Genomic DNA, 144,179 nt, shown 5'->3' on the forward strand with positions numbered 1-144,179 from the left:
TCTAATCTTGGAAATCAGATGATGAAACTGGATACTTCCTCAAGCAGGGCAACCTTGGAGAGAGCTCTGTGAGAGACCCTGCTCTCCTGGCCGGTGGGGACTGCCGGGCCAGAGCAGTACCTGCAGCGGGCCCTCCCAGCAGAGGAGTACCTGCAGTGGGCCCATGCAGCTGGCCCAGTGTAGTACCTGCAGTGGGCCCTCCCAGAGGGGCAGTACCTGCAGTGTGCCCACCCAAAGGGGCAGTACCTCCAGTGGGCCCTCCCAGTGGGGCAGTACCTGCAGTGGGCCCATGCAGCTGGCCCAGAGCAGTACCTGTAGCGGGACCACCCAGCAGAGGAGTACCTGTAGTGGGCCCTCCCAGCGGGGCAGTACCTGCAGCGGGCCCTCCCAGCGGGGCAGTACCTGCAGCTGGACCACCCGGCGGGGCAGTACTTGCAGCGGGCCCTCCCGGCGGGGCAGTCCCTGCAGCGGGCCCTCCCGGCGGGGCAGTACCTGCAGCTGGACCACCCGGCGGGGCAGTACTTGCAGCGGGCCCTCCCGGCGGGGCAGTACCTGCAGCGGGCCCACCCAGTGGGGCAGTACCTGCAGCGGGCCCACTCGTACCTGCAGCGGGCCCACCCGTACCTGCAGCGGGCCCACCCAGCGGGGCAGTACCTGCAGCGGGACCACCTGTACCTGCAGCGGGCCCACACAGACTTGTTTCATCCCCGTGCAGGGCTGGATTCTCTCTGGACGGTGTGATCCAACAACCAGCTCCCAGCTGCTTCCCAGAGACCAGTTGCTGCCTGTGGGGATGCTTTCCGGGGCTTGAATTTTGGCCTTGATATTCTCCATAGTGTTACTTGGTTCCACTTCCAGTCCCTTAAGGTTCAAAGATCAGCATCTCAGCCGGAGGGCGGCTCTTTCTGGAGCCTGCAGTCAGTAAGTAACTGTGGCCCAGGGGCGGGGCGCAGTGTCTGCCCGCCTGGCCCTGCCGTTTTCCGCAGGGTCCCAGGGTTTGCTTCCCGGGCGCCGGTCTTGCCGGTCTCCGGGAGAGCGCCAGCGTTTCCCTGGCCTTGCCTGCTTCAGAATCTGAGGGACGGCGGGCTCGCCCACAGGGGATGGCGATGTTGGCGATGATGACATTAAGGCCCCTCGCATTGAGTGAGGAATGAGCACGTGGACGAGATTCAGGCCCGTGCCATGCATGGAAGGACCAAGGAAGGCCGGCCTTGGGAAGGAAGGGCTTGGATGCAGAGGCCCTTGTGATGGTCGCCTGGGTGTCTGAAGGGCCACCGCGCGAGGGGGCTTTAGATTTTTTTCCTCTGGGCTGCAGAGGTCAGAGTGAGGACTAATGGGAGGAAACTGGGCTAGGCTTCGACCAAATATTAAGAATAGTTGCTATCCAAAATGGAGCAGATCGCCTCCTGGGGACAGTGAGCGGCAGTCTATCACCCCCCAGCCCCCACCCCATTCCCACCTCCGAGCACACGAGGCAGCGCCGGTGGGCACAGAAATTAGATAAGGGAGAATTAGGCCGGGATGCAGGGCGTAGAACCGGCCGTCCCTTAAGGCTCCAGGGAGCGTTTTCCAGACCCAGACACTGAAAGAAAGAGGGCCTTTCCTCACACGACAGAGCCGTCCGTGGTCACCTCCACAGACAGACAGGCCTTCGGACCGGGACGGCTCCCCTGCCCCAATTCCATCAGGCACAGGCTGGGCGGGAGGCCCCTCCCCGCTGGCTGCTGCCTCAGCACTCTCCTCCCCATCATTAACAATCTGTCCTTCCCTGCTTCCCCTGGGCTTAGTGCTCCAGCTGTCCCACCCCCACCCCGCCCCCTACCTACTTCCAGCCCAGGCAGAGGCTGAAGGCCCTCATTCTAAGGACAGAAATAGCTGTGCCCGGGCTCTGGATTATTTATATCTGCTTCTAAGCGAGCGCTCTGCCTGGAGGGCATTTGCGCTGTAGGGAAGCAGAGCCACATTCCAAGTCCCAGGCACCTCCGACTCCTTTGGAGGGTTTGTAGCAGTGACCAGCAGGGAATCGTTGGGCTGGAAGGGACCCGAGCCAGGAAGCAGGGCAATAGTGCTGAGCTAGAGGGTCCTGGGATTTGCCCCTTTCAATATTTTAAATAATCTGACTGGTGATATTTGTGATAATTTATAAATTAGCATTTAATAACTAAGGCCTATTAAAAATGGTGATCTAGCTAAATTCTCTTCGTCTAGAAAATTCCACTGTGGGGGAAAAACCAACCAACCCCCCAAAATCCCGGACCAGCCTGTGTTGGTGGTATAGTTAGAAAGTCTTGGCTATTCCTCGCCCTGTCCCTTCCTCAGAAGCATGAAGGGATGGAAACTTTCTTTCACAGGGCCATAGAGTTAAGAGCAGAAAAAGACTTTTGGATTCATCTGCCTTTTCTTGTTTTACCCACGAGGAAATGGGGATTCAAATAAACTAAGGGTGAGAGACCACCTGGTGTAGCAATAATCTAGACCCCCTAGACTCACCAACCCTAGAGAGGCATCTCACTAAAGAAGGATATCAAAAGGAGGAAATGTAAGTGATTCAGAAGCCAACCAATCTCTGAGAAGATATCAATAAACTTTATTAAGCTTCTATGGGCCAGGTACTGTTGGGGCTGGGGATACAAGCACTGTACAATGAAATATTCCCCACTCCCAAAAGCTTGTTACCTATGGGGGAAGGAAGCTACAAGTACATATAGTAATACAAACTTTATAAATTAATGCTTGTCCGGTCTATTTCCAACCTCTCTCTTTCTTCGAAGCAGTTAAACACAGGATAGCTTCAGGGAGAGGGCCCTAGCAATGGGAGGGATCGGGAAAGGTTTCTGCAGAAGGTGGTACCTGAGCTCCACAAGCAGCAGCTAGAAAGCCCACGAGGCAGAGGTAGTAGCAAGTGCATTCTAGGCACATGGGATGAGGTAGTGTTGTCTATGGGGAACAAGAAGGCCAGTTTGGCTGGATTGCCCAGGAGAGGAGGGAGAATAAGGTCTGATAGGGCTGGAAAAACAAGTTAGGCCAAGCTATGAAGGCTAAATAGTGCATATTTTATCTTAAAGGTAATTATGAAGCCACTGGGATTGAGTGAGTAGGAGAATCACAGATCTGTATGTGAGGAAAATCATTTTGGCAGCTTTGCGTTGGATGGTCTAGTGGTGAGAAACTTTGAGTTAAAAGAGACCTATTAGGAGATAGTGGAAAAGATCCAAGGGAGGAGTGATAGGGGTCTGAAGCTGTGATCTGGGACATGGAGATGCAGCGATTGGAAGATCTGACAATTTATTAGCTATGTGGGGATAGGGAAGGAGTCAAGCAAGATGCTGAGATTAGGAGAATGGTGAAGCCTTTGACACAGGAAGGGAACTCTGTAAGACGGGAGAGTTTGGAGAGAAGATGAGTTTAATTTGGGACGTGTGGAGTTTGAGATGTTTTTGAGATATCTAATTTGAAATCTTTGAGAGGCAATTAACAATGCAGAAGTGAAACTCGGGGGAAGAGAATGCGGCTATGTGTACAGATATACACACGCATGTATGTGTTTGTTGCATGTGCATTTAAAAATACTTCACCCTAAGCTTAAAGCAGTTTTCCTGAGAGACAGACCTGATACGAACAGGAGGAAATATGACTCCTGAACTTATGAGAGAATGACACACTGAAGCCGGTCCCTCTGTGCGTGGAAATGGGATCTCATAGAGACAGTGGTGCAGTGGAAAATGTACTGGGCCTGCAGTTAGAAGAACTGAGTGCAAATCCAGCCTCCAGACTGGATATTTAATCCTGGGTAGTCACTTAATGTTTTCTCATCTGCGAAGTGGCGATAATAAAAGCATTTAATTGTACCTTCTTCCCAGGGTTGATGTAAAGATCAAATGAGGTATTTCGAAGTACTTTGTAAACCTTAAAATGCTATTAAAATGCAAGCTATTTCAAGAGAGGTGAGGAGACACAGATGTCAAGTTTGTAACAATGGACAGAGGATCCCTAGAGTTAGCAAAATGTGGGGAAGCCAGTCCTTTCACATGTCTCTCAATTCCCAAAGCTTGTACCTCAGATGAAAACATTTTCTCTTTGATTTAATCAAGTTCTTATCTTGTTCCTGGATCAAGAATTCTTTTATTTTTACCTATTCTTTGATCTATTCTAATTTATATATAATTCATTTCTTTTATTTTTTTTTAAATAAAGATGTGCACTAAAATATATGTAATAGTCTTCTGGATAACCAGTGTTTGGAGTGAGGGAGCTAAGCTGGCAATAGTAAGGTATTATCTTCCCTTTGAAAGGGATCAGTGAAAAAGATGCTTCTCCTGGGCCACAAAGTAGTATATTCCTAAACTTCAATTTTTGTGTTAGACATCACTCTAACCTGATGTTGCTTCTGAAGATAGGCAGGGATATAAGCAAGTGCCCAGGCAAAATCCTGCTCCTGTTTCCTACAGAGACAGAAATCAGAGACAAAGTGGACCAAATCCAGAGCAGATATCAATGCATGTGTGAGCTGAGATGCATTTTACAAGATGGTTATCCCCAGCTATACCCCATATACTTTAGCACACACAGACAAACATCTTAGAGTCATCTGTATATAGATGGCAGTTAAGCAATTGGGAGCTAAGGAAGTTGTCAAGAGAAAGATTGGGGAGAAAGCCAACGACAGAACCTTGGAGAACATCCACAGTGATGGGTTGTAATGTAGTAGGAGTTAAAAAAGAATATGGACAGTGATCCTAGAGCCAGAAAGTACAGTCAAAAACAGCCAGAGAAAGAATGTCCAGGGGAGGTCAGAAAGGTCAAATGTAACAAGACAGGCAGAGGCTGAAGACTGGGAAAAGACCATCAAATTTGACAGGGATCGATCAGAGTGAGGTCAGAAATTAGACTGCAAGGGTTGAATGAGGAGCCAGTGTAGACAGCTTTCAGGTTCACTAAGAAAGGGAAAAGATACAGGATGGTAACTTACACTAAGGATGAGGCAATGAGATGGCATTCACACGTAGGAGGAGCCGGCCTTGACAAGGAGAGGCTCCCTCTTTGTCAGAGATGACAGCCTTCATTATGTTGTCAGAGCTTCCTTCTCTCTTGTAGTCAGTCTCAGTTAAGGGAGGGTTACTTGGTACATGGTTTTGACATACAAAGATGCAATGCTGCTGTCTTGTCTTTTACTACTCTTTCCAGCAGAGGTTAAAAAAGCCCTGAAGAGCCCATTTTCTTCCTTGTCATAGTCCCTGTATGTTGACTCTAGAACCTGGTGGGTGAGTCTCTAAAGATATATGTACATATGCTCTTCAGGCCCCTGGGGTAACAACTCCTGGCAGAAGAGTCAGGAATAATATGCTTGCTGCTCTTGAAAGCCTCCAGTGAGAAACTCCAGAGAGACTAGGACAAAAAGTTAATGCTGCATAAATGGCTTTGCACTTCCAGTTGTTTTTCCTCTATCTACCTAACTTAAACACTGAGATTTTTATGTACCAACAGCAATTAGCCAGCCAAGAGAAATTTTAAAAGCAAACTCTGGAGTCCTTGATAACCTCTTTAGTTTATCCTTTGGATATATATATATTTTTCTGGATGTGTTCTACTGAGAACTACCTAAGGAATTTTCCTTTATTCTCATTTTTTACTGTATATTTTTTGGGAATATCTAATATAAGGATACATTTCTTGGGCTGATTGCTGAAAAATGTCAAATGACAATTCCCAATCATTAAAAATCTTCTATTAGGTACAGAAGTGAGATAAGCTACTAGAAATAATCTCTTTCTAAAGTTCTTCTTAGTCTGTTCCTTGAACCTACACTCTGTGTGTATACACTATATATATATATACTGTACATATACACTAGACAGTAGGCTCCTTGAGGACAAAGTCTATCATCTATTTTTTCACACCCTTTTCCAGCCATCCCACAGTCAGGACAGCCCTTTCTAATTTCTTTCTCTCCCTTCCTGCCTTTTAGTTCCTATTCCAACTCCCTTATTGCCTGGGCATCACTTTTACACATCTCCTGTCAAGTAGGGGACAGTTGCCAGGAGACATTCTGATTTTATCTCAGTCTACTACCTTGATAGTAGAGGAGAGAACTAGACAATGGAGAACACTGGTAAAACTAAACATCAGTTTGACTATCTCATTGGCTCCTGACATACCTAGCAAACTCATCAGCTGCCACAGTTGGCTTTTTTAAGCAGGTAGACTAGGCCAGGAGTGAAGACAAAAACACATCAAGACCTTAGGAAGGGAACAAAGACGTAAACAAGATCTCAGTTCCCCATGAACATAAGAGATAATAGCTCAACAGATTGCACAAATGAAACTGAAACTTAAGACTCCTTACTCTTTTCTAGCAAGGTTGCCTCATTTAAAACTCTTAATTTGGCTTTATTTTCCTTAAAATCTGGATTAATAACTCACTTTAATCTAATTTTAATATTCCCCTTCTCACTATGGAGAGTAGAGATAATATGAGAGCCACAGGTACAGTATGGTATAAAGGGACTATAGAGTTAAAGGATATAATTATAGATTTCTAGTAGATGAATCACTACTCTCCTGGCCCTATGTATAAAAGAATTGCTGGGGAAAGGTCAAAACTTTATCACATTGAACGTCCTTCTAGCTCTATCTAAAATCTATGATTTTACAATCAAACAGCCAACAAGCAGAAAGTAGAAAAAAAAAGATTGTACTGTTTCATCCTACCAAGTGGGTAGCTAAACTCTAAATAACAGTAAGATTTTCTATGCAAGATAGGGACTAAGTAGGAAGAGGGAAAAAAAACACTAATAATTAACATGTGATATAAGAATCATATTAATATCTGGCATTTTAAAATTTATTACTATAACAAAAGAAGTTGAACTCGGGTATTTAGGATATTTGGGAAAAAAGAAAAATGACTTTTCCACTTAAACCTCTATTTGAGAAGAAAAATGAATTTAGAATGGTTATTTCTGACTGAGACAAAGCATAGTAAAGGGAGGATGGCTTCTAGAATCAAAATTGAGCCAATAAAACTGTTGTTAAAAAGATCAAAACTTTGGCTTGTACTTTCCTGCTAACACCAGGAATAGGCAGTACCATGCCACCTGCTGGAAAAGTTTGTTAGACAGGAAGCAGCAGACAGATCCATCATATAATGTACGGACTTCAAGGTTAGAGTTTAAGTTGGATTGGGATTGGATCCAAGAAACGACTAAGAGAGCAGGCTTGGACCAACTGGCTGTAACAGGCATTATCTGAAACTAATGAGTTGATCCAACCCTTTCTTTCATCTGACTACTGGGTAGAAATCTCCTATATATATATTATTCTACAAAACTTTAGTAACTTTATTACCTTGTAATGATTCCAAAGAGCCATTATTTTCAATATCTTAACGGTGGTTAAAAATTATTCAAATTATCAATGTGAAGTCACTCGTCATACTAAAGGGACTTATCTATAGCCACAGAGCAAGTCAGTGATTAATTTGATCATGTTATAAAAACACAAATATGAAGACATAATGTGAGTATATACTTCACATATATACACACACATATTTTTCAGTTTTTTTTAAAAACTATTTTTAATTAATATTTTCTTTCCCTCCACCTCCCTATCCCATTGTAAAAACAAAACAAATCCCTTGTAACAAATATGTGTAGTCAAGCAAAACATTTTCACACTATGTTAAAAAATGTGTCTCATTCTATAGCTTGAGGTCATCACCTCAGGAAGCTGGAAGCATGCATCATCATCAGTCCACTATAGTAGGTCATTGCAGTGATCAGGATTCTTAACAATATTACTTTACAATATTGCTGTATAAATTATTTTGGGGTCTGTTCATTTCACTCTACATCAATTCATACATCTTCCCAAGTTTTTCCAAATACTCCTTTTTCATTATTTCTTACAGGACAATTAGCATATCATTATACTCACATATACTTTATTCAGTTACCTCCCAATTGATGGACATCCTCTTAGTTTCCAGTTTCTTTCCATTGTAAAAAAAAAGCTTCTATAGTTTTATACACAAGCCTTTTTTCTCTTTGATATCTTTGGTGTACAGTCCCTAGTAGTGGTATCACTGGGTATGCACAAATTTAGTGGCTTTTGGGGTATAATTTCAAATTGCTTTTCAGAAAGACTATACCTACAGTGCATTGGCCTCCCACAATAAACATTTTCCTTTCAGCTGTAAATGTATGACCTTGTTATTGCCAACACTGATAAAAACTAACACATACCCTTCCCGGCAGCTAATCTTTCATCTCCCAAGTCAGAGCAGATTCCAGTATAGCCACACTCAGTCCTACATGTCCTCATCTTTATTCATGCTAAGGCTTTACCTAGAATGTCCTTAAACAGAGCCCCTGAAAGCTTATTTTTAATCTCTGTTACAAATGCAATCTACCTCTTGAAACTGCTATTTTACTTTGTCCATTCTTACTTGTGGACATGTTTGATTCTTCTTTCCCTCCTCATTCCAGGAGAAACCTAAGCTCCATCTGGGAAAAAGACAGTTGTTTTTTTTTTTCTTTTTGATCCCTGGAGCCTCGCTCTTGGTAGGCACTTAAAGTTTGGTGCATTTAATTAAACTTGTTGAATGGAGGGGCACAACTGTACAAATAATTCAATATTGATTTCTACATGGCTTTTCAAAGTTACTCAGATTTTTATAAAAATTTGAAGCTGATCTACCTTCTGTTCAATAAACATTTCAATTAGACACCAATTATACACAGAAAATTTTCTTAGTTACAAATTCCTTTTGGCTTAGGATTAATGTTAAAATTATTTTGTTTCCTCAGCACACTATTAATATATATAGTGAGGCAACATAGATATATACCAGGTGACAGAGTAAGGTGAACTTGATATTAAAAAATTTCTCTTAGGTAACTCACAAAACAGATAATGCACATATGGATAACAATGTTTACCAAAATGTAGATACCCAACTGAAAACTGGTACTTGCTTGTAATAGTATTTACAAGCTGCTAACTGTAAGAAATGGTATGTCTGGCTTTCTAGATCCAGACTTGTTTTGAAAACACACAGAGTTTAAATAAAAAGCAATTTTAATATGAAGGGATATATACACTTTATAAAAATGGTTTGTCAAAAAACTATCTTCATTATATTGTGAAAAGGCATGGGAATATTTTTGAAAGATTTTCACAAGTATGGAAACATATCCAATTCCCTGAGTACTACAGTTAACTGAGGTTTTAGTGTATAAGAAGTATCCTCACTAGACAAAGAAGTCCTATATTCAATGATTCTAAGACTTCCCTCCAAAACAAAAACAATATAGCCAACTCACAAAAAATAGGAGTCAAACAGAATGCAAATCATTATGAAAGATCAGCATAAAACTTAGGATGGGTCTTTCAATATTAACAAAAAAAGGAAAACCCAAACATACACCAAAAAAAGCGCCAAAATTTCCTAGAGACTCCATCTACCACTTTTCTTTACCACCCAGCCATTTCTCAAGGAAATTACCCACATACAGATAAAATTTAAATTTAGAGAATCACTACTCAGAATGACATTTTTCAGTCAATTGTTTTAAACATCTCTAGTGCGCTAAATTTTTTTGATGTACATTATTCTCAATTAATGAGGTAGGCAGGAAAGACATCCTCCTTTTTTGATTCCCATGCCTTTTAAAAAACAAAATAGGGAAATCAAAAGTTTTATTATAGATGGATATTTGGTGGCTAAAATCGAGAATATGCATTGCGCTGTTGTTGTTGCAAGGGTTGTTGTGCTTGCTGTTGCTGAAGGCGAACTTGCTGGGAATAAGGATCTTCAAGAGATTTCACAATGATGGTGGTTTTAGGTCCAGTCTTCCATACAATTCCATTGGAGTCCTTCACAGAAGATTCAACTGTGATGTTGTGAGTTCCAAGAATAGCAAAGTTCAACAGAAATTGAGTGCTGAAGTAATCATTGTGTGGTTCAACATTCTGTTCCATCTCATTGGTTATACTGTCAAGGGGTATCTGAAATAGAGGAATTATTGTCATTAGGTACAACTAGTTGAGCGCTCCTAGTGCTTTTTGCAATCTCCTGCAATTGAGTGAGACCTAATTTCTTTCTGTAGTTTGTAGAAGCTTTGAAGAAATAAGATAAAACCACTACATTGACCAGGCCCTGTGCTATGCACTGGGAATAGAAAGGCAATAGATAATCCTAGCACACAAGAAACTTGAAATCTAATGGAAGCAAAAGGGAAAGGCACTAGAATTAAGAGGGACCAGGAATAATGGAAATGATTGGAAAAAGTGGGATTTTAGTTGAGATGAAAGAAACCAGGAGGTATAGATGAAGAGGGAGAGAGTTCCAGGAATGGGAGACAATGAAAATATTTCAGAATTGGAAGATGGGATGTCTTGTTTGAAGAACATAAGAAAGTGGGTCACAGAGTATGTTGCAGCAGGGAAGTGATAAAGAGATATAAGAAGATTGGAAAACAGAGTCTGTGTTAGAGAGATATACACAGGGAACAAGAGAAAGACAGACACAAAGACAGAGACATGGGTAGACTGGATCCTTTGATAGCTGAGTATAGAGAATGGACTTGTAATAGGCAGAACAACTAATGAGCTACTACCGTAGCTTGATCCTGAGATGATGAAGGCTTGCACCAGGTTGCTACCACCCTGCCTCACTTCCTGGCCTCCACTGATGGTTTAGTTGAGTTATACAAGAAACAACTGTGGTCAGCAAGCGGCATGACTTTTTACCATCAATCAGCACTAAGTGTAAAGGAGTGAAGACAGTAGATGATGGGAGCAACTCAAGGATAAAGCTTGGCAAGGCAGGATTGGTTTGATATAATAAGGGGTGGAAAGGATTAAAAAAAAAAAAAAATCAGAGTTGAACTAGTTTAACAAGGGGGTCAAGATGGTGAAAGGAGATGCCTAAGGCTAATGAAGAGGGCATGGCCTAAGGAGAAAACAGGGTGGTGGGGTCAAGGGATTTAAGTCATACTGTGATCAAAACACAAAGTTAGATTTTAGAAGGAGGAGGGAGAAGTAGAATTCCAACAGATTATGTTCAAATAAGGGAATTTCAGAATTTCTGAACATGGAATGGGTATTGGGTATGTTTGTGGTTAAAGGCAAGAACTAGGGTATAGCTATTTTTTTGGTGGCTGAGATAGAGTAAAGGAGTAAGACATAAGAAATTTGCCTTTATAAACCAAGATATAAATTCTATGGTCCAAGATGGAAAATGTTAAGGGAAAATTATTATTGCTAATTGTTTATACTGTACATTTGATAGTATAAATTTACCCTAAAACCTCAATTTGTATCAAAAAATGAGTCAATGATCGGTCATTTCATTTCTCCCAAAGTACATTAAATGGATGAACTGTGGTAATCAATTTGCAAAATACACTATGAGAACTTGTATTACAGTTAAATTAAAAAAAAAAAAAAAGCACAATTCAATTTGTAAGACATATTTCTTTGGATAAAAAATGTTTTCCTATGTAATTACAAAAATGTGAGAACTTATTTAACAAACATCCCAATTGTCAATGATTTAAATAAACCCTAAGAAGTACCCCTAAGGCACAGAATTTAAGTCACATAACTAATCACTGTCAGAGGCTGTATCTGATCTCTGGTCTTCCCAATACTAAGTCTAGAATTAAGGGTATGCTGATATATGTTTAACATTTGGTTCTCTCAAGAAGGAAAAACTGCATGGTAGGACAGAATTAAATTTAATCTGCATATCTCTTAAATTTCTCTGAGGTCCTGATTGAAGAATGACTGCTCCAAACATGTTTGACTGCCTTTTGGGTCAGAGTAACCTCCAAATTCTACTACTTCTCCTCTCTTTTCCAAGTCCGGAACAATAAACAAATCAGTACTTCCAGAGGCTACCAGAAAGGACATGTCAATCTACTTCATAAAAGCTCCACTTATTACTCCAAAGACTTTCTAAACCAAAACACTTCTTGCTGGCTCATTCATTCCTCACACAGGTATAGAATCCCCTTTTAGAATGTAAACTCTTTAGAGAAAGGTTTATCTTTGTTTTCTATTTCCCCAGCACTGTCCATGGCACATAATAAGACTGAATAAATATTTTCATTCATTCATTCAATAATATCAGTGATAAGTTTTGCTCTAGGAAGTATGATTCCATAATATATAGTGGGACAGTATTACTACAACTTTTCTTTAGTCTTTATTTTACTGATGCTAGTTTTATTATACCAGAGAATACGATGATCAGTGTGTTTTCAGATGTGTAAAACATCTTATTAGTGATGGAAACAGTAGTACAAAGTATTAAAGGGTGATAACAATTATAGTTACTGTTCTGTCCACATGTATAGAGAATTATAGACAAACAGAAGCAGCAGGAATTTCTCCTTGATATTGGCCTTGATAATAGGAATTGCACAAATCTATTTATATATTCCTGCAAAGCAGAACTCAACAGATATTAAACTGATTTTTTGAGAAGAAGAAAATAGGAGAGAAAGTAAGAAGAATTTTCAGTATGTGAGTTGATCCTTAAGAAAAAAAGATATTAAAAGCCTAAGTCAGAGTGTTCTTGTTCATTTCAAAATCTGTCCTTTTAGCTTGATGCCCTTCCCATTTCTGCTTTGCTCTGTGGCTCCATTCTGCTCCTTCCTTTCATAGTCTTTTATTTCTAATCCTGGGTTCTCAAACTACCAAATTCACTTACAGAGGCATTCTTATGCCTCCATAAATGAATCCTATTCCCAGCTAATTTAGGCATTATAGCAACTATATCTATAACTCTGTGTTGTCATTCTTTTATTCCTTTTCTCAGAGCAGAAAATCAAAATGGGAAATGGAAAAGACTACTGGGATAAATAATTTAAATTTAGGACCCCCCCCCCCAGATCCTCCCTTTGGCTAGTAAAGTAAGCTTAGTTTTTAACCAAGGCAGATAATAATATTACTACTAACAGTATTTATATAATACATATTATGTGCCAAGCACAGTGCTAAGAGCTTTACACCAACTCTGGCAGATGGGAGGTACTATTATTATTATTATTATTCACCTTTTATAACTGAGGAAATGAAAGCCCACAGAGGATTTCTCTAGGATCACACAAGTATCAATAAGAGCTTAGGGCTTCTCTACTTGAGGCCCAGAGCTCTATCCCGGCTGCCATGGAGATGCCTCTCAGGTCAAGCCAGAGATCTGACAAAAATTAATTTTCTTCTCTAAACAGCATCAGGTCTCTCCTTACCTTATAGTCTTGTATGGATTTACTCTGTAATGTTGAAGAGACATTCAAACATACAGACTGAATTTTACGAAAGAGTCCTGGCTTGGATCCATGCTGAACCACTCCTTCTACCTTTAGAGCCAGTTGCTGATTATTCTGGACTGCAATGGGTTCTGTTGGATTGCGTGGGGATGGTGATAGAGCGAGCTGAAACATATCAACATCAAGATCAATTCCAACAATGAAGGGCAAGTTTTGTTGTTTTTTTTCCCAATTCAATTTTCTTTCTTTCTTTCTTTTTCTTTTTTTTTTTTTTTTTTTGGCTGAGGCAATTTGGGATTAAGTGACTTGTCCAAGGTCACAGCTAGGAAGTGTTAAGTGTCTGAGACTACATTTGAACTCAGGTCCTCCTGACTTTAGGGCTGGTGCTCTATCTACTGTGCCACCTAACTGCATCTTTCACTTTTATTTCCAATTCCAAATTATCTTTTGCCACCCATTGAGAAGACAAGAAAAATAAAACACACACACACCCTCATATGTGTGCGCACATGCGCCAATTTCCACATAGTTCTCTTCTTGCCCTCCCCAAAGAAAGTGTAATAAATTATTCTCTGGGAGCAGGTTTCTTTTCAGTTCAATCCTTTATTGTCTTCTTCAAAGTCTTGCCTCCTTCACTTGGGGCACGGCTATTTTTTCTGGAGGCCTTTCTCTCTCCTTGGTTTCAAAAGCTTCTGCTTCCACCTGCCTTCTCTGGCTTCTAATTTCCCTGACTGAATTCTGGCTGAGGCTCCAAGAGCTTCTAGTGGGCTTGTCCTTTTTAGCCCTAACAGCTCCTCCTTATATGCCCCACACTGAGTATACCCCAATCATTATATCACTAGGAAACCATTATTTGTTGTAGGATTAAATCAATGCTAAACTAGATTTAATCATTGTCTCCTCAATTCCACTTACTTAGCACCTTGTTTCAAGTTCTGGCCCATAACAAATCTGCCCTCTGAATTCATCTCTATCTGGAGATGGATAGGATATTTTATCATGAGTTCTTCAGGATTGTGGAGGGTTACTGTGTTGATTAGAGTTATCAAACCTTTGATTACAATATTGCTTTTACTGTATAAACTGTTCTCCTGACTTGCCTTTGCATCAGTTCATATAAATCTCAAGTTTTCCTGAAATATCTCTTTCAATTCTTACAGTACAATAATATCTCATAACAATCAATTATCATAACTTGTTCAGCAATGCCACAAATGATGGAGAATTCTAATTTTTTACTACCACAAAAAAAGCTGCTATAAATATTTTCATACATATGGAATTTTTCCTTCTTTCTTTAACCTTTTTGGGGTATATATATCTAGTAGGAGCATCAATGGGTCAAAAAGTATATTTGTAAGTTTTGGGGGCACAGTTTCAAACTACTTTCTAAAATGGCTGGACTAATTTACAGTCCGATCAATAGTACATCAAAATATCTATTTCCCCATATCCCTTCCAATACTTGTCATTTTCTTTTTTCTTTTTTGTCATCTCAGACAATCTGAAAGATATGAGATTGTACCTCAAGAGTTGTTTTAATTCATAGTCTTCCAATTATTGATCCAGATTATTTTTCATATGAGTATTGATAATTTTGATTTCTATCTCTGAAAACTGCCTATTTATATCCTTTATCAGTTTGAGGAACAGCTCTTACTTGACTCAGTTTCCTATCCATTTTAGATATGAAACCTTTATCAATGAAATTCGCTACAAAGATCCCATCCACCAGTTTCCTGTTTTTCTTTTAACTTTAGCTGCATTGGTTTTGTATATGCAAAACTTTTAAATTTCTGGGGCAGCTAGATGGTGCAGTATATAGAGCACTGGCCCTGAAGTCAAGAGGACCTGAGTTTAAATCTGACCTGAGACACTTAATACTTCCTCACTGTGTGACCCTGGGCAAGTCACTTAGCACCAATTATCTCAGGGGAAAAAAAAGATAACATTTGGGGTAGCTAGATGATGCAATAGATAGAGCACTCACTGGCCCTGGAATCAGGAGGAATGTAGTTCAACTCCACCCTCAGATACTTAACATGTATTAGTTGTGTGATTCTGGGCAAGTCACTTAATGCTAACTGCCTTAAAAGATAAAGAAAAAAAAACAACTTTTAAATTTTATGTAATCAAAATTATCCCTTTTGCCTCCCACGAATCTCTCTATCTCTTGTTTGGTAATGAATTCTTCTATCCATAGATGTGACATTTAATTTCCTTCATGATCCACTAGTTTGCCTATATTATTTTTTATTTTTAAATCATGTACCCATTTTGACTTTATCTTGACATATAGTACAAGATGTTGTCTAGGCCTAGTTTTTGCCATTCCACTTTCTAGTTTTCCCATTAGTTTTAGTCATATAGTAGTAAGTTCTTGACCCAAAGGCTAGAACCTTTGGATTTATCAAACACAAGGTTACTGGTGCCAAAACAAGTTTCCCTATTTATGGGTACATTAGTACGAAATGTTTACTGAAGATACAAAACAAAGCAATAACAATTAAGTGTTTCTTTGCCTCCTTATGAGAAAGGCTTTGTTCAATCTCTTTCTAGATAGGTGCAAGTCTAATGAATCCCCGTTTCTCTTAAGAAGGACACTGGAACAGTTACTAGAGAATGTACATATATACCCTTGAACACATTCAGTGAGAATGAGTTATATTAGCTTTTATGTTTTAATATTTTACTTTTGATCCTAAGCAATATTAAACATATAACATTGAATGTATAGAGACTTATAATTACAGGACTATTTTGCACAGATGAGTTATATATCATAGTATAAATGACAAATAATTTAAAAAGCTTCTAACTAATGAAACAAAAATGAGTACTAGTGAATATTACTTGAAGACCCATTATTTGGGAACCATAAATTCAAGCCAAATACACTTTTCTTATCGACATAACGTATTTATGTACAAGCTCGTATAGCTCTTAAACTCATGTAGAGTTTCTTTAAAATTTCACCTTTATTTAATTTATTTATTCATTAATAATTTATTTAGGAATGATCAGATTAACTAAAATTACATATCACATTAAGTTGAGAAAATATCTAAAGGTACAAAAAAATTTCTTAACAAGGTAGTTTTAACAGTGCTAATCGTAATTCTGTTCTACTAAGCAACAATACTTTAATGTCTGAACCTGTTATAGACTTGTGCGAAAAGCATACAATAAAAGAGGATCATAGAGAAAATTCACTATAGAATGCCCATCTCTTAGAAATTTCCTTTCCCCCTTTCTCACAATATCATTTTAAAAAGGAAATTAGTTATGAGTGGCTTACAGGAAATTACTCATTCTAAAGGAGCAGGCACTTGGTATTCTGTTTAACAGCTTTAGGATAGGCAACTGTAGAAGAAGGTAGAACAAGTCTGATATGCAAATATATTTTTTTCCAATTTACACAGACTTCCACTCAGATTTGATGATACTTAATTGTGACATGAAGATAATCTCTGAATCCATGAGGCTCTGCCAGAAAGGCACAAGCTCTGGCAAACTTTACAGTATGATGGAAAAGCTCTGAATGTGATTAGTCCAAGATTATGATTACTATCCAAAGACCAGAACAAAATAGCTAAAAGTGGATAAGCTCTAGCCACTCATTAATGAAAATCTTTGGTCCCATCAATTTCAGTGAAACTGAAACATTAAATATAATGGCCCTTAATCTGTGAAGCCACTTACTAGAGGGTGCTGAAATGATAGAAAAAGAAATCAATCAATATTAACCTTCCTGCTCCAAACAGAGCTGCTATACCAGAAAACAAAGAAGTTTCATTAAATGGAAGAGTGTTTTATAGACTTTCCTCAAAAGAGCAAATAAAGGAAGTGGCAGAGTTTATTTACTAAATATCTAAATGCAATAAAAATGCCCTTTCAAGGACATTTGAATATCTTATCTTACAGTAATTATGATGGACACAAACAAAATGGTAAAGAATAAACATTAACTTTTTATTTTATCCATTACAGAAGATGACATTAAAATAATATGAAAAAGGAAAGGAGTAGGTTCCCCCTATTCCCTTCCTTATACCCCAAGATATAAGACAAAAAAGATGGACAGAAGTATCTGTATGTTGACAATACAGATAGGCCAGTCATGGAACAACTGCCATTGCCAAATACTTAGAAAATGATCAACTTTTATAACTCTAATAGCAAAGCATTAACTAAGTCAGGCTTTTAACATTTTTATTTAATATGTAATCTTTGGATCCCCAAAAAACTGCCTTACCTTAATGCTGGTGGACTGCAGTTTCTGGAAAAAATATCTTTGAAATGAAAGGGGAACTTTCAGCAAGGCAATGATAGCATTGCAGAGGCAAGCTGTATGCTGCAATAAAGAAAACCCAAGCAAGTTAAATCACATGAACAGAAACTCAATGATGCCGATTAACAATTCTTCCAGGAAGAAAATTAATATGAGATACTCATTTTAATTCAATTCAATACACTTTATGGACTATCTACTACAAGAAAGGTCCTGTGCTGGGTACTGGAAAATAAAAACAAGATCACAACATGTTCAACCTTCAAGAAGCTTTCATTCTCTTGGGAGGAAAAAAAAAAAAAAACAGCTTAATAATTAGGATATTAACTTAAGGAGGAACTGTACAGTTCTGTCAAATCTTTCTGGTCAAGTTGTATAGTATGACTTTTTTTATCTAACTGATTTTCAAATATTACAACAGGAGAAAAGAAATCCATATCTCTTTGGGTTCAAACAAAGAGCACATTTATTTTTCATGTATCTTGGAATAAGGTACCAATTTTGATATTTTCATATAGTATGAATATGCAGTCAGTCAGTAAACATTGTATCAAGTATCTACTATGTGTTAGGCACTATAGTACTGGGAATAGAAAAAGAAGTGAAAGACAATATAGGAGCTCACAATTAAATGGGGAAGACATGAAGTAAACGTGTATGTACTAATAAGCTATAGATGGAAAAGCTGGAAATCATTAAAAAAAAGGTTTAGGAAAGGCTTCCTATAGAAAATGGGATTTTAGTTGGGACCAATTAGAAACTAGGAAAGAGAGATGCAAAGACAAAGTATCCAGACATAGGATGCTTATGGGACCAAAGGCAGAAGATGGGGGGGAGTGATCTAAGGCTAAGCCTAACATGGAAAGATGTAACGTGCTCTCCTGGCAGTTACAATTACTAGTCTGTCCTAGACCCACCAGAGTACCTTTGACCACTGTCCTTTGCAGTGTGAACTCTACCCGGCTCGCCTCCTCTGAGGCCTTCAAAGGTCTCTGGCCACAATCTCTTGAATCTATAGCTTAATAACCGGTAGCGCACTCAAGAACAACCACGTGTAATCTTAAAAGCCTTTATTATACCTCCTCACATAATGACCTAACTGATGCCCTGACTTGTTGGTTCCCGAGTGAACACCTGGTCAGAAGACCCATGTGCTCACTACCAAAACCCTTACCTCTTTTGGCTACCCATCTTGGCTTGGCCACCCAGGCTAGGGAGCCAGGGTGAACAGCACGAGGTTAAAGAGAGCGGTTGCTGCCTGCAGTGGGCTTACATAGGGCCTGTGAGGTCACACACACAGCCAATCAGCGAGAGAGTCACCCATTACGAAACTATCTCAATATGGCCAGGATCCTGCCCAAGGGCAGTCCTAATATCCACAGAAATTATTTCTGGGCCTCAATCTCCCGATGCACTGTGTCCGCCCATTTAAAGGGCCCTTACAATTCCCTTTCTCTTGTTTTGCGGGAACCGCACATCTCACCAAGCTAAACTTTTAGCACCAGCTATAGTTCACTTGATCCATGAGATGACAGAGTGTTATGCCCAAGGAGGTACAAAGCAGCAGATCAGTAAACAGAAGTATGACAATGAGAACCAGGCTCAACAGTGGCCCAAATGTTCAACCCATTCATCAAAGTCATACTCGAGATAATAGGCCAAAGAGATTGGATGCCAATGAGGTAGGATGTCAACACTGAGGTGGGAAGTCAACAAGGTAAAACATCACAATTCTAGTTAACAAATATCAGTAGGTAGGTTGTCACAATTCTAGTTACATTTATCACAGTTCTAGACCAATTCTAGTTTCTTACAATTTTCTGTTGCACTTTTCACACTCCTAGAACAATTCTAGCTTATCACAATTCTCAATTGCACTTGTCACAATCCTAGAACAATTCTAGTTTATCACAATTCTCAATTGCACTTTTCACAATTCTAGAACAATTCTAGCTTATCACAATTCTCTATTGCACTTTTCACAATCCTAGAGCAATTCTAGCTTATCACAATTCTCTATTGCACTTTTCACAATCCTAGAGCAATTCTAGATTCACAGGTGCACATAAGCAAAGTCATGTCCAGTAACATTGTCTCAATAACAATGGCAGGTGGGTGTGTTGGTTTTTCACCCACTAATTTAAAAGCATAGTCCTTCAATAGAAAGCATAGGGCAAAGCCTCTTCCCAGGCCACCATATGGCAAGTGGCCACGGGAGAAGCAAGCAGGCCCATTGTCCATTTACAGTCTTTATATTGCGTATCACCCAAAACAGTCCATTTCAGCTGCAACACTGGAACTGTGTCTGGTGTCTCTGGTGTTACGGTCAGGAGGGACATTGCTGCCATCAGCGTCTGAAGGGCTGCGGACATCTGGCTGGTCCCTCTTGTCTGGTCCTTCTCTTGGATCCCCAGGTTACAAATGTCTCTGGTGGGGATGAACTCTGCTGCTGGATCTGCACCTAGGAAGGAATGTCCCTGGGGCCCAACTTGGGCTTTTCCAAATGCCATCCAGGCCTTTCCACATCACAGTGGAAACAAAGTTGTTGTCAAAAAGATTAACAAGTCAGACAAAAGTCAGTCTGTCACTTAGCTGCACTTTCTGTGTATGCCCGAAGTGCATTGCTAAGGTAAAATGCAAAGAATTTAAAAATGTAAAACCAAAATAATTTAAAAGTGTAAAACCGAAATAGATTAAAAATATAAAACCAAAATAACTTTAAAATGTAAAATCAAAATACTTTGAAGATGTAAAATCAAGAGTGTTTAAAAATGTAAAATCAAAATTTAAAAATTGTAAGCAATCACATATCCCAAAATTCCCTTCTCTTGTTTAGAAGAGAAGATCTTGGGGATAGTTGGTGCAGTAATGACTTTACTAATAGGATTATAAGAAATGCCAATGGAATGGGCAAAGTCAAACTCAATGCAAAAATATTTGTAAGCCAATCCATAAACTGTCTTAAATGCATGTGAAATTTCTACAATAGAAAAATGGTTGATCACATGTCTAGCTGCTTCTCCAGATTGGAATGAAGCCATAATGTCCATTGGTCTTAAAACATCCACTCATACAGTTAATGAAAAGAGAACACTCGGCTATATCCCTGAATTCTTTTGCCTAAAAATTGTACTCCAGGAGTGTGAATCAATAAATCTGATATTACTTTTCCTCCTGGGTCAAAGATCACACACTGTCTATTTATTCTAGTGATTAAAACAACAATTTTCCAACCCATTCTAGACATAAACACTGTTTTATAAGTACCCGTAGGGGGTTGGGAAATCAAGCCCACCTGTGGAAGTAGAAAATCCACGAGGTAAGAAAAGAGGAGTTTCAACTCTCCAAAGACGATCCTAGCAGTTTTACAAGTATAAAACTCCACTCTCTCTAACTGCAAGGCCTTATCCCTGTAAGGTTTCTTAGAAATTAACTGAACTGTATTTTTAAAACTTTTCTGATTATACTCAATACCCCACAATTCCTTTTTGCCTTGGGGCATAAAGCCTACTCCTGTCTTTTGAAATGAAGACACAGGAGTTTTGAATGGATTAATGGGCAGTGCTGATGATATTATCGCCCTTCCTTTTCCTCCTCCCCCTTCTCCCTTGGCCCAAGAAGGTGAGGCAGAGGGAAGAAGAATTGGAAAATTCCCCAAAGGCTGATTTAAAATCAAACCTGAGCTTTGCACATAAAAAGAACTAAACTTCTTCTCAATGAAAGAGTAATCAATAAATTCCTTAAAACAACAATGCACAAGGTAAACCAACAAAACGCTAAGAAGAATTTCTACAACTGAAGTCCATGTGATTCGTTTATTTCCTTCTTTAGTTTCTGCCACTGGTTTGAACTCTTCCTGTTCTATCTGTAGTAACCTAGCTTTTTCTTCTTTCTCTATCTCCATCTGTAGTTTAACCTGCAATTCCAGCAACTCTTGCTGTGGCATTTTATACTCTCTACTGTCATACAATCGCATTAGCTCTAGGTTGCTCCCTCTCCTAGCTCTATTTACTGGGTGTGGGGATAGCCTTTGTGGAGCTTGATTACAAGCTTCCTGCTGTTCTTCAGTGGTGATCTTTGTTAAAAGATCTTCCATCTGGCTCTTTAACCTCTTGATATAAGCATTATGTTCAGCTGTGTCCTTGAGTCTGATCCCAGAGTTACCTGGGTCCATATTGCTTCTCTGTCTTCCCTCCTAAGTGGCGTTTCTACCGGATCTTTCAGAATCTTAATTCTGAATATTAAATATTTTCAAAACCTGATAATTCCTGATGCGTCCACCACGTTGGGCGCCATTTGTAACGTGCTCTCCTGGCAGTTACAATTACTAGTCTGTCCTAGACCCACCAGAGTACCTTTGACCACTGTCCTTTGCAGTGTGAACTCTACCCGGCTCGCCTCCTCTGAGGCCTTCAAAGGTCTCTGGCCACAATCTCTTGAATCTATAGCTTAGTAACCGGTAGCGCACTCAAGAACAACCACGTGTAATCTTAAAAGCCTTTATTATACCTCCTCACATAATGACCTAACTGATGCCCTGACTTGTTGGTTCCCGAGTGAACACCTGGTCAGAAGACCCATGTGCTCACTACCAAAACCCTTACCTCTTTTGGCTACCCATCTTGGCTTGGCCACCCAGGCTGGGGAGCCAGGGTGAACAGCACGAGGTTAAAGAGAGCGGTTGCTGCCTGCAGTGGGCTTACATAGGGCCTGTGAGGTCACACACACAGCCAATCAGCGAGAGAGTCACCCATTACGAAACTATCTCAATATGGCCAGGATCCCGCCCAAGGGCAGTCCTAATATCCACAGAAATTATTTCTGGGCCTCAATCTCCCGATGCACTGTGTCCGCCCATTTAAAGGGCCCTTACAGAAAGATGCAAAGGACAGACACTCAAATGAACTGGTTCACTAGATCAAGAGGGGAAAAGAGGAGAGAACAGTCAGCGCAGGGTAGACATTCTGGGAGAGAACTGAAAGATCTTGAGAGTAGAGGTCACGGTATAGATGTGAAGATTCGGTAACCCCAGGCAGATGGAAAAGAGAAACAGACTATGGTAGAGAGGGACACTTCTGATTTCTTGCACATGGAGGTGTTACATCTGTGGCTGATGGCAAGATCAAGGGCATGAGTCCCTTTGTGTGGCAGAGGTGGGATGGAGCAGGTGACCAGGGGAAGTGAGCAGGCTGGGGAGCTTGAGGAAGAGTGTTTGGATGTTGAAGTCCCCAAGTATAAGGACAGGAGTTGGAAAAGGAAGAAAAATTATTGTGAGAGGTGCCAATCACCTTGGGAAAAGGGGTAAGGATGGAGTGGTGACCTATAGACAATAGCAACATGAGTGTCAAATGTGCTCATGTCCATGTTGACTTCTTCCCCACCATACTAAAAGGCATGATAGCTGATGGGAAGAAAGCATGACAATTGTAATGAAAGGAGAAAGAATAGTGGCTGGTACATATTCTCCAAGTAATCGCAGTCTGGTGGGGTTTTGTTTCCATCTCTTATTTCCATTTACAGCTCTGCTAAAGAGCCATGAGTCCACAGAGGGTGAGTAAGCAGTGGGGAGAATTAACTGGAGTACAAATTCTCTGTGCTGCTGCATTTCAGTTATCTCCAATTTTGTCACTTAAAAATGTACTATAGCAAACACTAACGCTTCTTTTCTAAAATAAGGTTTCAAGAAATGAAGCTAAATTTTAAGCAACACATTTTCCTACCTAGAAGAAATATATAATTTAACATGTATTGGCTAACCTGCCATCTGGGGGAAGGGGGGTGGGGGGAAGGAGGGGAAAAGTTGAAATAAAATGTTTTGCAATTGTTAGTGCTGGAAAATTACCTATGCATAATTTTTTTTGTAAAAAAAAAAAAAAAAAAAAAAAAAAAAAAAAAAAAAAAAAAGAATGCATCACTAGCCACAATAAATAAATAAATAAATAAGTAAATAAATAAATACATAAATAGCTAAAAAGAAAAAAGAAATTAAAATTTTAGGAATAAGACATATTACTGAATTTTCAAGCTGAGAGGATTTTAGAGATTATTATCTGATTTAAACTCTTCTTTAAGAGATGTGATACCAACAGATAAAACAAAATTTAATGATTTCCTGGAGAACAAAAAACTGGACTTTCAATACGATGTTTTTGTATTAGACAATGCAAAAAGACCTTTGGACATTGCCTAGCCCAGAGTTTTGCTTCACAGCACAATAGTATATAAGCCTTTGGGCCAGGTGACAGCTATCCATCTTTAACTGAGCAATGCAAAAAAAGAATTCTAATATCATTGAGGCAGGGCCGCTGTCTTTCAGTGTTTTTCCTGGACTACAAATTCTGAAAAGACAATTCTGAACTGCTAAAATAAACTTTAAGAAGAAACTAAAAAATTATTTTAAACTAAAATTAACTATTTAACTTGTACCAAGGGCAATTAGAAAAAAAAAAATTATGATTGTATAACCATGGCTATTATTCTAAGGAATTTAGAATTCAGAGACTATATCAAGATTTTGTGCCTACAACAAGGAAACAACCATTCGGTGTTCAGAACAATTTGTATTTTTAATTTCTGATAAGCTGTCAAGTAGCAAAAAGAGATTAATGTTTCCTTGCTTCTCCATTTTTATTCAGTCTTATATACCTCAGGAGAAAACTTAGATTAGAATGGTAGGATTGCATTTATGTATACATATATTTTCATCTTTTAGCTATGATGATTCACAATTTGAAATTCATTTAAGAGTAAAAGATCATTGTAACAAACAATTCACCAAACAATTCACTAACATAGTAATAAAAATACTGCTACTTGCCATGTAAGAAACAGGAGCATATTTCCGGTTCAGTGATTCTACCTCTTCTAAGACATGATTATATACAGACATCATTCTTCTTTCATATTCACTATCAGCATGTGCTGATCCAGTAGAACCATATTCCTGGAAACTGAAGAAACCATCCAATCAATCAGACAATTGATTAAATACTATGTAATAAGGCATTGAAACAAATGCTCTAGGGCAGGTGTCAAATTGGAAAGCAGCCTGGCAACAAACAATGAGGTAAAGAGCAATGTCTACATTGTATACCAAGCTTCAAACTGGGATATAATTAAGATATAAAAGATATAACCAAGAAATTGGAGAAAGAAGGAAGAGCTCTCAGGTTATCTGGGAATACCATGTGCCTTCATATAAGTAAGTACAGAAGGGAATACAAGGAGATTTCAAGAGGAAAGGAGCAAGCTATGAGGAAGACCAGATGTGATGCTTGTGCTGAGCCCTAAAGGAAGCTGGAGGTGAGCAGGGACCACATTCCAGGTGTAGAGAACAGCTAAGAGATGGCAGATTTTGCATAGGTCTGGCTGGATGGTAAAGGGTATGGAGGGGAATAATATCAGTCTGAAAAGGCACATAAAGCCACATCACAGGGTTCTCTAAATGGGAAATGTAGGAGATGTCATTTGATCCTGAAACTTTTAAAGCAGGAAGTGATAATGGTTAGTTCTGAGTTTCAAGAAATATCACTTTAGCACCAGTATAATGACAGACTGGAAAGGGGAAAGACTTGAGACTTTTGCAACAGTTCAGTTTAAATATGAAGAATTTAAGAGAGATAGTAGGTGGGAGATAAGGAAAACTATATGAAAAACTTTAGAGACTTGACAACAGAAAATTGGCCTAAAATAGAAGTTTGGGATCAATCAACCACAAGGCCATATTTATGTGAAGAAAGAAGGAATATGGAAACATTAGTCAGAGAGCATGGCAAACACCCTTCTTTACTAGTAGCTGGGAAAAATTATGTCACAGAGGTGTTTGAAATTAAAGACAAAAGCTAAATAAAAATGGACTGTGCATTAGAACATGAATCAGGTGACTACACAAAAGCAGTAAGAATAAGTTGTAAAGGACTTACCTTGCTGACTCTGGATCCAAAATCAGGGCTTCTATTGCATGAGAGATCAGCAAACAACTCTGCTGCTGTCTAGAATTAACATTAAGGATTTTTTTTCTTTTTGTTCAGAACTGTAGATCCATGATTTCATTAGTTTGTGGAATTCCCAATTTGGAAAACTATCCTTTGAAGAAAGTTAGCAACCCATAAAAATAATCATGTTGCTTCTCAATATTAAAGGAATACCTTAAAATAAAGAATTTTTATCATGAAATGACAATCTTAAAGCTGGCACAAAATATAATTAGTTGAGGTTTGAATTTTGCTCTGACAAACTAGCCCTAGAGCTGTACTGACCCTGGAAAATTGTTTATTATCATTTGAGCCTTGGTTTCCTCATCTGTAAAATGTAACCCCCCCCCCCCCAAAAAATAAAAATCTCCCAGGGTTGTAATGGCCAAATGTGTTGGTACATGAAGCATATGTTATTAGCATTAGGCCCAATTTATAAATGAAAGTTTTCAATATATATATGACTTGTTAAAGGTCATAAGACATATGAATGATCGCAATTTTATGAGTGCCCAGTTTTTCTAAATCCATGCAAGCACTTTTCAAATATATTACATTTCTTTTCTGGATATATGAAAAGTTAGTATGACAAGGAAAAACTTCACTAATATTAACAGGAGCAACATCATTGTTGCTGTATAAATAAAACTAGTTAGAGGGCTATTTTCCTTGTTAAGAGATATAGGCTAAATAAATAGAAGTTATTCTATCCTAAGTCTACAGCAAGGATTATCCTTTAATATGTCCCAGACTTCCTTCTAATAATAACATTTAAAAATAAATGAAAGAATGCTAAATTTCTGTTAGTTGGTGAAAATAAAAATGTAAATTTCCCCACTTAAATTCATAAATTCCTTGTAATCTATGCATTCACCCCTTAAAATCTGTGGACCCAACTTAAGAATCCTTGATTTAACCATGTATTTATTTATGTTCTACATCTTTGAGGAACAGCTAACTCAGAGGTTTCAAGAACGATGATGATTAAAGGTTTAAAGGAAAACAAATGCTGGACCTCTAAGGCCCTTCTAATATTAAATCTATGATCTTATAAACTAGAATTATTTAGTATAACTAAAATTATTTAGTATAAAGCAAAGAAATCAATAGAGTGACACAATAGCTTTCTAGGAGAAAAATATACTATCCTTTTGTAGTATAAGGGACATAATGATTACTATCAGTAGGATACATACTGAGGACTATCCTTCCTTTCTCTGGAGGTCCTTAAAAGGAAAACAAATTCTGAAATAATACCTATTATTTTGAAACTGATTTTAAATCAGAAAACTTTATGCTAATTTTAAAAAACCATGTTATTTGATATGTTAATCTTGATGATCTACACATGTCAAAAAAGCATAACTAATCAATACTTTGAACTTAAAAGAATGTTTAAAAAGTACAATAAATTTGGGACCAGATGGATACAACTCTACATTCCTCAATGTTGCTGAGTCAGCATCAAAAGATGCCTGATAAAGTTCCTCATAACGGGATGCCAAATTTCGAAATTCTTCCATAGACTGTTTCATCTACAAAGAAAAATGACCACAAAATTTTTTTAAAGCTTTTATGTAAACAAGAAAGCTAAAAGAAACAAAATTTATCCCAATTGATTAAATTCACACATATTGTGGTGAATGTTTAATTTTTAGACCATTTAATTTTACAAAGTTTAATAGCAGAATGTTTAAGAATTTCTAAGAAATGAAAAAAAAGTTGGCATATATATTCAGAAGTATAATGATGTATATATAAAAATAAGTATATGATAAAAAAGATTTCTTTTTCTGTCTACTTTACAAAATAAAATATCTTAATGTTACCTAAATTATATCTCCATATACATTAAGTTAAAAAAATACTTTTTATCTATTAAGGTAATGCTTTATAAACTTTACAGAATAAAAAACATGAAACACATGTAGGTCTACTTTCTTTGTGAAAATCTGAAATAAAAATTTTGCTAAGAGCCAAATAGAAAATAACAGGCCAACCAATTGTTAACAAGATGATTTAATATACCTTGTATACTTTATTTCTATAATATAAACCTTTAACAATTAACAAATTTTAAAATTTTTCACTTTTACAAAAAATACTGCAAGATATATACCTATTCAAGAACATACCTGATTAGAAATGCGGCCACACCTTTGAAGGTCATTCCCCAAAGTCATAGCTATGGTTGTAGCAATAGCAGGTGGAGGACTTGTCTTTAGGCTATTACAGGTGCAAAAAAGTTGAGAAAAGGCCTGCAGAAGGTCAATTCTTAGTTTTACAAACTCACACTGAAAACTCAAAGGATTCAATGGTGTGCTGGCAGCCTAGAAAAATAAATATAAGTTTAAGATAAGAATTAAATAAAATACTAAGTTAATGAACTGTTATAGTTCATGCAATAACAACAATACCTAATAACATATAATTCAAACCAAGAAAACAGAATTTTCATACAGATGGATGAATGCCTAGATTTATAACAGATCTAAAATAAGAAAAGAAAGCTAACTAGAGGCAACACGGGTTCTGAGACATCATCCTTTTAAGAACTATGGGTCTGAATGTAATGGTGAGCCACCCCTACACATTCAGGATTGGGTGTGATATGTTGGAAGACTAGGCAGTAACCTATAAAGAGTCAAAACATGTAAGATATAATTTGAGGGTTCTATCAGAGTCTGTAGATATTAAAAGAATTATTTACTTTACCAACCTGTGATATAGCATTATCTTTTTCTACTGGAACTGAAGTGTATTTCACTAGAGCCAGTATTGATAGGAAATATAAAAAAGGAGAGGAAGAATGTCGGTAGGGGGCCTCCTTTAACATCTATAATCATCAACAGAAGACTTATCTTCTTCCATTAGAATGTATTCATTATTAGCTAGTTAATACAAATGATCCAAAAAAACTAAAGAGAAATAAAAGTTGGCACACGTAAGTTTAAATATAGTTATCTGAGTCTAGAGAAATGATAGATGAATAGCAGTAAGACCTGAGTATGCTAGACTAAAGAGAACAAAGCTAAACAGATGAATGGATTTGAAGGAAGGGCAAGAGGCATTAAAGATAAATTCCATTTATTTATGATCTGCCTTAGAATAGTTTCTTACATATATGGCAGACAAATATTTATTGATTTGGTTTATTTCCATAGTTAATTCAAACCATTTGTAAGTAAACAAAACATTTCAGTGATTCATATTCTTTCCATAGTATGAATGGTTTAAAATCCTCTAGTGGTATTATTTATGTAATATCCAACATAAATCCTACAAATACATAGGCAATATTCTTTTTGCAGTAGGACTACATATGTAATTTCAGAGCCCCAGAAATGGACTACAGTATTATCTATTAAGCAAAGTACAATAGATTAAATTTTGTAGCTTATTCTATAACTTTCACAAGCTGCTCTCCACTAATCTCATCCTCTGTTAACTTAAATCAATTCAACAAGTATTTACTAACTTCTTATCATATGAAAGACACTATGCTAAGCTCTGTAAGAAATACCATTAAAGGTCACACTGGGGAATCTCATTGAATAAAACTATCTTTAATCAACTAAGTCACAGAATCTAAGAATAGGTCCTTGCACAGGTACTCTTAAAATAATAGAAACCCCGGATGAAAACCTTTACTCAATCTAGATTTTTGTGCTGGAAGCACTGGAAGATTTGTAATCTCCGATGGATGACAGAATCAGGAATCAAAATTAACCTAGAAAGCAGAATCAGTATATATAGTTAAAACTAATAAAATGAAAGTTAACAGGAATAAAAATACGACGTTTGAAAGCAGCTTACATAAAAATATCTGAGGATTTTAGATTATTATAAGCTTATTATGAGCCAACAACGGCAAAAAAAGGGTATAATCTTAGTTTATGCAATTTTGAGCATAACATTCATATCAAAATAAGGAATAATTCCACTGTATTGTGCTCTTATTCGCAGGAAAGCAGTATAGTGGATAGAATGATGGACCTAGAGTCAGGGAGACCTGAATTAAAATCTGGCCTTAGACATTTGCTAATTGCTTATAGCATTAATCTCTATTTGCCTTAATCTATAGGAGAAGGAAATGGCAAATCACTCTAGTAGTATCTTTGCCAAGAAAAGCCACAGACAGTATTGGTGTGCTATGATCCATGAGATCACAAAGAATCAGACACGACAAAACTGAACGACAGCAACAGTTATGCTTGTGCCAGGTTATTACAGCAGTATTACATCCAGTTCTGGAAGCCAGAATTAAAAGACAAAAAAAAACATTTTAAGAAGGTGACCATAACTATAATGGACTTGGCTTTTTCAACAATGCACTGGTTCAAGGCAATTCCAAGTGATTTAGGAATGAAAATGACATCTACCTTCAGAGAGAGAACTTTAGAGATTGAATAAGGATTGAAGCATAGTTATTTTCACCTTTTTAAAAATTTGGGCTTTTTCCCTCTTGTGGTGGGAAACCCTTTTGGTGAGATTTTTCATGCACAACATGATAAACAAATATGGAAACACGTTTAAAAGAACTGCACATATTTAACTTAGATTACTTGCTGTCTTGGGGAGGGAGAGGTAAAGAAGGGAAGGAAAAAAATTTGAAACAAAATCTAGCAGAAGTAACGCTGAAAACTATCTTTATATGTAATTTGGAAAAATAAAATAGTATTGAAAATAATAAAAAAGGTGATCATGTTGGTTGGATTTTTTACACAATATCAAATGAAAGATTGTTGAAATAAATGGGAATGCTTAACCTGGATAAGCAAAGACTTAACAAAAAAAGACAAGAGAGCTTAACAAAAGAGCTAAAGAGTAAATAGTGGAAAGCTCCTGAGGATTAATGACTGATTCTGTAATTTAACTGATAAGGAAACCCCACCAATACAGGCCAGAACCTTCTCTACAACTGAGAGAGAGTTGCTTGAAGCACTGAAAGGCTAAGTGACTTCCCAGCACTACAAAGCCAGGATTTGAATTTACGTCTTTCTGGCTTTCAGACCAGCTCTTTTCCCACTATGCTATGCTATAGAAACAAAAGGTAGAAGTGTTTAGGAAGAGTGGTAGATTTGAGTTTAACAGGAGAAAACAACTATTTGCAAAGCTATGAAGTTTCCTTCATTAAAAATGTTTAGGCAGAGGTTAGATGATCACTTATCAGAGTATCCTGCATAAAGAAGAAGTTGGATGGGGAAGGACATCTCTAAGCTCCTTTCTAATTTTTCAATGTGAGTTTTCATCCAGCTTCTGCATCTCTCTAGATATAAGAGCTATTTAATACTTCTAGTCTGCTTAATTATAGAAACCTGAAGTTAGAAAGGTTCTTAGAGTACAACCAGGTTATTCCTATTTGAATATGAATCTCTTTTTATAACATTCCTGACAAATGAATGCTCAAATTCTAGATAGTTTCATTTAAGGGCAGCCCACAGGTTTAACTTTAGATTATCTTAAAGATTATATTGAGAAGGCAGCTTAGTGGTACAGAGCACCAGCCCTGAAGTCAGTAGGACCTGAGATCAAATGTGGCCTCACACACTTAATACTTTCTAGCTGTGTGACCCTGGGCAAATCACTTAACCTCAATTGCCTCAGGGGGAAAAAATTATGGTTTCCTAGATATTAAATATTCCTGAATATTAAACTAGCTGATATTAATTTTATTCATATTTTCCCTGTATCTCTTGATTTATAATAGGTCCTTGCCATGCAACTTAGGAAGCAGAGTGGAGAGAATTTCAACACAAACTTATTTATCATCTATGTGATTCTTAACTACTACCTGCCTCAGTTTCTTCAACTGTAAAATGGGGGTAATAGCACTACCTCAAATGGTGTTTATAAGGATTAAATGGAAAATGTGGAAAAAGCTCTTAGTACAGTGTCTAGGTGCCTGTTTCCTCCCTCCCTCAAATTATAAAATAACAAAATACAGAATTTCCACAACTGACAGATGGCTTATTTGAAACTAAAAAGCTGAAAAATGCTTCAGATTCAAAGTCAACAGTGACCAGTGAAAAAAATATTTTAAACTATTTTGCAGGATCTTATTCTCATATCACTCTCAATATTATGTACAACTAATAACAACAGTTACCATAAAAGATGTTTAAGAAAATTTCTCCCTTAAAAAGAAGTCCCTTATGTCTATATAGGTCCAAGTTATTATTAGGTGAAAATAGCTAAAATGTTGCTTTACCAATGTAAACATACACATACATATACACACACAATTATTATTATTATTTTTTGTAAACATATTTTTAAGACCATGTTTCTCAAATACTGGGGAATTAAATACCCAGAGTTCACAAAAAAACCCTATTCCTGAAAAATTACAAATATCTAACTGGCTTGGCGGGAACAGTCAAAAACCATTCACTTTTTCCCAGATGTTCTAATAAAGACAAGAATGGCTCATTCATTAATTGGGAAGTAAGCAAATACCTATGCTCTAGTGAATCAAATAAAATGTTCATAGAGCTTTTGAATGCTAACTAAATGTCAGATATTATTATTATGCTTTCAATTTAATTTTTTTCTCTTTAAATAAGAGGAAGCTTCTAAAAGTCTGAATTTACAAAATGAAAGAAACAAATGCTAATTTTAAATGTCAATAAATCCATTTTAATATTAAAAAAATTTAAGATCAAAGGCACAAACAAAAACTTATTCAACTCATAACTGCCTCACTGTGTTATACTATTTCACTGTTTCCAGTGTCATTATATAAAACAATTAAGAAATTTTCTGCTCTACATAAGTTATTCACTATTGTTGTAGTTCTGTTTGTCCTAAACTAACTCTTTAAGAAAGATGGCCTTCTTTCACTACTTGAGTTATAATTCATTTTCAGTATATCCAGTAAGATTAGACTGTTAAATTATAATTCTTGGCCATTCAATGGAAATAAATGAATGGCTAAATAACTTTTAAAAATACTATCCACATAGCAACCCTTAAAAAGAGATGTTGTATTCCTATCTTCAAATAATCAGTGAAAATCAAGCCTTCAGAAGTCTTGGTCTAAGCATGGCTTGGAAGGAAAAAAAATTTATGTTCTCCTATTTTGAATCCTCACATTGTAATGGTATATCTAGCAGAGTGTCTAGGTACAATGGTCACAAATACTATGTAGTCTCTCTTGGCCTTCTTACAAGACTCCATCTTCTGACTGAGTCTTGTCACTAACTGTCCTCTAAGCCTGGAATGCTCTTCTCTTCATCTTTACCTTCTTGGTTTCCTTCAAGTCTCAGCTCAAATCTCACCTTCAGCAAGGGGCCATTACCAGTCCCTCCCACTTATTGTGTCTTCCATAAGATCATCTTCTATTTACCCTCTCAATTTTCCCTCCCGATTCTCCTCCCTCCCCTCTCCCCCTTCCTCTCTCTCATCAAACATTTGATTGGCAGTTATATGGGAAATAGTCTTTATTACTAGAGAACAGAACTAGAACCAGTAAGTGGAAGTTAGAGGAAGAAAGTTTCTAGCTCAACATAAAGAACAATTAGATTTGTTTTAAAATGCAAAGTGCTACTTTGTAAGATGGTGGTGACCTCTAAGCTCTCTCCCACACATGGAATTTTCTCCCTCAAGTTTCAGGAAAGGCTTTCTAAAGTCTAGTACCTTCTTCCCTCTTTTGCCTTCCAATTATCCTGCATACAATTTATTTATACATAGCTGCAGCTATATTGAATCTTCTGTAACATTGTAAGCTCTTTGAGGGCAGGAACTTTTGCCTTTCTTTGCATCATTAGCACTTAGCATAGCTCTGACAACAATGTATGCACTTGATGTTAGTACTAACTTTTCAATCCCATACTGAAATTCTTTTCACAAATTTTGTAGAGAGGACACCACAACTGAGGAAAGGTAGATTACGTGACTAAAGAGTTTCTTAAACTCTAAGAGATTTTACATGATATTTCTAGTTATTAATCTTATTTGGCCTTTTCTTCATTAGCTATAAGAAAAAGTAACTAGAGCAGCTATTTCTGGTATTTTTAAAAGAATACTTAGCCCTTCCTAACAGAAAGTCATGCATAAGTAGATGCTAAACCAATGGGATTTGATGTTAATATATCCCACTATTAGTGACCTGGGTAGAGTGCTGTGGAGCAGAAAGGAAAGACTCTTAACTTTACTCCTTTTGTACTTTCTATGTGGCATTTTTTTCTGCTATAAAAGATTTGCTCTTAAGATAATTAAACTTCAGTTTCCTGTGCAAGATTTTAAAAAAGGGGAATGACTATCAATATTCCACCAAATAGCAATCTAAATAAGTATGGGTTGATAAATACTAAATCCCTCCTTTTAATTATGACCAAGAAGTTAAAAATTTACTAAAGTAAGTCTTTGAAAGAGGTAATTAAAAGAACTCAAATAAATATGTTTATTTCCATGTAGGCCATCATATTATAACAAAAGAGACTTACTGTTAAGGATGCTATCCCTTTATGGTAGAATTTTAAAGATTCAGCAATGCAGGAAAGTGCTGAACTATAATCCTCTTCTTGTAACCCTGTGAGACACTGCTCTGCATGGGAGAATTCCTTCAAACTGTTCAGCCAAAAGTAGAAATGTTCTGAGGCTACCTGAGTCAGCAGACTTTGATAAAGTTCTCTGGCCATGTCATGATTACCCTAAAAAAGGACAAAAAGAGGCAAGTGACATTCTTATACTTGAAATAGTTGATGCTGCAGTGTAAAGGAAAACCCCAACCTTGGATAAATTTCAATAATAGCTTTTCATATTATATATTTTGAGGCTCAGTCAAAATATTTCTGAATAATATACCAAGTCATTCTTATATAATACAAATTTAAATCCAAAGAGAAATTATAAATTGAAGTCTATAAATTTTCTTAGAAAAGAATTTACTAGGTAAAAACTTTGGAGAAAATAGAAAAATAGTTTTAGATCAACATCCTATGCCATATTCTAGAATACATTCAAATGCATATGTGCCCTTAATATTTAAGATCATATAAAAAAAATAGAAGGGAAGTATGATATATTTGTCTTTTTATAATTTTGCACTGACTTTTTTAGGGTGGTGATTACTCCATTTGATAGAGGCAATTATGAAAGAAAAATATAATTCTGATTGCATGAAATCCTTTGTACAGAAAAAATTAATGCATCTAGTATGAGAAGAAAAGTAACTGAACGTTGAAAAAATCTTTATGCCAAGTTTCTTAAAAGTTTATTATCCTATACATAAAGAATGAAGATACACATACATATATACATTATACCTCCCTTCACATGTGTGTATGACCAGAAGTCATTTTTCAATAGATAAGTAGTCAAAAATATGAACACTTGTCAAAAGAACTGCAAATGATTAGCCACCATTGAAAATAATATTCTAACTCACTAATAACAAAATAAATGCAAATGAGGTTTTACTCATATTCAGCAAACTGAATCAGCAGAATCACTTTAGAAAGCAATTTGGCATTATAAAATCAAGATGACTAAAATCTTCATTCCCTCTGACCCAGGAATTCTACCATGAAGCTTTTATCCCAAAGAGGCTTCTACCCACTGAGAAGAACAAAGTCCTCACATATAGAATATTTACAGTAGTACTTTTTGCTACCACTAAAATTATCTATCCTGGGAAATAACTAAATAAAATGCAGCAGATGAATGGAATAGAATATTACTGTGCTTTAGGATGAATATAAAGAAGCATGGAACATTATATATGAACTGATAGAGAATAAAGTAAGCAGAGCAAAAAACCAAGATAAACAATGACTATAACAAATTATCAAATGGAAAGAACAATCACCCCCCCCCCCAAAATGAATACAAAATTATAAAAGATAAAGCTAGCTCCAAAGAAGAATCATGAGAAGATAGCTCAATCCAACTACTTTGCAGATGTGACAAGTTCCCAAGTATGGAATATTTTACATAATTTAAGACTTTTAATATACTCCTCTTTTTTTTTCCCTTAAAAAATATAATTTGACATATAGGATGGCTTTCTGGGAGGAGAGAAGAGGAGCATACCAAGAGAAATATTGATGATATAAAAACAAAATATATTAAGAAAAATTTGTTTGAAAAAATAAATTGAAGGCTAGCTATTTAGTTATTTAAGACCTAAGTTGTTTGGACTTGACTATGAAAGTCAACAGTGGCTTTTGCTTACCAATCTGGGAAAGAGTATTTTTTCTGGGGTAAATGGATGAGATGGAGAGGAATTGTAACTATGATTTTATTTGTGTAAGAAAGTCCCTAGGTAAAAACTCCCTTTACCTACTCTCTCACAACTGGTATGTTTCAGAGGTAAAACTTGAATCCAGGTTTTCCTCATTCCAAAGTCAATCATCTACCCACTTTACCATTATACTTCTCTATAAGTATACACCTTTTTTGATCTATTTATTAGTCTGGAAAATAGCTGTCTAAAAACTTTGGAATCTATTATGAAAAACTAAACAGATGAATAATTTATATTCTGAATATCTCCATTACTTTTAGTGTTTCTCAAATTTTATTATTTCATGATCTTTATCAGAAAAATTCCTAAATGTTGATGTCCTATATTCTCTTAAAACAAAATATTCTTTCCTATGCTTTTTCCAATTTAAAAAAGATAGGTGATGATTCTGCTGATGAATAGTAATAGGTAGATACAGAGACACTTATTTCTTATGAGCAGAGTCATGATTCTTCTGAGTACAGGAAAAGGAAGAAGTAGAGTATAAGGAAAGTAGGTAGTGATGATGTGCTAATGAGATTATGTTAATAAGATGTAGTAAACTCCCCACTCAAATCTTTAGGACTCCTGCAGAAGCTTGTGGTATGGTTAATATTATATACATTTTATTAAGAAAAAACTTTATCAAGTAGAATTCCTTTCCCTACACATCATCCAAACTCTTAACCCAAACCTTGGAATTCATATTTTTGTCCTAAGCACCAAGTATGGTTGGTAATTCCTCATTCTAAGGGTGGTTTTATGTTATCTCTCAACACAAATCATTTGAAAAGTTGGTACTTACCATTCTAGATGCCTGTCTGGCAATACGGTAAACTGTCCAACCATTAGACACATTCTCAAGTTGCTGTTTAATAACGGTTTTAACTTCAGCAGATAATGCTTTCTGACTGGCTACAAAAATCACAGTAGCCAAAGAAACCTAATGTCAAAAAAAAAAAAAAAAAAAAAAGAAAAAAGTTAATTAATTTTCCATATTATAGCAAAGTTATAAAGTATTTAATTTAATTTAAAGTATTATGAAATAATACTCCCCTAAAGTGATATAATCTCTTGTACTGAAACATAAATCATTTTCTTGAGCATCATAAAGGCTAAAAAACAAATCTAAAATACTTAAACAAAAAAACTAAAAATACCTCCTATTGATAGCCTATAATTTGAAAGATTTTAAAAATTATACTAGTAGTCAAATCCAGTATATGGCTTATTTAGATTAGACCAAATAAAAACAAGCTCCCAAAATTTTAAGGAACATAAGCTGTCTTCAAGATGAAAACATCATTTCAATTAGAAATGAGCTTAGTTGGTTATTTCAGAATAACTGCAAATTCATACACGGGCTTAACTGGTATATGCTTTACTACCAAAATTTGTTACTAGAAAAGCCCTAACACAATAAAGTGCCAACATGCAGTGCCCTCTAATGGATGAAATATAGAATACTTTTTTGGGTCATATGTGAATTTCCTCCAAGTCAGTTGTTTCTGCCAGCATTTTTCAAGTATTCAATTAATTAATATGTATTTAAGTCCTTACTGTGTGTCAAGCACTGTGCTAGCAACTGGGTATAAATATATTAAATGAACAATCCCTGCTCTATTTGCAAGCAGTTCTCAAGTAGAGTTTGGAGGGGCTGACAGTCCACCTTCCTCATTTTACAAATAAGTAACAGGCTAGGAAAAATTAAACTTCTTGTTCCAAGTCACACAGAAAAGTAAGCAGGAGAGCAGGAATTCAAATCCAACTCGGTAGATTTAAAATCTAAGAGCGAGGGGAAGAGAAAGTAGAGGAAAAGGGAGGAAAATAACTAATTTTATGTGGCTCAACATGGTTATTATCAAGTTAAAGTATACCGATTGGTAACAATCAGGACACCAGCCTGTGCCCTTCTTCTCCACACCTTTTGACTCTATGACCTTAGGGAGTTAGAAATCTTCCTAATTCCCTCCCTATTTTTGGCAACAGACTGTTTTGACTAATACCACATTCACTTCTCCTTTAAGATTCAGCCTCAAAATTTCTCACCCAATCTAGATTACAGTAGCTGTAGTACAGCTTCATGGACATTATTTCCCCTCCTGTACTCTACAATCCAAACAAAAAAAGTTTTTTTCTGTTCCTGACACAGGATACTCCATCTCCTATGGCTCCCATTGTTTTTAAATAAGAAGCATTTAATTCATAATTTGTTTCACATATAGAAAAAAATCATTTTTTTGACACTTGGAATTTAGTTAAGATATTAGTAAGAGCATTTTATTGAAGAACTATCCCATAAAACAGGGACAAAGATAGTACAGGATTGTTATGAGAGTCAAATAAAATATTTGTAAAGCACTTAGTATAATGTCTAGTATGTAGAAGGTTTATTCTCTTCCATTCTCCTGAAGGTTCTTAGGAAAAAAAAGTAGTTTAAGAAGTAGCTTGGTGTATCCAAAGTTAAAAAGAACTTTGCAGATCATGAATGATAACCTAACTCAAATAATGTTCACTGTTCAAAATTAGTCAAACATTATGGTTCTTATTCCAATTTTAAAGTCAATTTTTTCTGTATAGTTTTCTCATTAATGTTGTATTTTCACATATTTAATTTCGTGACTCTTAACACCTAAATTCAATACCCCAACTGTTTTAATATTAGGTCAAGTACTATAAAGTATTTACTTCAAAGGGTTAGTGTTAAGGTTCAAAAAAAATTAGGAACAAAGATTTAGAGTTGGAAGGGGTTTTTAAGGTCACTGAGTCCAATCCTTTTATTCTGCATATAAGGAAACAGAAGCATGACAGGTAGTGAAAACAGGTGAAGGGGCTTGCCCAAAGACATACAGGAAAGATGTGAATCGTGTCACACCTATGACTCTACATCCAACATGTCTTACAATTGTAATAATACAGTGATCCTTTGGACCATCTCTTCAGCACTTATCAGATACTAAAATAGGCATAAGACAAATGTTAACTGACTACAGTAACTGTAAAATAAGCTTAATTAATATTAATTGTAAGCTTCACTTAAGTATTATAGTGGTATAAAAGTTTTCAAAACAGATGCAGCTGGGCCAAGGTCTATTCATCAACAATGCATTCCAAAGAAGTGGTTTCCTACCAAAAGTTCCTGTTGTTTATCTGTAGCAGAACGTCCAATCACTTTGTAGAGTTCCATTAAGTCTCCAAGCATCCCATCACCCAATACAGGCAGCTGCATGGCAATGGAAGCTAGGCAGTGACACATGAGAATCCTGGATGCATCCTGAGCACTGTGCAACTGAGTCAGCAAAGACTCAACTACTGACTGGCTAAGATGAGGACGGCACTTGGCCAACTTCACCATACAAGTCAAAGCAATCTGCATATATATTAAAAAAAAAAAAAAAAAAAAGTTTAGTCAATTCTCATGTGCCTAAATTCAAATTAATCCTTATTGCAAAAGAATTATGTGCACTGTTTCTTAACAACATGGTAGGCTAACTTCTTGAAGAGAAATATCATTTTCTTTTAGAAATACTTGATGTATTGAATCAATACAATCCTATAATAAGTTTTACCAACTTCATCATGCTTAAAACTAAATAATAAAAGTAAAGCCATTGCCTTTTTGGCTTGGAACAAGGTCTAAGGATCTCCTGGAAAATTAAGAAAGTATTTCATGTCCAAATCTAAGTGTCATTATCTCTGGATCTTGATTTACAGAATCAGAGAAATTCAAGTGTGGGACAGAACCTCAGTGGTCATCTATATTAAACTTCATGGAATAAATCCCATGTGTATTATCTTAGAAACTCTTCTTGCCCTTGACAGAATAAGAAAAGGTTCCTCGCTTTTCCTCGAAGTGCCATTACATTCTAAAAGGTTATTAGCTCTTGAGTAAATCTTGATCTTCTAGAAACAAATAATTTTAAAATTGGAGGGGGCCACTAACCTGGGATAATATGACCTGAATCTTAGGATAAGAATTGACTCCTATTTTCACAATTACAAAATGAAAAGGAAGGATAAAATTATTTCAATGATTCTTTTAAGAGATATGAAACTACATAATCTAAGGAGACCCTCAGCAATTATTCCAATAACTCTCATACAATAGATGAGTAAATTAAGGTACAAGGAGGGTTAAATGCCTTGTTTATGGCCTGCCAACTAGTCCTTCATATTCATCACTTCAACTAAGTTTTCCAATCTTGGGAATAAATGCTGAAGAAAGCAATGCTGGATATTAATAGTAGTGATATGTCATAGGAGTCACTATGTCTAAGACATGAGTTTCCTTTATCATGTGCTCTCCTACTATGCTGGTTCTTCACTCCTAAGTGAAGGCTATCCTATCTCTAGTTCTTAATTTCTCCTTATATCTCTGAATATGACTACTCTTGGGTAATCTGTATCTACTCTATTGGGGCAAGATCATATGTATGCTTGTAAATCCTTTTCTCAGAGAAGATGGTCTTCTAATGTCCAAATTCCCATCAGGTGAAACATACTAAAAGGTACTAAAAACATATACTCCCTCTCCTGTGGGGACCATTCTTTAGTGCCATTTCTTTAATTTCCCACCATTACGGTGAAATTTCCTTTTCACTCTTCTATTCCAGGCCTTGCCTTACTTTGATTTTATGTCATGTTTCCACAGCCCCACCTCTTGTTAACTATACTAAAGGTTATCTCTTCACTATGCACATGGGGACTTGGGTGGGTGTATATTATTAGTTTACTTCTGTTGCATAACCATTCCCTCACCATTCATACAATTTTTTGGTGTATTATTACTTCCCAAAAAAGATACTAATTCAGTTGCATGGAATTGTTGGAAATTATATAGAAAGCATTTACAATTTTCTTCCTCTTTCTCTTCTTATTTGCTAGCTTCTTTGTTCTTTCTTCTATTCCTTAATTCAAATTATTTTTTAAATGATAGTTTATATATGTTAAGAATTGACTGACTTAGTTTTTTTTCTTATAATTGTATTTATTTACCTTTCTTGGGTTTCTTCTATTAAATTTGGAAAGGTCTTTTTTTTTTTTAAATCAGTGCTGCTTTAGATAAAAATGTTCAGGATGTCACATATATACTATTCCTTCCATTGATATCTTTTATGTTTAAAAACCATACACCATTTCTCTGATTTCTTGTCACTGTCGGGTAATCTGGGTTACTCAAATTGGCCTTTCTTCATATTTAAATATTTCCCTCCTGGCTAATTTCAAATTAGTTTTTGTTGAAATAGTGAATTTTAAGAATTATGTCCTTTAAAGTTTGAAGTATGAGACTTAAAATAAATCTTAGAAACTATTTCTTCTTATCATGTGGATTCAGCTGTAGGTACTCTATTTTTTTGTGCATAATTACCTTGTTCTAAGGTTTTTTGAATTGTTGAAGATTGCAGAAAAACTGATTTGCCATTTTGCCAGTTAAGGTCTCAAAGAAGTGTTTTCTAACTGGTTATAAGTAAGATAGCATCAAAACCCCGAACCATGAAACTTCATATATAACAAATATTAATATTCATGTCATTATAGCATTCCATCAGCTTTAGGTAAAATAAATAGTTTTATCATCAATATTGTATGTTTTAGACTATAAATTCCAAATTAGAGGAGACTGTCAATTTCATCTACTTTATACAGTTTTCAAGATTATTTTATGTAAACATATGCTTATCCTTCTCAGTGGTTTAAAATTTTATTTTGTCCATTTTTGGGTGATATTTTAAATTAAAAGATAATTTTTAAGTAAAAATTAAAATAAAGCCTTTTGTTTATATAATATAAACAAGTATGCTAAGCATGTAATTGTTTTACCTTTAAAGTTGCTTGAGCACCTGGACTATCATCTTGACTACAAAGCACTAGGAGAGACTCAAGGCCAAAGACTGCATCCTGTTCCAAAGCCAAAAGTTCTAGAGAAATAAATTACACATTCTGGTGTGATAAAATATTAAAAATAAAAGATAATTACACTGAGAACAAACAGCCTGAGAAACAGAAATCCCCAAAATTTATAAGGCTATTACAAAAATTGTAATTAAACAAAAACAGTTTCATAGAGGAAAAAAAAATGTACTATTTCTTCTGAAATTAAAATATTTATGCTTTATTAACTCCTTCATTACTTTAATGAAAAATATTTTTTTAAAAAAACCTTACACTTATTAAAATCAGAAGTCAATATAAAAAAAAGTTTTTGGGTGGGGAATACTATAACAAACAGCATAAAGCATGCTAAGTCTTCTTTTATAGATAGCATGTTTAAGATATAAATGACTAAAATTGCCCTTTAAGAGATACATAAAGGCAGCTAATGGTGCAGTGGATAGAGCAGCAGCTTTGAAGTCAGTAGGACCTGAGTTCAAATGTGACCTCAGACACTTAATACTTCCTAGGCTCTGTGATCATGGGCAAGTCACTTAACCTCAATTGCCTCAGGGGAAAAAAAAGATACATTGTGTGCAGAATACTGGAATTTCTATGGAAATATTATTCAGGAAAACAAAGACTTATAGTTTAGAAAGCTGAATTATACTTATAAGTTGTAAATACAAACCAAAACAGAACTCTTGCAATTAAGCTTGTAAAATCCTTTGTATTAAAAATGCAATTTTATCTTTGTAGCAGCAAGGAACTAGAAACTGAATGGGTACCCATTAGTTGAGGAATGGCTGAATAAATTATGGTATAAAGAAACTATGAGCAGGCTGATTTCAGAAACTGCAGTGATGCTGAGTGAAGCAAGCAGAACTAAGAGAACATTGTACATAGTACATGTGATGATCAGCTGTGGTGATTTAGGTCAAGTTCAATAGACTTGTGATGAGGAGAACCATCTGCATCCAGAAAGAGGACTATGGGAATTGAATGTGGATAACAATATAGTATTTTCACTTTTTTTTTTTTTTTAAATTGTTGTTCGCTTGCTTGTGGTTTTCTTTAATTTTTCTTTCTTTTTGATCTGATTTTTCTCATGTATCATAAGTGTGGAAACATGTTTACAAAAATTGCACATATTTAACCTATATTAGATTACCTGCTATCTAGGGGAGGGGGTGAGGGAAAGGGAGGGATAAAAATTTTTAACACAAAGTTTTGTGAATGTTGAAAACTATCTTTGCATGTATTTTGAAAATAAAATGCTATTATTTAAAAAATGCTATCTTAATACCTTTTCACAACTTAAAAGCAATCATTCTTCTGTAGTTATTTGAGAACTCTAAGTTAAAAACCTGAAATTTCTTCATCATGCTGACTATAATTCAGTTTCAGATACTCAACATCTTCCATCAATTCCCTTGGTGGTTTCTTTTCTCTGATTGGAAATCTGGAGAGTGAGGCACTAAATTTCTCCCAAAGATTTTTTTTACAGGAACCTGGGATATGAACTAGAATTTCTAGGGAGTTCTCCACTTTATCAGAAGCTCTACTTGGTTTGCACTCCACAGAACAACATGACTCTATAGCTGGTAACTCCTTTCCCCATCTACCTTCCATATTTGTAACCTTCCACTTTTCAATTTCCTTTTGACTGCTGTGTTCCCCAGTAGATTTAAAGGCAGGGTCTGTCTTTCATATTTGCATCCCAAGTGGTTAGTATAGTATGTAGCACAAAGTATGTTTTTAAAAATGTTTATTTTTTTATAACTATGGAAATTGTTAGGATGATATCTACATTATAGACTATAAATACCTGCTCTGGGCACAGCGATTCTATGTAACATTCCAAAAGTTTTAATGGAGTGTTAAGCTATTAAAGCTTTAAACTGTACTGAGACTTTTTTGTAACACTCTATATATTCATAGATATAGATATCTCAACATAAATCAGCTAGGCAGTTGAGTGGATGGATCACTAGGTCAAAGACCACCTGAATTCAAATCTGGCTTTACCCATCTGTCCTTCTATCTTTTTTCTTTCAATAGAAGGGAGAGACAGGAGACAGCAAGTACCAGGCAAGTCAAACTACCACCACCACCACCACCACCACCACCACCGCTCTGATCACCATTTCCCCACAAACCCTGACAAAGACATCCCAGGATTCAGAACCCAAGAATCTTGAGTACAGCAAAGCTTCCATCCCAATGTCCTTGACCATTATCCTATGAAACAATCCCTGTTAAGATGTAGTCTGGCAGCTTCTCCTGAAGGAGGTACAGCCATAGCCATTTAATATCCAGAAAAGAAAAGTCCTCCTCCCAATGACCTTAGTATTGTCAAATGTTTCACCATCAAAAATTGATATGATTTTTATCAATCAAAATGACATTGAAGAAGCAGCAATAAGCAAAACAGTCTAAGGATGTATGAAAATATTTAAACTTCTTTTTGGATTTAACAAAGAATCTAAGTGGGTACTCATAAATTAGGGAATGGCTAAATAAGTTATGGTGCATATAATGGAATACTACTGCACTGTTAGAAATGAAGATGGTTTCAGAGAAATTTAGAAAGACTTGTATGAAATGATGAAGAACAAAATGAACAGAACCAGGAGAACAATTTACAAAATGATAATATAGTAAAAACAATTTTGAAAATCTTAATAATAATAACTATAATCAGCATAGTGAATAATAACAATTCTAGAGGCTTAATGATGAAACATATTACCTATCTCATAAAGACTTAAGAGTGCAGATTGAGGCATATTATCTTTGGATATTTCCAATATAGAAATGTGATGAGCTTGCCTATACATGTCTGTAATAAAAGTTTTGTTTCTCTTTGATTCTCAATCAGAAAACGATGGTGGGAGGGAAAGTAGATTTTTGCTCATTGCAGTTTTTCACTTAAAAAAAAAAAAAAAAAAAAAGCATTACTGTTTGCTTTGCTACAGTATCCTAAGAACCATAGAACTTTTTTGTTTGACTTGCATTTGAAACTTTCCATATGTCAATCTCGCCGTTTAGAATATGAGCTTCTTCAGAGCAGGTACTTTTCTATTCGTATCCCTAGCACTTAAAAAATGCTTTGCATGTAGTAGAGTAAATGAACGATTAAAGCATTTATGCCTATGCAATAGTACAAATAATGCTTATTTAAAAAGAAGAATTAAACCAACCAGTAAATAGGTTTGATTATTTAAATCAGAGCAACATACAAATTTATAAAGATTGGAGGGCAAGAAGTGCTTCTAAGGAAATGTGCTCCAGATAGACTTAGTAAAGACTAAAATGAATTATGTATTTATAATTCCTTTATAGAAGACTAAAGTAAGCAACCAATATAACCGGCAAACTCCTGATAGATACTATTAATTGACAACTCAGTGCCATGGACAGTGCAGTAGTAAAATAACCAGTAGATTTAGAGCTAGAAAAAATAAGATTAAAGTTCCAGTTCCAGTCCCTACCCCCTGGGTGTGAAACTTCCTTAGCTTTCTGGTTTCCAAACAGAAGTTGGACTAGATGGTTTCCAAGATCTGTTTTAAAGATCCAGGGGGTACCTTACACATGAACGCTTAAGATTACTTTATGATCATCAAATGCATATACATGTGTTTTAAAAACCTTATAGTCAATAGGTGAAAAAAACTCCGTAATATATCACAAAACGCTTTCTCCTAGCTAAAATAAATTCAAAGTTTCTGAAAGCTTTAGATAAAACAAGTGTGTTAGGTTGAATCACCTTTTATTGTTTCAGCCCTTGAGTATGTTTAATGGGGACCTTGAAATGATCACACATATTTCCCCCAGTTTCTCATGGCTATATATTAATAAAAAGAATTTAGGACATGGTGGTTAACTTCAGAAAAGATACTTATCAGGAAAAGTCAATAGTTTCCCTACCTGCAAGAATACAGATATTATTCTTATTCATTTTCTTTACTTTTTGATCTGATTTTTCTTGTGCAACAAGAGAATTATATAAATGTTTACACATATTGAATTTAACATATTTTTAAGACGTATAACACATATTGGCTTGCTTGCTATATAGGGGAGGGTTGAGAAGAAGGAAGGGAAAATCTGAAATACAAGGCTATGTATGCAATGTTAAAAAATTATCCATGTGTATGTTTTGAAAATAAAAAACTTAAAAAAAAATACAGCTATTAGAAGAAAAGCTGGAGGAAATGTAAATACAATGCATTTGACATTCTAAGCTCACTACCTATATAGTTTTAAGAATCTGCATCATTCTTATTTTGCTCAATAAGCTTTGAGAACTCTTTATATAAGCCTCTGGTAAAGTGAAAAGCAAAAGAGATGTTATGGTGTCAAGTAAGGAATACTGGACTTAGCACTTGAAGTCAGGAAGGCCTGGGTTTAAATCCCACCTGTGATACTAGCTTTGTGATCCCTTTGCTGATAAGTCACAATTTACCAAATCCTATGACAGAAAAAACTACTTAGAGATTAGAAAACAAACAAAAACACAAACAAAAAACACAAAACCAAACTGAGATGAATATGTAAGTCCTCAACCCAAAAAATTGCTTAAATTTACCTTTTTCTTGACAAGAAGCAGTTATATTAGTTAGGACCCTCACTCCATGAACAGCAATACCTCGGTTATTATGGTAACAGCATTCTTGTGCCAATCTGACTAAATCAGAAGATCTTGGTGAAGTAACTGTATTTCCTAAATGAACAGAAGAAAAAAAAACAAAAACAAAAACAAACGGTACATGTAATTCTTTAGAACTCCCTGATGTGGATTGTACCCTTAAAAATTTTTTAAGTTAAAACCTCTTCCCTTACTTTCATCTCATTTTTTCCATTCCTACCAATATTATAACATTTCTTCTCCCTTTATCAAGAAGAAAAAGACAATAGGTAAAAATAATTTTAAAATGATTTCATCTCCTAAACTTACCCTGATCTTGCCTTCAAAAACAAGCCTAACAAGAATTAATGTAAAAACAAATAATAGAGGTATATTGTAGGACTCAAGATTTCACACTTTTAAAATGGATTACATTGAAATAGATGATGCATACAAGCCTAGTCTCCTGACTAGTTTTATTTTCAAACTATTTGCATTTGTGATTCATGTAGAAATTTAGAAAATCATATACTCTATAAACTGGAAGGAACTTCAGTTTCTAGATGTGGAAATTTAGGTGCAGTGACTTCGAATAATTTGCCTAAGACCACCTGGTGAGCATTGGAGTCAGAAGTAGGACTCCAGAACACTGTTCTCTTCATGCAGAACCAAAGGAGCAAATGCTTCTAAGCAGATGTGCTCCAAGTAGACTTATAAAGAGTAAGAGGGATATGTATTTATAATTTCTTAACAAAAGACCAAAGCAAGAAACCAATATAACTGGATATTCTGATAGACATTTATTGCTTATGGACACTCAGTACCATTCCCAGTATAGTAGTAACAGCAGTAGATTCAGAATTAGAAAAAAATAGATTAAAATTCCAACTCCAGACTGTACTCCTTAGGTATGAAACTTCTTTACCCTTTCTGGTCCTTTGGTGTCTGGGCCATAAGCTGCAGAATTATTATTATATATTTTTTTTTGACACATGAATGTTGATGGAATATGTGTATTGTGTAGATTTAGTTTTGGGTCTATGAAAAGGGCTGAAACTCTGAATATGAGCACTGGAATCAGACAGCCAAGCACTTAAGGCTAATTACCTATTGGACAATAACTCTATTAGCATGTTTGGAAAAATGGCTCTTTTCACTATTTGATCTTTTGGTGTATAGATAATCATAGAAGGGATTAGAGAGTAGAGTGAGGCAAGCCAGACTCACTTTGCAGAAGGACCAGGAAAAGGGAGGTTGGTGGAAAGCTTGTGGAAGTTTTGTCCATCTCCTTTATTTCTCTCCCTAAAGACCAAGGACTTATGCTTATCCTGACTCTGGCTGATCTGAGATCTCTAGGGAGCTAGCCCAGACTTTACAGGTCTAGATTTTAAACCCAAAGGTTAACAAGGGTAACACTCCAAAGGAAGACAGGAAAGGAGAGATGGAGTCAAGTTTAAAAATGATTCCTCCTTTTAGACTACATTTCAAAGTGTGTCCTGGTCTCTCTTGCAGAAGATCAACTTGTCCCTTCTGATAGATTGCCAAATTATAAATTCTTTGGAAATAACTTCCTTAGTTAAATCAAGAGCCTATTAATAATATTACTTTACTATCACAAATATAAATATTGCCTTAATATTATTTAATAACAATTACATTTCACATAATAAAATTATCCTGACAAAATGATATTAATTTCTAATAAAATAGACAACCATGCATACTTACAGAGAACTATGGTACAACAGAAAGAGAACTAGACAGAGTCCAAAGACTTGGGTTTTAAGTTCTAACCCTGACATTCAGGAATTTATAGTAACAAGTCACAATTTCCCTTTTATCATTTTCAAAATTGTGGTAATCCTGCTCCTAGCAGATATATAGCACATACCAAGTGTCAAGCACGGTATTAAATCCTCTATAATTATTATCTCATTTGATCCTTTTGAGGACTACTTCTCATAACAGTCTTGGGAGGGAGGTGCTATTAAGCAGAGGTTAAGTAGTTTGCCTAAGGTCATATAGCTAGGAAATGGCTGAAGTGTTTTCTGAACTCAGGCCCAGAAATCCATTCACTGTGCCATCTAGCTACCTGCCTCACTTCAAAGTAGCTGGAAGGAAAATATTTGTAAGCTGCGAAGTGATATATAGTAGAAATCATTATTGTTGAGACTTACAGCTCAGTGGACAGTCAAATCGCCCTCTTAACCCCCCATTCTCTGTCTGATAAAAGTGAGTTGGAAAACTGGGCATATTATTTTCAAATATAAATAAAATAAAGCCAAATATGAATGATGCTAGGTGTTTAGCCATACCATTATCCTTTTCCCTTTGTATGGATAATAAAGAACAATGACTAAATAAAAGTATGTTTATATACACATATACATCATGTCATCTATATTTATTCCTTCCACATTGCAACTTTCCCTGTCATGATTTTGATATATTGTGGGTCAGCACAAGAAATTAAATGAGAATGACAAGCAAAAGCCAGCAGACAGAGAGCCTATGAACCCAATATTTAACCCAAATGTTATAATAAGGTACTGTAAACACCCCATAAAAGAAAAAGAAAAAAATTCAGACTTTCTCTGGTACAAAGGGAAAGCCAAAAATTTTTATGGGGACTTTTCAGATCTCAGCGAAATCTACTCCTAACCCCCACAACGTGGAAGGGATAATTGTACTTAAACTGCATGGCATAGTAAAAAGAGCTTTAACTTTGAAGCCAGAGAACCCAAGGTCATCTCCTAACTCTGCTATTTACTCTGTGTGACTTTAGGAAAGTAATTTTACCCAATTTCTTCATCTGTAAAATGCAGCAGTTGATATAACTTCGAAGGTCCTATTACTCTACAAAAAGTATATCTAGGGGCAACTAGGGGGCAAAGTAGATAGAGCATCAACCCTGAAATCAGGAGCACCCGAGTTCAAATGTAACCTTAGACACTAAACACTTCCTAGCTGTGTGACCTGGGCCAGTCACTCAACCCCAATTGCCTCAGCAAAAATTGCAAAGAAAAGCCAAGGAAATAAAAAGCATATCTGATTATTTCACACTTGACACAGCCAGTTTTGCTTTCTCTGAAATATTTTTAAAAAGGAAATTGTCTTATATTATCAGTCAAAATCTTGTCTACTGTAGCTTTTTGCAAAAGAGGTGTTTAATCAAATGACTTAATTGATCATAAAAACAAAACTAGAGCAAAACAGCCCGCAAATCTTGCTGGAAAAAAAAAAATCAGGATAAGAGATTTATTGGTAAGTAAACTATTACTTTTTGAGTACAAGTTAATATGTACCTTTGTATTGTGGGGATTTAATCAATTTTGTTAATTATGACATGCCTTTATAAATACAATAAATAAATCATTGGTTATCAGGTTAAGTATAATACCACATTACCATTTTAAGCAACCATTAAAGCACTGTTCTACCCCACATCCAAAGCCAATTATCAGCAATTGATGGGCTATCTGATAACTATAATGAAAGCTGGAATACTAGAAAAGTACGTTAGGATCTTTCAGTATTCTAATTTTATGAAACTGAGTAATAATCTGCAGAAGACTTCTCATCCTCTTTACCTGGAGCAAGGCTGAAGTAATGCTTGATTGCTATGGTCCCTGATAACGTGGACAGAACAGAGAGCATTCCTAGTTTCAAACTGTCATAAGGAGTTAGGAGGGCACATTCACAAAGTACCTGAAATTCAAAATTGACACAAATAAAAGGGTTAAACCACTCCTCGGTATCATTCTGATGTCTATTTAGTTTAATTTTTCTAGATTTTAAACTAATTATCAGTTATTTTATAAGAGGTAAGATCAGAATCACCTTGGCAGCTTTAAGAAATACTTTTTTGAAAAATTACAATAACACAATGAACGCAATATTTACCCTCTCTTTACTTTCTTTCCTACTTATCATCGTTATAGCTAGCCTTTATATGTTGTCTATCATCTGCCAGTTCACTGTGTTCAGGATTTTACAAATATAATCTTATTTGATATTTACAATAACCCCGGGACTTAGGTATTATTATTATCTCCATTTTAAGTTGAAGAAATTGAGGCAACGAGAAGTTAAGTGATTTACCCAAGTTCACACATTTAACTAAATTCTGAGGCTGGATTTTAACTCAGTCTTCCAACTTCCTGTTAAGGATTGCCTAAATCCTACATTTATAGATTAATGTAATTTTGTGTTATGTCTTCATAAACTCCATGAAAGCAGGTTCTGTGTCATATCTAAAATACCTTCATCTCTCCTAGCAACAAAGAATTCTGCACCTAATAGGCATTTTTTACTCATTGAGGTTGAAGTACTTCTTTCAGAATGTGATATATTCCAAAACATACTGCTTGTCAACAGATCACAATCAATTCAGTAGGCATTTATTAAACACCTACTAGGCATTACAAGCATCCTCTTCAAGAGGCAATAAGACACAAACCTCACCAAGTCCTCCATCTTCCTAACTTTTCTGTAGAGGACATCACCATACTCCCAATTACCTAGGCTCACAGCTCAGGGGTCATCTAGAACTCGTCACTGTCTTTCACCCTCCATATCCAATCTGTTGCTAAATCCCATCAAGTCTCCATTCCCGTTATTTGTCAGCCTCTTTCCCCAGCTCCCAGTAGTGACTTCTCCCTGATGGAAGACTCTTCTTACTATAGAGTACCTTCTATTAGGCTATCAAAAAGATGTTACTGACATACAAACCTCACCAGATTATACTCCCACTGTTCCTAAGTCAATAGATTCCAGTGGTTCCTTATCATCTCCAAAAATAGAAAACTTTCTGGCATTCATAGCCCTTCTTCTATGTTTCCACTCTTCTTACTGCCTATCCTCAACTTCCTAAATGCTCCATGATACAGTAACATGGGCCTTTCTGCAGTTCCTCACAAAAGACACTCCATTTTCTGACTAGGACATTTTCACTGGCTCTTCCCCTATGCCACTCTCTTGTTCATCTCAGGATTTGGCTTTCTTTAAGAACCTTGCTAAAGGGGGCAGCTAGGTGGCGCAGTGGATAGAGCACCAGCTTTGAATTCAGGAGGACCCGAGTTCAAATTTGACCTCAGACACTTAACACTTCCTAGCTGTGTGACCCTGGGCAAGTCACTTAACCCCAGCCTAAAATTAAAAAAAAAAAAAAAAAAAAAAAAAAAAAAAAAAAAAAAAAAGAACCTTGCTAAAAACCCACTTTCTATAAGAAGTCAATCCTAATCCCTTATAATGCTAGTACCTCCCCTCTATTTATTATTTCCAATTTGTTCTCTATGTAGTTTGTACTGTAAAGAGTTACTTGCATACTGTCTCCTTTGTAGCCTGAGTTTTATTGAGATTAAAAGCTATCTTTTACCTTTGTTTATATGCCCAGAACTCGGTACAGTGTCTGGCCAATAGTTTGCACTTAATATACGCTTGCTGATTGGCCAAGAATTAATCTAGTAAACACCTGTCACAATAAGACAATGTCAAATCAACATACTGAACAACACTGAACAAATAAATTTCACTTCAAATTATTCATTTAAATTTAAAATTATAATTTTAGCCTTCAATGAACTAGTACATTTGTTTTTATATGCATATTGTTACAGAGTATTTAAGAAAAAAAAAAAAAAGAAAGGAGCAAGTCAGTGATCCTCATCAACCTTGCTGAGAAGCAAGCTAATTCTCTTTTGAAACACAGTCTTTCAAGCCAATGAGGTTAGAATGAATGGAATCATTCAGAGCTGCTTAAAAAATGGGTTAAAATAGCCTGATATCATCAAAAGTACAGACAGGCAGTGTACTAAATATAATGGTGAGAGTGTTATACTGTGTAAGTAGTTATAATGGTAGGAGAGTCAAGAGATAGGGGTTTCAGTTCTGCTTTAGACATTTACTAGCTATTTTAACTATAAGCAAGCCACTTAAATTCATCAGAAACTTAGTGTTCATCTCTTAACAACGGGGACAATATCCCCCACATTACCTACATTACACTCACAGGAGCATATAGCTTGCCATTTGATTATTTTCCTCTTTAACTGTGTGTAAAATCTTTTCAGTTTTATGTAATATGAATTATCTATCTTCTAAAATTGCTTCTATTTCTTGTTTGGCAAAGAATACATCTTCTATGAATAACTGTAAGATATATAATCTGTTTCTAACAACACAACAGGAGAGATGATGTGAGGAAGACACTTTTTCAATCTCCAAGCACTATTTAAATCTGAATAATTTTTTTCTATAGTATCTGTATCTCCCTAAAAAGACCTCTCAGTCATATTAGGCTGAAAGAATCTAAAAGAATGAACAAAAATAGTTGAGTATTATTCTAACTCTCCTACTTCCTAAGTAATAATTGGGTACATTGGATTCCCATATGCAAAATGGAGACACTTAGATAAAAAGAAAAAAGAAGCTTTTTTTCAATATATTGCTCAGTATGATGAATTTTTTCTCTTCCCTTTTTTATTTTTTTTTAAAGTCTGTTATAAAACATAGCTCTCAGGGAATGGGAGGGAGAATAATAGTTTAAATAAACTTATGTGATATAAAGACAAAAGTTTTTCATAAAAAAAATTTTTTTTTAAATGATAAGTTCTGCTCTTCTGAGTTTAAGGGTTGCTATAAAAGCAAGTCTTCTTTTTTCAGCTTGGGACTGGTCCTTAGGAGGAAAAGCTGATTTTGTTTCTCTGCTGCTTGAAGTATTAACAGACCAGCCCAAGAGAAGTTCGTGTCAAAACTTGAACCTTGCTTCACCTCTATGGAATACTTTCCTATATGTGATGATTCTCCAGAAAAAACTGAATATTGATTGTAAGTTTTCATTCTTTAACTTGTTTCTTTTAATTTTTGACTTAGTAACTGATTTTTAATCAGTTTTTATCTTTAATGTGTGCTCATTGCATTTTTAGGACTTTGAATCTGCTCTACAATTAGTCTAAAATAAGGAGAGAATGCTCACAACTACTGGCATGAGAATGAAAATTTTGACCATGAAAATATAAAAGTCAATTCCCTCTGAATTTGAAGAAAGCAACAACCGAATAATTATATTTGGTTTATTAAATTTCAGCATTCTTTATGATGAATAAATTTTTAATGTAGTAACAGGTCTACAATCTCATAAAATAAGAAAATCGAAAAATAAAGAATATGTGATTAAGATTTCAAAGAAAACTTTCAAGTAAATAATATTATTAAAAAGCAATAAAAAATTCCGAGAACATCTCTTCATGAAAAAGAAATAAATACCTCTTGGGTGTGGATGGAAAAATATTAATGACTATATTTTCCCCAATTTCATTAAGAAGGAAAAGATTAAGAAAAAAATAGCTACTGCACAACACTAGAGAAAAAAAGAAAGACAAACTGCAGCAAGAAGTTATAGGAAAATAGACATTTTTATGTCACGGGTAAGTGGTTAAGAGTAGAATGGAGACTGGGAGGAGGGAGTTAGTATCAGAGATTTGATGCTATAAAACCAAGTATTTTTTTTAGATCTTGAACTCTAACAACATATAGTTTAATACAACAAAAAGTATGGTCTATTATATTATCAATTTTTATCCCAAATACTGATCACTGAGATTATATTAGCTGAAAAAGAAACAAAAACAACAAAATTGAGGCCCCAACCACATTTTAAATCACCTTTAAAATATCACTCATTTCTTCCAACATAGATGGTTAAAAGTCTACATGCCTGAATATTCTCTTTGCTCCATGTATGTGGTGTTTTATTTGCAAGTAACTTCAAGTCCTGAATAGCAAGTCTCTTTACTGCTTTCCTGGGATCATTCTTCAAGTATTGTAGTAAGAGTTGAATCTATAAAGGAAATAATGTAACAAAAATAGGGTTTAAAAATTTTATTTGTAAACTGATGGGATAATTTCTAAATTATCAAGACATCTTTTAATAAAACATTTTGTGTTTTTTTACATTCAGGGCTATAAGAGATTTCATTCATTTTATAAATGCAGGCATACCTCAGAAATATTGCAGTTTTAGTTCTAGATCACCATGATAAAACAACTATCACAATAAAACAAACCCACATGAATTGTTTGACTTCCGAGTGCATATAAAAGTGATGTTTATATTACATTGTAGCCTATTAAGTGTGCAATAGTTTTATGTCTGAAAAAATTTAAATACCTTAATTAAAAAAATACTTGACTTAAAAAATGCTAACCATCACCTGAGCCTTCAGCAAGTCATAATCTTTTTGTGGTGGAAGATCTTGCCTCATTGTTAATAGCTGCTGAAAGCTGGGATAGGTGGGGCAATTTCTCCAAACAAGACAACAAAGAAGTCTGACACACTAACTGGCTCTTCCTTTTTGCTTGAACACTTAGAAGCCATTGTGGCCTAATTTCAATATTGTTGTGTTTCAGGGAATCAGGAGGCCCAAGGAGAGGGAGAGAGAAAAGGGAACAGTCAGTTGGTAGAGTGGTCAAAACATACACAAAATTTATTAAATTCACCATCTTATAAGAGTAGGATTGGTAGCACATCATACACAAAAAAATTAAAAATAAAACAAAATAAAACAACAATGAAAAACCTGGCCACATACAGTTAAAGGCCTAGGTAATATGTTATGGGCCAGAACTCTGAACTTGAAACAAAGGATGCTTACAAGGTTCTAAGTGAAATTGAGGAGACAATGGTTAAATCTAGTTTATCATTGATTTAATCTTAAATAATGGTTTCCTAGTGATATAATGATTGGTTTATACTCAGTGTAGAGCATATAAGCTAGGAGCCTTAGCCAAAATTCATTTGAGAAGCTGACAGAAGCAGAGAAGACAAAGGACTGGAGGCAGGAGCTCAAGCTCTCAGAACTAAGGAGAGAGATAGCTAACCAGGCCCCAGGAAAGGAGACAAGACCTTAAAAGAGATAATTTTGGACTTTAACACCCGGCTGTACTTGTGGTGATTACTGAACTGAAAAGAAGGCTGCTTCCAGAGACCCAATGAAAACCAAACCAAAAAGAACATTACAGTAATATATCTGCAATTTAGATATTTCTATTTGTAGAGCCTCCCAAATTATAGGTTTTAACTAAATAAAAATTAAGAATCTTATTCTAACCTTTTAACTTTCCCATAACAGACACAAAGAAACTGCTAGATTAAAGATCTATAAGATGGCTTGCTTATAGTTACTAGAGAAATAAAAATATTTCAACTGGTAATGAATGGCTTTCAAATGACCAGATGGGAAACTACTACTTGTTTCATCCTAAGCATTTACAAATATTGGTACAGAAACCACAGTGAAGTAAAAAGCAAATATATGTTGTTTAACTACCATCTACTAGAGAATATAGTTTAAAAAAAAGTCATCAAAATTGAAAAGCCCATTTTTATTGTATTTTTGAGGTGTTAACAAATTTATAGTTTTAAAGGCTTGAAGAAATGACTTGTTTAACAAAGGAAATTAAAATTACCTGCTTCGGAGTATCAACCAAAGATGAAGCAGCAAGCAGGGTAAAAGTGTGCAGTGTAACAATGACCATCTTGGTAGAGGGATAGGATGTGACCAGCTGCTGTAGGAGTTGCCGAGCACTAGAGGCCAGGCTTGCATCATGATGCATATGTTGCAATATGGGGATCAATTTCAGTTTCAAGTCTACTGGTGTGGCTAAACCTAGATGCAAAAGGAAAGATAACCAAAATTATTGCCTGTCCTAAGTCATACATATATCATTGAACAGTTAAATAAAGGAAATAAGGGGTTAAAAAGACCCTCATCCCAGACTTTAAGTACAAACAAACCAAAAAAACAAACAAGAAAGAAAAGGCTTTTCTTCTACATTCCTTTGTAAGTCTATCCAATGTAACCTTTTTTTCCTTTTTATCTCTTTAAAAAAAAAGTGCAATATTTTATTTCTTATCTAATCTTAGTATCTCATGTAACTTTCTCCCTCTTCCTCCCCAAGAACCATCCCATATGAAAAATAGTACTTTTTTTGAGAAAAAAAGTCAGGACTGATACATTGAAAAAGTTTAAAAACATGTCTAATGTGTGTCACTTGGCTTATTTCTTCCCTTCTCCCCAAAAGGGTAGGTTGAGAGTATCTTCTCCTTTTTCTTTTTCTGAGTCCTATTTGATATTTATAATTTTTAAAATTTACTTTATTTTTTCAGTGTAGTTTCCATTTATATATTATTTTAGCCAACTATGTACACTGTTTTCTTGGCTTTGTTTACTTCACTTGGCATCAGTGCATATAATTTTGTCCATACTTCTCTGCATCACAAACATTATTTCTTAAAGCAGTTATATTCCATCACATTAATGTACAATTTTTATTTAGCTTTTTCCCAACTGATGCAATTTACTTTTTTTAGTAACTGCCACCAAAAGTGTTGTTGTAAGTACATGGGAACTCTTTTCTTATTGATGACTTTGTTGGATTATAAACCTAGCAATAGAGTCTCTGGCTCAAAGGGTTTGGACATTTTAGTCACTTTATTAACATAATCCCAAACTTCTTTCCAACATATTTGGACTACTTAACTCCATAAAAATCTATTAATGTGCTTTTCACCAACTGTTGCCAAATAGTCATCTTTATTAATTGGCAAGATATAAAGTAAAAGTAAAAAGTGCAAGTAAAGTACTTGTGTTTTGACATGCATTTTTCTTACTATTAATGATGTAGATCATTGTTCTCATGTGATTACGAACACCTTGCAATTATTTTGAAAACTATTCATATCTTTTGATCACGTATGTGTATACATGCATATATACACGCAAATATGCATGTGTATTCATGTCACTTATATATCTTGGATGTGATAAAGACTTTTTTTCTCCATTTGACCACTTCCCTTTTTATGCTAGATACACTAATATCTATGCAGCATTTCAGTTTTAAGTTATCAAAGTTATCTATTTTATCTTCTGTAATTGCTTCTATTCATTGTTTGGCTAAAAACACAACTCTCTAACTATAGTTATGACAGGTACATGTTTTTAATTTTTTTCTAGTATAATCTTTAATGTTAAAATAACATATCCATTTAGGATGTATTGTGGGGTGGTAGTGTAATTTCTGCCAGATGGCTTTCTAATTTTTCCAGCAATCTTTTTCAAATAAGGAGTTTTTCCCTACGTAATTTTTGTTTTCCCTTTATCTAACACTGGATTACTCAATTCTTTGGTTTCATAATCTCTCTTGTCTAGTCTATTCCATTGATTTCTCTAATTTTTAATCAATACCAGCTAGTTTTTGATGACTCTTGTTTTATATATATATATATATATATATATATATATATATTTTTTTTTTTTTTTTTTTTTAAATTTGAAGTCTGTGAATATGGTTCTGGTTATGGATCCAAATCCACTAACTGCTATAAAGACTACACAGTTTTCAGAGTTTTAACTGAATATACAATCCCTAATAGTTTTTAGAAAGGCAGCAAGGAACAGCAGATAGAGTACCAGGCCTTGAGTCAGGAAGACTCATCTTCCTAAATTCAAATTTAGCCTCAGACACTAACTGTGATCCTGGGCAAGCCATTCAACTCACTCTGCCTTAGTTTCTCTCTGTCCAATGAGCAATGACAAGCTACTCCAGTATCTTTACCAAGAAAACTTCAAATGAGATCACAAAGAGTAAGATGCAACAGAAAAATGATCAATGTTTTTGAAAATGTTTATAATATACAAATCTTTTTTTTATTAACTGGATTCTATTTCAGGGATCTCTTTTCTAGTCTACTAATCTACTTCTTTCTTTTTTTTTTCCAGTACCAAATAGTTTTAAAAGTTGTTTTATGTTAGTCTTCCCATTCCTCCTGTTTTGTCATAGTTCTTGATAATATTTTTAAGTGAATTTTAACTTTATAAATTTATGAAATCATCTTATAATTTTATGTAATGTCATGTATAGCATTAAATCAGTAAGTTAGTGTGTGAAATACTGGCCTTAACATATTTGTTCTGTCTTAATATGCACAGATGTCTATATATTCATTTCTTTCTTCATTTCTGGCAGAACCATTTTGAAGTTTTATATTTATACATCTCAGATGTTTTATAAATTAATGTTAAAATATTCTGCTACTAAAGAGAGTAGTAGTCTCTTTTTATTATCAGTTTCCTTTTATTCTTGACACTGATCTACAGAAATAAATATTAGTGGGGTTTTATCTTATATCTTGCTATTTACTTAAATCATTCATTACCTACATTGTTTTTATTTATCAATGCCTTAAGTTTTCTATGGATTCAATTTTGAGTATTGTGAACAGAGATACTTTTAAACTTCTTTAATGTCAAAGCTTATTCCTTTCATATTGTTTTTCTCATGACTAATGGTGACTAATTATAAGCCTGTTAGAAATCTTGAGAGTTACTAGGTGAAACACTGAATAGAGCATTGGGCTTGGACTAAGGACTTGAGTTCAACTTCAATCTCAGACACTTACTTAGTTGCTGGTCAAGTTACTTGTCTGTTTCGGTTTCCTTGATTGTAAAGTGGGAATAACACTTACAATACAAGGTGGTTGTGAAGAATAAATGAGATATGGTAAAGCATCTGGCACAGAGTAGGCACTTAATAAATGCATGTTTCCTTCCTATAGTAAAGAGAGGAGAGCAGCTATCTCTAGCTTAATAAAGCCTATGTATAAGCATTTTCCCAGTCTTTGACATGTTAACTCACGGCTTCAAATATACTTCTATTAATCACATAGCCAACAAGCATTTCAAAAGAGTATACTATGTACCAAACAGTACAGTGTTAAGCACTGGGGACACAAGGACAAAACCAAAATAGTTTTTTTCTATGTGAGCTTCTTACACTGAATTTCAGGAAATAATATGCACACATGTAAGTGAATATGGTGTGCATATAATATAGCCCATATTATACATTTTTATGTTTAGGTATGTATAAACAAATGCATAGATAAGATAGATAGGCAGGCAGGCAGGCGGTAACTTCTGGGGGTAAAAGGGGAAGGATCAGGAAGTGCTTCATGTAGGTATGTCATATAAGCTAAGAGGTGAAAGAAGCTGGGGATTCTGAAGAGCTAGAAGTAAAGAGGACTGCATTCCAGCCACAGAGTTCATCCAGATGAAGAGTTAAAGAGAAGAAAACCAGGTCAGTGCTTCAAAGTGATAACTGTTTGTGTTTATATAAAACATAATCTCATTTATTCTCAAGACAACTCCAGGGAAGGATAGGTACTATTGTTACCCCTAACTTTATGAATGAGGAAAATGAATCAGATCTAAGTTATTTACTTGCCCAGGGTCATACAGCTATTAAATTGAGGAAGAATTTGAATTATGATCTTCCTGATTCTAAGCCCAGTAATCCATGCACAGTACCAACTAGCTGCTTCTAGTAGTAAACAAAGATAAGCAGGAAGAAAATTAGAAGAAAGCATACTACAAAAATAAACTCAAAAAGGAAAGAGTATCTATCAGGAAAGCATGATCCACAGTTTCAAATGCTTTGGAAAGGATAAGGATGAGAACTGAAAAAGACCTTTGGAATCAACAATTTAAATACCACTGGTAACTATATGCAAAAAACTGACATTAATATAACAAAGAATTTTTAAAAAAACTATGTACAAAGCCATAAATGCGTATGTATGCATGTCTTTGTGTGTATACGTACATATTCTCTTTAATGAAATAATAATAAAATCATCCTATCTGCTTCCTTATCTTCTAAACTCTTGCTTCTAAGCAACATTGTTCATGGTCAAAGAACAAGACATTCCCAATGGCCTTAAAATATTTTCTTGAACCAAATACAAAGTTACCATGAGTCTAAAGGAAGATAAGCTCTACTTGTACTGAATATATACACGATTCAAGGTCTAGAAAATTATGGCCATGGTTCACCTCCCAGATATGAAAAAAAGGTGGGTTTTTTCATTGTTGACACAAAGCAAGCATGTATTTTTATTTTCAATGACAATTTAAAAGCATATACTATGGGGTTATAGCTTATATTAGAATAAGGTTCTAAAATCAATGTAAAATTACCAATCGTTAAAATTATCCTCGAAAATTCCTTTAATTACCCATAACAGATGGTATAGTGTCTTTAACATTTGTAAATGGAGAGATTCCAGAGTCTTTAAAAAAAAAAAAATAGCCTATATCAAAAAAACAAATGGATCTGAGATGGGTGACTATGGAAGTAACTGAACATAAATTTTATTTTCCATATTCTCACTATACCCAGTGAAGCTACTAATTAAAAATAGGCAAGAGTAAGGACTTTGACTCAAACAGGAAAAAACAAATAAGATTTAGCTAGTATAAAAACTTATGATGAGAAAAAAATATCTTGAAAGGGCTTGGAACATAAATGTGATTATAGTAGAGGGTGACCCTTACCATCACAATTGTGATTTTTTATTTCCATAAGAATTTTTTTTTAATACTAACATTTTTAATTTTTCTTATTAACCATAAAACAAATGAGGTTATAAAGAAGACAAAAGAAAATACAATGGAGGCTTTCTAGCTTACCAAGCAAGCTAGGTAGACCAAATAAGTTGTCCCTTCTCATTGGTTCTATCATCATAAATAGAAAGTCAGTAGGTATGTTCAAGAGATTATTGTATAATTATGCTCAATGGGATGAGACGGTTATCCTATAAAAGGTACCTCCTGAGGAAACAGAAGATTTACATTTCAAATAATTTAAAACCTATATAAAGTGCTATATAATTGCTATTATTATCTCCTATCTTATACTTGCTCTGAAGCATGTGCACACAGAGTGAATGGGTGCAAAGAACTGTCAGTGCTATTTGAATCATTTTTTCTCTCTTTCTTTAGCCAAGTGCATGCATATATATGACACAACTATGATACAATTAAACCATCTTAATTAATTCAATAGTGCATAAAGTGAATATAAAGAAAAACTCAATTGTTTTTTACTAAGTGGAACTTACATACCTTGAATCATTTCACTTATTTTGTTACAGATTCCTGCAGCAAAATCCCTATGGAAAGAGAAATAGATGTTTAAAGATATCTTTAGTTAAATTCATTGAAACTTTTAAAGAGCTGAAAAAAAAATGACTTCAAAGATCATCCAAAAGACCTGGTGATTTCTAAAATAGAACGCCCACCTATCCCCCTATCCCCCAAAGCTAACCTTAATAAATCTAATATTAGTAAGCAAGAGTTTTCAAGCCTATAATATGTGGACTAGCACCACAGAACTTGAAAGGAGTTAACAAATTATCTAGTCCAAGTGTCTCCTTTAATGAAGGAGAAAACAAAAGCTTGGGAGAGACTAAGTGTTTAGTCCTGGGTCATCTAAAACAAGCAGTTGGAAGAGGCTTCCAACAAAAGATATTTAATTTTAAATTCAGTGCTCTTTCCACACTACTCCACACTATCTTTTAGTACTAGTTCTTTAACAAAATGACCTTCATTCTTATAATAGAATTTACACTCTCGCCATGTAATTTAATTCAAAAAACATTTATCAAGTATTATTGTCTAAGTAAGAGTGCTAGGTACTAGGGATAAAAAAAAAAAAAAAGTCCCTAACCAAAAAGCTTAGTCTAATAGGGATAATAAGATATATAATAAATAGCTAAAACACAAATTAGACTATGACAAATCCAAAAATTTAAGGGAAAGGACTCAGTCCCACCTTATATGCATACTAAACTATCATCATCTATAAAAATAGCAAAACAGCAACTACTTCAAAGGATTATTATAAAGAATAAAAGAAATAATACATTCAAAACACTTTATAAATGATTAATGCTTTCAGTATTTGAGGCTTCCTCAGTAAAATGGAAAAAAAATGGTATAAATATAAACGATCAGTTTCTTAACATAATTAGGCTTTATATTTACTTTAGTACAGATTTTTAGTTTTAAGTGGTAAATAAAAATTTTTTTTCTCACACAATTTCATTATTCCTTACTCCTAATAAAAGGCTTGTGAATATTGGCCAGTCAAGTATTCCTGAAACTTTGACAGCTTACTAAGAACAGATTAAACAGGTGACAAATGTTAAAAATCTGCTTAATAAAAATAACAAAAAATTGTGACACTACTTAATATGTTTTAGAAAGTTGCTTCAGAAAGGTACAGTTCTTGAAAGCAATCAATACTGGAATTAATATTTCTCTTTAAAAGGAAGAAATACGTTGTTTGTTATAAAAAAAAGCTCAATTTTTTTTTTTTGGTAGGGGGAAGTGATATTCCCAGGAAGTATGTACAAAATACAAAACATGAATAAAATGTATTTTAAATAAAATAAAATGAAAGGAACAAAGGGTTAATGTTCACTGAAGAAAGGTTATTTCCTTAATGGAAGAAGCTCTGATTTTTTTCATGACATCTTTCTAGCCCTCTTTGTCTACTACTTATATTCACAACAGTTGGGTACTGAATTTTTCCTTTAATTCATTGTGCATGTTGATCTTTCCTCACTAACTAGAGTATATATTCTAGTAAGATCACATTTTATTGTTCTTTTATAGTCCCAAGAGCAAAACAATGCACTGATCATTTACTAGATGCTGGACAAACATTAAATAGTCACTCCTTGAAATGTTATATACTTGGAAATCTAGAAGTTAAAAGTATGCTCTTACTTGGATTGTGCAGAGAAATTAGCAGCAGCAAACACAGCAGCTTCAACTTCCACATTATCATGTGAATCAAGGCTCTGCCGAATACTATGATGAGCATTCTTTCTCTCAGGAATGATGGATGCCAAACTTCCCAACATCCTACAGCAACACCCAGAAAAAGAAGACAAAGTAAATTCAGGGGAGAGGGGAAGGCCAAGTTAAGCTGCATTAATAAAAATTACAATAAGGTAAGTATCACTGAATCTGTATCCCAGAGATCATAAAAGATGGGAAAGGACTCACATGTGCAAAAATGTTTGCAGCAGCCCTTTTTGTCATGGCAAGGAATTGGAAACTGAGTAGAATGCTCATCAATTGAGAAATGGCTGAATAACTTATGTTATGTGAATATAATGGAACATTACTACTCTATAAAAGATGAGTAGGCCGATTTCAGAAAAGCCTGGAAAGACTTACACGAACTGATGCTAAATGAAGTGAGCAGAACCAGGAGAACATTGTACACAGTAAGATTATGTGGTGATCAACATGATAGACATAACTTTTCTCAGCAATGACATGATCCAAGACAATTCCAATGGACTTTGGATAGAAAATGCCATCCACATGAAGAGAGAGAACTATGGAGTCTGAATCAAAGCACACTATTTTCACCTTTTTTTCTGGCTGGCTTTTTTTTTTCTTGTGGTTTTTCTCTTTTGTTCTAATATGGAAATATGTTTAAAATAACTGTACATGTAGTACATTGTATTACATCAGATTGCTTATTGTCTTGAAGAGTGAGGAGGAAGTAAGGAGGGAGAAAAAATTTGGAATTCAAAAATCTTACAAAAATGAATGCCGAAAAAACTATCTTTTTAATTGGAATAACAAAATACTACTAAAATTTTTTAAAAAGTAGAATGAGTTTCCTCATAGACCAAAGCTAGAAAAATATATAGAATTTTTGGTTATGAAAATGATGCTGTGAAATTTAAATATTTCTACAACATGCTGTGAAGTTGTACTTTGTCTGATACATAGTAGGAAGAAGACCTCAGGAGTAAGTTGTATTAAATACTTTTTTAAATACTGAAAATAAAGATGTAATTTTTTGCCTATCTATATAACAGATCGCAGGTTAAGAATGTCTGTAGCAGGGAGACACTGAAACTTTTTATTATTGCAATTTCATTATTTTTCAGGCTGCCCTCTTGACTTTTCCCTGACTTTTTCTCTTTATCCTGGAAGATCATATGAAGTTCATTCCATCTCTGGACTATTACTTACACTGAAGTACTTTGTTCCAATGTCCACATCGTCTACTAACACTGTCTACTTTGCCATATCAGGCACTCCAACTCTGGAAATCACTCCTGTCACTGACTACCTTTTATTGTAAGATGAGATATAGGTCTATTTTTCCTTCTATTTGTATATGTATTCCCCAGCACTTAGTATAGTGCCTGGCATATAATAAACATGAAACAAAGCTTGCTGATTTAACTTCATTAGCAAAACTTTGCTTTAGGGTAATCAATATGGCATCTGTATAAAGGATGGGTTAGAAAGAGGAAGAGTTTGTGATACCACAAGACCAATTAGAAGGGTACTAAAAAAACCAAAACAAACAAACAAACAAAAAAAAAAAAACAGGTAAAAGATGATGAAAGCCATGAATCAAAGTAGCTATGATAAGAATAGAGAAAAGGGAATAGATGTACAAAATGTTATGGATGTTGAATCCACAAAGATTAGCAACTAATTGGATATAGAAAGGAAAGAGAAAAAAAAAGTTGATGATTTTTAGCTTCTATATGAATGAGTGAAAAAACTCTTTATAATAAACATTAAGGGCTTATGGTGTATAAAAATACACAGTGGTGGTATCCTTGGCTGAAAAAGAGAAGTCAGGAAGAGAAATGGGTTTAGGGGGGAAAAGAATGAATTCAATTTGTACATGCTGAGTCTATGGAACATAGAGAGAAACTCACCAAGTATTTGGTGATTCAAGAATATAGCTCAGGAAGAGGATAAGGATTGGATAAGTAGATGTGGGAGTTATATCTATGAGAGTTGATGAAATCAGCAGAGAGTATTTAAAAAAAGGAAAAGAAGGGAGTGGGATATATATAATAATCTTCTTCTTTTCCCCAAGCTTCCTGGATGTGTATAGATGTGGAGGAAGGGAAGGTCTTATCCTCTAAGTCAGAGAACAAAGACCATAAAAGACAGTTTCTCCAAACCATTTTGAAAAAATTGCTTATATGATCTGCTATTTTAAAAAAATAAACCTCACTTTCTACCACACTACCATTATATAAGAATATTCTTTATATCTTCAGAATATCTATCAGAAAATTTGAAAATGTAAAGAAGATATATGTCAAGTTTATTTTATATAGTTAAAAAGAAAAGCTGTACAAAATAGCTACTGTTTTGTGCTCAACCCTCTTTTTCTTGTCTACTATGTATATGGAAATACTCTTTTATCTTGTTGCTTGTTAAGGTTAGAATAAAAAAATTAAAATAATAATTTTTTCCCAGAAGTTGGCTGTTACCTTTTGGCATAAATAATTTTTAAAATGCAGACTTAATTGTTATCTGACTTCAAAAGTCATTACCTACTGAATGTAAAAGAAAGTAAACTTTAACCAGAATTTAAAAAAAAAAAAAAAAATATATATATATATATATATATATATATGTGTGTGTGTGTGTGTGTGTGTGTGTGTATATTGATCACATATCCATCTTATGCTACTATTTAGATAAAAATTATATTATAGGATATAAATCCCAAGTAGGTGTGACAGATTATTAGTTAATCTTCTTCATTATTTGAGCTTTAATGTCACAAACAGAAATCCCTAAAACCTACAAACAAATAATCTAGTTCCCTAAAGAATTTAATTTTGTGAATCATATTAGATGCCAAGTGAAACTATCATACCTGAGTGTAATAGCTCTTGCCACAGGGTCATTGCTATGAATAACAGAGAAAATCCTCTTCACAAACTCATCCACATTCAAAATTTTCTCCAAATGCTTTTCACTTTGTTGAGTAACTTTAAGCACACATAGCCTTAGGAAATTGTTTCTAAAAAGGAAAAAAAAAAAGAAAAAAATTCTATCTGCTTAAAATAGTAATGACAAGGATCAATCTGTAATAACTCATTCTCTATTTTTAACTTACTGTTTGGACTCATCATCTAAGGAAAATGAGTAGGAAGTAATAACAGTGACCCACTTATTTCCTTTATAGAATTATTTTTCTCATCAATTCGACTAGCTAAGGCCAATAAGCCAGACTAAATCAGGAAAAAAGTTTTATTACACCGAGTGTGTCACTCTCAACCAGCAGTGAATGGGGAATGCACTATTCACAATTCACCAAGCAATATTTATACATGGTAAGAAACATGGAAAACCAACAAAGGCATGAATGGCCATTACAAAGAAACAAGAACACTTGCTAAAGGAAAATATATATCATTTGTTGCAGTAAATAGATAAGTGTTTATTTTCTTGGTATAGCTCATTTCACTATATCAAAGAACTGTTTCATCAGGCCAGACAAGGGAGGAGGACATTTCAAGGACTCCAGAATCCTCCACCTTCAGCTATGAAGTTGTTTTGTTCTGATAAGAACAAGAGAGAAGACACTGAAAGATACAATTGCTGCAGTTGTTTGTTTCAGTTCATCAAGGATTAATATGCAAAATTAAAATCAGAAAAAATGGCTGAGACAGAACAAGATGGAATGAGTTATAGTCTTCCTCCAAATTTACTTTCAATATCTAACATTCGCTCTACATGTAACATGCCCCACCACATATAGGTATGGATTTATTAACCTATATGTATATACACACAGATACAGATAAACAATCAAAAAGATGACTGTCCAATCATTCTCACACCTCCTGTTTCTGTGAAACAAATTTTTTTCTTCAAAGTAAAGTATGATAGGAAAGGAAGAAGAGAAGGCATGTTTACTAAAGGCAGCATATTAGCTTTTCAGAAGGCTAAAATTTATAAAGTCATTGAATAGAGTTTATATATATGTTGATTTTTATAATACATTAAAAGCTCTTCTATAACCAATAAGCATGGAACATTTACACCGATTGTGGGGTATAAAAGCAGAAATGTGAAATAGTAATAAAAAGTTTTCAGTTAATAAGTAGGAAACTTGGATTCTGATTTCAATTCTGATACTAGTCACTAATGTGATTTTAGTCAAGCTATTTTAATTCTAGATTAAATTTAGTGGAGTGCAATTTTAAAATGTCAATAAACATTAAGCAACTACTACTACATATAAGGAACTCTTGTTAGTAACACAAAGACAAAAACTGCACTCAAGGAACCTGATACATTCTATAGAGGCAAGCAAAAAAAGCATATAGAAAAGGGGGATTATAAAGAAGGGAGTAAGGGGAGCAAGGATTAGATCAAACAAAATGGTCTAGAAAACTGAGAGAAGGGAAAAAGTTTACAAGGAAGAGATTCTGTTTTGTATGAACATAAGCTAATATGGCTAAAGCTGAAATGCTCCAAGAATCTGTGTTTTATGCTATTTTTTTTTTAAAGCATTTTTCTCAATGACTTGGATAAAGAAATAGATGGCATATTCATCTGCAGCTCACACAGAACTAGGAGAAACAAACTGGATGACAGAGCTGAGATCCCAAAAGATCTGATAGGCAAGAGCATTGGACAAAATCTATGAATGAATTTTAATAACAGTAAATTTTATGTCTTACACTTGGAAAATTAAAAAAAAAAACCAACAACTTCATAATCCTAATATGAGGAAGCAGAGGATCCCTCCTCATTGGATAACTTAAAACAAACATTAGATGACTATTTCTCAGGTTTGGCTATGGGCTGGATTGAATTCCTTTCAAGTTCTGTGAATAACTATTTTGGTCTTTTTTTTTTTTTTTAATCTGAGAAGTAACTTTTTGTTAACTGTTTAGAGTTGGTTTATGTTTTTGCTTTTATTGTTTTTTAATAGATGGATCAGACTTTGATTATGATTATTTGATTTAAGTTTGTGCTACCTCTCATGTTTTATATCATACTTGGAAGGAAAATTCTGATAGGACACAATGAGATGGTTAACAACTATGTATTTTTTTTTATTATTTTGACATTAAGTGAATAAATTAAAAATATCTATTATGAAGAGATGGAGTGGAAGACTGGTTTAATTCAATGTAGGAAGCATTCATTCAGCATTTATTATTTTTAGTTACTTAGGATCAAAACCAAAAGTAAATCATTCTTGACTTAAAAATTTTGTATACTTCTGGAAGAACAATATGCACACGGCTAAGAAAATACAAAACAGTATAGGTAAAAAAAAAAAAAAAAAAAAAGGCATTGAAGTTAGAGGAACCAAAAAAAAAAAAAAAAAATTGGAAAAAAAAATTCTATGTAGGAAATGACCCAAGCAGAGTTTTGATGGAAACTAGAGGTTTCAAGAGTCAAGATGGAGAACATTTCAGCATAGAGGATAGCTTGTACAAAGTCTGATGGAGGGTGAGGGTGGGGGTGGGATGGAATATCATAATAACTGACATTTACAAATTGCAGGTTTTCAAAATATTATACACACGCACACCTCATTTCACCATCAAAAACAATCTAGAGGGATATAAGTACCACAGTTATGACTATCCCCATTTTCCTGGAAATGAAAATTAATCTAGGAAATAATTCACACATCTAGTGAATGAGGCAAAACTGAACCAGACCTTCTTGGCCTTTATACCATCCTGCCTTTCAATGATCAATGGCAGAACTTTGAAGATAATATGTAGATCTGGTAGTCACCTGCAAGAAGATGATAATAGAACCTGAGAGTAAGTCAGAAAAAAAAGAAAAACAAAAAGTAAATCAAATAACAGAAACTCTAGCAAGAGAATTCAAGATAGAGGAGAAAAGTCTACTTCCAAACTAAAACAAATAACTTTAGAACAATGATCTTTAGAAAGGACATATTAGACTTACCCCACTCTGAATACATCAGCCAGCTTTAGAAATGCAGAGTTGATGAGAATAGGGAATGGATACTTCTGAAAGAGTCTAGGAAAACGTACAACTGCTTCACACTGCTCTCCAAGTTTGCCAGATCTTAGCCCTATTAAAAGTAACAATAGGAATGTATATACTTTGCAATATTAAAAGTACTTTTCAAATACAAACCCCAAAAGCATTTGAGTATTATTAAATGCACATTAAGATACTAATAGCTATAACAATATATTAATAACCTGTACTGTAAAGCAGAGGGCTTAAATCACCATGAATATTTAAATGAAAAAATATTCTAATATCTTCTTGAAAAAATCTGTGAATGAGAATTATTTGGAGACATCCTAGATAATATTATTTACAAGAGGAAGACACTAAAGTAAAATTTTTTTAAGAATTGTTTTCTATGGCTATTTTCAACAATGACTTATTCAGATGTTTCCTCTTAATACTACTCAATATTACAAGAATAATCTCTTGTGATTTTTAACCAATAATTATGTGACCTAGAAATCCTGATCAGGACAATTACATGTGCTGTTACCCATGTACCAAGTATCACATTTATATAACTGTTTAAAGTTTACAAAGTTCTGTCCTCATAAGGATCCCATGAGTTGTGAAATATTGTGGAAGGATAATTGTGCTCATTTTATAGATGAGGAAATTAAGATTGAGAGAAAGGAAACAATTTGTTCTGCAATAAAAGAACTATTTAGAAATTTTATCAGTTGCCTCTTCTTAAAGATAATGTAGGGTACACAGCTATTACCATCCAATTTACATTCTACTTAGTCTTAGTAACTTGTATGCTTAAAACTCATTCCCTCCCAAAATAGCATTTTAAATGTTAGTAAAGTTCCTAACATTTATTAGGTCCACATTTATTATTTGCCCCACAATGAATCTGAGAGTCTTTCACAAAGCATCCTAATAAATAGTGTTTAAGGAATATACTTAAGTTCTCTCTCTCTCCCACTTCATTCCTAGACAAAAGTTAGAGCTATGATTGATATGTGAAAAGGGCAAATGGGGAGAGGGGAGGGTGGTCCACACTGGTACATAATACTTAAATGACCTTGAATGACCACCTTTCTAGAAAGTCCCATATCTGAAAAAGGGAGTGGTAATATGATCTCTGGAGCTGTTTCCAGTTTCCAGTCTATGATCCTAAAATGGATGATTTAGAAGTGGTAAGTGGTGAAAACTGAGACCAGGTTCTGAAAAAGATAAAAGAATCAAGTGGGAGTAAAGAGAGATCTCCCTTAATGGTGCTATATGGTCAAAACTAGCCAAAATGGGGGTAGAAAGGGGGATGGCATAATGAGTGTTATACAGTAGCAGCCAACTGGGTTTCTGTCTATCCCTTCTTCTAATTACCAAATCAAGGTGGAGTGACAATGAACCAGAAAGGAAGGCAAAAGACAAAGGAAGCAAAGGCTGGAAAGATGATGAGAAGCTCCACCTGTACCTTAAGGTTATTTTTATTTCCCCTTTACAACTGGCCTTAGCTAAGTATTACTGGTGATCATAAATAAAAAGTCTTACCAGAGCTGAAAATACCTAAGAATATGGAGAAGAAATGTTCCTGCAGCTATATGGCATTTTTCTTTTTGGTAAGTTTTTGAATAATTGTATTTTAATGATTTTTTTTAAAGATCTTATCACCTTTTGAAAGTACCATTCATAGACTTTACCAATTTTGTAAGAGCTCTTTTTTGTTTTCTTTAGCCATAGTAAAGTATGTATTATTGTGTACTTTTAAAAATTCATTTTTGATCTAAAGTAGCTGTCTTTCATGAACCCATATCTAGCTGAAACAATCAGCCTTAAGCAGAATGACTTATCATACAAAGTAGAGATCCACTTTTGATATCTCAGAAAGACCTAAATCTTTTTCTTTTTATTTTCCCTCTTTACATGTAAAACAACTTTTTTTGGAGGGATTATATATGTACATTTACTTTCCCCGTTATCTCCTTATGATCATGTTGGAAAAGAAAAATCAGATCAAAAGGGACAAACCATGAGAAAAAAAAATCAGAAGAAAGAAAAAAGTGAACATAGCATGTGCTGATTTATATTCAGTCTCAATAGTTCTTTCTCTGGATGCAGATGGCATTTTCCATCCAAAGTTTATTGGGATTGCCCTAGATCACTGAACTGCTGAAAAGAACTAAGTCTATCATAGTTGATCATCACACATTCTTGCTGTTATTGTGTATAATGTATTCCTGGTTCTGCTTATTTTGCTTAGCATCAATTCCTGTAAATCTTTCCAGGGCTTTCTAAAATCAGTTTGTTTATCATTTTTTATAGAACAATAATATTCCATTACTTTCACTTACTTCACTTTATTCAGCCATCCCCCAACTGATGGGCATTCTACTCATTTTTCAATTCTCTGCCCCCATAAAAAAAACCGACATAAATATTTTCACACATGTGGATCCTTTTCCTTTTTTTTAATGATCTTTTTGGGATACAGACTCAGTACTGGCGCTGCTAGATCAAAGGGTTATGGCACAGTTTGACAGCTCATTGGGTATAGTTTCACATCGCTCTCCAGAATGACTGGATCCATTCACAGTTCCACCAAAAATGTATTAGTGTCCCAGTTTTCCCATATTCCCTCCAACATTTATCTTCTTTTCCTGTTATTTTAGCCAATATGAGAAGCATGAGATAGTGCCTCTGAGTTGTTTTAATTTGTATTAGAGAATCCACAGTGATTTAGAGCATTTTTTGTATGACTATAGATGGACTTAATTTCTTCATCTGAAAACTGTCTGTTCATATCCTTTGATCACTTATCAATTGGGGATCCTGAAGCTATTTGTTACAGGCTTTCCCCATTCCCAGTCCACTCAATTACTTCCAACTTAATTATTTGTTTATAAATAGTTTTCAAAAGAATGAGGGTAGTAACAGCTTTGTTTTCTCTCTCTCATATTCTCAGTGTTAGTATCTGGCATTTAACGAATGTTTGATAGATGCAGAACTCAGGCACATTAGGGATGTAAGCTGAGTCTCTCAATGCTTGATATCCTTTAGTAATAATCAGTGCTTTAAGCATATTACCTCATCTGAGCCTTACAACTGTGTGACAGATTTTTTACAAATGAGGAAACAGACTGAGAGAGGTTGACTTTTCTAACATCCCATTTTGCTAGAAAAGATTTTTAGCAGAATTCAAACCTGGGTCTTTTTACCCACAATTTGTTCCTTATTAGTCTTCTTTGATGGACTTCCATCCAACTCTTACCCACTAATTGTGAGGGTGCCCTAGATTTTTAGTTTAGATAGAACTTATGTCCCCCAAAGTAATTCAATTAGTGATTTCTTCAGCTCCTATGGATTCCTTTGTTATCTCTCTGTCAACAATGCTCAAATCTATGTATCCAGCCATATTGCATCCCCATATCTTTTCTACCTAGATACTGTTTCTCTCTCCTCTGACACTGCCACCACCCTAGAGCAGGTGCTTTATCACTGGTCTCCCTGCCTCCACTCTCTCCTCCTCTGGTCCATCCTTCAGCCAGCTGGCAAATCTCCTTTCTCAAGGGCTGGACCACATCCTCCCCTAGTCAAGCAACAACAGTGGCTCTCTCCAGGATCAAATATAAAATTCTTTGCTGGGCTCTTAAAAACCTTTCCACAATTTCTTACACCTTTATCACTGCCTCCTAACTCTGCAACTCTGTCTGTCGTTACAGGGATACTCCCTCACCAGACTGCACCAATGGTGCTTTCTTATTCCTGGGACTCTCTCCCTCCTCAACTCTGCGGGGCTTCTCTTCTGCAGAAAGCCTTTCCTCAGAGATGATTTTTTCAATATTCTGCAAACCCCACAATTGTTTACCCCATGCTCCTTTAAGGTGCGTGAGCCCAGACTTTTACAGTGCCTAGCTAACCACTGACGGCGCTGGCTGGAGCCAGAGTATGGAGGGCTTTAAATATTAAGTAGAATTTTTAGAGGTCAGAGGGAGCCATGGAAGCTTCCAGAAATACAGACTTGGGTGAAGCTGAGAGCTCTCTGGGCACAGTTCCAGGCTGAGTGGCTGCATCAGTTCACAACTCCACCAACAATACCCGAGGGTTTTCCCACAGCCCCTCCAACACTGTCACTTAAGAGGTGTGAGATGGTACCTCAGACTTGTTTCAATGTGCATTTCTCCAATCAAGAGTGACTTTGAGCATTTTTTCATGACTATGAAATCAAACATGGCTTTGATTTCTTAATCTGAAGAATGCCTACTCAGATCTCCTCAACGACTTAAATTCTTAAAAGCCACTGAAGCTTCTAGAGCAGGGAAACAAAAACAGCTGAGACACTCTCGATTTTGGAAATAAAAAACACGTATGCTACTTTGCTCTCACAGTGAGTTAAAAGCAAGAACAAAACCTCCCGTATTCAAGATACAAATCCCGCAAATCCAAGCCCGTTAAGTACGTAAATCTGAGCTGGTCATTAAATGCTGGAGGAATCGAGGTGGTGCAGTGGAGAGCGCGCCGGGCCTGGAACGCACAGACCCGAGTTCAAATCCAGCCTCGGACATCTACTAGCTTTGGGACCCTGGGCAAGTCCTTTGGCCCCGTTTGCCTCCACTTGCGCCTCTGAAAATGAGGAGGAAATGGCACACAACAAAGCCCCAAATGGGGGCACTGGGTCGGACGCTACAGTTACACACGAAATGCGAGTGGGCGCTTGAGTGGACTCGGCTTATAAAAGGTGCCCACACAAATAATCGTACGATTTTTATCAACTAGTTCGGCTCTGGGAGAATGAAAGCTAACAGGTGAGTGGCTGGCGCTATGTCTAGGACTTCAGACCCCGGTGACTACGCGGGTTTTCTCGGGCCCGGCGTTTCTTCTCCCAAACCTCAAGCCCCGAGCTGGAGCCTGTTTTTTGGAAGAAGTTCATGTCTAATCGCAAACCGCAGGAAGCGTGAATTGTACCGCTCCTGCCTCCCAGGCAAGACTACCCCACCTCCAGGTCTGCTGCGCATGCGCCATCGGGGCGGTCTCGAGGCCTCGACCAGCGGGTGGCGCCATTTCTTTCCCCCCTCCCCCCCTCGCCACCCCATTTTTGACGCGGTCAGCTCCCGTGATACCTTTATCCAGTTCCATGAGGGCTGAGTTCGCATCCAGTTCCTGTTCGCCGTAGCCGGCGTCTGCCAAGAAAGACTTGGTCGAATTTGACGCCATAGCGCTCTTTACAGTGATCAGACCAACCTATTTAGGACTGAAACCTCCGCTGCAACGCAACCATCTCCCTCCAATTTGTTCTCGCGTGTTTTCTTCCCCCTGGCCCCGGCTCTCCGCCAGCTAACAACACGCATGCGTTCTAAATACTCCGCCGTTCTGGTCTTCTTCGTCCCCCTCCGCGCAGGCGCAAGCGCAGCCAATAGCCAATCGCCCTGAGGCTTTCTCCATCAGGGAAGGAGGGGGGGATAAGAAGGAGGCGGAGATCTCGAGGCAGGCGTGGCTTGCATTTCGGCGATGGAACAGCGAGAGCCAATCAGCAGGCTCTGCGTCAGTTTGGCGCGGAGTTTGTTGGCCCTGCCCGGCGGTGGCGGGAGTTAGCCGGCATAAATGGGCTGGGGAGTGGGGAGCGGGCGCGGGGGTTCTACGGCTTGGACTGCTTGCAGGTCTGCTCTGTTCGCTGCCCGTTTCCCGCCGCCCCAGATGCTGTTCCATTCGGTCCTGCGCCAGACCCTCCTGGGCACGGCTGGGCACGGTAAGTATCGGTTCTAACGGCCGCTTGCAGGGCCCGCCACCAGCTCCCGGGCTGCCTCGCTCTCTTAGCTCGCCCCGCTCCGCACGTTCCTGGGCTTGCGCCGCAGGGTCGGCGAGAGCATGAGACGACCCCTCCCACCCAGGATGCATGGAGGCCTCAGGCCCCGCTAGTACCAAGTGGCAGCTTGGACTGGGCTCCAAAATGGGGGGAGGAGAAAGCGGCTCCTTTCTTTGGGGGAGGAAGGCGGGAAGGATGTCCTAGCTGATCACTTGATCGCTTTTAACTCGTAGTTTGATTATTGGGAGAAGATGTTTGTAAAGCACTAGATTAATTAATGCTAATTATTATTGTGATTATTATTTCTCTTTTCATAACCTGATTTCCTTCGGCCCAAATCCCACCTGCTAGGGGCGCGTCCCACCCCTTCCTCTTTTGTATCTCCCCTTTTTGAGCTCCCATTTACATCAAATATATCTTATTTGAGCAGATTTTTTTTTTAAATGTTATGAGCTTTTTGGAATGGTACCAGATCTCAGCTTTTTCCAGAAGCCGTTCTCCTTTCTCCCCTCTTGGAGCGCCTTCCCTCTAAGATGGGCTCCAGGGCGCGCTGTGCGTGGTCGTGGCCTTCTTCCCGTTAGACATAGGATCTGTGGGCAACTTTAGCGGCTTAGAGCCTTTGGGTACCGGAATATAGCCCGGGCCTGCCGAGCCGATGGAGCTTGGGAAACGCTTGTTCACCTGAAATAGGCACCTAGTTTTTGCCTTTCTTTGCATTAGTAGGAGCTTCTTAATAAATGCTTGTTTACCTGAGACTGGCACCCAATTTTTGCCTTTCTTTGCATTAGTAGGAGCTTAATACTTGTTGACTTGAAGATAGGCATCTAGTTTGTGCCGTCCTTTGCATGAGGAGCTTAATGAATGCTTGTTTACCTGAGGCTGGAACCGAGTTTTTGCCTTTCTTTGCATGAAGAGCTTAATGAATGCTTATTGACACTTGAGGCTGGCGCTGAGTTTTTGCTTCTGCATTAGTAGGGGCTTAATAAATGCTTGTTTACCTGAGGCTCCCACCGAGTTTTTTCTTTTCTTTGATTAGTAGGAGCTTGTTGTTAATAAATGCTTGTTGACCCGAGGGTAGGCACCAAGTTTTTGCCATTTCTTTGTATGTCCAGTTCTGAGCTCTGTGGCTGGTACCAAATAAATGCTTAAGTTCTCATTAACTAGCTGATAGTCTTCCTAAGCTGCTTCCCAACTTTTCTGCAAGCCTTGCCCAGGCTGAAGGAAATCTTAGTAACTTATCTTCCCTGCAAGATTCCTCCCCCATCTCTCCTCCAATTTGTCTGACTCCCAGGCCTAGCATTCTGTCCTTATCTCTTGCCTGTTAAATAATTCTCTCCCTTCAAATGCCCTGATTCCCACGTTTCCACTCTTATGATTTATATACATTTTTCTAGAGCATTTTGTCAAGAACTCTCCTTTATTCTTGTGTGTATATGTTACAAACCTCTTGGAGGCTAAGACCCCTGTCATTTCTCATCTTTTTTCAGTACATTGGCTTGCAAATATAAGCTGTCCCAAAAATCTTAATGCTTTTTTAAAAAATGGCACTTTTGGAGCATGCCATATTAGTCTTAATAAATATTTATTGGATTGAGAGATCTATTTATAATTAAAATTGCTCTAGCATTGTTTGGGACAGATATGCTTTGAGGGAACCAAATTAGACCACAAAACACACACTAATCCAGAGTATGGAATACTTGCTAATCAAACAAATGTTAATTTTATGGGACTAAGAACTGCAGGTGTCTATTTTGATGGATGTACAAAGAAGTCCAGGCAACTTGAAAATTCTTTGTCAATTGGTTGAGTTCATATTTCCCCGTAGGAACAATATTATAAATTGTGGCTAGGTTCCTATTCTAACCTTCAAAAACCTGTTTAATCCACAATGAAAATGAAATAGTACCAGATGATATTATTCTAACTAGGGAACCTAATAACCATTATGTGACACTTTTCTATGAGAAATGAAAAGGAAAGGGTTTGTGATAGCATCAGACAAATGCTTTTCTCCTCTTTTCCACCACAAATAGAACAGTTTGACAAATGGTAAGAAAGGAATGATTTGGAAGGCCCTGTCACAGGATAGTATAAGCTATTTTTACATATAAGGGATATTCTTATTTTTACATATAAGGGATTCTTATTTTCAGAGAATTCTTGTTTAAGACATGGATGGGCTCTTGGATCTTCATCTACCAAATATCCAGTTATCACTTACAATTTGACATGTCCAAAATTAAATCCTCATCTTTTCCCCAAAACTAGTGTCCAGTTGGGAGCTTCTCCCTTTCCCTTAGTGTCTCTATTAGAATGCAAACTCTTTGAGGACAGACTTTGCCTCTGCTTTTGATTTTGCATCCCTAGGATAGTGGAGTGCTTTGTTAAGGACTGCTAACAGGTCTCCTGAACTTGTCTTTCTGAATTGCCATATATTCCAGGAACACAGGACCCAGAACATGCAGGAAACCCTGAATGTGTCAGGCACATAGAGAACCACCTGTGCACACCCCTAACCCCAGCTGATATAATTTGTTGTTTGCACCCTGAGGTGGATTCCCTTTGTGTCATTGGAAAGCAAGATGGGGCATCAGCCAGTGTGTGACAATTGGGAAAAATGATTGTGCAACTGAGGTCCTTTGCAAATAAGTGAGCCCTCCTATCTTTTGACAAAATGGGCTTGTGGGTATTCCAAAGGTGTAAACTCCTTTCAGAAGACTAAAGGTGTAAACTCCTTTTAAAGATGTGAACTAAAGGTGTGAATTCTGAGCTAGAGAATTGCCAAGTACCACTTAGTAAGAACCTAACAATAATATGTTCTTATGTGCTGCTTTCAAGTTATACCCACTTATCTCCAAGCCCACTTTATTTCAAGTCAGAACTATTGCAATGGTAATCTTATTGGTGTCTCTGTCTCTAGTTTATCACTCATTCTTAGCAAATTGATCTCCTTAAAACACTTGCTTTGTATATGTCCTTCTTCTGCCTGTTATGCTTAGAAAGTTTAAAAGGGCTTCCATTGCCCATGCAATTCTTTGGCTGGTATTCAAAGCCCTCTACAACCTCTTCCTTACGCGTACCTATTTAGAATGATTTTTAAAAAGTTATAGATATCTTTTGTTTTTAGGTTATCTATATTTCCCAGTATATTCTTCCTTCTAGAAAACTATCCCTTATAATGAGGAGTGGGGGGAGACAGTTCAGAAAAACTTGCCAATGTATAAAAAAAAAAAAAAATTAGTCTGACTTTTTGGGTAGTGTTTACATCAATAGTTTTTTACTTTTGTAAGAAAGTCAGGAGAATTTTACATATTAAGTATTGTTTGGAATTTCATCAATTCAACCTATTCTATTCATATTGTCCACATTCCTGTTTCACTGTCTTTGGTCATGCTTTTAAACACCTGGGATGCTTCCTCTTTTTTGCTTTTTGTCTAAGGAACACAAAAAGATGATTAGAAGATTGAGTATGTCTCCATGGAGGGCTTACTGAAAAATATGTTACCTATTAGGCAAAAAAAGGTGGGTGGATTGGGCTTAGGATATGTTCTGCATTGATGGAAAAGCACCTTGCATCCAAAAAAGAGCCAAGTCTTTGTTAGGTCCTGACTCCATTTCAAAATCAGTTTGTTTCATCTCCTTCATGAATTGTTTCCCAATTTCTTCAGTACTCACTCTTCAGTGCTTGTAGCATACTTCATTTGTCATTGATCCTGCGCTAAGAAATGATATTTGTTAAAGCCAAATTTGTCATAAATATTTTTTATCTTTGTGTGTAAGTATAAGGTATGCCATATCTTAGTATCCCTAACCTAATGTGTAATCAAAATTTGTTGAAGATAATGCCCTAAAGGAGTTTAGTTAGTAAATAAGACAAATGCCTTCAATGAGTGTAATAACAATAGTGTAAATTATAAAATAGTGTATTGTTGGTCAATCTATAAAATAGAAAAAAAGAAGTACACAAATATGGTACTGATATCTAAACCAGGAAGAGCCAAAACAGAGAAAGAAAATTACAGAACAACCTCCCTAATGATTATTGATGCAGAAATTTTAAATATGGGATTTATACTAGGAATGCAAGGCTGGTTCAATATAAGGGAGACTATTACTATAATTGACCATGTCAGTAACAAAACCAACAAGAATCATATGATAATCTCAATAGATGCAGAAAAGGCTTTTGACAAAATGTACCACCCATTCTATTAAAAAATACTAGAAAGCATAGAGATAAAAGGAGTTTTCTTTAAAATAAGCACTATCTATTAAGTAGCAAGCATTATTTACAATAGAGAGAAGCTGGATGCATTCTTAATAAGATCGGGATGAAACAAGGATGCCCATTATCACCACTATTATTTAACATTGTATTAGAAATGTTGGCTTTAGCAGTAAGAAAAAAAAAATTAAAGGAATTAGAATGGGCAATGAGGAAATAAAATTATCACTATTTACAGATGATATGATATTCTTAGAGAATTCAAGAAAATTATCCAAAAAGCTACTGAAAACAATAGCTTTTACAAAGTTGCAGGTTACAAAATCCACATAAATCATCAGCATTTCTATATACTATTGACAAAGCCCCATCAGCAAGATAGAGAAATTCCATTTAAATTAACTTGACAAAATAAAATATTTGGATGTCTACCTGCCAAGAACTATATGAACACAATTACAAAACATTTTTCCACAACAAATAGATCTAAACAATTGGAACATTTTCGATTGTTTGTGGGTAGACTTAACTAATATAATAAAATAATATAAATATAGAATAAAGTAAAATAAATATAATAAAAAAGACAATTCTGCCTAAATTGATCTACTTGTTCAGTGCTATACTAATCCAACTACCAAAAAATTATTTTATACAACTAGAAAAAAGAAACAATTCCTCTGAATAAGTCAAGAATATCAAGGGAATTAACGAAAAAAAAAGTACAAAGGATAATGACTTAGTACCAAACTTAAAACTATTATAAAGCAGCAGTCATCAAAACCATTTGGTACCAGTTAAGAAAAAGAATAGTGGAATAAATTAGATACACACAATACAACACAGTCTATAGTAATATAGTATTTTGATAAAGCCCCAAACTACAGTTTCTGGACTAAGAATTCACTATTTGACACAAATTGCTGAGAAAACTGGAATATAATGTCAGAAACTCAGCATAGACCTACATCTTACATTGTTATGGGGCAGAACTCTGAACTTGAAACAAAGGATTCTTACAAAGTACTAAGAGACAATAGTTACCTAATTTAGCATATCATATATCAGTATGATTGATTTAATCCTACAAGGAAATGTTATGGGCCAGAACTTGAAACAAGGTGCTAAGTAAGTGGAATTGAGGAGACAATGGTTAAATCTAGTTTAGCATTGATTTAATCCTACAACAAATAATGTTTTCCTAGTGATATGATTGTTGTATACTCAGTGTGGGACATATAAGCAAGAAGCTCTCAGGGCCAGAAAGATAATAGCACTAGAAACTCTAGGAGCCTCAGCCAGGATTCATTCAGGGAGATTCAGAAGCCAGAGAAGGCAGGCTGGAGCTCAAGTTCTCGGAACCAAGGCCAGACTGAAAGGCTCTCCAGAAAGCTACCCAGCCCCAGGAAGGAGATAATAAAGGATCTGGACTCTAAGAAAGCCAACCAGATGGCAGGAAAGGAGACAAGACTTGGAAAGAGACAATAAAGGATTTGGATTTTAATCCCTGGCTGCACTTGTGGTGATTACTGAACTGAAATGAAGGCTTTTCCAGAGACCTCAAAATTACATTTTAGAGAGAATATTACATTACACCTCATATCAAAATAAGGTCAAAAGAGATTCATGATTTGGGCATAGAGGAGGATACCATAAATAAATTAGGAAAACAAGGGATAATTTACCTATCAGATCTTTGGAGAAGGGAGGAATTTATTACCAAAGAAGAACTAGAGAACATTATGAAAGGCAAAATGGACAACTTTGATTACATTAAATTAAAAAAGTTTGGCCCAAACAAAACCAACAGAAACAATATTTAAAGGGAGGTACAAAGATGATCTCCGAGTCTCAGAAGAGAGCCGGTCGAAGCCCTGCAAGTCCAGCTCTCAGCATGCCACCATGTCCTCTCCTCGCTTACCTCCTTGTAGTGCTAACCCTCAAACAGTTCATGAGAAGGCAAAAAGTCCTTCTATACAGAAAGATTTTACAAGCAGTTTGCCAGGTACCAAATGAACATGACCACAAGTATCTACAGAACTGGGCAAGGGAAGAATTCAAAAGAAATGAGTGCCACAGAAGAGGATATAATCTGAATGATGACCATATCTTTCCTTCCAAATAGGGAGCTCCTTTAATTACATGGCTGCATTTTTTTATATGCACAGATTTTTTCAGAAGGATATGTATAAGGATATAAAATCTGACATGATCAGCAGAGATAGTAATTTTGTTACACCCCTATGGACTACTCTAACCTTTGAGCTACTCTTAATGCCCGTCCGTGGACAGCACAGCTAGGCCACACTTACCCATCTTCGGGCACCAACCCTGATCCCATAGATTCAGACCACCATTAGGTAGGGGTGAAGCAAAAGAGAGCTTTATTCTGAGATAGCACATATTTATACCCCACTGATGATCTGGGGAAAGGGGGAAGTCCTCTAGGAACCTGGCATAATGTGATTGGCCCGAGAAAAAGGAGGGAGGTGTGCTAGGCTTTGAGAGCACTAAGGAGGGAAGCATGGTACCTGGAATCAGACACCGCCTCATGGGTCTGTGCCCCACCTCCACGGAGGACTCTCCTGTACCTCAGAACCTCTCATCCCTCAGGTCCCTCCCACGTGCCTTGAACTGCATTCCTTGCTTCTAGAGGCTTTTTAACCCTTACAAATTTAATCCATGGAAGTTGATAGGATCAGCAAGTGAAACTGGATAAAGGGAAAAGAAAAGGGCCCTACTGGATACCTAGGTAGAGAGCATGACCTCAATGAAAATTCAGTTTAAAAAAAAAGTGTGCCCAGGAAAGGGTGATTAAGCGTCAAAGATTGCAGACAGGTCAAGGAGAATGAGGATTGAGAAAAGGCCATTGGATTTGGCCTTTGTAACTTTGGAGAGAGTAGTTTAAGTGAAATGGTAAAGTCAGGAAGTCAGACTGTAAGGGATTAAGAGAAAGTGGGCACATACTATGGAAGGTTTTTTTCAAGTTTAACCACAAGGGTGTGAGAGATTTAAAGGACAATAATGGGAATGGAAAGATGGACATGTTTGTAGGTAATAAGGAGGGAGCCAGTAGGGTAAGTAAAGATTGAAGATAAGTAATAGAGGATGACAAAGGGAGCAATCTGTTGGGAGACAGGATGGAACAGAATTGCTTGTTGGTGTAGATAGAGTTCACCTTGGTAAGGAATAAAGTTACGTGTGGGTGAGAGCACATATATAAATAAATCTGTGTTTAACTGTAGCCTATTGAGGAGTTGGAAAGAAAGGGGGAAAATAAAGTAAAAAAGGACACAGCAGACCACCAAAGAAAGCCTACAAGGAAGCAAAGAAAAGATGGACAGTTATAAATATGTCTTCTATAGTAATAATAAATTTGCTTTCTTGAAATAGTTTATTGTTATATATATTTGAGTCCTCCCTTATGTTCTGTGGGGCCATGACAATTTTTTAAAGTTTTAAATATATTAAAAAAAAAATAATGGGCAATTAGGTGGTGTAGTAGATAGAACCCTGAAGTAAGGAGGACCTGAGTTCAAATCTGGTCTCAGAACACTTCCTAGTTGTGTAACTATGGGCAAGAAACTTAACCCCAATTGCCTCAAAAAAAAAAAAAAATCGTGCACAGTACAGTCTCGAGAGCATTTGCTGGGAAGTGGTGGCACTGTTAGACATGTGGGAAATCGTCTAGGAGACCAAGTCTATCAATGAAGGAGGAAAAGGAATAAGAAAGGGCATTTCTTTTTCTGAGATAGAAGGGATAGTGGCAGAAGACAAAGAAAGATAGAAGAATAGTAGTTACTCAAAGCAAATGACTTTTTTGTGAAGTATGTACAATATAAGTTTATGAAAAGTATTTGCTCACAAAAGTGACTTGTAGTGTGAAATGTATAAAGATAGTTATCTCTGTTTGTAAAAGGTGCAAGCTAATTCGAATAGCCTTTTATGTGAAGTGTCTTAACCTCTCTATGTATAAAAAGTGTTGAAATATGTTGTTTCTGCATAAATAGAATGCCACAGGGAGATAAAAGAGATAATGTAGTACTTATATATTTAATAGTCACAATTAACATTAAATAAATTGCCTAGTAATTCAGCTGTGGTCCCCAAACACTTGGTTCAGAAATAGAACAAACATTTTAAAACATATAGAACATTTAGCATAATGTTTGCGTAGAACTTTTTATATGGTGAAAGGTTATTGGGCTTATTTGTAATATATATCTTTATTTTAGTCCTTATAAAATATAATTATCAGAACACTTAAAAAGGATTTTTAATTGTGCATTGATTCTATTACCTTACTTCTACACACAAAGCCATTTATTAAAATCACATATCCTAAACTAATATTTTGAATCTTATTAATGTAATGGAAAATATGATTGCAATTTCCTCCAGATATCTATTTCAGGTTCAGGGTGTCACAATCTTAATATCATTTATATATTTTTCTCCTAAATGTTGTCATTCCATTTATTTACCATCTATCAAAATGGAAAGCAAATTATTAAAACTCTTAAATAACAAAAAAAAATATATTTCTGAAACAAATAGGCAGTGAAATAACTGCTAAATCTGGATTCATAGCACCCCAGCTCAAACATAACAGTTATGGACCTAAGTTTCATCTCTAAAATTAGGGGATTTATTAAATGGCCTCTGAGGACCCTTTCAGCCCTAAATCTATAATCTCTATAAGGAATTTACTTTTTTTATTTTAGGGTCATTTTCACAGTATCCTCTCCAGTCACTCTTAACTGGCTACCAGTGCAATTATAATGATGATCACATTTCTTATGGAGAGATGGGAGTTCCAGTTCCTCCTTTTGGATGTACCTTTTCCACTGGTAAGGCCTTAAGAAAAAAAAAAACAAAAAACTTAATTTTATAGTCCTAAGGGTTGGAAGAGGTTATACTATTATTTGTAATCACCATTGATAAGTATGACTTCATTGTTAAGTATGAGTACAGATTTTATTGGAAATTTGAATAACCGCAAGGTAATCTTATGGAAATCTAAGGAAATTTTGTCTTCACATTAATCCCTATCTTAACTCCTGACATTTGACTTGTATCATCTTTCTCAGTCTCAAATAAATTTTCTCTGTAGTTTTTATTTGCTTCTGATAGAATTGTTATATCTGAACATCTTCAGCCTATACATTTGGTACTGGTGTTCATATTGGTCTTTTTTCTTCTTTAGCTCCCAACTTGGAGCATATCCTTGCAGTGGCTAATGAAGAAGGCTTTGTGAGACTATATAACACAGAATCTCGCAATTGCAGAAAGAAGTTCTTCCAAGGTAAATCTTCTTATTCCATAGACTTAACTATAGAAATTTGTGATCCTATGTCCTGACTATGGGGACTATAAAGCACATGAGGACTATTCTCAGGAAACTCACAATCTAGTTGGGAAGGTGGGATAAATGAAGTGAATAAGACGAGCATAGAAATAACTATATTTCAAAGTACAATATAATAAATGGTGCTAAGAAAAATATTATGAAAGTTTAAAGGAAGAAAAGGAAGACTTATGAAAGATAGGATTTTTTTGAATTGGATTCAAAAGATGTGTTGAATTTCATTAGGTAGAGATTGATAGAGGCTAGGACACAGAAAGAAGAAATGATAGGAGAAAAAGATTATTTTATTAGTTCAGATTAGATTTCAGGATAAATTAATATGGTGACTATGTAATTTGGGTGGAGAAAAAATGAATTTGAGAGATTTTGAAGAGATTTCATAAGATTTGATAACTTAGGCTAGACTAGGGGGCAGCTAGGTGGCATAGTGGATAGAGCACCAGCCCTGAATTCAGGAGGACCCAAGTTCAAATCTGGTCTCAGACACTTAACACTTCCTAGCTGTGTGACCCTGGGCAAGTCACTTAACCCCAGCCTCAGGGGCAGGGGGGGAAATTGGCCAGACTATATTTGAATGTTGTAAAAGTAGTAGAGATATAAGGCCAGAACAAGAAATTCGAATTTTAATGTCAAATTTTTGCAAATCACAATTTAATTTCTAAACAGTATAATGTGCATCCTAACTACTCAGAAATGGATCTATTTAATATGTATTTGTACATTTACCATTTATATGGATTACTAGTGGTTATTACTCTGACTACTGATCATGTGCTACTTTTTAAAGTCATTTATTCTCAAAAAGAATTGTTTAGGAAGAAGTTTGTCTAGGACAAGGACTCAGAATCAAGGTGTTGCTCATTAATACCACAAGACACTAAATAGGTGTAGAAGTAGCAATGAAGTAGTGACAGCCAAATCATACTATGTTCTCACCTTGTCTCTAGAACTTCTAGAATAATTACATTATTATTAGTGACCATTCTTTTCTTTTCTTTGTGCAGAGTGGATGGCTCATTGGAATGCTATCTTTGATCTGGCCTGGGTCCCTGGAGAGCACAGACTTGTAAGTGACTTTTCTTCTTAGTACTAAATAAGCATTGATAAGCCACTGAATAAAATTGTATGATTCCATATTTCTGGAAGGTCACAGCATCAGGAGATCAGACAGCCAAGATTTGGGATGTGAAGGCGGGTGAGCTGATTGGAGTTTGCAAAGGTCATCAATGTAGTCTTAAGTCGGTTTCCTTCTCTAAATTTGAGAAAGGTAAGTGTTTGTATCCATTTTTTGATTTGTACTATGATGAACAATTTGATTTGTAGTCAAAGTATCTTACCTCTGCTATTTGATGATTTGTGTTGCTGAAAGCAGCTTAACCTCTGTATCTCAATTGTTTTTTATACTATATACTGATTTAACCTCAAAAAGAGACAGTTCTTTATGTAAACTCACATGAATTCAACATGAGGAATGGGCAAGCACTGAAGCTGCTCAGACTGGGTGGGGTGGAGAGCTGCAGACTATTGGTTTAGAGTGAAGAACAAGGCCTGGATTTGTTCCTTTACTTCCTTTTCCTGGGGCAAGCTCAAATTCCAGCCCTCCTAGCTGTCTGTCTGTCTACATGTTTCTCTTTTTCAGAAGCCATAGCTATTTTATAGAATAAGGCATATTCTCTTACACATATAACAGTTGACTTTGAGTTTCTTTGTAAACAAAAAAATTGATTAAAAAACCCCTTGATTCACAAAACCCTATGAAGACTTGGCAAAAGAAGAAAAGCATGTCTACAGCATTGTTTCCTTTAGGTATTTTGTTGATGATTGTTTGTGGGATGGAAAGAACTACTTGCTCGACACTTGTAGTCAGTGGCTTTCATTCTAAGATTATTTTCTTGCATTTTCTGAGTGCCATTTTGAGGGAAACAAGTCTGAATTTATGCATGCTTACTAGAAAGAACACTTGAATCTGAGTTCTGTGGAACCCAGGCCAAAGCATTGGCCAGTCTAATACAAAGGTTGAAGAAAATGACTGGTGATTTTCTTTCCAAAAGAGAGTATGATTAAGTGATTTTTTAAGTCCTTTCCAGATAAGTTCTTTACAAACCTATGATTTCTTAGGTAATAAAAGAACTGACTCTATAGTGGCTTACATTTTCAGATAGAGAGAGACAGACAGACACAGACACAGAGAGTGAATGTATGGGAAGGTGTGGGTGTGTATATAATTTCTTGAACTTTTTTTTTCAGCTGTCTTCTGTACAGGTGGAAGAGATGGCAATATTATGGTCTGGGACACTAGATGCAGTAAGAAAGGTAGCAGTTCTGTTTTAACTTTGCCAAAGGGACTCTTTTTTTTAAAAAATCTTATTACAATATCTAAAATGAAATATAGAATGATCTTTTCCCAATGACCACTAGGAGGAATGTGTGTTCACACAACGATTAAGAGATCTCTATTAATCATTGGGAGCATCACCTGTTGAGATTTCTAGATTTCCTTCAGAACTAAGTTTTAAAGGAACTACAGGTTTAAAACATTACATATATTATGAGATACAGTCACTGTCTGTTGATTTTCTTTAATTGCTTATCTTTTTTACAAAGGAGGGTTTGTTAGGTAAGAAGCATGAAAGATATAAAAATAATGGTTATCATCAGAATAAATTAATTTTTAAAAGGAAATTAATATGCAAATGGTAGCATTATAAAATAGGATAAAATGAGTGAAAGTTCCCTTAATTTTAATTTAAATAACTTGCTTTTAAAGATTTGGATTAAATTAAATGCAAGATCAAATTAATTTGTAATCCTATTAATTAGAGAGCTTTATTAATAAGTAAATTTCTGGTTTTTTATACCTATGAATGACATCTATTGATTCTTTTATGTTCTATTTACTTTTTTTTACTTAGTACACTAAAAGCTCTTCACTAAATGTAGTACAGCTAACATTAATTTTACTTCTCTAATCACAAATTTATGAATTTTAAGGGAAGCCCTTCCTTTCTATTATGTTTTCATTCTTTTTATTATTAAGATTCAGCATGAGATCAACATCACAAATTTAAGTGAAATTTACCAATATCTTTCAGATGGATTTTATAGACAAGTGAATCAGATCAGTGGAGCTCACAACACTTTTGACAAACAAACCCCATTGAAGAACAAGAAAAAGCAAATTTCAAGAGGACTAGCTCCTTCTGTGGTAGGTTCTAAAGATTTCTAAATCTTTTTAGATCTTATTTAAGAGATAGTTATCTAGACTTACAGTGCTGGTCTGGAATTAATTAGGACTTTATTCAGCTGTCAATGCCATAGATTCAAGAAGACTTATATTAAGCATCTGCTGTATGGAAGGCACTGCACTAGATATTGTGAATATCAAAAATAGATTGTCCCAAGGAGCATATATTCTTCTGGGAAGATAACATATATACATATAAGTAAAAACAAGGTATTTTTAAGGCCAAAGATATAACTAATAAGTGGGCAGTCTAGAAGACTTTGTGGGGGTTACATAGTAGCCTTCATAGTTGAGAATTTGAATGGAGAGAAGGACTCTGAAAGGGAGAGGTAAAGATGTAGTGTGTCCTAGGCATGAAGCACTGTTTGCATGAATGTACAGAGACAAGAGGTGGAATGGAGAATGGAATGCATAATGCATCAAAGGAAGCAATATGAAATAAGAGAATAGAGGTAGACTTGAGCAACTTTGTAGTAGACTTTAATGCCAGGATGAGTAGTTTGTATTTCAGAAGCATTTATGAACTAGCAAAGGTTTTGGAAAAGGGGGTTTCACAGTTGGACTAGTGCCTTAGGAAGGTTATTTTTGATGGCAATTTGAGAATGGATTGGAGAGGGGTGATACTGGAGATCAGGAAACCAACAGAAGCAGATCATCCATTTTAAGAGATGGTAAGGGTCTGAATTAGGGTCTTGAACTGATAGTGTATTGTTTATTAAGGTATTAATGGTTCCTAGTTTCTAGCAACTTACATCTCAAAATTGTATATGAGGTGATGGATATGAATATGTTTTAAAGAATTGCATATGTTTAACCTATATTGAATTATTTACTGTGATGGGAAGTGAGGTGAAAGGGAGAAAAAATTATAACATGATTTTGCAAAAGTGAATGTTGAAGACTATCTTTGCATGTATTTGGAAAAATAAAATACTATTAATTTAAAATATATGCATACACACACACACACACACACACACACACACACACACACACACACACGGCATCTTACAGATTTCTTTTCTTTTTTTGCTGAGGCAATTGGGGTTAAGTGACTTGCCCAGGTTCACACAGCTAGGACGTGTTAAGTATATAAGACCAGATTTGAACTCAGGTCCTCCTGACTTCAGGGCTGGTGCTCAATTCACTCCACGACCTAGCTGCCCCCAGATTTCTTTCTTTTAAAAAAATGTCATTTTAATCTTTATTGTTGATCCTCTTTCATCCTTGAAGAGGATCAAAATTACATTACTGTGTTGGAGTAAATTGCATTGTGTCCCACTGTGGCTGATCAGACTAATAAAAGCTTGAAATGCTCTACCACAGGGTCAGACATAAATAATTCATATAAACATTTGATGTAAATAATATATTATAAATAAGAGCAATTGCTAGGACATGAGGTTTCAAGGCACAATACCATAGATAGGGTATAGATTAGAAGTTATTTCTGCCAAATTCTGTCTATCAAGAAAAGAAGAAAACAAAGGAGTTAGGAAACTAGATAAGGTAAAGATCTAGGTAATGAAGTTATTAATGCTTTCAGCAATCAGAATCAGAAGGAGCTGATTTCTTTTCTTTTTCCTTGTCCTGTTAGGATTTCCAACAGAGTGTAACAGTGGTCCTATTTCAGGATGAGCATACATTAGTGTCAGCAGGAGCTGTAGATGGGTAAGAGTATGTTTTGTACTATCTTTGAACAAATGTCTTTGGAGTGTGATAGGGAAACAACTTAGTTGTCACTATGTCTCCTCTGATAGGAAATGTTTTTATCTTCATTTTACATATGAGGAAATGACCTCATAGGCCTTGGTTGCATAGTCATAAGTATTAAAATTAAAACTAAAATTTAGCCAAATTTTATGACCCTTAAGACTGGTACTTTTAATTCTGTGCTTTAGTAATCTATCCTTATTTTAACTGACAGAGTTCCTAGTGTTTGAGGGTTAGACACCTGTCTCTCTCTCTCTGGGTTTAAGAATTGAATTTCTGTGTGACCTGAAAGAAGAAAACTGATTATTTCAGATTTTTTTTTTTTTTTTTTTTTACATTTTTGATTGAAACCCTAACATGAGCTGGCTGCTTTTCCATCCTAACAATAAGGCGTTAGTATTTTTGTAGGTATGTACATAGTTCAAGGCTCTGATTTTGTTGATGTACATACTCAATCCTCTATGCAGAAGCTGGTCATTTTAATGACTTAGTAAACCATCCTGGTGATTCATCCAGGAGCCTGATGGTGAACCTCTTTACATGGTTGGGCAGCATCTACAATCTACCACTGTTACTTAAAAGAGTTTTTCCCATTTTGTTAGGAACTTTTAGACCTTATCCTCTGGAGACAAGGCCTTAGGGAACCAAGGGTTTCTACTATGCTTCATTTGAAGTGGAAAATTAAGACAATTATTTCATTTCTTATGTTATCTAAACATTTCAAGAGATATAATCTCAGTTATTTAAATTAAGATCTCATATATAAAGAAATAGTCTTTCCTTTCATTCCATTTATTAGTAGTGAAGGATATATGATGGCTATTATAGGCTTAGAAACAATATGCTTTCTGAAAACAATGAGATAAGTATTATCAAGAGCAACCTTCTTCCTTTTCCTTTCCCTTCAAGTAAATTGCAAGGTAATTGCTATCGTTGGGTCAGATCACATCTGTTTCCTTTTTGTCAAACAAAGCTTTGCAGTGACTTATCTATATAAACTCTCAGTCAACATTTCTCAATAACAATCCTTCAGTATACCTGGTGGAGGTGCCAGAGGAGTTCTGCCAAAAGTCATCCCTTACTTGTATAAAAGCAAATTGGAGAGGGGAAGAAATTGCTCTCAAAAATCTCCTGCTTCTCTATCTTGGTTTTCAGAGTGGTCAAAGTATGGGATTTGCGCAAGAATTATACTAACTTTCGACAGGAGCCTATGGCTTGCAAATTCTTCCCATACCCAGGTAGCAGCACACGAAAACTAGGTAAGTTAAGCTTATGCTTGAGCAGCATGACCTCAAGGGATGGGGGGAGGGGAGAGTGAGGGGAGGAGTGGTGTTCAAGTTTGTCTCAGAATATAAAAAATGAAAATATCACTTCAACCACCTTGATAGTTATATAAATGGAAGAGTTGCCTCTGGGAATTTTTGGTTTTTGCAATATGGGATTGTTAGTTTTTTTGTTTTTTTTTTTTGAGAATAAAAAACTAATTAATACCCAGAAATTTATGGGATTTGATTATCTTTCTCTTCATGTTAAAGAAAATATTCTCTGTCCTGGAAGAAACAGAAATGGGATCATTATTTTGGTGTGATCTATTCATAGCTGCGATCCATTTTTATCACTAAACTAGCGTCAGAGTGCCCATTTTTACCAGTGGCCTGCTGATAGAAGTCTTCTTTCTTCAGGGTACTCAAGTTTAATTTTGGACTCTACTGGCTCTACTCTGTTTGCAAACTGCACAGATGATAACATCTATATGTTCAATATGACAGGATTAAAGACTGCTCCAGGTAAGGCAATAGTATTATTGAAATGACTGTCAGGAAATTGAAAATTGAAAACAATCGAGTATTTTTGGTCAGTCAACTGCTAATTTAACCTTAATAATATACTTTATAGGAATACGAAAAACAGTATCTCAAAATCCGAAGCAGAAAGTTAATAATAGACAACTATTACCCATCAGAATTCTATATAACCTGTGTTAGTAACTTAATTTCCATGCACTGGTAGTTACCTCAAGTGATACCCACCTTAGTCCCATGACTGAGGTCTGGGCAATGTTGTTCCTGTTATCCATACTATAAAGAAAAGCATGTAGTGGTTTCTCTGTTGAAATTAAGGGGTTTTATTTTTTCCCCCAAATGAAAGTGACTTTAGAGACTTGTTGGGACAACATCCAGACAACCCGAGTTCTCACCTAGTAATCCCAACAGAGACTGGACTACTAACATCAATTTATGCTTCATAATAGATCATAATTATTATAGGCTTGATTTTATGTAAAAAAGAAAACAAAAATCCATGAAAATTCATATTTACAGACTAAATTAATTTGAGTCAGGGCTTGCCCATTTTTTGCTTCAAAAGATGTCCAAATATACTTTTAAGATATAATTTAATTGCATACCTTTCAAGGAATATTCCAATACAGCAAGATTATCTCTACTAACGTGGAACTGACTCTAGAACACTACTCTGCAGAGAAATAACTGAATTCTTTCACCCAGTCTCTAGAGCTATATAATCTTCACTAAAAATAAAATTAAGATAGAGTGATAAATAAGAAACCTTAAAATAGTAAAGAACTTTTAACAGTTGTAGCTGAGTTTTTAAGAAAAGATTCCAGAGACAGAAATTTTTATTGGCTGTTGTTAGGATTTTATCATCAGCAGCAGAATCAAGACTAGAACTTTAGATGGCCTGGATTAAGTCTGATGTTCAAATACAAATAGGATTGAAAGAGACTTTTCAGAATTTCTCTCTCTCTCTTCCCCCCCCCCTCCTGTCCCACTTCAAATTATGTTCGGTTTGTTTGTTTATTTGTTTTTTTTTTTTTACCAAAAATGTTTATGACTTATTGGTATTATGTTATGATCTATATGGTGATAAAATAGCCTAGAAAAGCTCATTTAGCATCTTCCACCATTTATTTTGCATACTAGCTTTAGGTTTGCTCCAATATTTCATTTATTCTTTTCTAGTCTCTTGAAATAATTTGAGTATTTATGATCTACTTAAATGAGAAAATGAAATTCCTTAGGAAGCCTAAATGATGCTGAAACATTAGATTATTTATTCAAAAATTTCTTGGGCATAATAAGTATAGTGTACTGTTCTGCTACCATGGAGCATATAGAGATGAATAATATATGGATTTTGATCTTTGTTTTTTGAGGCTTTTTTTTTTTTTTTTTGTATAATGGCTTTTGATCTTAAGGATCTTCTAGTCTATTAGGAAGATATCATTTGTTACCTTATGGTATGGTCACATGTGTACATATTTCTAATGTATACATACTCCTAACTGAAAGGGTCAGAGAAAGCTGTGAAGAGAAGATAGCATTTGAAACTACCCCCTCAAGGAGATAAATTGTATTTAAACAGGATGAGATGGAAGGAGGGGTATAGAACAAGTGAGGTAGAAGAAATGAAATAGAAACAAGAAATAATAGTGTGAGGAACACTTAGTAAGTCTAGTTTGGCTAATGTGAAAAAGGAGTAAGGGGAGCCAAAGTCAACATCGTGAAAAACTTTGAATGACATATACTAGGGACTTTGGAGTTTATTCAATAGTAAGCATACTTTGAGAACATTTTCCTGGCTACAGTGTAAAAAATGGATTGAGGAGGGAAGACTAAATATGAAGAAGATTCCTTAATGTTCTGTTCCCAAAAAAGTAATGAGAACCTGAAGTAGAATTTTAAGTCATGATTTTCAGTTATTTAAGAAATAAGTATAGGATTGTCCACAGAGAACATTATTAAGAGTAACTGGTGAAAACTACAGAGCAGATAGAGATTTGATATAAGGAAAAATTTCATCAAAGATAGGGCTTTCCAAAAATGAATTGAGCTTTCTGACCAGATTATAATAGTTCTTCTATCACAAAGAGGTCTTCAAGTGGGAACCAGATAATTGCTTGTCAAAGATATTAAAAGGAGGAAGAATGAAAGGGATGTGGATTGGATTATATCTCCAAGCTTCTATAACTCTACAACTTAGTGATTGATTAGATATAGAGGGAGAAGGGGTCCAAAATGATTGTAGCTTTGAACAATAAAAGCATGTTAGCATTAGTAATAGAAATAGAGGAATCCGGAAGATGGGGCAGGGTTTGGGTAGGTTTTTTGCTTTATTTTGTTTGGAGAAAGACAAATTCTAATATGGCTAGGTTGAGTTTCAAGTACTGATAGATCATCCAGATGACAGAATTCAGCAAACAGTTGAAGATAGAGTCCTGAGGCTTGGAGAAAAAAATTTAAAAGATGCAAATTTATGACATATATGATGATAGTTGAAATTATGAAAATGGATGAGCTTGCTTAGAGAGTGCATGTAGAGAAAAGGGGCTTATAGAACTCTGGAACCATTTTACATTTTAGGGTTCAGGTGAGCTAGAAGGGAAAGTGTCCACTAAAAAAAGAGTAGAAATAGAGAAATTGAGATGGAAGTTAAAGGAATTCATGATAATAATGAAGTCATGGGATTTGGTAGAGGGGGGAAATGTGAAAAAGTTCAGCCTCCAATGAAAATGGTTTCAAAGCAAAATAAATGATATCTTTAGGGGACAGTCAGGTTTTGACATTTGAGATAGAAAGATATTCTGATATGTATCTTATCAGTTGGAATTTTTTTTCCTTTTCTTTGAAATGTCTATGAATCCTTCAGGGCATGTCCTAAGTTCAGTATATATTGGGCATTGTCACTTTATCCATAGTTCTGCTTAATACTAGCTTGTTGATACTGATAGCCCTGAAAGCAGTTTAAGAGCACAGATAAGCAAAGAAAAATTAAATTTAGCCCACCAGAGTGAAACATGTGACCACAACAATTTTACTATGAACCAGCAGAGGGCAGTAAACACTTTGTTTTTTTCTGGAAAGTCCACTAGTTTGACAAGTTACCTTTTTAGGATGGAAGGTGAGGAAGAATATAACAATTCCAGTTTTAAGTCTATATTCACAGCAGAAGAATCAGCTTTTCTGGGATGGGTGTGTGTGTGTAAAATCTCCCTGCATTTTTATCCTGCTTAATTTTCACCTAGAAAAATGAAGGCATAAGACTAAGCTTTATTCTGCCTAAAAAGGTATCTTAGTTTTTTCAAGTAGTTTTGAACTTCACTGTCTCTAGTACAAGAACTTAGTGCAGAATTTTCCCCACTTACTCTGTTAAATTCTCCTTTAATAGTTTTTTGATACCAGTAACTTGTGATGTAGCTTCCTAAAGTAGAACCCCTCAAGTACATTGTGCTAAGATTAAATAATATGAACAACTTGGAAAGTTTATTATCTGAAGACTAGGCCCAACTTTGTTTTATTGTTATGAATTTGAGTATACTATTTTGTACTTTCCTGCTGCTACACCCAAATTACCACAGACATTTCTGGCGTATGAGCTATGTAAAGGAGTTGCTCAGACCAAAAATGCATCTCAGATGAAATTAACCATAACAAGAATTCAAATGATCTTTTTTTTTACTAAAAAGCAGTGTTGTCCATGAAGATATCTGATCTTGTCAGTAAAAAAGAACTGCTTCCTTGTTTATTTTACATAGAATGTAGTTTTCTTTTCTATATCCTACTCATAAAGGTACCCAAACTCAGATCATTATAATGCCTGTCTCTTTGATCAGCCTCAGAACAAATAGGTAACATAGCAAATAGAGTACCCATCTTGGAGCAGGAAGACTCCTCTCACTGAGTTCAAATCCAGTCTTCCGCTGTGTGACCTGGGGAAATCACTTCACCCTGTTTGTCTAAGTTTCTTCCTTGGGAAAGGGCAAACCACTCCTAGTATCTTTGCCAAAAAAACCCTTATTTGGAGGTCGCAAAAAATTGGACACAGTTAAACAATAATAAACAGCAAGATCAGCTTGAACTTATTTGCACAGAATTGTTTGGTAATATCACTATATTCACATTCCTTCTTATTTGGTACATACTGCCTTTTTCCTTTTGGTATTAAAGTTGACTATTTTTCACAGATATCTCATTTGTTCCTCAACAATCCTATGAGATAGGTGCTATTATTATTCCCCTTTTACACTTGGAAGAGACTGAGGCAAACAGTGGTTGTGATTAGCCCAAGGTCACAAAGACAACTATCTGAAGTGGAATTTGAACTCAGGTCTCAATGATACCAAACTTAGGACTGTCTACTGTCCTAATAGCTACTTGGAGACAAGGAGAGGGACATGCTGTAGAAAATGTTATGTATCTTTAATTGAACCCTGAGAATAACAGGAGGTAGCACTTTGTTTTCTTCTTCCTTTGGCAGTGGCCGTCCTCAGTGGGCACCAAAATTCAACCTTTTATGTCAAATCCAGCATTAGCCCAGATGATCAATTTCTGATCAGTGGCTCAAGTGATGAGTCTGCCTACATATGGAAGGTGAGTGACCAAACTTCCCTGCAAATGTGACAAATACTTTTGCCAGCTTCTTTCTTTACTAGAGATGGTGAGAATTTGGTAGTAAATCTACAATGTTAGTAGTATTTCTCAGCTAAGGATTGATCAAAGCCTGCTTCTTGCCCCAGGCAGTAGGCACATCCATATTGGTTGTTAAAAACTAGCCTATGTTAAAAACAATAGGATTTCTGTATCCTAATACAGTTTTTCAAAAAGATGTCCTTTCCCAAACTATGATCAAGTTGATGATACTATGATTTATGATTATTGATACTATGATACTATTTTATGATACTATTGATACTATTTATGATTTATTTCCCAAACTATGATCAACTGTGATTCTATGATTTAGTAGTTCAGGATGGCTAGAATAATGATTATTTACTCCTCCTCTTCAGTTATCTCCTATGTCTTTTGTATTGAAGTATTAATCTCTTAACTATGTCTGGGTTCCTGGTAATAATCTTTCCTTCCCCTACTCACTAGTAACTTTGTTTCCCCTCAGGGAGCATTAGAAAGTTCTTGTAAGTCTCAGACCCTGAGACTACTCTTTTGTCTTATCATTACACTTAATTACCCTAATGAAATATCATGACTTGTTTGATTTTTTAAAAATTCAACACCGATTAAGCTTAATTTCTTGAGTGAAAGCTTTTTGGCACATGAGGATTTTGCCACCATTTGGAACTCTGGAAAAAGTATGAATGTCAATGTAGAAGTTTGCTGGTTATTGAGGGGTGTCTGGGGAAAGGCAAAATGGGGTTAAAGGGTAAGAATTGGTAACAGCAGTACTTTGGGAGCTCAAAAATAAGGAAATGCCCATAGGCTTTCTAAAATCAGAAAGTTAAGTACACTTCATTCCCCAGTATTAAAAGAAAATTAGTGAAAAATAAGTTATCTAAGTAATGACAAGAGGTGACAGGATCTAAATCTCATCCTCAAAATCTCTCCTGTATCTCATAAATCCAAATTCCAACAAGTTTGTCTCCTTCCTAGGATGCAGTTGGGATTGTCTTAGAGCTTCCTATAGAGGACAGGAGCTGAAAAAGTTAAGACCTCTGCTGAATCTAATCCTCTGATTAATTTCATTTGCTGGTGTGGGGCACAGGGGTAGTCATGATCAACAGATGGTCATTTGTATGTATCTGTACTTGTGAAAAACAAGTTTTTTTAGAAGCCTGTAACAATATTCTAAGTGTCCACAAGATGATACTAATGCTTCACTGAGAGAATGTCACACATTCTATTCTTGGTGTTTTAACTAAGTTGCGTATTCTATGTTAATTGAAAGCTAGAAAGGTAAAATCTCTGAATTTTTTCCTCGATATATTAAATTGCTTTTTAGATATATAATTATTTTTTATTTCATCTAAATAAAGTAAATTAGATCTTTGGGTTCAGTGTTTTCATAGCATAATGCTTTTATTGGGAAATTTTTATCAGCTTGTGTGTTAAATATGTAGTCTTTGCTTCAGAACTACTCTCCCTTTAACCCATCACTACTTTCTAAATTATATTTGGTTTTGTAATCTGAGATTAGACATCATGTTCTTGACAATGTCAACTGATTGTCATATTGATAAGTAAATGTTAGTAAAGTGATTATGGTTTTTTTGTTTTGTTTAAAAGATTGTATTTCTAACTCAAGGTTAGACTCTCTTATCTTATCCTTTTTTTTTTTTTTTTTTCCTCCTTCATTTTCCTTTACTGTTTTATCTACATTCCATCTCCCACTTCAGTTTGCCTTATATTGTCTCCCAACTCCACTGAGGGCTTTATTTCTGATATAATTTTTCAGACATTTCTTAGTAATGTTTGAAAAGTTTGTCTTGTAATACCAAGAGTCTTTTTTTCCCTCCTCTGTAGATGTTCAGGGACTTCTTTTTCTCCTTTACAAGAATAATGATAAAATTATTTGACTGGGTTTCTTGTAACCCATTTTCAGGCCATTGTACATGTGTGACTTGTTCTGATTTTCATGGCTGGGTCTCATGTCAGTGTTGATTGACATGGTTTGGGTGATAGGCTTTCCCGCCGGTCTACTCATAATTCAATGTGCAGCCTCTGATATTTGAGACTTTGGCAAGGTTGCTGTTTCTAAAATTGAACCTGCCTCATTGGGTGGTTCAGTTTCTCTTATCCATTGTGAAAAAAGAGAGACATTTTTCAAGGCCAAAACAGTCTCAATCTAAATGAATATGCAGAGCATTCAGTTATCACCCTGTTTGAATGTTCAAAAAAATCAATATTCTCATACGTTTTCAGTGCCCTCAGTAAGACTACAGAAGCAAGAGAAAAGAAATTTTAACTCCTAAGAGTTAAATTGAACTCTTTAACTCTTTAGTTGTTTTGTAAAAAAGCAATAGCAATGGGGCAGCTAGATAATGCAGTGAATAAATAGAGCACCAGCCCTGAAGTCAGGAGGATCTGAATTCAAATCTGGCTTCAGACACTTAACACTTTCTAGCTGTGTGACCCTGGGCAAGTCATTTAACCCTGATTGCCTCAGCAAAACAAACAAAAACATAGCAAAAGAAAACATCCAATTTAAGTAGAAAGTGTCTATGACGCTCTGGTCCAGGCTTATTTTTGTTTTGTGTTTAATGTGAGGTTTTTAGTATTGGTTTTCACTATTTTTTTTCATCTCCCTCCTGACCCCTTTCTGATGAGGCCATTGAATAGTATAGAAGTGGCTATAAATAAATTATTTTGGCACAGTCACTGACTGGTGAAACATTGAGCCTGACACTTTAGGAAGTGTAAATGATCTCATGGCAGGAATAAAGATTAGTCTTGTTTCCAACTGGATAGAGTAAGGAGATTCTGTAGAGAAAGATACTGATCTTATTGCGTCCTCTCAGTGTGAAAAACGATTTGATGAGGGTTACAGTTGAGAATCAGAGTAAGCTACTTCTGGAGTCAGCTGAAGAGCTCCAGAGGTTTGAAATTTTGAATCCCTTACGCCTTGTATAGCTGTTACTATGTTTGGGTTAATCAGAAGTGATGGGGTGGGGGGGAGGCCTCTGAGTTTCCTTCTAACATCTTGCATGTCCCCAAAATATATAACAATAAACTTGTTCCTTGGACATCAAAATGCTGCTTCTTTCAATTTGGAATCATAGTATAAAACATAGTGATTATGCAATTAAGTGCAATAACACAGTTAACAAAATAGTAGCCTATGTTTTCATCAGAGAAAATTGATTCTCAAGTGAAATGGTTCCCAATCCTGTGATCTATTTTCCCCAAAATTCAATGGTCCAGAGCTCTAAGTTGTTAAAAGTAGTTTTTGTTTTAGATTGCCTTCTTTAAAAATTAATTTTATCCTTCTCTTACTCATGAATTTAATATAGTCCTAATCCCTAAAGAAAGACTAAATACTAAGGTATTTATCTAGACATTTTAAACAAAACTATCTGAAGGGATTGGTATTGTTTCCATAGCATTTCAGTCTTTGGCAGGGAGGGTGTTTTTATGGATAACACTCAATGAAAAAGCTCACTTTAATTGTAACAGATATTAGATAATCTATGGACTCCATTCTTTTGCTTTTTGATTCATTGAATAAGTGCAGAAAACATGGAGAGGAGTAAATAAAATTCATTAAAACTCACTAAGTTCCCCCAAAAAACTGAATTGGATAACCTTTCAGATCAGTTTGTTATGGATCACTTTGCCACAAAATGAAAAGGTCTATTAGGTTCACTTAGTCATCATGACAAATATCCCTTTCGTTTATTTATTTAGTTGCTTAGAAAGATAAGAAGCTCAGCCTCTATCCTCTGTGTCTCCTACAAACCTTCCTAGTCATTCTCTAAATTCATGTGCTAATAATAGTGACATAAAGTTGTTTATACTTTTTCCTCCTGATTAATTCTTATGACCTGTACAAAATTAGATAGAATGGGTTTTACTGAAGACATTTCTACTTGGCTAAAAGGAATCCAGGATCAAGACCCTTCCCCCACCAGCTTCCACTTCATAGGATTAAATAAATTTATTTTGAACATAATAAAAACTATCAAATTGGTGTATCCTGAACTGGAGATATGTTTTGGGCACCTTCAACATTTACAGTCAATTTTTTGAATACAGAACAGAATAATTAGGCTATGCAAGATGGAGACCAGATTGACCCTCTGAATTTTCCCATTAAACAGTTCAATTCTGACCAACCTGGAAAGTTCACTAGCTAAGCAAGCTACTCCTGCTCCTGAACTTTACTGAAAGTGTGGAATGTGTGATATCCATTCTGGAAGGATTGGTTTAATGTGAAATAAGTTTATGGGCTCAGACCATATATTCAATCCAGATTAAGAAGATAAATAGCTAATTTCAACTTTTTTCCCTTGGAGCATTATTATTAGAAGGTTACTTGGACAGTTGACCTATAGAGCTTGTGTATTGTTCAAGGAGAAAACTGGATGTTTCAAAGTCTTAAACATCTGTATAATCAATAGCTTCACACTTTTAGAAGATAAAATCTAAATTATTTCTATATTAACTTTGTTTTCTATTTTTGTGGGGAGAATAGATCTCTGAACCTTGGTGTCCTCCAACTTTGCTCCTGGGTCATTCTCAAGAGGTCACATCTGTGTGCTGGTGTCCAACTGATTTTACTAAGGTTTGTAACTATAACTTTGTGTATTTTTTGAGTATTGGCTTAATAATTTTTTAAATTTAGTTTCAGTGTCTCAGCATGAAATAAATCATTCAGAAACCTGGATTGGAATTATTCACACAGATTCTAATTTTACCTACTATTAGAGAAAACTTACCATAAATCTGTGAGTATTAATGAATTCCAAGACTCTTTGGCTCCTCTACTTAAATAAAAATGCCCTAAAAATTATGTGTTAGATCTTTCTGAAAAGAGCAAAATTTACCGACCACTTCTAGAAGTTGTTTCTTTTTTCATTTCACCAAAAATACCTTTTAAGGAATGATTTTCTTCAGATAGAAGCTCTCATTTCCTTTCTCCATTTTTTTTCCCTTTTAAGATACTTTTTGAATTCTTCCAAGGGAACCTTGTGAAATGGAGACCAACTTATATCACCCTTTGAGGCTGCATTTGAAGATGTTTCACTTTTATTATCCTCAGGGTCTGAGATTTGTTTTTCCCTGTCTCCATAAAAGCAATCTGTGACCAGAGCTCTCTTATTTTGTTTTGTTTTTGTTTTTTGCTAATTTTTTAAAGTTGAGGTCTGCTTTTAAGGCAAAGGGGAAGTTGACCCGAGCTTCCTCTACAGGCTACGCAATTTCCTTCTCATGCTGGGTGGTCAGCACCTGCTTATTATGCCAGGGTTCAGGGATTCACTATTTGCCTTCTGTAGTTGTGTTGGCGTTCTCACAGCTAGTCTGCTGATCCACTGGCTTCTGCACCAGGACAGGATAGCCACCACTGCTGTGTTTTGTTTCTGAGCTTTCCTTTTATAGCTGGAACTAAATAAATTGATTTGCCCATTATCATGTAAGGTGATAATAGGACTTGGATTGAAACCAAGATACTCTGTAGACTAAAGTAATCTAATAATCCAGTAATCCAGTAAGGATTAGATAAAATTCATTCTAACATGAACTGTTTATATCATCCTGAAATAATTCTTAATGCAAAGTCATTAGTTTAGGGGTAAACTATTTTTTCTACTCAACTAAATTTAATAATCCTTGTAGTCCTTAAAATTTGGGTTGTTTATAAGACTTAAGACTTAATATAGTATAACTATCTGCCCATCTACAGCTAAATCTTCTACCTGTTACCACTTTTTAGACATCTCTAAAGTACTTCATCCTAACCCTTGAATGAATAGAACTAAGACTACTGGGATTCCAGGCATTTTTTCGCCAGTTATAGTGTCCTAGAGTCCTGGTAGGGAAAGGAAAAAGCTAACCTTTTCTTGGGAGCCAGAGCTTGGGAGGATATGTGAGATTTTTTTCCCCCTTCAGTTACTGAATGAGAGAAATTATATAAACAAATACTCAAGAGCAGCTTTGGCATTGATGGCCAATTGCCATAAGTTCTTCCAGGGCAAACTTTATTTGCCATAAAAGGCCTGGGCACTGGAATGGTCAGATATTTTTAAAGGGGCAAAGGTTATTTTTAACTTCCTTAAGTCTAGGGAGCCAAATGTTTTCCTATTTGTTTTTCTACCTATTGGAAGACAGATCTCAAGGGAATCTGCTCCTTCTGTTCCTTTCTCCTGTTTGTCACATTCTACCAGTCCTGGGCTCTGCTGATGAGTAAGCATTAGAGAATTGGATGGGAGGCAGAAAAGAACTAGCTGCAAATATATTGAACTGGCTTCAAATGATCTGTCGTTTTTTTTGGTGTAGGCGTTTCCTTTATGGACAGATCTCAAGTCTCTTACAGAATAGGAGGTTATTGATGGATACTGTGGCCAAAAAATGTTCCATCACCTTCTACCCAACCTCCAAGTCCAGGTTCAGCTGGTCCTTGGGCAGCGTCGTGTTGCTAATGCTTTTATGTGCTGTTGCTTTTGCAACCTGGAAGGGTTTTCCAGAACTTGTGCTACACTGTCATAGTCTCCAGGAACCCAGGGCTACTTCCATGCCATGAGGTATCAGTGTAGAACTTGAGAAGCAGGAAGATGTAATGAGTGTTGAAGGAAAAAATTTCAAAAGAAGCTATAGAAGAAACTGGATGTCTTAACAAGATTCATATTTATACAAAAGGTGTTAAAAACTTTTTGGAAGACTGATACTAATATGCTTCATGCTATGACTTACACAAGTGAATTGTAATTTAAAAGATTTAGATTAAATTGCAGGAAGAATTTTTTGAACTTTAAACAGAATGAATGAGTGAATGCAGTACATCCAAAGTAGAATATTATAATTTAATAATAAAGTCTTAAAGAACTAGGGAAGAGAAATCATAGATTATCCAATGGAGAAGAACCAGTTATTGTTCTTGCTCGTAAGGCAAAACTAGAAGCAAATGGGAAAAATTGTAGGTGAGGCAGTTTTCTACTTGATATAAAGAAAAACTTTTGAACGCTTAAAACTATCCCAAAGTGATATGAACTGTCTCAAGAAGTAGATTCCTCACTAGTAGATGTTTTTAAATAGAAGTTGAATAGCTATTCATAGGAAATAGCTTAAAAGATTATAGACCTAGATGGCTTCTAAGATCTTTTCTAATCTTGAGAGAAAATGTCTTTCCTCTTCTAAATCAAAAGAAAAGAAGAGCTTATTTTCATCAAGTGGGTTAAGGCATAAATCCACTTGAAAACGGGGAATTGGATCTTAAAACCATCTAAGGACAAGGGATTTTTAATCAAGCAAAATAACTACAATAATGAGTTAGTTTTGAAGTTCTAGCTTGCTTTGTCTTCTTACAAATCTCTTACTCAATTGCAAGACATAGTATGAGTTAAGTCTTTTTAAAAGAAACCACACATGCTGTACTTGATGTCAGGAAGGCCTGGTTCAAATCCTGCCCTTTGATAGTTACTAGCTGTGACTATTTGACTTGAATCTCATTTTGTCTGCAGAATGGGGTAAATAATAATACTTGTGTATATTATACAGGATTGTTATGAGACTCCAGTAAGATAATGTATGTAAAGCTTTTTAAACTTTAAAGCCTATGTAAATGTTGCCTTTCCCTCCCAGATTGCTACATGCTCTGATGATAATACCATGAAGGTTTGGCGTTTGAAGCGTGGCTTGGAAGAAAAACCAGCACTAGACAAACATGCTTTAGTGGGTTGGGCATATCAGAAGAAATTAGAGGAGAGAACTGGCTTAGGTAAGTATTACATTTACTTCATAATTTGTTTGGTGGTTTGATTAGGGGAGATTTGCTTATCTGTTCTTATAGGTAGTTCCATATCAAATTTCATCATGTTTCCACATATGAATGAAAGAATTATCATCTCCCCAACATAAAAATATCTAGTGAGTTAGTGTTCATGTACTGAGTGCTGTACTATATATATCATGAAGATCTAGGGTTTAAGATTCCCTGCCCCAGAAATTACAGTCTCTGGGAGACATATGTGTTATCTTTACTTTAGACAACTGCATTTATAAGTGTGAACATTAAGAAGGTGGTCTTTAAAAAGGACCATAAAACTAGTCTTAAGCACTAGGATTAGGAATATTTTGATAAGGACAGACAACATGTGTTGAAGAAGAGTTTTGCTGCCAGCCAGACCCAGAAAGATCCTGTGATCCTTAGGGTACAGAGGCAAAGTAGTTGGTCATGCTTCTTTGGTGCCATTATATACACTGGTAACTCTGCAACTTTCTGGTGTTGAACTATTTGGAAACACCAAGGCCTTTGGGGCCAAGAACCTTCAGTAGCTATGACTGCTGAGGAGGCGGTAGAACCAGGGAGCAGGTTTTTATGGATGCTCTTGGGCAGTAACTGTAAGAGCTGAGCCAGAAGCAGAGTTAGTATGGGGTGGAGGCGGTGCTGGAAGCAAGGCCAGTGCTCTTGGGCTCTGGGCTAAACCTACCCCCTCCCCCCCAATCCATCTTCTGTATCTCCTACAGGAGGCCTTAATTGCTTCCTTCACAAAGCTTTACATAATTGTAAAGGTCTTTCAAAAGTGAAACAGGAGGGTGTATAACAGGTGTACACTCAATTTCTGATTTAAGGGAATGAGAATTCACTCAATAGTATGTCAGTTGTAAGTAGAGCCAATTAGGACTTAAACCCCAAACTTTTCATCCCCAACAGGTTTCTTGGCATTGTGTGGGGTTTGTGCATCATCACTCTCTAAATGACATTTAATGATTTGTAGAATTGGAGCTTGAAGGGACCTTTTTAAATAATATAGTCCAGCTCTCCTTTTAAAGCAGAGAAAAAAGAGGTGAAGGAGTTGCCCATAGTCATACAATACATAATAGAGCTGATATCTGAATGTGGGTTTCCTAACTCCAAATACAATCACTTTTCATTACAATGTCTTGTCTTTATATACTTTTAACCACCGTTTTGCTATACTGTCCATTTATTAAGACCTGGATTCAAATCCTATAAAGATAGGATTTCTTTACCGCCTCTGTGGCCCTGGGCAAATCATTTAATTTCCCCATCTCTCACCTTTCTTAGCTGTAAAATGATGAGGTTGGACTAGATGGCTTCTGAATCTAATATCTAATAATCTGTGCTTCAAATTGTTTGCTAGAGGGTTAAGAATAAAATCTGCTTACTAATACTTTTATATGATTTTGTATATACTTTCTATTTACTTATCTTTGTACAGATTAGCACATGTTGAATGAAAGTTTCTTGTGGGCAAAAGATAGGTGTCACATCTTTAGATCCCCAAAACCTAGCATAGTGGTTGGCACATATTAAGCATTTAATAAATGTTTTTTGAAGTGAATCTGATTCCTTTATAAAGACATAGTAGAATTATTTCCTTGTAAAAAGTGAGTTCTCTTAACATCTTTTAATGGAGAATTGTCATTCAGGAAGTCTACAAAACAATTGTTCACTCTATGCCAATTGTCCTCCCAGTTCCAGAGCACAGCTTAACAAGGGTCGGTGAATGTGAGGTAACCACTTGGGTAGGTAGAGAGCAAAATATTTTATCCTCTGAAGAACAACCACACTAACTTGAATTTCTTTAGAGCAGGTTTTACAATAGCACTGGGCCAAATCAGTCTGTCTTTTTCCCAACCCCCACACCCTCTTACCCGATTCTGACTCCCCAAAGGAAGAGGAAATATCCTAACCTTATGAACATAACAGGCTTCCTGCTGGCTTGGATACAGAACATGAAACATGTACTTTGAGAGCATCAAAAAATTCAAAATATGAACCACTATTGACTTTTTTCCCCCTTATCTTCTTTTCCTAAAATCAGCAAATCTCAAAGCCCATCCAGCTATTTCAGGAGTCTGGCTGAAATGTTCATCAAATTGTTCTCCTACCCCCTTGCATGGAACAAATGACTCCTCTGTGGCTGTACAGTGATTATTGACCTGTACCGAGGAGCATAGCAAATGAAAACTTTCTTCCCTCCTGAAATAATAAGTGTACCCAGTCTCTAGAACATAACCTCTTACATAACCAGGAACCTCTGTGGACAAGAGTCCCTGCTACTTTTAACTTCTTTTTCCTAAATACTCTGTATATTTGATAAGGTTTTTAGTTGACTTTTTCTATTGATGTAGTGCTATCAATTTGGTTATACCTCATGTCTGGAAAAAGAGGTTTGAGAAGAGGGGAGATGGAGGTTAATTCCTTAGAATGAATGTAAATAGTAGGAATTATAGAAGATTTGGATTAAAATTAATGATAGAGTATCTTAAAGGAAACCTTAGCTTTTTCTTAGAATCTAAGCCTGAAAGTATTTGGATTAAAAAGAACTGCCACTTTTCCTAGAAATAATATGAGGATTTGTGTTCTACAATGCTTAATTGACTTCTTTTGTGACTTCAGGATTTCTGCTTTCCAAAATACTCCTTTCTTTTCATATAAGTTCTCAATACCTAGTAGGAGTTAGAGAGAGAAGGCAGAGAATTGGCAAATGCTTACTCTTAGAAGCATACCTGCTTCTGTAGTGAAAAAGTTTATGGTTCAGGGAAACTTAAGTCTTGTATAATTAGTCCTAATTTAAATGTTTATTTAGAGCAGGAGGAAAAAGTCATGCTTGCATATTAGCCTTCATAAATCCAGTTCTATGTGATTCCAAGTTAGTAATTAATTTGATCCAAGTTCTAGTTCCAAAGCTTTAAAGCTACAATATGAATAGATGTTTTCTGTATGTCATTAAAGATAACACAATTGGAGAGAATCTGAACTCAAGAAAGAAGTTAAACGTTGAATGGGGCATGACTTTTGTAAAGTAGAAGGAGGGAAAGATACATAGAATGTAGAGATTTTTCCAGTGTAACTGCCATACTTCATTCCTGCCACACTTCAGAAATAAATATCAGAATAATAGGACATGCACAGAATTGTCCTGTCAAAACCAGGATTGCATTGCTTTACAGAGAATAGACAGAAACTTGAAAGCACATGTTCTAATATCACTTGGCACTTCCCAGAGGCATGAAGATTGACCTGTGTTCTAGCTTCAGAATAGTCAATGTCCTTTCAAGCACATGAACTCTCGGCGTCAGAACAAGGACCCTCTTTACCTAAAAATTAATACGTTCAAGGAGATTTTTGTTACACTCAGAATTTATCTCCTTTTTACCTTGAGGGCCCTCTATTTTAAAGGGAAAAAAAGTTTGACAAACAGGTTTTGCGGGTTTCCATTATACCTTGTAGATAACATTCTTGAGCAGATTTCTCTGGCTTTTCCCTTGATGCAAATCATCCTGGATCATTTCCATGTGACTAATGCAAAATTTTTATTTGATTCAATAAACATTAAGTATCTACTGTGTGTCAAGCACTTTGCTAGGGCAACAAAGGTTAAAAGAAAAAAAAAAAAAAAAAAACAGCTTCTGCTACCCAAGAGTTTATATTCTAGAGAATACAACATATACGAGAGGTAATGGGTAAAAGAGAGGTAGTTTTAGTCATTTCCAACTCTTTGTGACCCCCGGTTTTTCATTTTCATTTTCTTCAACTCATTTTACAGATGACCTGGAAGTTAGGAAAACCTGGGTTCACCTCTAGCCTCAGACTTGCTAGCTAAATGATCCTAGATAAGACATTTAACCTACTCTCAGTTTTCTCAACTGTAAAACAGGAATAATAATAATAATAGCACATCTCCCAGGGTTATGAAGATCAAATGAGATATTTGTAAAACATAGCACAGTGCCTAGCATATGATAAATACTTAATAAATACTTGTTCCCTTCTGGAAAAAAGGGAAGTTTGGAGAAAGGGTATGTCAAATAAATGGGGAGACAGGAGATACTCAACAGACAGATGATATGGGAAGTTTACAATAGAAATTTGGGTTAGATATATAGATTTGACAGTCTTTAGTATATATCTAATACTTGAACCTTTAGGAGCAGATGTGATAATGGGACAGAGGAATGGCATCTTCTTCTCGGTGATGAACATTCTTATACTTGATCTTATCTATAACATCCCTGGAGCTCTGAATTCTGTAGATCATCCAGATTTCATTCTTCACCATTCTCCTCCCCAAAGTTTCAGCCTAACTCCACCCACTCCTTTCTTTGTACATTGTGGAATACCTATTCTCTAGGCAACAAATTTTCCTTTACCTTAAATCTTTTCCTCTCCCACTCCTTTCATCTATTAACTCTCTCCAAAACCTGGTCGCCTTCTGATGATACCACTTCCCTGGCTACTCTTTCTGGTATTGGCTACGCACTGTCCTCAGTTCCCTGATTGAAGCAGGGAGTTGGAAGACTCCTTGTTTTCCCTTATACCATTCCCAGGTGCTCCTCTACTTTGTTCATCAGAAATCTCCTTTACTTGGAAGTTCATGCTGTTTTGTCTACCATCCCATCAGAATTCTGATAGCTGTTGTTTACAATTCCCTTCCCACCCTCCCTGCTACCCTTCCTCGATGATTTTAATACTTGGGTCACAGTTTTTCTTCCCAACTTCTGCCCTCATACTGGGGGACTTTGGTGTACATATTAATAGTCCCTTTAATAACCTAACCACTCATTTCCTCAGACAATTCCCCTCCCATGAGGTATTTCTCTGCCCTACCCCAGCCACCCACAAAGATGGTCGTATCCTTGATCTTGCCCTCCCCCACAAATGCATTACCTCCATGTACAAAAATTCTGAAGTGCCCTTCTCGAACTATAATTTATGATCATAATCTGTGATACTTTCACTTCCTTAGCCTTTCCTTGCATAAACAACTCTTCATCTGCATTATGATCTCCTGATTTTCTTGAGCCCTGAATTCTCTCCCAGACCATCTCTCCTGAATTGGACATTTTGTCCTCTTCTCCATCTTGACTCCTTGATAAACCAACCAATTCAACTCCATACTGCCCTCTTCTCTGGAATCAGTATATCACCTATTATACCCTGCCAAGTCTCAGCCTTGATTACTTCCATCCATTGTTTTTTCTCCTCCACATGTGCTGCTAAACAAATATGGAGAAAGAAATACTATCATTCTGACTGGGTCCACTACAAATTTATGTTTTACTAGCTCAACTGGGCTCTCCCTACTACTAGGCTATCTTTCAAAACCTCCCTTATCAACTCGCTATCTTACTCTCTACAGTGTCTTTTCCATACCTCCTCCTCTGACCTCTCATGGCTCCCTTTCTCACTCTTTCAACAAAGAACCTTAATTCATATTTTATAGAAAAATATGAGGCCATTTGCTAGGAATTTTATCTTGTCCTTTCTTAAACTCGTATCACTCAGGTACCTTCTGCTACTTTCTCCTTCACTCCTGTCTCATATGATAAAGTGACTTATTCTTTATCAAGGCTAATCCCTACCTGCTCAAGCAATCCCATTCCATCCTGTCACCTTTAACAGATTTTCCCTCCTATTATTAATACTCTTTCAATTATTTTCGATCTCTACTACCTCATTTCATACTATCTACAAACAAGTTGCTGTCTTCCCTATCCTGAAAAGGCCCTCACTTGATTACTGTTTTGCTCATTTGATCCTTCTAAGCTCAATATATCAAAAATGGAAGTCCATGCTTAGAACAATTTCCTTTCACTCCCCACTTATTCTCCCATGTCCTCCTAAAATCCTGTCTTCTACATCAAGCCTTCTTCCTCTTAATTCCAAGTCCTCTTAATTTCATTTGTATTTATCCCGTATGTATTTCTATGCTATTCTCCCTTCCCATTAGATTGGAAGTTTCTTCAGGGCAAGAACTGTCTTTTGGCTCTTTATGTATCCCCAGCACTTAAGAGATAATTGGTACTTAATAAATGTATATTCAAGTAGATAGAGCATGAGCCCTGAAGTCTGAAGGACCTGAGTTCAAATGTGACCTCAAGATACTTAATACTTCCTAGCCCTGGGCAAGTCACTTAACCCCAGTTGCCTCAACAAAACAAACAAATAAATGAATGGATGAATGAATGAATGAATGTGCATTCATTGATAACAGAGAAGAACCGAAGACAGAACCTGAGGAAGCACCCTTATTAAGGGGGCTGGAAATGTGTAATTGTTCACCAAAGGAGACTGGAACCAGAAAAGAACAATGTCACAGAAGTTTAGGGAAGAGAGAAGGGTTGAGGGGAATGGTCAGCAGTCTCAGAAGCTACAAAGAAATGTTATGGTGAAGAACCAAGAGGATGCATCTCCCTTCAGGCTTTGCAGAGATAGGGAATTCTGAGTGTGGAATAGTGAATATGGTACCCACATATGCTCATTGTGTTAGTTCATTTTGCTGAATTGTTCTTTTCTTTCTGTCTTTGTAAAAAAAAAAAAAAAAAAAAAAAAAAGGAAAGAAAGAAAGCTTGATGAGTAGAGAAAAGGCAAGAGGATATTTGAAAATGAATGTTTTTAAAAAAAGACATTAAAAAAATTTTATTGTTTAAAAAAAAAAGATCTTTGGTAATCTTAATAGTTTGAAACCAGTGGTAGAGTTGAAAGTCTCATTTCATGGAGTTAAGAATGAGTGATCGGTGAGAAAAACACAAGAGAAGAAATAAATGGATTGAAGCAAATTCCCGGAGCAAAGACATAAGCACAGGTGTTAACCTTGGCATGGACGAGTCATTTCTTTAAGAGAGAGAAGTAGAAGACAAGATGTAGCAGAACTTAGAGGTTCTCAATGAGAACACAAGATGGATGTTCTTAGGTTTCCCTGAAAGACATCTGCTGATAGAGAGAGGTGGCTAAAGTGGCATTGGGGGTACCAAGACAAGGTAAGGTTTTGAATAGGTATTGTGGAGGGATAAAAGTCAAAGAAGAATTAAAAAGATGGATTACAACAGTGACAGCCCGGTTAAGATTGGAAAATGTGAAATTTGTAGTAGTTCTAATTTTAAATTTCTTACAAGATCATTCAGAAGAGATGTATGTTATTTAAGAACCTTGTGAAATTTAAAATATTTTGTCAATTATTATTATCAGCAGCAGCATCATTATTATTCCATTTTCACTAGCTTAAGAATAAAGAAAGTGGTCACCTAGGATTGAATGTTGACAAAGTATGCATGACTGTAGGATAAGATGGCATGGAACTGGGTTACTTTGTATAATAGCATTCACCTTTGTGAAGCACCTTGTTTACATTTACTCCTTGGAACCTCATTCTCCATTTTACAGATAGGGAAGTAGGTGAGATGGTTATGTGATGTGCCATGGGTACAGAACTAGTCAATTTTTAATATGAATTTAACCTAGATTTTTCTGATTCTAAGTCTAGCGTTCTATTCTGTCACCAGATGGAATAGCTTAATAAGACTGTAAAGGAAGAAACATGAGGCTAGAGCAGATTTGGGAGAACAGGAGATAATGAAGGAATCAAAGGTTATAATGAGGGAGACTACTTTAAAAATAGAGGGAGAGATGGAAGGATGAGAGATAATGATCAGAGCATGATTTCAGAGTTCAAAATCATGAAGTAACATTCCAAGTAGTGTGAAGAACTTAAAGTATGACTATCTCTGTGGGTGGCTGGGATGGAATAAAGTGGTAGGTCATGGGAATTGAGGAGGTTGGTTAATGGGAAGGCCATAGTGTTTGAGAGGATCCTTATATTGAAGTTTCCAAGTATGAAATAAGGGGTTTTGGTGAAAATACCCTGATTTAGGTACTGAAATCCTTGAGAGGAAACAAAGATGACTGGAAGCTGGTAGATTACAGCCATGCAGATCTGGGCCAACATAGAAATAAATGGGTAAATCTCAAAGGACAAGAGATTTCTGAGTGATGGTTGACAAAGGAAGCAAGGAGAAGACTAACTCTACTTCCTGGTCCAAATAATATACTGTATACTGTAAAGACTGAATGTTTTTGATCCCAGGAAATTGTAAATAATTGAGAACATAGGGGATCTTTGTGATATGCTCAATACTAACTTAGTCTTTCATTAGAGCAGTTGATAGAAACCCTTTCCCTATTCCCCTCTCCCGTTTCTATATTGTTCTTAAGTGCAGTGGAATAGGAAAAAACAACTTAGCAGAATCCAGAAAATGTTTCTGGTTTTGGTGTTTGACTTCCATGATTATCTCTTTCTCAGCAGCAATGACAAGCAACCAGATGACTCCTGCCAAAGCTCCCAGAGTCAAGAACAGTCCACTTGTTTCTTCTCCATGGTCAGCAGCTTGTGCTCCAAGTTGTGCTGGAGATCTTCCTCTTCCGTCTAACACCCCTACATCCTCTGTAAAAACCCCTCCTGCTAAGGCTCAGAGCACTCAAAAGGACTCTGCATCTTCCATTTCCCCCAAGCCACCTTCATCTTCCAAGATTTTATTTCAAAACTGGGTGAACAAGACACCCTCTCAGTCTCCATCCAACACTCCACCCCTCTCTGGGAGCCTGATTCTATCTCCCAGGAAAGCCCTCATTCCTGTGAGCCAGACTCTATCCCAAACAATGTCCAACCCTGAAACTGCAGCCCTGACTAGAAATAAAGCTAAGAGGAGGTTGGATTCAAGCTGTCTGGAAAACACAGAGCAGAAGTGTTTAAAGAGTTGCAGCTGTGTCACAGAGCTGGAGGGGAAGGCTAAAAGATCTCATCTGAGTCTGTGCTGCCTGTCAGGGAACCAAGGGACCAGTGGTAAAGATCTTCTGGGACTCACCAAGTTAAATGAAATGGAAAAGGTCAGTGAGAATACTCCAGCTCCATCATCTCCTGCCAGTGTCTATACTTCAGCAGGCTTTGGATCACCATCTTTTTGTTTCAAACCTGGCAGAGGAGGGCCTGAAGTGATAGATAAAGAGAATAGTTCCCCTGAGAGGAAAAATTGGCTATTGGCTATGGGGGAAAAATGGCGGACTGAAAAAGGTGGGATCCGGAGTCCTTCCAGTGGTTCATCTTCTCAAACTAAGAGACAAGATGGAAAGAACTCTCCAGTAAGTCCATCAGGCATCTTAGTTAAAGATGGCAAAAAAAAAAAAAAAAAAAAAAAAAAAATCAACAATTTTCTAAGCTTAAAATGGTGCTGCATATAGATCTTTTGGGGATACAGATTTCTAAGGGAAGGAAAGCCCATTTAACTCTTTTGTTGAACTATTTCCCACAGTTATTGCTGTTCCTTTTTTAATTTAAGGGATTATAACCTTATGATAGCTGATAGGAAAGGGACTTAGTGGCAATCCAGGATAAGAAATGAATTTCAACAATAGTTTAAAAAAAAAAATTACATCAAGGTCTCATGCCCTTAGGAACAAGGTGCAAAGGAATTTATTTTAATAGATTGCTGAGCATCTTATAGAATGAGTATTTGCTATAATCCCTGCTCTGTAGAAATTTAAATACTTTGAAATGTAATATTCATTTTCTACATCTTCTAACAAATACACTAAAGTACTGATCAGAAATTTGTCATCTTATACATAGAACTTTACCAGTTAGGTGTTCTGTTGCTGAAAAAAGGGACTGCTATTTATTGATTACCTTGTCACACTAGTAGCATTCAGCTACTAAGTAATTGGGTCAGTATGAGCAAAAGAAAGCCAGTTCATTAAGTATAAAACATTATTGCAAGCCTTTAGAGATTTTTGCTTACTGAAGAATCTCATGTATTTTATCACAGTTTAAAATTTGTGTGTATTATTTTATAGGAAGGGGCTAGGAGTTAAGTGATTGTAAGAGGCACAGAACCCCTTCTGCTCCCTATTTTCCCTAAGGGGGGGTGGGGTAGGGAGGGGTTTGATGATCAGGCTTTAACGTTGGCAACTTCCTTTCCAGAGAAACTTTTAGCCCACTTGAGTAGTTTATAAGATCCCTTTAATCCTTAAAATCCAAAGAGACTTAACTACTCTTTCAGAGACTCCATAATAATTAGCATTTATATAGTATTTACAGTTTGTAAAATGTTTCCACACACACCATCAATAATAACCTTTAACCTGTAGTTTTGATCTCCCCCCCAAATAGTAAAACTGAGTGAAGTAGAGGTGGTGATGAGTCAAGTCAGAGATAAAAGGAAGAGTTGGAATTAGCATACTCTAGAGTCAAGTTAATTTAGTGTAATATCTACTCTCCCACATGCTCAAGGAAGGTACCTAAGCAATATCCAATTTATGAGTGGGTAGAGTGCCAAAAAATATGATGGTTGGGATTTGGGATATAGTTTTCCTAGATTTTCTGGACTGCCCACAAAAATCTGTTTAACACATTATGATATGACAGTAGCTGACATAGGTTTGCAAATCATTTGGTGCAGACTCTTTCAAATTTTATAGATTGGACTCAGTTTTAAGACAGTTAAGTAATCTACTCAGGGTCACACAACTAGTAAATGTTTGAGATGAGATTTGCACCTAGATTTCTCTTAATTACAATGCTTCATCCATTAGACTATACTTAGTTATAATATTAATAGTATTAGCCTGAAATCTGTTAGCAGAGGGCCATGTGGTACAAGATTGGGAATAAGTTTCCTCTCCATTTCCTGGCCACAAGACAATCTAATTGGAATACATCATGAGTTCATTAAGCCTCTCTGAAGTATTTGTGGGTTTTTTTCTTTTTTTCTTAAATAGGATACTTATTAAAATGATTTGTTTATTGGTAGAATTTCAGCAGTATACTTAAGGGGAGGGAAAAATCAAGCAGCATCAGGAAATCAGATGACAGAGTTGTTGATATAAATCAAATTTGAACATAAGTCATTTTGCAAATCTTCAAGTACAATATAAATGGGGGTTACTATTGTTATTACAACAAACAGGCCAGCCTTAACATGGCATATTGATTCACAGTTTTGCTGGCAAATGCAGTTGTAACTACAAGAGATAATGGTTTCAAGGTATTTAATGCTGAAAATTGACAGAGTAAGTGACCATATCAGTATCAGAGATACCTTGAATTTGCTTTTTCTTAAATTCCTGAGAAGCAGCAGCACCATTTAGACTTTGATGTTTGCCACTTTTAGGTTGCAACTACACCTGGTTCCATGAGGAAGATCTGTACCTACTTTCACCGAAAGTCCCAAGAGGAATACCGTAGTCCTGAGCAATCTAAAGAATTGTAGAACATTCATTCAGAATCTGAATATGGTGAGTTAATGGAGCTTTGCTCCTCTGCAGGAACAATTCATATGACTTAAAACAGTTATATGATAAAACTAACTTTCCCCCCCTTCTTTTTAAAGGAAATACCTCAACGTTGAAAAATCAGCATGAAAAGCTGTGGCCTGGAGGTAACTAGTGCCTGGTTCTATTAGCATAGTGTAAATTCTGCATCTGTAAGGAAATGCAGGATTGTGTTTTTAAAAGTTCCTTTTAAAAAATTAATCATTTTCTATAGAACATATTAGGATAACATTCTCTTTGGAGAAAAGATGTAGCTGTTCTGCAATAATAGCATAGCAACTTCCATAGGCACAGGACCTAGTCATGTAGTTCTCTTCAGTGCTGAATGGCCAAAGAGGCCAGGTGAAGTCCTCTGAAGCTCCGGATCTGCTCAATGTTGTATTCCTTTGTATAGCAAAAATGCATGGCTATTTATGAAGAAATTTTGTAATTTGTTGTAAATATGAAACTTCTATTTGGGTGACTTTTAGTATTACCCAAAAAATTAAATAAATTAATTAAAAAAATGTTTGTTTTTATTTACATAATATTAAGATAGTCTTGGAAAGAAACAGGATTTTTAAATTTTTTTCTAGATTTTGATTGGTAAATTATTATAAGGCTAATAATAATAATAATAACAATTTGGACAATAGAGATAAATAAACTAGATCTGGAAACACAAGAATCCTCCCGGTTCCCCCTTAGAACTGTATCATTTTTGACACATCCTGCTCAAATCTCATCTCTCTGAGCCTCAGTTTCCTCATTTATGAAATGGAGTTCTTTTGCACTACTTATTTGTTGTACAGAAACTACTTTAAATATTTAAAGCACCACAGGAAAGGAGACAGTAAGAAAAGAAGAGCTTGACATTTCTTTCTTTGCTCGATTCCTTATTCATTTAGCAGGGTTGTTTTTTTTTTTTTGTTTTTTTTGTTTTTTGTTTTTTGTTTTGTTTTGTTTTGTTTTGTTTTGATGCTGTTGTAGTATTCCAAGAGCTGGGACACAAAGACAAAATAGTCTCTGTCCTTTAGTAGCTTGTATTCTACTGGAGGGAAAGCATATACTCAGATTGCAAATACAGTTTATATATAGATCAATTTTTGGAGAGTGAAGAAGACACTAACAACTGGGAAGATCAGATCAGCTCTGATAAAGGAGAAAGCTGATTGAGGACAGTGCAATGGCACTAAGGAGGAAGGCAAGAGGAAGATGGAATGTCGAGTTTGAATGTGAAGCAATTGTGGAATAACCCTGGAGAGGTAGGTTGCAGCCAAGTTGTGAAGGGCTTTAAATGACAGAGATTGCCATATTTTATCATAGAGGCGGAGGGAGTCACCATAATCTAACGTTTTTATGTGCCAGAAAACTGTGTAAAGTACTTTATAGATACTTCATTTCATTCTCCAAAGGACTCTGGGAGGAGGGAGGAGGTGCTGCTGTTATCTCCATTTTACAGATGAGGAAACTGAGGTAAACGGCTTGTGACTTGTCCCGGGTCACAAGATGAGGCCAAATTTGAACCTGACTCTACTCCCTGAGTTCTAGCCACTGCCACTTAGTGACCCCCCTTTGGACCCATGGCTGCTGCTGGATCAACAACAATTAAGTGTTCACTTTGCAAATAAATGTTCTAGTGCTTCATGTTTCAGCATATTTACAAAGTAATATATTTCACTGTTGTACCTGTATGGCTTTTATTTATAGTTCAATTTTTTTTCCACTTAATATAAGAAGAATACAAAAATAATAAATTAATCACAAATCTGGATTAGAATGTAGTTGACTATTTAACATTACTGGGGATAGGAGCAATGAACAAACACCCCCTTCCAACTCAGAAAAAAAGATAGTTTTTCAGTCACCTGAAGGCAAGATGCCGAGACTTAGTCAAGTTCTAATTTACTGAATTATATCTTTCTAGTATTCTCTGTACTTAGGAAGTATGATTGTAGGCCAAACTGCTTGCCTGTCACTTCATGCAATTTTCTTCTTCCTGGTTCTCTACCTATAACACCAGCAGGGTGTACCTTGACTCCTAGGTACGGACAAGTTATAACATTTGTAAAAAATGTGTTTAGCAGACATAACTTCTTAATAAACTTAATGACTTACCTTTGAACTGATCTGGAGCCTTCTTTTTATATTATATTTTCAATATGTAATTTGTAGGCATACTTAATTATCATTTTTTTTCTCTAACCTGATTTGGTTTTATTGGGGTTGGGAGGTGGGGAAGAATGTTATTCTAGATCTCTGTATTTACTAATTATGAAAACATGCTTCATTTCAGAGTACCTGGCTCTTCTTTTGAGAGTCATAGGAATTAATTTTGTCTTATTTGTGGGCTTTATTTATTTGTTGGCTTTGTTTACTTTCCTCATTCCTCATTTCAGTCGTATTTTGTCTTATAAAAGTCTTAGTTCCTATTTAGTAGGTTGTGTTTTTAAATCATTTAGCATTTCTGTGTCTGTTTCCTCTTCTCTAACATAGGAATATTACTTAACATAAATCTTGTGAGAATCAAACGAGAGGAATGTGTAGTATTTTGTAATTGTAAAGCATAACATTGATGGTATCCATTAATTGTAATTTTCCTTTTCTAATTCCATTATGTCTTAAGTTAAAACAAGTTTAGATTTTGTCCCCCTTCATTTACATTTCAGCAAAACTGGCTTACACTTTCCTGAACTTTTGCATTCTATCTCTAATCCTTTGTCTTTTCACAAACTGTCCCTGTGTTTACAGTGCTTCCTCCCTTCACCTCTACCAACCCTGGCTTCCTTCAAGGCTCAGGTCATGGGCCACCTCCTATCCTCTTATTAGTTTCCACTTCTCAGGTAAATTTAGATATGCCCATTGGCTTATATTCTGTACCACTGCAGTAGAATGTCAATTCCATGAGGGCAGGATTAGTTTTCAGTTTTGTTTTCATACCAGCAGCATCTAATCAACATGGTATTTGGCACATTTTTGATGCTTAATAAATGTTTGTTGGTTAATTTAACTTAATGGAAAATGGATTCTTATTGTAGGAGAGAATAATTTACCAACATTGCCAAGAGTAGCATTTGTCACTATTGTTTTCTTTTCCTATTTTTTTTTACATGTTAAAATAATTTTTAAAGCTTTTGATTTTCAAAATATATGCATTGTTAGTTTTCAACATTCACCCTTGCAAAACCGTGTGTTCTAAATTTTTTCTCCCTCCCTCCTCACTCCCAGACGGCAAATAATCTAACATATGTTAAACATGTGCAATACATATTTCCACAAATATTAAGCTGCCCAAGAAATATCAGAACAAAAGGGAAAAAAAGAAGAAAGAACAAAATGCAAGCAAACAACAACAAAAAATGAAAATGCTATATTGTGATCCACACTCAGTTTCCACAGGCCTCTCTCTGGGTGTAGATGGTTCTCACCATCACAAGACCATTGGAACTGACCTCAATCATTGTTGAAAAGAGCCACATCTGTCAGAATTAATCTTAATATAATCTTGTTGCTGTGTATAATGATCTTTTGGTTCTGCTCATTTCACTCAGCATCAGTTGATGTAACTCTCTCTAGGCCCTTCTGAAATCATCCTGTTGGTCATTTCTTACAGAACAATAATATTCCATCATATTCATATGCCATAATTTACTCAACTATTCTCTCCAATTGATGGGCATCCATTCAGTTTCCCAGTTTCTTGCCACTACAAAGAGGGCTGCCACAAACATTTTTGCACATGTGAGTCCCTTTCCCAACTTTTAAGATCTCTTTGGAATGTAAGCCCAGTAGAAACACGGCTGGATCAAAGGGTATGCACAGTTTGATAGCCCTTTGGGGATAGTTCCAAATAGTTCTCCAAAATGGTTGAATCAGTTCACAATTCCACCAACAAGGTATTAGTGTCCCAGTGTTCCCACAATCCCCTCCAACATTTGCCATTGTCTTGTCCTGTCATCTTAGCCAATCTGAGAGGTAATATAATGGTAACTCAAAATTGCTTAATTTACATTTCTTTAACTAATAGTGATTTAGAGCATTTTTCATATGACTAGAATTGGTTATGATTTCATCTTAAAATTGTATGTTCATATCCTTTGTTCCCATTGTTTTCAAAACCCACCGGGAAAAAAAAATGTAGAAAAGTTAGAGAGGATTATTTTGCTGAGCCTAGCAGCATGACTGAAAATTGGGGGAAATGAGCCCTCAAGTCATGCCTGCAATCCTGTTTGGAAAACAGCATTTTTAATTTATCTTAATTGGTCAAATGTAATGAAATTTTACCCTAACTGTATTAGTGTTAAACTTTGAGCTCATCAAAAATAATGGTAGTCATAAATCTCCTGACCTTATTTAGTGTCCCTTTCAAGTGTTCTGAGTTTTACAGAACAGCTTGATCATTTGATAAAAGTCTACTTATTTCTAGGGATACAATCTAAGGGTAAATAAGGTTTCAGTAAAACTTACCTTGCCTAGTCAGAGTTTGGACAATTAAGATGCTTTGTACTTTATCTCCATTATGCCAACAGTAGTGCATTACTAATGTCCTCTTTATATATAAAGGATTGGAGGTGACCTGGGCTGTGGTTCAACTGAGGGAGGGACTCAAATACTTGATTGTCTGACCAGAAACTTCATCACTAATGTTATAAGCTTCCCCTGAGCCACCAGTGTTCCCTTTTCAGTCTCCTAGTGACTATCAGACATTTGGAAAGTACTGGTCAGGAATGAAGAGAAAACTCACTACCTCCCATGCAAATATTTCTAGGTTGTAAATTACTTTCATCAGCCCCAAAACTTGGGTCCTTGTCATATCACTGGCAGCCATCACCCATGTAGTTGTGGGGTATTATCATTTGCTGTTATGTACTGGTCGGGTGATTATAAACTATACTCATCTAGCATCTTATTCTCCTATTAGATGCAACATGATTTTAACACTTTATTAGTTAGTAGCCAAGAATTGGTCAGAATTTCATTACTTAGTTTCCTAGCATGGTGGAAAAACCTGCTGGATCAGCTTCTGGTACTTTAAGTTTTGAGTGACCACTAAAAGCTTTGGGTGGTATTAAAGAAGTTAAGGTAGTTACATTAAGAATCTTAAGTTTATTAACTCTCCACTGAAATTGTTATGTCTATAAGTAAGAACAAGTGAAGTTTTTACAATAAAAAGATGAGGTAAATTGGAACTTTAGATACCTCCTCTGATAACCTAGGAGAGAAGATTTCAGGAATACACAGAATCCCTTTTATGCTGAATTTCAAAGATATAATTATCTTTTATTTTAAATTTCCTCTGTAATCTCATAATTGATTGCATTCATGTACCTTCCTAATTTGACTTATTTGATTTTTATTTAAACCATTACAGGAAATTGGAATAGCATTTATTCCCAAACATATTTAGTGGGAGAGTCAACAAGTTTTTATTAAGTGCTTAACTCTTTATCTAGTCACTGTGCTAAGAATTTGGGATTAAGAAAAGGTTTTTTTCTTTTTAAATTATCCATACTCTATGGAGCTCACATTCTAATAGAAGAATTCACACCAAATATACACACAGTGGATGGGAGGTAATCTCAGAGGGGAAGACATTAGCAGCAAAGGGATGGAGAAAAAGACCTCCAAGATGTAGAGTTTGAGTCTGGAAACAGAAGTGGAGGAGGACGGGGCATTCCAGACATGGGAGACTCTGGATAAACAGACTTGGGAGATTGTGCTGTCTTTAAGGAACAAGAAGATCCAGGTGGCTTGGTTTTAGAGTTCATGGACCAAAACACAAGTCTGGAGAGGCAGGAAGGAGTCATGTGAACAGTTTTAGATACCAGTCAAAGCACTTTACCAAATGTAGAGGAACAGGCAAGGAGAGGGACATAGTGAGACCAACACTTTAAGAAAAGCATTTTGGCAGCTGATCAGAGGATGGGTTGGAGTTAGGAAAAGATGAGGCAGAAAGACCAATTTGGAGGCTTGTGCAGAAAACCAGGTGAGAAGAGATCTATAGGAGGAAGACTGAAGGTAGGAGGGACAAAGTTTGACATAGGCTGGCTATGAGGCATAAATTCAGCCAAGTTGCTGAGAATGGAGGGGGGAGAAACTAGTTGATTTGAACATTTGTAATGCACATCTGGGTCCAGATGTCCAAAAGGCAAATGACAATTAGGGACTGGAGTTCTTAAAAGAGATTTGTATTGAATACAAAGGATCTGGAAATCATCTGCATAGAGATAATCATTGATCCCATGGGAGCTGATGAGATCACCAAGTAAGATGGCTGGGAGGGAGGCGACAGGAAGAAGGGAGGAAGCCTTCCAGGGACAGAACCTAAATTAGTGGGCATGACATGAATAAATGAAGATCTTGCAAAGGGAACTGAGGAACAGGATAATAACCTGAGAGAAAATAGTATCCAGGAGGAGATGATGGATAGAAATGGATTTTCAGTCTTACAAAGAAATACCTAATGACTGAGACTTAAGTTTTCACAATTCCATCTTGACACATAGCCCTACCTAACCCTAGAATTCATCCTTCATATTCAAAAGAACTCCAGCCTCAAAAATCTCCATCATTTCCTTATAGGTTTTCTCCTCTGTTTCCTCTCCATCAATCCCCTCAAATTCTATTTTAAAGCTTTTCCACCTCTTTTACACTATCACCTCCCAGACAACCACTCTCCATTCCTTCTCTCCCCATAGAATCTCTCCTTGTAAGCCTAATTAGCCATATATTTCACCTAAAAGTTTTCAAGTCCACCCAACTTTGCTGTAGTTTAAAAAAAATAGTACAAAACCTTTTAGCAAGAATAAAAATCTCCCTTATAAAGAAAGATTTATCACAAGGCCAAGTCTGATTTGTGAATCCTTAGTTTTCATTTGGTGAAGCGATCAGGTGCTCTTTCTGTGCTATGCACTATTCAAGATACAAAGAGGCTGTCCCCAAGTAGCTTACCCTCCTCTCAGGTCTCTTGGAAGAGAAGGTAGAAGCTAGCTACTTCCTGCACAATCAAATTAAAACTCAGTAGCTCAGTTCCCACAAGGTAATAAGGCTATTGTTTGGTTTGCTGTCCATCGTATTTGGAGGTGACACTGAACTGATCATTATTGAGAGTGTTGCTTTATGATAGAGGAGAATGTAAGGCAGATTTAAGAAAGACTAACACATCTCCGTGATGCTGGCTCTGACCATAGGCAAGTAGTGTTAATTTCCCTGACGATCAATTTCTTCCTCTGTAAAATGGGAATAAGAAGATCCATACTGTCTACCTTAAGTGTTGTAAAGTGTGTGGTACTGGTACTCTGTAAAATATTGTCTATTATTTTAACTCCACTGTGCTGTATATTGTCATACATACTGTCTCATTTCTTTCCTGTCCTTTCTTACCCCTCATAATAAGCTTGTCAAGTAGTTAAAACAAGAATGATTATCCCTCTTTAATAGCTGAAAAAAAAAAAGACATAAAAGAGGATAACTGGAGACAGCTAGATGACTGGATAGAGAACTGGACACTTAGAAGCTGTGTGACTTTGAACACTTATTCTTAAGTCTGCCTCCATTTCTTCATCTGCAAAATGCAAGTATTACACATAGTATCTATCTCCCATGACTTGTAAGAATAAAATGGGATAATATTTGTAAAACGTTTTACAAACCTTTAAAGTTTTACAGAAAGCGATAAATAGCAATGTTATTGTTGGGCAGCTAAGTGGTCCAATGAATAGAGTACCAGTACTGGAGTCAGAAAAAACTCATCTTCCTAAGTTTATATCTGACTTCAGATTCTAGGACCCTGGGCAAGTCACTTAACCCTGTTGGCCTCAATTTCCTCATCTGTAAAATGAAATGAAGAAGGAAATTGCAAATCACTCCAGTATTTTGCCAAGAAAACCCCAAATCACAAAAGAATTGGACACAACTGAAAAATAATAACTAGCCTCAAGCAGCTAGTCATCCTACTTATTTATAGAAAGATTGCAATCTGTGTCAGGAGAAAGTATTCCACACACATTAAATCGTGGAAGCTGATTATCTGTTATATAAATCATTTAGGTTCTTTAACCTTTCTTTCTGACTGCTCATTTTTGCTTTAACCCCCTTCCCTCCTCCCAAAAAGAAGTTGTCTGGGGAAAGAAATAAAAGTTAAAACTAGTGACTAATGAATTTTATTATTACATTAGTATAATATTAATTACAAAATTATAATTCTATTCCCTGGATTTATAGGATTATGTGTTTAGAACTTGAAGGGACCTTAGAGGCCACCTTATCCAGTCTCCTCATTTTGCAGGGTAAGAAACTGAGGCCCACAGAGCTAAAATAACCTGCCCAAAGTCATATTGGTAGTAAATGAGCAGGAATTAAAACTCAGGATCTGTGATTCCAAGTTCAGTGTTCTTCCCATTGTACTATATACTGCCTCCTCAGTAAGCTCTCATTTAATGAAACTAGCTCCTCTCTCTGCCAAATATATTCGCCCTTTACCTACAGATCAGGATTCACACCTGCCTGACACTTCCTAGCCTACCTTACGCTTACAAATTATGCTTTTTCTACTTGGCTATTTTACCAGATCAGCAATGGTAACCTGGACTTCTCCCCAGGTTTTTTTGGCCCTGACTCTTCACCTTCTTCTGCTGGGACCCAAGTCTTCACAACACTTCCCAGACAGATCCACTTACTGTGCGCCCCCCTTCCAGCTCTCCTTTATTTATTTTGTGCCATTACATTAGAATATAGATTCCTTTAGGATTACATAATGCAGGGATTGTCACTTGCTTCTGTTTCTATCAGCTCTTAGCACAGTGCCTGGCACCTAGTAATTGCTTAGTAAATATTTTATCTCACTGAGAAAGTCACCTTAAAATTTCTCTGGAAAACCCCCCCCACTGGGGACTTGGTGGGCAGCAGAGAACCTCTGACTGTTGCTGCTGCTGCTGCTGCTATTTTAAAACTTTGGTTCCAAGTTCACAGGGCAATTCTTGCAATGTGACTTATCAGGAGGCAGGATCTACAGCTTTGCAACAAGGTGGGGAGCTTGCTCAAATCGCCTTCCCCAAACTTTTGTGCTCAAGTCACCCTTTTAAATGGAGGACTTAAGGATTGAATATTTTTCCTTGCTACTATTCTTGATGCTCTGAAAATACCCCACAAATAGTATTTCTAGAAAATATAATATAATTCTATGCTATTGAAATAATGAAAGCCATTTGGTCCTGCTGTGTGGATAAGAAATTAGCAAATATTTTCATACCAAATCACTCGACTGACTTCCTCTTCTTAATTTCTTAAGGCTACTGCCCCCTTACACACAACATACCCAGAATGGACATATACAATTTTCTAAGAAGTCCTTGAGAACAGTGAGGAGCTCACTAATTGTGACTGATAAACCTTTTATATTTGGAAAAACAGCCTGTGAGTCAGGGAGAAGCGATCAACAACACAGGGAAAAGCCCTCCCAAGCAAGCATTGCTTATGGGATCTCCTGTCTCATTTGGCCCCAGGAACCTGAAGGTAGCTAACTAGATGCAACAGCTTCAAAAGGATTAGTGGCTTGGACAACTTAATTTGGGGGTAAGGGATTCTGGCATGAAAACTGAGGTCCCTACTGAGGCAAGCAAGACCGCCCTAGATCTCAGAGAGGAAGAGATTAGACATTAAAGGGTACTATAAAAGCTGGGGTGGAGTACGGTGGGAGGGGCATCTGGTATAGAGATGGCAAGGAAGCATCTGGAAGGCCAAGGGCAAAGTCCAAAGTTCTGCTGGGGATATCAGCCAGAACAGAGGCAGTGTGGAGTGGAGATGATTGGGGAGTATTAGGCAAGATGGGAAAAAAGCTCTCTCAGAGCATGATCCCAGGCCTAGAATCCAAGGTTCCAAAGGGGTTAGGAATGAGAGATGGGGATGATGGCCAAAGTAGATGCAGCTTGGTGTGAAAATGGCCAGAAGGTAAATGCAAACATGGTTTTCATGTTAAACCTATTATATGTCGACTTAGTAAGTATGAGGGACCTGAAGGAAAGAAAAACCCCAAAGGCATAAAAAAATCTCATCCTATTAATCCTGAAATAACAAAGGTCATTAAAAAGTTCTACAACTGAATCTCCCCATCTCACAGTGGCATGAGATCCTACCATGCTTATTGTTGGTTAGCTAAAAGGTGTTGAACTCCTATAGGAGAGCAAAATGCTACCTTCAACACGCCCTTCCATGAGGGTCTCTCACATTCATATAGCAAAATGACTCCAGATTCATTTAAAGCTATAACAAGTAGCCTCTGATCATAAATACTAGGCAAGGTATAAAACAGGAGATGTTTATTTACCAAAGTTGTTTGCCTCTGCCACGGAGATTCAGAGCAGAGTCCAAGTTGAAGAGGGTTTCTCTGGGGATGGGACGGCTGCGATCTCAGTCTCCTGTTTGTGGATGGCATGCTCTTTGCTTTAAGCTCTGTAATACTGCAGTCTTCTGTACAAGATTTGTGACTGCTCTAAAGAGTTTGATCTGACCATCCACATATGAAAAACCAAGCGGATGAATGTTGGTGGGATTTTGACAACCTTTAGACGTTTCTTAACCATTTTTTTTTTTTTAATCCTAGACTCTGATGAAACTTTAGAACCTCCATCTCAGAGTAATATTTTAAAATGGACAAATTAAAAGCATAGGATTACAAAGAAAGCCAATTATATTGGGTTAATTTTTTTTTTTTTTTTTAACTCAGGTCCTCCTGACTTCAGGGCTGGTGCTCTATCCACTGCACCACCTAGCTGCCCTAGTTTTAAGATTTTTATTAAATTTTGAATTAATTACATTTTAACTAAATTAATTCTCAACTATAATATGGGAATAATAATAGCACCTACCTTACAGGGTTGTTGGGAGGAACAAATGAGATGTTTCTGAAGTGCTTAGCACAGTGCCTGACACATAATAAGCACTTAATAAATTTTTGTCTCCCTTCCTTTCTTTTTTTTGCTTTTTCTTCCTTTTTTCTTTCTTTCCTTCCTTCCTTTCTTCTTTTTTCTTCCTTTCTTTTTCTTTTTTCCTTTTTCTTCCTTCCTTCTTTTCTTTCTTTTTTCCTTCCTTTTTTTTGTGTATTATCTTTAAGAATCCACAAAGCTCCTTTAATGACCCCAAACTTTCCTCAGAAACAAAGTCCCATCTGTATAAAAAGCAGGTAATGTTGTAAAATTTTGAGTTAACACGACAGTCTCCAAAGAATTAAAAATAAATGTCACACAAAGGGGAAATGGAGAGGCATGTGGAAGTAAGCAGTCTGCAAAACAGAACAAATAAGAGACTTCAAAGATGAAATAGGGTAAAGAAAATTATCAGGAAAGTACATAAGTAAAAAAAAAAAAAGGGTGGGGGAGGACTGGTCACTCTCATGATAAGAGTAAAAAAGAATAAATAAATGGAAAGCCAGAGATTCCCAGTAATACCTTGTGATATTATTTGGAAAGGAAGATGTCAGCAAAAGTTCAGTGAGATGAGCAGACATGGATGGATGACTAGTAACCTTCACATCAACAAGATCATACATGTATTTGATTATTTTAGAGTATTGGGGCATATTGGACCACATAATTTCCCTGTTCAAAAGTCTCCAATGGTTCCCCATTTTTTGGAGCCCTCTTTAACCTGCTTCCAAACCTATTTCTGATCTAATGTCACAGTTATATTGAAAAGGATATAACAATGTTGGCTCTTTGCCTTCTCCATCAAATCAAAACTACTCTAAGAGAACTAATTTTCTGAGTCTGTAAAAAATGGGGCTTAGGAACTGTACCAAAATTTTAATCAATGTTCTTTGAATTTGGAGAAGATGCTATAGACTGACCACCAGCCTAATTGGATTACTTTCCATTTTCCAATCATGACCCACCTACTCTACTCTCCATCTTCTCCCTGACCAAAAAGAAAAAAAAATGCATTGGCTCCCTGCATCTCCTCCTGTCAAAATTATTTCTTTTAATGGCCAACTTGGGTGCACCTTCTCCATGAAGTCTCATCAGAACTCTAGTGAGAAAGGGTCTCTTCTCTTCTTGAATTTCTCTTAGTACTTCATATGAAACTCTCCTCTGTATTTGACTATACAAATACAATCAATCCTTAACTTTTGAAGAAAGAAAATTCCAATAAATGACATGAAAGTCAAAAAAAAAATGTTGATATACTAAACCTATGGGAAATAGAGGCTTAGGTTCCCATAACCACCAAAAGCTATAATTCACTAGAGATTGCTGAAAGTGCATACAATTTTTGTAACAAAACAATTCTGATAATGTGCATTTTCCCTAACAGTAGCCATGCAGTAACCTATAAAATACAGTGCATAAAATAAAATTAGTAACATGTAAAATCATTTTTTCACTAATAATTCCTTATAATTATTTCAGCTTTTGTGCTAACATCTCAATTTAAAAAAAAACTAATTTCAGACTATATTCATTTTTCACAATATGTGAAATATAAACTACTATAAATACTGAACAGCAAATAAAATTCTTAAAACTAAAGCATTTTTTAACCTGAATCTTACTTTCCACTATATCTTATGGTGATCTGAGAATACTGTATACTATATTTATTATACTGCTGTAAACCTTCTTACCTTGGCTATGTTCTGAAAACCAAAAGGAGATACTGCTGGGATTTTAGTCCCTGCTGTCTGAAGATGCTGAGACTGCCAAGCTTTCTGCATCACCTCTGACACCTTCACAGCTGGTGGATGCCCCTGGAGACTGGGAAGGACACACCAAATTAATGTTCAACCTTGAGGCTGCAATAAGTGATGGGATTGGCAGCTTGGATGTCTCTTGATTAGGCCAATGGCAGTTGCAGACATTCTGACAAAAGTATCTTTATTTTCTCACTAAACCTCATCATTGATTTTTCACAGTTGACTTTAGAGCCCAGAAGACTTGCAGTAGGCTTTGGAGCACAATTGCAATATAAAACTTGAGTTTTAAAGGCAAACATTGAAAATATGCAATGAATGCATAAAGAAGAACTCGTTACAAAGGTGGGGAGAACAAGACCAGTGAAGCACCTAGTAGGCTACCACTTAGTCTACAAACTTGAGCACCTCAGGCCCCTTTATTTTATTTTATTTTTTAATATTTTTCCCTATTCTGCATAGTTAGGAATGTGTGGGATTGCTAACTTGAAAATGAAAATGACGTTACTAATAAAATTTGAATGCTTGAAGTAAAAAAAAGTGGAACATGTGTGAATGTTGGAGATAATCTCTACTTTGTCATCTGTATATAGATAGAATTTACTAGGTTTCAGGAATAATTGTTTATATGCCCAGAATTATAATTGTATATAGTAATTTTTTTTTACCTAAGTTAAATGCAGTTTAGAACAACTTGTTAATTCTTATTACTTATCTTCATGTTTACTCTGACAGTATTTCCAATTCCATTCATTATCTCCTTTTCTATTTTATTTTAGCCAATGAACTTAGCTGGTGAGCATAGGAAGCCAAGTTTTTGAGTTCAATCCCCCAGTGGAGCTGGTTAGTTTCATCCTATTCTGCTATCTGAGATGTCTCACAAATACATGTTGTGGACTAATTTCAAATTCCTGAGTCCCAAAGCCACAGCTTTGGTACAATAGAATCCTTCTGGCATCCCCAGAACTAACTGGGCTAGTACGTAGAAAGATCACCAGCATTTGCCCTGGTTCTCATTCTGGCCTAAATAACCCTGCTATTAAATCAGTAATACTAAAGAATGGGGATCCCTAATGGCAACCCTTCACAAAAATATCTCTTATTTAGGGGATGTCAACCTTGTCTTCTGCCCTATACTATCATGAAGCTTTACCCTTTTTCCTTAGTTTCCTTTGCATACTTTCTTTTTGCTACTGCAGAAGTGACAGCTCTGATCATTTCTCTTATTTCTTGGCTACTTCCTTTTCCATATTCCTGGCTTTATCTTCCTAGTCAGCTAGGTGACCCAGTGGGGAAGATCACTGGACTTGGAATTAAGAATGAAGGCCTGAATTCAAATCCCTCCTCAGACAAAAATACATGTATCATGGATACAGGATCACAAAGGATCTTTGGAGCCTTAATTTCTAATAGCCTTTTTTTTTTTTTTTTAAATCTGTAACCTGGGAACAATAAAAGCACTTAATTTATTGGATTGTTATGAACACCAAATGTACGAGGTTTTGCTACCTTTAAAGAGCTACATGCAAGGGGGCAGCTAGGTGGTGCAGTGGATAGAGCACCAGCCTTGAATTCAGGAGGACCCGAGTTCAAATCTGGTCTCAGACACTTAACGCTTCCTAGCTGTGTGACCCTGGGCAAGTCACTTAACCCCAGCCTCAGGAAAAAACAAAAAAGCTATATGCATGCTAGCCATCATGTTAAGCTTCCTAATCCTTTCTCTTCATTATTATGTTAATTAAACTCAGAACCTGAAGACTACTGCCTGCACCTTTTGTGCCTTAGTGATGATATCTGAATTTGAGAGCTGGAAGGCTCTCAATGGCCATCTAGCCCAACCTCACCATGAAAAGAATCCTTACTCTAAATAACATACTGACATCTGGAGGTGGAGAGATGGCCATGGTCATATCTAGATGTCATTGAATCCTAAATCTAGGACTGAAAAGATCCTCAGAGATCATTTAGTCTGATCCCCTCATTTTGCAGATAAAGTAACTAAGTTCCACAGAGATCGTACTGAAGGTTGTATGGTAAGTAATGGGCAGAGCTGGAGATCCTCTCCAGATTTAATAGTTAGCTAATAAATTCAGATAACAGCATAAAAAGTGTGATTGAGCTACCTACCCTGTGAGTGTGATTTTTACCCTGCTTGACCATGGCAGCATATTATCTTGGATGGTGAGATGAGGAGAATCATTTTACAGATGAGGAAACTGAGACAAACAAGGTTAAGTGACTTGCTCAGCTAGTTAAGTGTCCAAGGTTAGATTCGAACTCAGGATGAAGAGTCTTCCTAATTCCAAGCTGGGCCTTCTATCCACTGCATTACCTAATTGCCCTTGTCTGCCTATACTGTGCCCCAAGAAATATAAGGTCTGTAGGGTATACAACCAAATAAATGCATGTTGAAATCTGTGCAATAAATATTCTTTAATCACTTGGTGTTTTCTAAGTAGATGGAAAGGTCACAGCCTTTGATTGATTGTAAATTTTTCTAGAATACTCTGTGGTATTCTAAGGTTTAATAAAATCAGCATAATATCAACTGCAAAACATTGAGAGTTCATCACTATCTACAGGAGATTACTCTTAAACATAAGATTACTTTAACAACAATCAATCAACTAGAGATATAAAGACAAAGCATATCCTCGAGGATATGATATTGTAAAGAGAAAGACAAAATAAATGTCCATAGTAAATAATTTAAAGTAGATTCAAGGTAGCCTTAGAAGGAAAGGCAGCTGGTGCAGAAGGCAGAAGGTGACTTTTGGGTTAAGTCTTGAAAGTAGCCAGAAATCCTAAGAGGCAGCGGTGAGGATGAGAGGATTCTAGGCCTGGGTGTAATGGGCCAGAACTCTGGAGAAACATTCTTGAGGCAAGGATTCTTACAACAAGGTGTTAACTCAGTGGAATTGATGAGACAATGGTTATCTAGTTTAGCATTGTGATGAATAGTTTTCTACTTCAGTATGATGATTTAATCTTACAACAAATAATGGCTCCCCAGTGATATAATGATTGGCTTATACTCAGTATGATGAATTGATTCAATTGTAATTGTATATATAAAATGGGGACAAACTCAGTCACAGAAGAGCAGACTTGACCAGCCTCATAGTGATTCTCCTGCCTTCATCACTTCTCCACTAGGACCAAGGACTCGGGCTGGTCCTGAGATCCTCCAGAGAGCTAGTCTGGACACTATATTTTAATCCACCCTGGTGTGGGGGCTCTAGAAAGCAGGACATTACATTGAGATGTGCAGATGCTGACTGGCTGACTGACTGAGACTGCTGATGCAGACTGGGAGACTGAAGGAGATAATAAAGACTTTGGACTTTATCTGTGACTATTCTCGTGGTGATTATCCTGCTGAGACCAAGGCTGATCTGAAGGCTCTCCAGAAAGCTAGTCAGAATATTACAATGAGGGACAGCCAGTCCAGGGATACAGAGTTGAAGATGGACATGCTATATGAGGATAACAAGCAGAACAGGGTGCCATAGTGTGCATGGAGGGGAATAATATGAAAAAAGTCTGGAAAGCTGGGCCTGGTTGTGCAGAGCTGAGTTCCTCCCCTGGCAGTGGTGAATAGCTTTAGTTAGCATACAGCATCCTGATTTATCCCTCACTTGATGTTTATTGCCAGAGTATTGTTGAGCAGTTGGAAAAGATTTGCAATCATTCAAAGGAGTTTGGCTGTCCATCCACACAGCAAAGACCAAGTGGATGAAGAGTGTCTAATATTCAGATTTCAACGTGCATTTGGATGGATATCATATAGAACTTATCCAAACATAGTTCTGAATTTTTAAGGATTATGCTTGTGTGGATGGGAAATGGGAAGATGGGAAGAGAAACCAATAATATTAAAGTGCCTACTATGTGGCAGACGCTGTAATAAGTGCTTTACAATTTTTTTTTTCATTTTATTCTCATAATAATCCTGGGGGGTAAGTGTATTATTATTATTCCCATTTTGTAATTGAAGAGACAGATAGAGGTTAAATGAATTACTCTATCACAGAGGTAATGTTTAATTCAGATCTTCCTGACTCTAGGCTCAGCACTCAACTCACTGCACCATCTAGCCATATCTTGCTATGAGAAGATCCTGAATAATAGCATTTTGTCCTATTTAGTCAAAGAAATCTCAAAATGAAAATTCCAAGAATATTATAGCCAAATTTCAGATTACCCAGTCAAGAAGAAAATACTGAAAGCAGTCAGAAAAAAAAAAAAAAGCCATAGAGCTGCAGTCAATTTAGCAGCCACCATTATAAAGGGCTTGGAATATAATATTCTGGAAGGCAAAAGAGCTGGAATTACAATCAAGAATAACCTACCCAGGGTTTATGATCTAGACATAAAGAATAATAGTATAAACAAATTAGAAGAATATAGCATAGTTTACTTCTCAGATCCGGGGAGGAGGAAGGACTTTGTGACCAAAGAAGAATTAAGAGATCATTATTGATCACAAAATAGATAATTTTAATTATATTAGGTCAAAAACAAAACTAATACAGACAAGATTAGAAAGAAAACAATAAACTGGGAAAGCATTTTTACATTCAAAGGTTCTGCTAAAAGACTCATTTCCAAAATATATAGAGAATTGACTCAAATTTATAAGAATTCAAGCCATTCTCCAATTGACAAATGGTCAAAGGATATGAACAGACAATTTTCAGATGAAGAAATTGAAAGTGTAGCATCTCTTAATGCTACCCTAACCTTGTAGATCCCTTTTGAGTTACTCTTAATGCCTGTCTTTTGATGGCATGGCTAAGCCACCCTTATCCGTCTTCAGGCACCAACCTGGATAACACAGAGACAGACCACCAGGAGGTAGGGGTGAAGCAAAAGAGAACTTTATTCTTAGATAGCCCATATTTGTACCCCATAGAGGATCTGGGGAAAGGGAAGGTCCTTAGGAACCTGACTTAATGGGATTAGCCCTAGAAGAGGGAGGGAGGCGTGCTAAGCTTTGAGAGCACTAAGGAGGGAAAGGTGGTACCTGGGGTTTAGACACCTGGGGCTATGCCCCACCTCCACATAGAACTTGCCTGTACCTTGATACTTCTCATCCCTCAGGTCCTCACACATGCCTTGAACTGCATTCCTTGCTTCTAGAGGCTTTTTAACCCTTACAAAAACTATTGAAAAGGTGCTCCAAATGGCTGGGTAAATTATGGTATATGAAGGTTATGGAATACTATTGCTCTGTAAGAAATGACCAGCAGGAGGAATACAGAGAGGCTTGGAGAGACTTACATCAACTGATGCTGAGTGAAATGAGCAGAACCAGAAGATGGCTGTACATTTCAACAATAATACTGTATGAGGATGTATTCTGATGGAAGTGGATATCTTCAACATAGAGAAGATCCAACTCACTTCCAGCTGATCAATGATGGACAGAAACAGCTACACCCAGAGAAGGAACACTGGGAATTGAATGTAAAATATTAGCACAACTATCTATCTACCCAGGTTACTTATACCTTCAGAATCAAATACTTAACGTGCAACAAGAAAATTGGATTTATACACATATACTGTATCTAAGTTATACTGTAACACATGTAAAATGTATGGGATTGGGAGGGAGTAGAAGGAGGGAGGGGGAAATTTGGAAAAATGAATATAAGGGATAATGTTATAAAAAAATTACTCATGCATATATACTGTCAAAAAAAATTTATAATTATAAAATTAGTTTTTAAAAAAAGATGTTCCAAATCACTATTGATCAGAGAAATGAAAATGAAGACAACTCTGAGATACCACTACACACCTGTCAGATTGGCTAGAGTGACAGGGAAAGATAATGCGGAATGTTGGAGGGGATGTGGGAAAACTGGGACACTCATACATTGTTAGTGGAACTGTGAATGGATCCAACCATTCTGGAGAACAGTTTAGAACTATGCTCAAAAAGTTATCAGTGCATGCCTTTTGATCCAGCAGTGCTACTACTGGGCTTATATACCAAAGAGATCTTAAAGAAGGGAGAGGGACCTGTATGTACAAGAATGTTTGTGGCAGCTCTTTTTGTAGTGGCCAGAAACTGGAAGATGAATGGATGCTCATCAATTGGAGAATGGTTAAATAATTGTGGTATATGAATATTATGGAATATTATTGTTCTGAAAGAAATGACCAGCAGGATGATTTCAGAGAGGCCTGAAGAAACTTACATGAACTGATGCTGTGAATTGCCCTGAACCAGGAGATCATTATACATAGTGACAAGAAGATTATACAATGATCAATTCTGATGTAGGTGGCCCTCTTCAACAATGAGATGATTCAAACCAGTTCCAATTGTTTAGTGATGAAGAACACCATATACATCCTGAGAGAACCATGGGAACAGAGTGTGGACCACAACATAGCATTTTCATGCTTTTTGATTTTGTTTTACTTCTCAAGGTTTTTTTTCCCTTTTTAAATCCAATTTTTCTTGTGCAGCAAGATAACTATATATATATATATATATATATATATATATATATATATATATATATATATATATATATATATATATACATTGAATTTAGCATATATTTTAATATATTTAATATGTATTAGATTACTTGCCATGTAGGGGAGGCAGAAGGGGGAAGGAGGGAAAAATTTGGAACAGAAAGTTTTGCAAGGGTCAATGTTGAAAAGTTACCCGTGCATGTTTTGTAAATAAAAAGCTTCAATAAAAAAAAAAAATAGCCTATCCAGCAAAGCTGAGCATAATTCTACCCAGAATAAAATATATATTTAATGAAATAGAGGACTTTTGAGCCTTCATAATAAAAAGACCAGCGCTGAATAGGAAATATAATATTCAGAAAGAAGAATCAAAAGAAGCATAAAAAAGTAATCATGAACGAGAAATCAGAAGAGAGCTAATATGGTTAAATTATTTACTTTCCTATGTGGGAAGACAGTACATGTAATACCCAAGAGCTTTATCATCATTCGGGCAGTTAAAAGAAGTCTACTTAGACAAAAGGCAAGCATGTTAGTCTGTTATGTTGAGATGATTGTTAAAAACAAAACAAAAAAAAAAAAAAAACCTGGGGATGCATTGAGAGAAGGAGAAAGGGAGAGGAATAATGGGAAAAATTATCTCACATAAAAGAGGCACAGAAGGAAGAGTTTTTACAATAGGGGAAAAGGGCAATGCTTGAACCTCATTATCTGAATTAGTTCAAAGATGGAATGATACACACAGACACATTTAAAGGAAAGTAGTTGATGAAGGGACTGAGAAAGAGAGGAGTGATAAGAGGCAGTAGTCAGAAGTAAAACAGATTTTTGAGGAGGGGACAGGTTCAAAAAAGAAAAGGATAGAGTGCGGAGGAAGATGGCTAACAAGGCCTGAGTTCTTCCCCAAACTCTGCCAGAAGATTTTGTATAATGCCTCAAAACAAATCCTAAGGGACAGAACTCACAAAAAAGGGGATAAATCAATTTTCCATTCCAAGATAATTTAGAAGGTTGGCAAGAAAGGTCTGCTGCAAGATAATTGTTAATTGTATAAATATGTATGCCTATATTCAATTTGCATATATATTTTACCATGTTTAACATATATTGGATTACTAGCTATCTAGTGGAGGAAGTGGGGAGTTAGAACAAAAGGTCAATGTTGAAAAATTATCCTTGCATATGTTTTGAAAATAAAAAGCTTCAATAAAAAAAAAAATAAAAAAGGTCTGTTGCCCAGAGAAAAATCCAGCACAGATTGTGCCCCAGCAAACTAATAGTCAGCTTTGGGGGACACCAGTGGCAAATCTGGATCTCTCCACCCACAGACAGTAAGAGGGTTAAACAATTGATCAGAAGAAGATTGCAGGGATCCATTTTCTGGCAATGGGGTAGGATTCTGGTATTGCCCATACTGGATCTGGGTCATAATCCCTGGTCTGAGTAAGCACTTGCACACCAGAACTTGCCATTAAAGGGGAGCTGATCATAGTTCCAGGGCAGAAAAAAGTGTTTGTGGTCACTCAAAGAGCAGATTATAGGCTGGATGAACCAAAACAATTCTCCATCTGAAAACAGATGCACAAAACACTCAAAGTTGAGGCAGTGTCTGGTTCACTCTGAAGCAAAGCCTTACTTTAGGACAGAGTTAAAAGTCAAGAAATAGACTAGAAAAATAAGCAAACAGCACAAAAAGATCCTGACTATAACAAGTTATTATGGTGACAGAAAAGATCAACACACAAACTCAAAGACAACAGTCAAAACTATGACATCTAAAACCTCAAATAAAAATATAAACCAGTTTCAGAGTATGGAAGGGCTCAAAAAGCATTTAAAAAATCAAATAAGTACGGTAGAAGAAAAATTGGGAAGAAAAATGAAAGTGGTGCAAGGAAATCATGAAAAAAGAGTAAACAGCTTGGTAAAGGAAGCACAAAATAACCCAAAGAAAATAACATCTAAAAAAACAGAATAGGCCAAACAAAATAGACACAAAAATCTAATGAAGAGTATCTTGAAAAGCAAAATTGGCCAAATGGGAAAAGAGGTACAAAAATTCACTGAAAAGAATAAACTTTTCTAAAAGCTACTTTGATGTCAACTGGTTGATTGATATTGGGAAGTATAATTGATAAGGACTCATGAGTAAGAAGCCATAGCCCATCAGTGTAACCTCTAAAATCCTGAGGGGATAATTGCTATTATATCTCTTTTCTAAAAACTAATTTGATGTCAATTGGTTGATTGATATTGGGAAGTATATTTGATGGGGACTCATGAGCAACTATTTAAGAAACCACAGCCCTTCAGTGTTACCTCTAAAATCCTGAAGGGATAATTGCCATTCTCCTCTCTGGGAATCTAACTGGCTGTTTAGGGCAAGGTAAGTAAGTGACTTCAAAGGAGGTGCTATAGAAATAAATAAGGACATTTCTATGTTTGGTGAGACTAGATTAGTCTTAAAACTATATTCTTAAATATATTCACTTAATAATCCTGTAGAAAAACTTACAAAGAATAACTCCAAGAAGGAATAGATTTTTAAAATCAATAATAGTGGGAAATTTTAATTCTCAAAACAAATTTAACAAATAGGTTGATAAGAAATAAGTTATTAGAATAGTAAATAGAGTTGAGATTTGTGGAGAGAATTAAATATGAAAAACAGAAAATATATTCTAGTGTGTGATATCACATATCACAAAAAAATTAAGTTAAATGTGGCAAAGGAGAACTTGAATATGACACATATGGATGCCAGAATGAAATAACACTTTAACATTGCTTAATCCCTTACTGTCTGTCCTTCAAAGCTAATGAAGTGTCTGAGTATTCAATGGTCAAGAGAATAAAATTTTGACATTGGGATTAGAAGGTTATTTCTCACCTATGAAAGTGTTCATTGGGTCCCTAGACCTTAGTAGTCTCTACATAAAGTATGGAAAATATGTATTGTTAATTTCTACTTACCTTAGTGGGGGATGGTAAGAAGTAATAACTAAAAAAGTATTTTGAAGTTGAATTACAAATGATGGTATTTTCTCAAACAAAAAACACCTCCATACACCCCTAACCCCTTCTAATTCTGACCATTCCTTCAATGAAACTGCCATTGGTATGTGTAAATGATATGAAATAATCAAGAACTTCTTATTAAAAAGTAACATTGTTTAATAAATAATTTAATGTGAATTTTTAATGATTATATTTTTAAGGTAGCACTTAGTTTTTTTCTTGACAATTAGCTAATGAGTCTTGTTTTCTCCATATTCAACAAAAGAACTTTTTTTAAAGTGCAAGTGTGTGTGTGTGTGTGTGTGTGTGTGTGTGTGTGTGTGTGTGTGTGTGTGTTTTGAGATATCATGAATCTAGATGACCAGTTTTGAAGTGAGTTATTCATTTCCTGGCAGAGAAGTAATTGAATCAAGATTGAATCTTCAGACATGACCAATATGGGAATTTGTTTTCTTTGGCTTTGCATATTTGTTACAAGTGGTCTCAGTGTTGTCTTCCTTTATATTATTTTGTAAATTATTCTCTGGTTTTACTCAGTTCACTTTGCATACAAGTTCATACAAGTCTTTCCAGGATTCCCTCAATATACTTTATTTTTTTTTTATAGTACAATACCATTCCATTCCATTTATATGCCACAATTTGTTCAACTACTCCCAGTTGGGAGGTGCCTACTTTTTTAGAATTAAAAGGGAATGTTGTCTCCCTAGCTGTGTGACATTGGGCAAGTCACTTAACCCCAATTGCCTTAGCAAAAAAAAAAGGAGGGGGAATGTTGTAAGTCAAGGGCTAAAGTTACTGGGGAAGGTAGAAGAGGATCCTTGAAATCTGTAAATGATAGCCATGAGACTAGTGACAAAGTGTTATAAACTTACATGAACTTGAAAATAGGAGAGTTTCCTGGAACTCAAAATTTTATATATTTATATATTCTTTTTTAAATTATTAAATTAAATATATATATATATACATATATATATATATATAATTTTGTTTTAGATGTAATTGGGAGGGAAATAAATAAATCAAACACAAAAGATTAAATTTAATTGAATTTTTGCTAGAAAAAATAGAAGGAATAAAACAATGCAGTCAATAAAAACAAAAAGAAAATAGGAGAATTTGTGGAGTTATCAGGAGGAAAAAAGAGCCTGGAAGCTGTAGTATTGGATAGCCTGGAGTGATGAATGTTTTAGAAGAAGACTCCAGTAGATATAATAAGATTATGAGTGTAATGACACAGTCCAAAAAAATGAGATTTCAGGTAAGGGGACGTAATAGAAGTAGTACATAGTAAAAGTGGAGGACAGAAGGAATTGGTTTATAGTGATTTCAGGGACCATCCCTAAATCATCCCAGAATAGAGATTTTTAACTTAGATTTTTATTTTTTAATTTTTGATAACTATATTTCAATATAATATAGTTCTCAAACTTTGTATATAATCTTTGTAATTTATTTTATGCATTTTAAAAACATTATTCTGAGAAGGGATCCATAGGTTTTCCCAGCTTTCCAAAGGGATTTACAAGAAAAGAAAGAAAGAGAAAGAAAGAAAGAAAGAAAGAAAGAAAGAAAGAAAGAAAGAAAGAAAGAAAGAAAGAAAGAAAGAAAGAAAGAAAGAAAGAAAGAAAGAAAGAAAGAAAGAAAGAAAAGAAAGGAAAGAAAGAAAAGAAAGAAAGAAAGAAAGAAAGAAAGAAAGAAAGAAAGAAAGAAAGAAAGAAAGAAAGAAAGAAAGAAAGAAAGAAAGAAAGAAAGAAAGAAAGAAAGAAAGAAAGAAAGAAAGAAAGAAAGAAAGAAAGAAAGAAAGAAAAGAAAGAAAGAAACCCCTGACCTAGAAACAAGCAGCAGCTTGGTTCCATATGGGTCAGAGCATCAAAGTATTCACAAGAAGAGAGGGAAACAGCAGCTACCTTTTAGTTGGATATGTTGCTTTATCTCTATAGGTCTCAGTTTGAGAAAACTGCAAATGCAAAGGTGGAATTAAGTGCCTGTCCTGATCCCAGGATCCTTGGTTGGAATGAATGGCTCCCAAGAAAGTCACATTTAAAAGGCACTTTCCAGGTATACATATCTGAGAGGTGGGAGACTGGTCCCATTTCTACAGTGCCACAGGATTCATAAGAAAACTATGTATGATAGTCATGTAAGATTAGATAATAAAAAGAATATCCTAACCATCTTATGAATGAAGAAGCAGGAGCTAAGTTCAGTTTGGGGGGATACATTGATTAACTGCCTGTCTTTAAAGAGTTCACATTCTACTTGAGTGACTTACTCTATAATCTAAATGACTTGGCCATATTCACTTGGATACCTTTGATTCAGGTGCTGTAGGGGCTAGAGTGCTGGACTTAGAATCAGGGAGACCCAAGTTCAAATCCTGCTTCAGACACTGTGGGGAAATCACTTCTATTTGCCTCAGTCTCTTCAATGGTGAAATGGGGATAATAATAGCACCTGTCAGGTGTTATTGTGAATCTTCAATGAGATAATATTGATAAATATTATTATTATTTATATAATTAATTATAATAATTAAAAATTATTATTTTTGGTAAATAGTGGAATACCTGGTACATAGTAGGTGCTTAATGAATGCTTGTGTCCTTCATCCACAAACATTTTTCTCATCTTGTTCTTGCAAATCCTCCACAAGGGTTCATCCGGCATGTTTGGGGGCCTTTTCTCCAGCTAGCAAATCTCAGATGCAGGAATACACCTGGGCCAGCTCCAGAACAAGAGTTCTTACCTTACCATTTCTCATGTCCCATTTGCCATATCCCCCGCCGGAAGGAGACATTTTCAGTACAGGCACCCCCGCTGTGAGAATGGGAACATAAAGCCCTGCTCTTCTAGGTCAGCAGCCCTGTCCTATTTCTGCACATTTGCTTTGCTGACTAATGGCTTGTCCGTTGCTGCCAGTTTCCCATACTGAAGCAAGGGGAAAGTGAGAAGTCTGGATTGGCACCTTATTTTGGGAGCTGTCGTCAAAGGCCCGGCTCTTGGGTTTTGCAAGCCTGGCAGTCATCAGCAGCTATTACTACCAGCCTGCACTGCCAATCTCTGCCTGGGCTTGGCTGAGGAACCAAGGGGTTTTAATCCCTAGCTACAATGTTCCGTACACAGCAAGCACTCAGTAAGTGTTGGCTGGCCCACAGATGCATCGCCCAGATTCTTTGTGCCTTGACTCACCTCACAATATATTAAATATATATATATATATATATATATTTAGTGTATATCTAAACTATATGTGCATATGAATATACATACACATATGATATAGTTTATATGACCTATATAATTATATATGTATATATTATATCTAATTTATTGAATTTATTAAAATTCAGTCATTTTTTAGTTGTGTCACCTTTGGGTTTTCTTGGGAAAGATATCAATTGGAGTGGTTTACAATTGCCTTCTCCAGCTTGTTTTATAGGTGAGGAAAATAAAAATAAATGATTTGCCCAAGATCACAAAGTGAGTGAGAAAATGAATCTTCCTGATTCCAGGCCTGGCACTGTGTTGCTTAGCTGCCCTTATTATATGTAATGCATTCTATACAAATATTGTATGTATAATATATAACATATATGTGTATATATGCATATGCTAATTTCATGTATATATATGTGTGTGTGTGTGTGTGTGTGTGTGTGTGTGTGTGTGTGTGTGTGTCTATATGTCTGTTTCCTGGATATGAGCTATAGGTTAATCTCCCACAATACATTTCCTGCTTAGTCCCCTCCTGGACCCCCTGTAAGAGGACTGTCTGAGAGAAAGAATGAGACTAACAAAAGAGTACAATACTTCTCTAAAGAGACTGGTTCTAGTTCTGCTTTTTATATTAACCAGCTGTGTAAATTTGGACAATCCCCTTACTCTCTGGATCTCAGTTTCCTCATTCATGAATTAAGGATCTTTAATTTCCCTTCCAGCTCTGATCATCTATATTTAAAAGGAAATGTTAAATTTGGGACATTTTCTCTTCTTTGATCACTCCTGTTCCATGCCCACAAGGTCTTTGTATATCTGTTTCCTAGCTTAGAGTCTAAATATATGTTGGATTGGATTAGATGTCTCCCCTGGCAGTAGCATGAGTTCAGAGAGTTTAAATAAATGGGGATTGGTTGATTCCAAAGGTTGTGCTTCCACCTAAAGTTATTCTGACCATGACAATGAGTCCAGTATCTTCTTCTTCATCTGTATGGGATGAAGGACAAATGATATTTTATGATGGAGGGTAATGGATAGATGGAGAGGAGAGAGAAAGGAAGAAATATTTATTAAGCACCTACTATGTGCCAGGATCTTATAAATATTATTCCATTTTATCTTCACAACAATTCTAGGAAGGAGCTGCATTTTACAGTTGTCCATGGTCACATAGTCTTTGAGGCAGGATTTGAACTGAGGTGTTCCTGACTCTAAATCCATCACTCAAAACCACTGGAACATCTGGCTGCTTATATTTTGCATATGAAGCAACAGAGGCAGGCAGAGATTATCTGACCTACTTGTAATCATACAGCCAAGAAGTATTTGAGGCCAGATTTGAATCCAAAGCTTCCTGATCCCAAGCCCTAGCTCTATCCACTGAACCACTTAAAGGGTGCCTCTAATGGGAACAGGTGATGATGGTAACTACTGTTACAATGGCATCCACTCTTTATCTGATATGACAGTTGGTTTTCTGGCTATTTTTCTCTAGCGGTGGGGATGATTCTCACTAAGCCATCCTTACTCCCTCACCTAGTCCCCTCTAGGTCCAATGACACACTTTTTCATAACAGCTGGTGAGAGCTAGACAGTGTTCTGGCTGGATATGGAAATAAGAGTAGAGTTAATTGTCCTATATAAGGATCAAACCTGTGACCTTGGCTTGATGAACACCATGTTCTGACCGACTAAGCTAACTACCCACAGACAGACTTTAAAAATAGGTTTGTAGGAATTGTAACAGCATATCTGTAGGGCTGAATATTCTAGGGACACCGTTAGGCAGATGGCTCTTTGATTTCAAGGGGAGTACACTCACTTAGATTTCCTTTGAGACTCACTCAGTACCCCCAAAAGACTGTATTCTTTCTATCTTGACTTTCATTTTCTTTTTTCACCCTCTTAAAAATACTTTTTATCTCCTCTATTATTTAGTATTATTATTGAATGCCTCTAAAGATCTTTTATTTCATTGGTGTGGATAGTTATTCCAGTGGATATATCCAAAAAATGAAGATATTAGAGGAGATAGTCCAGAAAGCAGCATAAAGAAATACGCATATTTAGATCCTAAGCTAGGAAACAGACCTTGTGGTTTTGCATTGGAACAGGAGTGATCAAAGAAGAGAAAATGTCCCAAATAATATCTCCTTTTAAATATAGTTTTTCAAATCTAGAAGGGAAATTAAAGATCCTTAATTCATGAATGAGGAAACTGAGGTCTAGAGAGTAAGAGGATTGTCCAAGTTGACACAGTTATAATATTAAAAGCAGAACTAGAACCAGTCTCTCTTTAGAGAACTATTGTTCTCTTTTGTTAGTCTCATTCTTTCTCTCAGCACAAAACAACAAAAGACCCGAGTTTAAATCCAGACTCTGCCATTTAATATTATTATTAATAGGAAAGTAACTTCAAAAAGTTACTCTCTGAGCTTCAGTATCCATCTATAAAATGAGGGGATTGAATTATAATTTTAATTTGTTGACCATAAAGAATGCCTTTCTCTAGAGACATCATAGGCTATAGATGTAGAGCTGGAAGATCATTGCATTCCAGTAGTCTCATTTAAGCAATGAAGAAAGTGAGGGACTTGACAACTAGTCACTGAAAGAGACAGGAAATGAACCCAAAATCTCTAATTTATAATCCAGGTTCTGTCTACCACATTGCACACTGCCTTTGGCAGATATTCATTCAGCAAGTATTTATTCAGTACCTATTATGTGGTAGAAGTTGGGGTTTTGATAGTATTTTTTTAAGGTTATCTACAAAATAACAAATGAGAGGACTGACCTGGATAACTTCCAAGTCTTCCCAGCTCTAACTCTACTAGGATGACCTCCAAAGGTGTCTTGAAGTTCTGACATTCAATGAAAGTAAGTAAATGGTCTTTTGTTTATGTTAACTCCCTCTCTGCTGGAATTTCACCCAGACAGACAATAATTGTATAATAATTGTCCAATTCCTCTATTGAGAACAGCTTTGTTTCCCTTTCATTAACAAGCAGGAATTGCCCTAAGGGAAAGAGAAGCACACACATGGTCTGAGTATCTGTCTCAGGCCAGGATATGCTGGCTTCATTCCTTGGGCCCCTGGGCTTGTGCTCTGCTGATGTACAATGACCACATCCACATCTTGGACATTTGTCCATAATAACTTTATCACAGAGTCTTCTTGCATCTTGGGTTTCTATGGCATCATTACTCTGAAAGACACAAAATATTTCTTGGGCCATTTAGCTTGGTCAGTTTGAATAAAGTTCTAAGAAAGCCATTGTGACTGGGAGTTGATTCTATCTATCTATCTATAAGGAAGTTTTTTGTTTTGTTTTGTTTGCACAGAAAGACTGTCTCTTGGCTGAAGACTAATTCTAGAGTGGTAGAGCTGGAAGATAATATCAATTCAATTCTATTCAATAAACATTTATATAGACCTAGTATATTCAGGGTTGTTTATTTTCCAAATACACGTAAAGACAATTTTCAACATTCATTTTTGTAGACTTTGTGTTCCAAACTTTCCTCCCTCCTTCCCTGTATAATCTCCCCCCTCCCCAAGACAGCAAGTAAGCTGATATAGATTAAATAATGTGCAATTCTTTTAAACATATTTCCATATTTGTCATGCTGTGCAAAAAAAAAAAAAAAAAAAATAGACCAAAAGAGAAAAACATGAGAAAGAAAACAGACAAAAAGTGAAAATACTATGCCTCAATCCATATTCAGTCTTCATTGTTCTCTCTCTGGATTGGCATTTTCCATCCCAAGTCAATATAGAAATTTCTTTGAATCACCTCAATTTTGAGAAGAGCCAAGGTGATCACAGTTGATCAGCACATAGTCGTGCTGTTACTGTGCACAATGTTCTCTTGGTTCTACTTGCTTCACTCAGCATCAGTTCAGTTTCTAAAATCAACCTACTCATTATTTTTTAAACAGTAATATTCCATTACATTTATATAC

At 35.9% G+C, this 144,179-nt stretch overlaps 2 protein-coding genes across 5 annotated transcripts; one reads left to right on the top strand and one right to left on the bottom strand.

Annotated features, from left to right (window-relative positions):
* Positions 1 to 9,060: 9,060 nt before the first annotated feature.
* Positions 9,061 to 74,294, bottom strand: INTS7 (integrator complex subunit 7). Its single transcript, XM_074309100.1, has 20 exons — positions 74,043 to 74,294; positions 68,905 to 69,034; positions 65,837 to 65,983; positions 62,905 to 63,042; positions 61,237 to 61,283; positions 55,739 to 55,938; positions 53,988 to 54,110; positions 49,861 to 49,978; positions 46,232 to 46,366; positions 41,590 to 41,687; positions 38,900 to 39,139; positions 36,575 to 36,712; positions 33,989 to 34,195; positions 27,677 to 27,871; positions 26,973 to 27,076; positions 25,491 to 25,559; positions 24,386 to 24,518; positions 17,533 to 17,631; positions 13,257 to 13,442; positions 9,061 to 10,008 (listed from the first exon to the last, which is right to left on the bottom strand). Exons 1-20 carry the CDS (start codon positions 74,134 to 74,136, stop codon positions 9,724 to 9,726), a joined length of 2,886 nt encoding a protein of 961 aa, XP_074165201.1. The 5' UTR covers positions 74,137 to 74,294; the 3' UTR covers positions 9,061 to 9,723.
* Positions 74,295 to 74,426: 132 nt separating this feature from the next.
* On the top strand, positions 74,427 to 115,320 carry DTL (denticleless E3 ubiquitin protein ligase homolog). Of its 4 annotated transcripts, none has more exons than XM_074309101.1 (16): positions 74,427 to 74,668; positions 83,678 to 83,803; positions 84,160 to 84,258; positions 85,326 to 85,387; positions 85,468 to 85,588; positions 86,569 to 86,634; positions 87,414 to 87,526; positions 89,163 to 89,236; positions 90,434 to 90,537; positions 90,961 to 91,065; positions 95,555 to 95,667; positions 100,223 to 100,312; positions 103,324 to 103,459; positions 111,792 to 112,627; positions 114,655 to 114,778; positions 114,874 to 115,320. In XM_074309101.1, exons 1-15 carry the CDS (start codon positions 74,524 to 74,526, stop codon positions 114,751 to 114,753), a joined length of 2,289 nt encoding a protein of 762 aa, XP_074165202.1. In that variant the 5' UTR covers positions 74,427 to 74,523; the 3' UTR covers positions 114,754 to 114,778; positions 114,874 to 115,320. The 4 variants fall into 4 exon arrangements, with proteins under 4 accessions (XP_074165202.1, XP_074165204.1, XP_074165203.1 ...); XM_074309103.1 differs by having other exon boundaries at positions 111,792 to 112,375; XM_074309102.1 differs by having other exon boundaries at positions 111,795 to 112,627.
* Positions 115,321 to 144,179: the final 28,859 nt, after the last annotated feature.

This window comes from Sminthopsis crassicaudata, chromosome 4 (assembly GCF_048593235.1).
Source record: "Sminthopsis crassicaudata isolate SCR6 chromosome 4, ASM4859323v1, whole genome shotgun sequence".
In the NCBI taxonomy this organism is placed as follows: Eukaryota; Metazoa; Chordata; class Mammalia; order Dasyuromorphia; family Dasyuridae; genus Sminthopsis; species Sminthopsis crassicaudata.

Coding starts and splice junctions, on each gene's coding strand:
- INTS7 (XM_074309100.1), bottom strand. CDS start 74,136: ATGGCGTCAAATTCGACCAAGTCTTTCTTGGCAGACGCCGGCTACGGC. Junction 36,713..38,899: donor ATAAACAACAGGAACTTTTG/GTAGGAAACCAC, acceptor TTTTGACATTAG/GTTTCTTTGGCTACTGTGAT. Junction 10,009..13,256: donor AATCCATACAAGACTATAAG/GTAAGGAGAGAC, acceptor CCTCTATTTCAG/ATACCCCTTGACAGTATAAC.
- DTL (XM_074309101.1), top strand. CDS start 74,524: ATGGGCTGGGGAGTGGGGAGCGGGCGCGGGGGTTCTACGGCTTGGACT. Junction 91,066..95,554: donor AGGATTAAAGACTGCTCCAG/GTAAGGCAATAG, acceptor TTCCTTTGGCAG/TGGCCGTCCTCAGTGGGCAC. Junction 112,628..114,654: donor AAGATGGAAAGAACTCTCCA/GTAAGTCCATCA, acceptor TGCCACTTTTAG/GTTGCAACTACACCTGGTTC.